A 110,605-nucleotide genomic window follows, 5' to 3' on the forward strand; every position below is an offset into this window, starting at 1 on the left:
TCAATTAAATCATTTACTTGTTTTATTATTCATTTCATCATTTATTAATTAAACTCTTTACTTGGGTTGTGGGAATCTTTGTTCAAGTTGTCCATCCATATACTTTTTTTTAACCCAAAAGAAAAGGTAAATTAAAAACCAAAACAAAAAGTGAAAACAGTTTTCACCACGTTCCTCCCTCCTTCCTCTTCTTCTGATTAGCAGTAAATGAGTTAAATGGGTCATCAATTTTCAACTTTTTGTCAGTAGAAATTCAATTTTCCCAACCACAATATCAGATTTAGGGGTAAATTTTCAAAGGCTAGACTCTATAGCCCTCTCATCTCTCACATCCACCATTAATGGCCTTAACCAAGCTCCGATTTTTTGACCAACCTCCACTATAAATACTGAACTCCACTCACTAAAATCCTCAAGCAAACAATCTCAAAAAAAAAGGTTTGCTTCAATTCATCTCTCTCCCTCTTTAATTTCTGAATTTCGTTTTGAAAAGATAAAAATAATTTTTTTGTTTTAAACTCCAACCTCCCCGCTTCTCTGTTTCTCCTTCGAACAACCACCACCTTTTCACCACCACAACAAAACCGCCTGAACCACCACCTGACCCATCGCCGACCACCACCAGCTTCTCTTTCCCTTCGCACCTCCGTCGTCCTTCCTTCCTCTCTCGCGCGACGCCTTTGCTGTCGCGACCGAACCACCGAGCCTTCTTTTTTGCGGCGCCTGAGTTTCGCCGGCGAATTGCCACACAACCAGCACCACCGAACTCCCTCTTCATCTCCCCTGTTTTTTCCCCCCCTCTTGCCTCCCCTCTGTTTCGTTTCTCATGTTTAAGAAACTGAAACTGAAAATTTCAAAAACTCCTTTTTCCTTTCTTTTGTTATATTAAGTTTTACTTGTTTTATTTGGTTTCCTTTTATTTATTTTATCTTTTTAACTAGAACCCATAAACTTCCTAAACTAGCTAAATTAATTAAGTTAGTGTATTTTTTTTAAGTTAATCTTTTATAAAATTGATAATGTTTTCTAATTTGCTAAAATAAAATTAAGATGTATAATAAAGTTAGTTTTAATATTTAAAATAATTGTTTAAGTAATTTTTGTGAGTACTTAAAACGATTTCTAAAATAATTTGAAAACCGTAAACCATAATTTATAAACTCTCTTAAGTTCATTAAAAATTTCTTTAAAGTTATTTGAATTATTTAAATTGTTTATTTTATAAAAAGGGGTTATTTAGGAACTAACTTAGATCTCGTTAATATTTATTGTAGACTCCGATTACGTAGACAAGGACTATCAAGAGCGCTAATACGTTCGTGAACTTAACTTTGGGCACGCGTCATGAGGTAATCTCCGATGTCCATCTAAACATAGATCCCGTTAGCGTAAAACGAATTGATTACGTGATTATGTGTTTATAAAATTTATAAGTATGGACTATAATTATGAGTTATCGATTTAATGTGGATTATGAATACGAATGACAAAATGAACAACGATTATGGATTATGATTATGAATCATGACAATGGACGATGTACGATATGACAAAGAGGTTTACTATAACATTATTAAAATCGGTTAATGTCATCTAATAATGATATTATTATTCTTACTATATTACTATGATTATTATCATGATTATTATTATTACTATTACTATTACTACTACTACTACTAATATTATTATTATTGTTATTATCATCGTCACTAATATTACTATCGTTATTCTGATTATTACGATTATTATTTTTATTATTATTATTATGGGAATTTATGAAAATAAGAACTTGTGATAATGAAATGATTATGAATTTGAAGTGATAAATGAAATTAAGTGACGGTTGTGTTTGTAAAAGAGTTATTGAGATCTCTATGAATGGATTGAGATTATGATATGTTCACACTAAATTGAATAAGATGACGTAAATGTGTGTGTGATCTATGTGATGACTTAATTAAAAGATGTAAATCACGTAAAGTGAAATATCGGAGGGAAATGATGAACAGGTTGCCCTGTATGAGTGGTTCAGCGGCCCATATAGGTTCTCTAGCTACTATGCTGATTATTCTGTTACTGTCTTCCTTCTATCTTGTTGTGATCCAAGTAGAAGGGGTGTGCACACTAGGGACTCTGTTATGGCCATTATGATTTTTCGTAGGTGGTTACAGGGGGTTTCCCCGGCCTACTATGTTAAAGTAAGTGGTTACAGGGGATTGACCCCGGCTTACTGGCGTTCTCTTTCCTCTCCTTGAATAACTGGATTAATTGAACTAATGATGTGTATATATATATGTGTGTATATGTGCTATGACTTCCAAAACTAATAATCTACTATTTTATAAAGTATTTTCAACTTAAGTATTTTACGGGATGGAGTTGGAATTCCAGTTTTTCTGATTTTTGGGAGCTTCGTCTCTCTTGTCTCTTTTCAATGTATTTGTGCAGGTGGGTGATCGAGCGGGGAACAAAAGGGAGATCATTTAGAGTTGTCATCCACTTAGCATATGATTAGCTTCCGCTGAAACTCTGAACACTTAATTAATTAGTAGTGTTTAATGAAACAATTTACTTAGTTGTAAATTAATGAAATTGAGTTTAGTTTGTTTTAATTTAGCCTTGCATTTATTTCCAAGGAGATAAGTGCGGCGGTAGCGCCACGTCGAGTCGAACCCTCGTGGATTTATTTTCCCCCAAAACCCGAGTCTTATCGAATGAAGAAGGGTTCGGGTCGGCGAGGGGGTGTTACAAAAATGGTATTAGAGCGGAGTTAGATTAACTAGGGAAAGATTAAAATTGTTAATATAGAGATTAAGGAAAATGAATCAAATAGGTTTAAACCTAAAATTTATTTAGGAAGTCAAGATCATAAAATATTTAGGAGAAATGAATTAGGATTAAAATCTGACTTAAGGGTTTAGTAGGGGTACGAATGGGTTACGTGTGCATGCATGAAAGTACTCGTTAAAGGTACTTATTAATTGTTCATATTTTATTAGATGGTCAGGACACGTTTGACCGCCAGGAAATGCACCAGAACCCCACGTCAAGGACCTTACCTTCTAAGAATGAGGGTAGGAGAGTCCATTTCAGCTTATATCTACCGGTTACGTTTAACCATGAAGTGTTATCACCTTAATGAAGGTCACGGGAATTCAGATTATCTCACGCCACCTAAACAAGCCGACGTGTTAATTCACACTCTCCCCAACGATGGCCCTTATGCCGGACTCAAGAACGAATACTCTGATATTATGAAGAATGGAAGGCCAAACTACGAACGATACACATGGAAAGGGAAGTGGTATCTCACATTGAGTTACCTGAAGAAACGAATGCTTGATGCTAGAGCGAAGTGGCTTAATGACTACGCAACCTCCGATGATGATGAACTGACTATAGTGACAATGAAGAAATAGAAAGAAGCCCTGCCCCACCTACGAAAGCCAGGGTGAAAACAAAAACGAGATGAGGAAGAAGATCGTCCGAGATATGAAGATAAAACCTTAAACCTAGCTACACTTAACCTAAGAATCTAAGAAAATCGTGTAGACTTATTAACGTTAGTGTTAACTTATTTGCTTTGTGATCTAGTATTTCTTAGTATGAAAACTAAGATGACTTTTATGTGATGAATGAATGTGCATGACATCTTCGAGTAAATGAACTGATGAACTTTTAGTATATGACCTGAGTGTACTGTGGAAAGTGAATGAATTGAATGAACCTTGGTTATGTATTTATGTGAATTAACCTTATTACTTAAGGATCAATATGAATGGTGGGAACACCAAAGTGAATACCGCAGGTAGCTTATGCAATAAGTTTACACACGATCTAGAGCAAGGGACAAGAAAACAAATGGCCGAAACTCCTGAATCAAGTTGCAGCACGACTAAGGACTCTCGAGCAACTAGCTCAAAGCTTTGGCTTAGTTCTTCAAAACCAGCTCAACAACAACCACCATGGAGACGATCCGCAAGCCGCAATGGCGAAAAAGATTTCCAGTTTTGAAACCACCAACCTTTGTGGGTAGAGAAGACCCATTACTTCTCGAAAATTGGATAAGAGATTCGAAAAGATTTTCACGGCCACGGGTACGCCTGAGGCCCGAAAGTAGACCAAGCGACCTTTTATTTGCACAAGGACGTTAATACTTGGTGGGAAAGTGTAGGACCAATCGTTAAAGCTCAAGAGAACTTTAATGGGAAGCATTTAAGGTAGGATTAAGGCTCGATTCTTCCGAGCACATTCGTAGGCAGAAATACAATGAGTTTAGTAGGTTCAATCAGAGCTATAACATGAGTGTGCAAGAGTACGCTCAGAAATTTAATGAGTATGCTCGCTTTTGCCCAACTGTAGTTCCAGATGAGGGAACTAAAGCTCAGAAGTTTGAAGACGGACTTAAGTTTGATCTTCAGACTCGAATGGGAGGTAGTACCTCAACTACTTTCGCGGAGGCGTATGCTAAGGCCTCAAACTTAGAGAGAATTCTATAGCGTGAAAGAGAAGTGCTAAGTAGGCATAAGAGAAAGGAACCTGCTAGCAACAACAACAACCAAGGGTACGACAAAAGGCCCAACAACAACAATGTTGAACAACAACAATGGTGGACACTACAACAACCGCAACAATCAAAATTCTGGACAACAGGCCCAACAAGGAAATAGGATCCAAAGGAACTTTGTTTGCAAGAAGTGTGCCAAGAGCCATCCAGGATTCACTTGTCATGGTGAAAGATCAAATGCTTCGATGTGGAGAAGTAGGTCACAAATCATTCAACTGTCCCAAGAAGCAAGCTCAAAATGGACCGAATGCGAACAAAAGTAACAATGGCAACATTGGAGGTGGAAACAGAATTCAAAACTTCAATAACAACCGCCCCAGTGGAGGAAATGCCACCCAGAACGGAAACCAGAACAACCGCTCTTTTGGAAGTGGAAATGGAAATTTTGGAAGGAATGACAATAGAGGCTACACCAGTGGACGAATCAATGTCATGAGCCGAGTCGAAGCTGACACTGATGCTAACGTTGTGACTGGGACTTTTCTCGTGAACTCAAATCCTGCTTATGTACTCTTTGATTCAGGAGCTCTCATTCTTTTTCTAGTACTTTTGTTGATAAGTATCCCCTCGAGTCTACCCAGTCCTGTCGAGCCAATATAGCCATGCCCACAGGTGAAATGTTTCTTGTAAATCTCTTTCCAAAATATCCCGGTAGTCATAGCTGGTACTGAATTATTGACCGATCTTATCCTTTTTACCTAAAAGACTTTGACGTTATCTTAGGAATGGATTGGTTAGCTAAGTATAAAGCCAAAATCGAGTGTCATAACCAGAAAATATCTCTTAGAGGACCAAATGGAAATAGGATATCTTATAAAGGCATAATCTTCCAGCCTGATGTCAAATAATCTCTGCCCTGAACCTTCAAACCTATCTTAGAAAAGGCTACCCAGTCTATCTATGCCAAGTAAGGAACGTAAGCATGGAAACCGAAGAGTTGACTCATATTCCGATTGTAAAGGAATTTCCGGAGGTATTTCCCGAAGAGTTACCTGGAATGCCGCATGTCAGAGAAGTGAACTTCAAGATCGACTTAACCCCGGGAACAGGACCTATCTCTAAGGCTCCGTACCGAATGGCACCTGCAGAAATGCAAGAATTGAAGGTGCAGTTGGAGGAATTATTGGAAAAGGGTACATTCGACCTAGTGTTTCGCCTTGGGGAGCTCGGGTACTGTTTGTTCGAAAGAAAGATGGATCTTTGAGATTGTGTATCGATTATAGGGAGTTGAATAATGCCACGGTGAAGAATAAGTATCCTCTTTCAAGAATCGAGGATTTGTTCGATCAACTTCAAGGTGCAGCAGTGTTTTCGAGGATCGATTTGAGATCGGGTTATCACCAATTGCGAATTGCTGAAGAGGACATCTCGAAAACAGCCTTTCGTACGAGATATGGCCATTATGAGTTCACAGTCATGCCTTTTGGACTCACTAATGCGCCAACAGCTTTCATGGATCTCATGAATAGGACTTTTCAGTCATAATTAGACAAGTTCGTGATAGTATTCATTGACGATATATTGGTGTACTCGAAGGATAAAGAAGATCATGAGGCTCAGTTGAGGAAAGTATTGGAGATTCTTCGAGAAAACAATTGTACGCCAAGTTCTCAAAGTGTGAATTTTGGTTGGAAAAAGTATCATTTTTGGGTCATGTGATATCAAAGGAAGGCGTTTCAGTAGACCCTCGAAGATTCAAGCAGTGACTGATTGGCCTCAACCTAAGAACTACTGAAATAAGGAGTTTCTTGGGTTTAGTGATATTACCGAAATTGTGAAAGATTTTCAAGAACGCCCAACCTCTCACTAATGATGAAGAAAACAACAAAATTTCATTGGGATGATAAGTGTGAGGAAGCATTTCAAGAGTTGAAGAAAAGACTTACAACAGCCCCGGTATTTACATTGCCCTCTGGACTAGAAGGATTTGAAGTTTATAGTGATGCCTCGAAGAAAGGATTTGGGTGTGTTTTGATGCAACATGGCAAAGTAGTGGCCTATGCGTCGAGACAACTCAAACCGCATGAGCAAAATCACCCTACTCATGACTTGGAGTTAGGAATCATGTTTGCGCTGAAAATTTGGAGACATTACTTGTATGGAGTGCAGTGTAAAGTCTATACAGATCATAAGAGTTTGAAGTATCTGTATACGCAAAAGGAGTTGAATATGAGGCAAAGACGTTGGCTAGAGCTTATGAACGACTATGATTTGGAAATAGTGTATGAAGAAGGAAAAGGAACAAAGTAGCTGATGCGTTGAGTAGGAAGAGCGCTCATTCGCTAAACGTGCTGATTCTAGTAAATGATCTGTGTGAGGAGATCAAGAGATTGAATTTGGAAATAGTGGAACCCGGTTATGTGAAAGCTCAATTGAATGCCCTTACTGTTGGACCGGACATAGAGGAGATTCGAGAGAGACAAGCTGCCGAAAATGGCTAAGCAAGTTATAAGAGATGAAAGAAAGTGGTCAAGCACCAGAGTTCGAGATCGACGACAATGGCGTTGCAAAGTATAAGCAGAGATTGTGTATACCACAAGACGAGGAACTCAAGACGAGAATCCTAAGGGAAGCTCATAGTTCGCCGTATTCTATACATCCAGGAAGAGATAAGCTATATAAGGATTTGAAGAAGCACTTTTGGTGGCCTAGGATGAAGCAAGAAGTAGCCGACTTCGTGGCAAAATGTTTAACCTGCCAGAAGGTGAAAATACAACATATGAAGCCTGGAGGAAAATTGCAACCGTTGGAAGTGCCAGGATGGAAATGGGAATCTATCTCTATGGATTTCATCATGGGATTACCGAATACAAGGTCAGGAAAGAATGCAATATGGCTAATAGTGGACCGTTTGACCAAAACCGCAAGATTCGTGGCAATGAAGGATACTTGGTCATTGAAGCAATTAGCTAATGTTTACATTAATGAGGTAGTTAGGCTACATGGTGTTCCGAAGGACATCATTTCGGATAGGGACTCGAGATTCTTATCTAAGTTCTGGAAACAGCTTCAAACCGCCGTGGGTACACTACTGAAATTCAGCACAACTTTTCACCCAGCAACAGATGGTCAAACAGAGAGAACCATACATACCTTGGAGGACATGTTGAGAGCATGCGTGATGGATTTTGGATGATATTGGGATGATCACTTGATGTACATTGAGTTTTCATACAACAATATTTATCACTCGAGCATAAGAATGGCACCTTATGAGGCGTTGTATGGACGGAAATGTAGGAGTCCTATATGTTGGAGCGATGTGAACGAATCATTGAATTTAGGATCGGAGATGATAGAAGAGACTATCAACAAGGTGAAGTTGATTCAAGACCGCATGAAAGCAGCTCAAGATCGACAAAAATCGTATGTCGATCAAAGGAGATGAGATTTGGAGTTTGCAATTGGAGAGAAAGTGTTGCTAAAAGTTTCACCAACCAAGGGAGTAATGAGGTTCGGTAGGAAAGGAAAGCTAAGTCCTCGTCATATTGGACCTTATGAGGTATTGGAGAGAATTGGGCAAGTGGCTTATAGGTTAGCCTTACCTACAAATTTAGCCAAAGTTCATACTGTTTTTCATGTGTCTCAACTTCGTAAATACATCTCTGACCCCTCCCATGTTATCCAACCTGAAACCATTGGACTAGATGAAACCCTCACTATTGAATAACATCTTGTTAGAATCCTTGATTCCAAGACGAGAAATACCTGAAATAAGGCAATAAAGTTAGTCAAAGTTTTATGGTCTAATCATCAAACCGAGGAAGCAACTTGGGAAACAGAAGACGACATGAGAAAGCGTTATCCTGAACTCTTTTCTGAGGTACGATTATTGAGTTTCGGGGACGAAACTCCTTAAGGGGGACCGAATGTAATACTAACAAAGCGCAAAGATAATGTTTCGTTAATATTAAACATCTAACTTTAAAGTTCGAGGATGAACTTTATTTTTAAGGAGGAGTAGATGTAATACCCCGAATTTTCAAAGATTATTATATTACTTATTAAGATTTAATATTATTTCAACTTAAAAATCATTTTATGATTATGAGATTTTAATTGTTAACTACGTTTATTAAAATAATGATTTCATTTAGTTTTGATTTATTTAACAAGTTTCAATTAAATCATTTACTTGTTTTATTATTCGTTTCATCATTTATTAATTAAACTCTTTACTTGGGTTGTGGGAATCTTTGTTCAAGTTGTCCATCCATATACTTTTTTTTAACCCAAAAGAAAAGGTAAATTAAAAACCAAAAGAAAAAGTAAAAACAGTTTTCACCACCTTCCTCCCTCATTCCTCTTCTTCTGATTCAGCAGTAAATGAGTTAAATGGGTCATCAATTTTCAACTTTTTGTCAGTAGAAAATTCAATTTTCCCAACCACAATATCAGATTTAGGGGTAAATTTTCAAAGGCTAGACTCCATAGCCCTCTCATCTCTCACATCCACCATTAATGGCCTTAACAAAGCTCCAATTTTCTGACCAACCTCCACTATAAATACTGAACTCCACTCACTAAAATCCTTAAGCAAACAATCTCAAAAAAAAAAGGTTTGCTTCATTCATCTCTCTCCCTCTTTAATTTCTGAATTTCGTTTTGAAAAGATAAAAAAAAATTTTTTTCTTAAACTCCAACCTCCCTGCTTCTCTGTTTCTCCTTCGAACCACCCCCACCTTTTCATCACCACAACAAAACCGCCTGAACCACCACCTAACCCATCGCCGACCACCACCAGCTTCTCATTCCCTTCGCACCTCCGTCGTCCTTCCTTCCTCTCTCGCGCGACGCCTTTGCTGTCGCGACCGAACCACCAAGCCTTCTTTTTCGCGGCGCCTGAGTTTCGCCGGCGAATCGCCACACAACCAGCACCACCGAACTCCCTCTTCATCTCCCCTATTTTTGCCCCTCCTCTTGCCTCCCCTCTGTTTCGTTTCTCACGTTTGAGAAATTGAAACTGAAAATTTCAAAAACTCCTTTTTCCTTTCTTTTGTTATATTAAGTTTTACTTGTTTTATTTGGTTTCCTTTTATTTATTTTATCTTTTTAACTAGAACCCATAAACTTCCTAAACTAGCTACATTAATTAAGTTAGTATATTTTGTTTAAGTTAATCTTTTATAAACTTGATAATGTTTTCTAATCTGCTAAAATAAAATTAAGATGTATAATAAAGTTAGTTTTATATTTAAAATAATTGTTTAAGTAATTTTTGTGAGTACTTAAAACGGTTTCTAAAATAATTTGAAAACCGTAAACCATAATTTATAAACTCTCTTAAGTTCATTAAAAATTTCTTTAAAGTTACTTGAATTATTTAAATTGTTTATTTTATAAAATGGGGTTATTTAGGAACTAACTTAGATCTCGTTAATATTTATTGTAGACTCTGATTTCGTAGACAAGGACTATCAAGAGCGCTAATACGTTCGTGAAGTTAACTTTGGGCACGCGTCACGAGGTAATCTCCGATGTCCATCTAAACATAGATCCCGTTAGCGTAAAACGAATTGATTACGTGATTATGTGTTTATAAAATTTATAAGTATGGACTATAATTATGAGTTATCGATTTAATGTGGATTATGAATACGAATGACAAAATGAACAACGATTATGGATTACGATTATGAATCATGACTATGGACGATGTACGATATGACAAAGAGGTTTACTATAACATTATTAAAATCGGTTAATGTCATCTAATAATGATATGATTATTCTTACTATATTACTATGATTATTATCATGATTATTATCATGATTACTACTACTACTACTACTACTACTACTACTACTACTACTACTACTACTACTACTACTACTACTACTACTACTACTACACTACTACTACTACTACTACTATACTACTACTACTACTATACTACTACTATATACTACTACTACTACTACTACTACTACTACTACTACTACTACTACTACTACTACTATACTACTACTACTACTACTACTACTACTACTACTACTCTACTACTACTACTACTACTACTACTACTACTACTACTACTACTACTACTACTACTACTACTACTACTACTACTACTACTACTACTACTACTACTACTACTACTACTACTACTACTACTACTACTATACTACTACTACTACTACTATACTACTACTACTACTACTACTACTACTACTACTACTACTACTACTACTACTACTACTACTACTACTACTACTATACTACTACTACTACTACTACTACTACTACTATACTACTACTAACTACTACTACTACTACTACTACTACTACTACTACTACTACTACTACTACTACTACTACTACTACTACTACTACTACTACTACTACTACTACTACTACTACTACTACTACTACTACTACTACTACTACTACTACTACTACTATACTACTACTACTAACTACTACTACTACTACTACTACTACTACTACTACTACTACTACTACTACTACTACTACTACTACTACTACTACTACTACTACTACTACTACTACTACTACTACTACTACTACTACTACTACTACTACTACTACTACTCCACTACTACTACTACTACTACTACTACTACTACTCTACTATACTACTACTACTACTACTACTACTACTACTACTACTACTACTACTACTACTACTACTACTACTACTACTACTACTACTACTACTACTACTACTACTACTACTACTACTACTACTACTACTACTACTACTACTACTACTACTACTATACTACTACTACTACTACTACTACTACTACTACTACTACTACTACTACTACGATCTATGTGATGACTTAATTAAAAGATGTAAATCACGTAAATTGAAATATCGGAGGGAAATGATGAACAAGTTGCCCTGTATGAGTGGTTCAGCGGCCCCTACAGGTTCTCTAGTTACTATGCTGATTATTCTGTTACTGTCTTCCTTCTATCTTGTTGGGATCCAAGTAGAAGAGTGTGCACACTAGGGACTCTGTTATGGCCATTATGATTTTTCGTAGGTGGTTACAGGGGGTTTCCCCGGCCTACTATGTTAAAGTAAGTGGTTACATGGGATTGTCCCTGGCTTACTGGCGTTCTCTTTCCTCTCCTTGAATAACTGGATTAATTGAACTAATGATGTGTATATATATGTGTGTATATGTGCTATGACTTCCAAAACTAATAATCTACTATTTTATAAAGTATTTTCAACTTAAGTATTTTACGGGATGGAGTTGGAATTACCCAGTTTTTCTTATTTTTGGGAGTTCGTCTCTCTTGTCTCTTTTCAATGTATTTGTGCAGGTGGGTGATCGAGCGGGGGAACAAAAAGGGAGATCATTTAGAGTTATCATCCACTTAGCATATGATTAGCTTCCGCTGAAACTCTGAACACTTAATTAATTAGTAGTGTTTGATGAACAATTTACTTAGTTGTAAAATTTAATGAATGTGAGTTTAGTTTGTTTTAATTTAGCCTTGCATTTATTTCCAAGGAGATAAGTGCGACGGTAGCGCCACCTGTCGAGTCAAACCCTCGTGGATTTATTTTTCCCCAAAACCTGTGTCTTATCGAATGAAGAGGGGTTCGGGTCGGCAAGGGGGTGTTACAATTTGAGTCCAATCGCCTTAACCTAACCCCACAAGGGAAACCTATATAAACCCCCATAAACCCAATTTTTCCCTACACAATTATTTTCTCTCTCCTCCTTCCTCCCATATTTTCGACGCTCATTCTTTCCTCCTCTGTTTTCTTTTCTCTCCTCTTCGCCGACCGACCACCGACCTCGCCGCTGTTGTGCTACGTCGGTCCTCCCATAGTGTCGCGTGTCTCCCTTTCCTCTTTTGCTTTGGTTTGATTACTTTTCTTCCTCCTCAAGTTTTTATTTAAAATTTTATGCTTTCAAGATTTATTTTTAGTTTGATTATGTTTAAAAATTTTAGTTTAATGATTTATTTATGAATCTAAGTTTATATAATTTATGTATTGAAGAAACAAAAATTTATATTTGCATGTTAGGTTTGAATTGGATTTTTAATTATCTAAGCATGAGTTTTTAAGGGTTTTAAAGGTTAAAAATGATAGTAGTATATTATAGTTTATGAAATTGATTATTCTTATGATTTTAAATATGTTTAAGCATGTTTAAAAAGAGTTTTAATATATTATATATTGCTGGAAATTTGAAAAGAGTGTTGTTAATGGAGATTTATGATTTTAAAACATGGATTTTCAGAGTTGTTAGCAATTAGTATAGTAGTACTATACTAGGAGGCTTTAATATTTAAGTAGTGATGGCCACTGGTGCGGGCTGGACGGGCCGGACCATGGGTCGTAGTAGGTTGGGCTGAGATTTTACGGCCCAGGACCGGACCGTGAAATTCATGGGCTGGGCGGGCTGGTCCGCGGGCTGAAAAATCTTGGTCCACACCGGTCTGTAACTGGTTTTCACGGTTCGTGGGTTTGGTGGGCTGACGGGCCGGCATGAGAATTTTTTTTTCAAAATTATTTAATCATTGAAATTATTCATTATTGTTATATAAAATCTTTAAAATGAATTAAAAATATATACAAATATTAATATTAATGAATAATTTCATTATTTTTAAATTTTATTGAATTATAATATATGCAATCTGATTAGAATATGTACAATTTGATTAAAATATACACAATTTGGTTCAATATTTACTTGGATTGAGCTGGTCTGGTTCATGGGCCGGGTTGGACCGGTTTCATGGTTCGGGCTGGGCGGTTTTAGTAGTGGGCTTTAGTGGGCTGGGCTCAAGAAATCTGGCCCACGGCCCACCCACCAATTTCACGGTTCGAGCTGGGTTGGACCGGGTTTTTTGCTGGTTCGGCCCACACGGCCCACGAGGTGGGTTGAATGGGCTAGATTGGCCCTCACCTGTTGGCCATGTCTACTTAAGTTATAAGGAACGGAAAGGTTATTAAACACTTTTAATAAGGGTTTAAAGTATTTTATTATTGCTCTAAACACTAGTGGAAAAACCCTATCTGTCACTTAGTGACAAATGCGGTTTTTACAAAACCGCATCAGAAAATCAATTAAAAAATAGGAAGGGAAGCTGGGGAGAAAATCTGATGTGGTCCTCTTGTGGACCGCATCAGATTAAAAGTACAGTCTTATGCGTTTTTTTTAAAATCTGATGTGGTTCTTAGGACCGCATCAGAATTTCTTGTTATTTTTAATAAAAAAGCGGAAACCCACCTCACTCAACCCTTGGCCCAATTACTTTCACCATAACCCCAGCCCACCTCACTCAACTCACTCAACCCTAATCATCTCCCCTCTTTCCTCATTCAACTCAACCCTAATCCTCTCCCCTCTCTCCTCACTCCATGACGCCCTCTCTTTCTCTCCTCACTCCACCCACAACACCCACTATCTTTCCTTACTCAAGAGTCCACCCAAATCCTCTCCCCTCTCTCTCCTCTTCCCTCCTCTCTCTCTCCATTTCCCTCCTTCCTCTCAAACTGTAACACCCCCAAAATCCATACACGTCTACGACTACGTCGTATCGACTTTGGGAGTGTTACCGCCGCGATGAAACACAAGGCTTAATAAGAAAGAATGTTAACTCAAACCATTGTCTCGAAAACTGAAATGCAGCGGAAATAAAAATGTAACTACAACTCGGGAATAATCAACGACCCCTTTTATTCAAAACACAACTAATTAAGTAAACCCTAATATTCTTGTCATACTTAATTCAAAAGCTGTAAAGTCCAAGACTAAGGACTATCCCCGAATGCTTAGTATCATGCAGCAGCACTAGTGCACCTAGTCTGCTCCCCATTATAGCATCAATGGTTCATCACAGGTCAACAAGCACATAATAACACACAATCAGCTATGCTATGTACAGAATAAACCATTGCATGCATATAAACATAAACAAAGCAATAATGAACAATCCTAAGCATGATACTACGATCAAATTACATCCTTTACTCTTTATTTAGTTGGCAGCGAACGGGCACCGTCATCTTACTAGAATCATACGGGCTACTTAATCCCTAATTGACAACTTAGTCTATTAGATAAAATGAAAATACGGTTTCGTTCCGTCTCACACCCATCACCTTAGTATGCATACTCCCAAGATCGTACAAAACCTACCGCCTACTTGAGTTATCAAAAATTTATAAGGACACTACTGTTGTCACAGTAGGCCTGCGTAGGAGTGCAGAACAAGTCCCACACTTCCCCCATTGTTCATCACTTGTAGGGAGCCCAACTACAAGTTTATTGCCATAGTTCATTCTTAATACTGTCCATTTATATCACAATCACATAGAATCATTTAACATGTTCTCTTAGTTATAGTACTCAAATCTTTTCTCTTGTAACACTCTTGTTACACCATGGATCAGATAATACGAATACAATACTCATGTTCATAATACGATAGAATTACGCATTCTGATGCTACATATCGATTTCCAATCATAAACATGTTACCAAACAATCTCAACAATCAAATCGTTCCCTATTATGATTCTAGGTTCCGATATAATAAATCACAACTTAATCATGATACTAGTACTTGCAACTAAACTGGTACGCGTACGTACCTTGTAACGTGGAATTTTCGCTGTATTAACCAAACCTGTCGCTTATGAAATTGGGACCTAAACGATTAAAAAAGTACTTCAGTGCTACGTCCTTGATAATATTATCAACTAATTCGTAACTAACTATAACGACTTAGTAATTCGAAATATAAACGATAGCTAAACTCATTGTTCATGAACTTCCTTTTCTTTTCTATTCTATTGAGTTTAGCTTCTTTTAGGAGTCAATGTTAGTGAGCCAAACTTATTTTAGTTAGTGTAATAATCCACTACCTTTACCAAGTCCATTCAAGTCATATGTCCAATCAAGTCTTATGTCCAATACTCTAAAATCAGGTTCGCATAGCAATGTGATACTTCCAACTAATGAACAATAATCTACTTTCTTTACTTCTCACCTTATTTAATTAAAACACCTTAAACCAGATTTACAACTTAAATCAGATTAATAACTTAAACTAATTATACAACTTAATTAGTTACTAATTTACTCAAATTACAAATTAATTACTTACAACTTAAAATAATTCTAAGGACAGAATATATAATATCAAAACTAATATAATATTATATTATACATATTAGGTTTTATACCACTGAAACTCGCCGGCAACCGAACTCCGGCACCGGAACCCTCGCGCACCTCACTTTGCACGCACCACTCGTCGCTCGCACGTCGCACAACACTGCACTCAAACAGTCGCCCACTTAACACCCTCGTCGCGCGAATCGCTCGAGCCTCTTCGCAGTACTCGTCGCTCGCAGCGATCTTTGAACTCCCTCGCTCACTAATTCGCTCGCAGAAGCCCAGATTCGTCGCACAAACCTTGTCGCGAACGCTCGCACAACACACCCAGCGCCCTCGTATGTCCCGCACGTATCGAACACCACCACGTCACAATCCGACGCTCACGCACTCACTCGCACCACGAGGTTCGCTCGCCAGCACTCGAACCACGACCACACACGCTCGCTCGCACTCGATCTCCGCACACACACTCTTCGCACCATTTCGCTCGCACGCCAACCTCGTCGAAGGTTCAAAGGTAGGGATGTAAATGGATTGGGTTCGGGGTGGGTGGACCATCACCCGCATCCATCACCCGCCTCCATCCACCCTACCCGATCCATCCATCACCCGGTCAAACATCCACCCGAATCCATCCATCCATCACCCACGGGTGAAACGGATGGATCGGGTGATAATCGGATGAACTATGCTAAAATCAAAATAATATTAAATATCAATAACATCAAATAATTAAATCCAAATCCAAACTGAAGTATCTAATAAAGTTTAACATTCAACAACATCAAATAATTAAGGAGTCAAATAAAGTTTAGCCAACATACGGCAATATCTTAATTCATTATAAAAGTCAGAAAATAAAACCAGTAGCAACATAACAATACAGTAGGGTACAACACAGCAGAGTAGTACAACAACACAACCATGTACAACAGCAGAACAACAACACAACAGCACTGCATCAGCACAACACCACCAATAATCACAGCAGCAGCAGATGAAGATCACAGCCATGTATAGCAGCAGCAGCAGCAAACAAGGGCCTCCACTACAAGTCTACCACTTGCATAATCATCATATATTTTCATCTTCATCTCCCTACCAATAATTAAACAAACAAATGATTAAGATAAGAATAATATTTAGAAAAGTAATAATTAGGAAGTAGGAACTTAGTATATAAAATTATTACCGAGTCTATATCAACAACTTCACTCCCTGCACTACCACTTGCATCATCATCCACTGTATCAAAATCATCCAGTATTGTAGAACATGCTTGAGCATTGTCCAAAGAAGTATCTAAACAAATACATAAGATTTTGCATTAATTTTACTCCACTTATCATCTCCCTATATTCCAGTTTCTCAATATTTCAAATCCACCACTCTCCGGCAAGGCATCTTCCTCTAAATAATGGTCCAATTCTGACTTCACATTAACCTTCCTCTTTTTTGTTTTCTTCATTTTACTCCACTTATCATCTCCCTCATCTCCACCAACATCCATACCATCAAATGCAGATTGATTTCCAATACCATCAGCCCAAGAATGAGTGTCATTTGCATACACTTTATCTTGATACTCATATAAGAGGTCATACAAAGAGTTTTTCACCCTCTGAATTTCAAAGTCAGCCTCATCCCCATAAATCTCATTGAAATAAAATTCAACACATTCCAACTTATTTCTAGGATCTAAAATGGCAGCAATAGCTAAAAGTTCATTAATATTACTCCAATACTTATCAAATTTATCAACCATTTTTTGTGCCATATCCTTAATAACATGTACGTCACTTGCCAACCATGATGTCAATGCAAGTTTTATTTCACAAATTTGACGAAAAAACAAGTTGGAAGTTGGATACTTTCTCCCCGAAAACAACTCAGTCACTTTGTGAAATCTTTTCAGTTTTCCGCAAACAAGTGAAACAAATTCCCAATCTTGATTGGTGGGGAGTGTGAATTTCAACCTAGGAGTTTGACGCTTAATACTTGCAAACACATCTTTGTAAGGTAAAACAGATTGTAACATCAAATAGGTTGAGTTCCATCTAGTTTTACAATCAAGTACTAATTGTCTACCTTCCTCACCTTTCATAGATTTCACTTTGTTTGCAAAAATCTCTCTTCTTTTAGGGGTTCCTAACCAAAAAGCAACACAATCTCGAACTCTTTCAATTCCTTCACCAATGACATCTAATCCATCTTGCACAACTAGATTCAAGATATGTGCACTACATCTCATATGCACAAATCTACCATTTAAAATCAAAGAATCTTCACTAAGCCTTAGTTTCAAAACATCCATCATAGCATCATTTGTAGTACAGTTATCAACTACCACAAATGAATAGCAGCAATATTATAAACATTCAATGTATCCAGGAGAACTTGCGCTAGTGAGTCTTTTGTGTGTGGACAAGGTACATAAGCAAACCTATTTCATTAAAAAAAAAATACCACTCAGACAAGTAGCATCAAAAGAGACAAACAACAGCATTAACATAGCAAAACAGTAGCATTAAAGCCCAAAAATAGGAGTATTAAAAGTTAAAACAGAAAAATAGCATCATTGTAACAAAAAAACAGCAAAAACAGCTCTAAAACAGCAACAACAGCAGCATTAAAATAGCAAAAACAGCACTACAGCAGCATTACAACAGAAGAATAGCAGCATTGTAACAAAAAAACAGCAAAACAGCTCTAAAACAGCAACAACAACATTAAAATAGCAAAAACAGCACTACAGCAGCATTACAACAGAAGAATAGCAGCATTAAAAGGTTAAAACAGAACAATAGCATCATTGTAACAAAAAACAGCAACAATAGCTCTAAAACAGTAACAATAGCAGCATTAAAGTAGCAAAACAGCATCATTAAAACAGAAAAATAGGAGTATTAAAAGTTCAGAACAAAAAAACAGCAAGGAATGAAGTATACCTCAGAGTTTTGTTACATAAAACCCAATATTGATCTATATAATGTGCGGTAATAGCCATGTACCCCTTTTTCTGATTTGATGCAGTCCACATGTCCGTTGTTATTGCAATTTTAGATTCCGCATTTTCCAAAAGCTTTTTTAACCCTCCCTTCTCACTTGCAAACATCTTCATTATATCAGATCTCAAGGTAGGACGTGATATGATCTTGAAGCTTGGATTCAAGCTACTTACAAATCTTCTAAAACCAACATGATCCACAATAGCCAACGGTACTCATGCATGATGACCATATTAGCCAACTCCTTCCTAGACACTTCTTGGTTAAAATTAGTTGCACCAATAGAACATGTTCCATTAGATTTTCGGCTAACATTCAATAGCTTTTGGCGAATATCAACCTTCAAGTTCTTTTTAGAGCATCTTCGAGTCAAGTGATCCTTAAGGTGGGAAGTCCCGTTAGTGGTGTTGGCCGACAATATCTTGTCACAGTGAATACATTGTGCCTTTGCTTCTCCATCCACATCAAATGGATTAAAATGATCCCACACAGGAGATGTGCGTTTTCTACTTTTACGAGACCCCGAAATGCCCTGACTTAGGTCACTTTCAGTGTCTTCACCAACCTGAGATGGTGTTTTCAGTTCAAAAGCCTTTCTTTGTGATGAAGATGGGTGCAAGGGGTCGACATTTTGAGGGAGGAGGTGGTGGAGCTTGCATATTTGGTGTGGGGGAAGGAGAAACACTAGAAGGTGTTGAAGGAGGACATGATGAATCACATCCAAATTCATTACCATCATTTCCCATTTATCTACATCACAATTCACATAACAACCCAATTAAAATCAAGCAAAATCCTAAGTCCTAATCAAATTATAGAAAAATCAACAACCTAGTAAACCACATAATAACAAGAATTTGTAGAGGATACCAGGTTATAGACTTATAGTAGCAACTAGCAAGCCATTTATATCTACCCTAACTTACTTTAACCAATTTTCACATATTATGGGCAGTGGGCAGTGCACAGGTCACTCAACATCAAAGCAATTAGAGGGAAGAAGCAAGGGAGACAACCAATCAACAACATAAAAGAAAACGAACATTTTAAGAACTGAAAATGCAAATTTTTTCCCCCTTAAGAAAATGCATATCAGAAGAGAACGCAAATTTTGACAAGGATTAAAATTTGAATTAAAAAAAAAAACTGAATTTGAGTTTATAATCTTACTTGAGTTGAGAAGAATCCTCCAGTAAAGCTATGGCAGTCCGGCAGTCCGGCACTATGGTATTGGTGAGAACTGAGAACTTGCTTGAGTTGAGACTCAGTGAAGGAAGCTGCGCCTATGTTAAAGTTTAATTGCTCTGTTTGGGGTCTTTGGGCCTTTAGACAGTGGACCTTTGATAGTGGACTAAAGGACCCCAAAACTAAAAAAAATATATTTTTTTACTTTAAACGGGTGATGGGTCGGGTGGTAAACGGGTGATGGATCGGGTGACGGATGAAAAAATATCACCCGAATCCGTCACTCGGCTATCATCCGTTTAAGCCGGGTTTTTCACCCACTTAATAAACCGGGTGGAGCGGGTGGTCGGGTGATCCACTGGATATTTCCATCTCTATTCAAAGGAGGCGACGAGAGAGAAGAAGTCCGAGAGAGAGGAGAGGGAAACTGAGAGAGAGAGAGAGAGTTTGAAAGAGAGGGTTTGAGAGAATGACGGTTGGGAGAGAAAGAATAGAGAGAGAAACGGTTGAGGGAGGAGAGAGAGTGTGTTAGGGTTTTTTTTCTGATTTTTTTATTCTATTTCTCTCTATTTATAGTGTGGCAACTCTAGGTCTTGTATGACTCGGTTTAATCTTTTTAAATTCCGAAATTAACTAAACCGAACTATATTATTATTATTCTACTATTATTATTTTTTGTAAATAATACTAAAATATCTTTTAATTATATTCTTTATATTTTCTTAATTATAAAGAATTTACTCCAAAATACGGAGTATTACAGGCTTCTCCCCTTAAAGGAAGTTTCGTCCTAAAACTTTGAGGTAGCTAGTCTTAACGACGATCTTTTACACTTCTAAGTCCCAAAATTTCACAAGCGTTTTCTAACCTTCGCATATCAGATAAGCAATAATCACACATAACTAACATAATTAACATACTTTAGGGTGAAAGCGCGAAATTCTATCGCATTCTCCCCCCCTTAAAAGAAAAGTTACGTCCCCGTAACTCACCTTCCTCTTGAGAAGGTTAGGGTACTTCAGACGCATCACATCTTTGGCTTCCCAGTTGGCTTCCTCAGTATTTTGATTTCTCCACAACACTTTGACAATTCTGGCGTCCTTATTCCTCTTACTACGCACCTTGCGGTCTAGGATCTGGACAGGTTTCTCCTCATAGGACAAGGTTTCGTCTAACTCGACGTTTTCAGGTTCAAGTACATGTGAGTCATCAGGTACGTATCTCCGAAGTTGGAATACGTGAAACACGTTATGGCCCCTTTCTAAGTCGTTGGGCAATTCCAGACGATAAGCGACCTTGTCGGCCTACTCTCGCCAAAATCTCATATGGTCCTATGAATTTAGGGCTTAGCTTCCCTTTTTCCTGAATCGCATCACTCCTTTCATTGGAGACACCTTAAGCAATACTTTTTCCCCGACTTTGTAATTCTCATCTCTTCGCTTCTGATTCGCATAGGATTTTTGCCTGTCCTGTAAGGCCTTAATCTTTTCTTGAATGACTCGCACCTGATCCACTGTCTCCTGAATCATCTCAGGTCCTAACACCATAGTCTCACTAATGTCGTTCCAACACAAAGGGCTACGACACTTTCTCCCATACAGTGCTTCGAATGGGTCATTTTAATACTAGCATGGTAACTATTGTTGTATGAGAATTCTATGAGGTTTAAATGGTCTTCCCATGATCTCTGGTATTCTAAGGCGCAAGCTCGCAACATGTCCTCTAAGGTCTGAATAGTTCTTTCAGTTTGACCGTCTGTAGCTGGGTGAAAGGCTGTACTCATCAATAGCTCACTACCAAATGCGACCTGGACCTTTTTCCAGAAATTCAAAAGGAATCGCGAATCTCTATCTGATACAACTCGTGGGTACTCCATGCAATCGAATGACATTTTTCACATAAGCCTTGGCTAAGGCTTCCATACTCCACGTATCCTTCATAGGTATGAACCTTGTTGTCTTGGTTAGTCTGTCCACTATTACCCATATAGTATTATTGCCTCCCCGACTCCTAGGTAAGGCTATAATGAAGTCCATGGATGAACCTTATTGTCTTGGTTAGTCTGTCCACTATTACCCATATAGTATTATTGCCTCCCCGACTCCTAGGTAAGGCTATAATGAAGTCCATGGATATCAAATACCATTTCCATGTTGGAATATATAGCGGTTAGATATTTCCTTGAGGTCTCTTGTGTTCACTTTTGACTTTCTGACACGTTAGACATTTGGAAACAAACTCAGCTACTGCTCTCTTCATCGCAGGCCACCAGAACATCTTCTTGAGGTCCTTATACAACTTGTCTCCCACTGGGTGGACGGAATAAGTCATGTTATGACCTTCCCTCATTATCTTCTGTTTCAACCCTTCACAGTTTTATGGTACACACCACCTACCCTTATATCATATACTTCCATCTTCATGGATCGCAAACCCTTTTGCTTTGCCCTCTTTAAGCTTTGCTTTGACTCGCTCAAGTTTCACATCCCCAGGTTGACTGTCTCTTATTTTATCTAGAAAGTTGGGCTCGATGGTTAGGGCACTCAACAATTTTTCTACCTCCACTGCATGAACCTCTTCTATCTGGAGTCTAGAAAATTCCTCACGAAGTTTGTTGGCAACGACCAATGTATTTAGGTTATGGCTAGACTTGCGACTTAACGCATCAGGAACAACGTTTGCTTTACCTTCATGGTACTGGATGTCTAAGTCATAGACCTTAATGAGCTCTAACCATTTGCGCTGTCTCATATTAAGGTCTTTTTGGGTGAAGATGTATTTGAGGCTTTTCTGATCAGTGAAGATTCGACAGGTCATCCCGTAAAGGTAATGTCTCAATTTTTAGGGTAAATACTATGGCGGCCAATTCTAGGTCGTGTGTTGGGTAATTGACTTCATATGGCTTCAACTACGGGACGCATAAGCTAAACCTTTCCATTTTGCATAAGAACACAACCTAAACCCATTCTTGGACGCATCACTTACACATCATATCCCTCGTTCCCGTTAGCAAGGTTAGGACAGGTGCTGATGTTAACCTCTCCTTGAGCGTTTGAAAGGCCTTCTCACTGTCCTCATTCCAGTTAAACCTACAATCCTTCTTCATCAAGTTGGTCATGGGCTTTGCTATTTTGGAGAAGTCTTTCACAAACCTCTTATAGTAACCGGCTAAACCCAAGAAACTTCTTATATCTGTGACATTCTTTGGGGTAGGCCATTCACTCACGACTTTGATATTTGCAGGATCTACTGACACACCCTCCTTGGAGACGAAATGACCCAAAAATGACACTCTTTCCAACCAAAATTCACACTTCGAAAACTTCGCATACAGTTGGTTGTCCCTAAGTGCCTGTAAAATGACTCTCAAATGACCCTCATGTTCCTCCTTGCTCTTAGAATAGATCCGTATATCGTCTATGAACACAACGACAAATTTATCGAGGTAGGGTCGAAAAATCCTATTCATGAGATCCATGAAAACGGCAGGTGCATTAGTTAACCCAAAAGGCATGACCGTAAACTCATAGTGACCATATCTAGTCCTGAAGGCAGTCTTAGGTATATCGTGATCAACAACCCTCAATTGATGGTAACCTGACCTTAAGTCTATTTTGGAGAACATCCCGGCACCCTGAAGTTGGTCAAACAAGTCATTAATCCTATGTAATGGGTACTTGTTTTTCACAGTGAATTTGTTCAACTCACGATAGTCTATACACAACCCTAAACTACTATCCTTCTTCTTCACAAATAAAACGGGAGCTCCCCACGGTGACATACTAGGTCTAATATACCCTTTGTCGAGTATTTCCTCCAACTGGTTTTTCAACTCGTTCATTTATGCTGGAGCCATTCGGTATGGGGCTTTCGAAATTGGTCCAGTCCCAAGTATTAGGTCAACGGTGAATTCTACCTCACTCTTTGGAGGCATACCAGGTATTTCTTCAGGAAAAACATCCTGTAACTCTCGGACTATAGGTACATCTTCAGATCTCAACGGATCATCCTCAACTCTTCTCACCGAACACATAAATAGAGGCCATCCCTTGTCTACGTATTTCTTAAGTTACAGGGCATTGATCACCTTAATCCCAGGTTCTCGAGGTATTCTCCTATATGACACCCTTTTCCCGAAGTGTAACAACCTTGAATTTTCACTTTCTTTAGAAAACATATTAGAGTACAAAGCATGGACAATTCAAGAGTTGTTATGCCGTGGTTATTAAACACTTAATAACAGCAAGGCGAAAGGTACTACTACTAATACATAAATTAATTATTAATTATTACAACTAAAAGAAAATGTAATTAATTAATACACTCCTATAACAAACCATAATTTAATCTATTGCAGCGGAAGTCTTAACTTTAATAAATCTACATCTAGGTGAAGTCAACGCTCTCACCCCAATATAAGCTAGTCACCATCAAGCCCTGCACATTGAAGACATGTAATATCAGCCAAAAGGCTGAGCAAGATTTCATACCAATAACAACTTTGAACTATCCAATGTGCAGGTGGAATACATATATAGTATTCCACAAAAATCATTTCGCTTGTACAACATTCAACTTGAATATAATAGACAACCTTCAATAATTCAAATCCACTTTACCTTCTTTTTAAACCATTGTGTAAAACTTTCAAATATAACTCCTTTGAAATCTGTGAGTAGAAAGTAATAAAAATCCAATGAGCTAGCTAGGCTCACTAGATAAGGTAAACACCAAAGTCCCTAGTATGCATACCCCTAACTTGATAACGTACCAAAGGAAGACAAATGGCAAGAGTATGATCAACATACTCCCAACTACTAAAATATATTGTTGAGACATTGTTAACTCAACATACTTCCAAACTCGGAGAATACCGCTTACCGGCAACCCCACAATAAAACTCTATAAACCCTCGTAAGGGTGAGGAACTTCCTCATTTTAATAATATCTTAAATAATCTAATAAATTATTTTGATATAAACATCGTCAAAACAATTTAAATGTTCCATAAATAGCATCGTAAAAACGATTCCAAACTCAATATAAATCACAAATCAATATGAAATACTTTCTGTAATAATCTGTACAAGCTTAGTATGAAATTTTACCTTATTAGCAAACCACTATCAACCAATCTCAATTACAAGTCAAAAGGGTTCTTCTACGAACCCGCGATCTACAATATAATATAATATGGTATAACTCACTTGACTACAACGTTTACATAGTTTACACATAAACGATATAACCTAGTTAATGAGCCTTGACTACCATTAAAAAAAACAAATTACTTTAAATTTAATCCAAAGAGAATACACCAAAGTCAACACAAGTCAAACTGGTCAACAAAAGCCAAATTGTAGATACTACTAACTACATGAAAATAACATGCATTATATTTAATTTCAGCAGAAATTTAAAATAGGGATAACTTTCTCCTATGATGTCCAAATGAAACGTTTCTTGAGCCTATCTTGGGTGAAATTTCGATACGAACAACTTTTGTGAAATAGTATTTTGGCTAAAAACGCCCATAAACTGACACAAAACACAAATTACGAATCTGACATGTAATTCCTACGAGTTATAGTTCTTGTTCATAAACTTATTCTTAATAAACAAAATTCCTTTCAATCAAGCTACACCCAACGCTCATAATCAAAAACCCCCAATTCAATTTAACTCAAGAACCCTAAACTAACAAAACTCCAATTCGAAATTAAGCCAAAACTGAAATTAAAACATGACAAGGAATCTTACTTGATTAGGGAAAGTAATGAGAGCAAAATTACACTATAAGAGAACCCGAAAATCTCCACTTCGATCCGATTTATGACCCGAAAATCGCAAGTCCATGAACAATTTATACCCTTTGAGAACCCCAAAAATACCGAGAACTATTGAAGATGGATGAATCACGGTTGATGTATGATGATAGTTGATGGAAATTCTTGTAGCTTTATTGATACTTGTTACAAGGAGTTGAAGATTGAAAAAAAAAAGAAAGCAATATGAAGTATAGAGGAAAAAGGGGTCGTGGGTTTGATGCTTAGCAAAATAGGATTAGGTAACAGTAGTACTCCTCTCTTTCTTTTACTTTCCTTTCTTTCTTTTTTTCCTCCCTCTTTATAATATTTAATTAATTAGTAGTTGGATACTTAAACCTAGGAAATTTAGGAGTTAGTTTTTTTTTTGACTCCTTTTAAGGTAAACTCAACTTGAGGGAAATAAAATATATTTACTAAAAAAGTATTTTAAATTTTTTTTTTTGATAAACTAAAATAATATAAGTACTTACTAACCAAGTATAAAAAATATCGGGTGTTACACGAAGGATCCCTCAGTTCCACTTTCTGTGCATCGCAATCTATCTAAGCCATGTACTTCCCAAGCCAATCCATCCCCAAAATGATGTCTAGGTTCGATAAGTTAAACTCTATCAAATCAAAAGGAAAGAAACCCTCCCCAATTTTCAGTGGCATTTTTAGAAATCTCTTAGAGCAATTAACAGTCTCCCCAGACGGAATAACTATTGGCATAGAAATCGACTCAGACTCGATCAATGCTAAATTTCTAACGGTTGAATGGGCAATAAATGACAATGATGCTCCAGAATCGAATAATACTTTAATATGAGTAGAGTTGATAGAAAATGTACCCGTGACAACATCTCTACGAGCCTCTTCTTCGCTAGTCATCATCATATACAGCTTCCCCTTGCCCTTATTATCTTGGGAATTGGTTGCATGGTTCCCATTAGATCTCTGATTGTTGGTGTTGGTTGAAGGCTTGGAGTAATTAGAATTTCCATTGTAAGCACTTCCCCCATTTCCATTCCCATTTTCATTTCCATTTCGAGGCTTGTCCCCATAATTCCCTTTCTTTTGGCCATTGGGGTTAAGTTTATTTTTCGAGTAGCCCTCATATGCTCTATGTCCCAATTTCCCACATTCTCGACATTCCACCTTGTTACCCTCACAGTCTCTCCCAAGATGGTTGTTAGGGCACTTTCTACACCTATACACAAGCTCAGGTCTGCGGTTGTTGGTGTTATCATTGCGGTTATTGTTGTTGGGATTAAAGTTGTTGTTATTGGGTCCCTTATCGAAATTTCTTTGAGGGTTTTGATGGTTTTGGTTCCCATTATGCTTCTTTTCAAACTTCTGGACCTCGGGGTTTAGATTATCTTTCCGTTTCTCACCCTGCTTAACCCCTTCCTCTCGCTTCCTGATGGCATAAAGATGAGCAGCTTTGCCAAACACATGATCTAAAGAGGTGAATGTATCTCCCCCCAGTCTTCCTTGCAAGTCAAGGGTAAGTCTTAGTTCGAAACGTGAGGCTTTAGCTTCCTCAGTAGGGGCAATTTCCGGGGCAAATCTCATCAGCTCAATGAACTTCCGGTATGACGCAGTCGGAAATTATGGAGAAAAGCAAGCGCTAATCTCGATCAATAACAGACAGATTTACAAGCGATAAATCTATAAAAGAAACTCTGGAATCCACCAGAAAAGAGTAGGAACTCTGTGATATTATTAAAAGTCAAAAACTGCCTCCAAACAATGACCTAACAATGTTTAAATACGTAAAACAAAACCCTAATACGAAATTAAGGAAATAATAACACCACTTGTAACAGCCCCCGTCCTAGCTTATGTTAAATATTGATTAAAAACTATACTTTCTAGCAATAGTGGAAGCAAGAGCATAATCAAACGTTACGGAGGCTCACCCTGGAGTCAACCCATTAATATGGCTGGATTGACTCTACGAGCTACACTTAAATCAAACATTCATCACACATGAAAATTAATTTAGTTATTACAAACCCAAAATAAGATTTTAATCATAAGTTTAAACAGTATTCATAAACAGAAGTAAATCTCAAAAGGTGATCATGTTCAAGCTTGCATCTACTAGGATAGTTGGGACATGACTTCATATTCGCTCTTCCCTCAGATTACCTTAGTTTGCTAGTTCCTGCACAAAAATCTGCCCCCACCAGGACAGGTTCATAGAACAAAAAGAAGAAAGAAAAATCAGCTTACGCTGGTACACATATCAACCCAAAGATAATTATGGTGGCTGAGCATATAATGTATTCACAATCCAAATCCACTTTGCAAAATCCATGGTTTAAATAAAAACACCATCTCAACATAAAATTCCACAATTTAATGTTTTAAAAGATAATCACAAACTTCTCAACACACACACAAAGTCAAAACTCAGTTATGCGTAAGAAGAAGATTCACACATTGAGGTGCACCTAAGTGCAAACTCCACACAATTCGGAGTTAAACTCCTACTTTTACTCGCTTGCAAGCTTTAATAGGACATGTCCTTACACATATACACACATTCCTCTTCTATACGCAAAAAGAGTTCAAAACCATTTATCACAATTTCGAAATAAGTCACCAATGTTCGGTGATTGAAAGAAAATTGTTAATTACTTCAATAAGAATGGTTGAAGATGGTTATGACAGTAGTTAAGTGATAATTTGAGGTGCAATATATCATTCAAAATCAAGAGTTTGCTCATTAATCCCTTGTGTAAAGAACTTAAGTTATGTTAAGTAAAAAAGATGTTTTTCGGAAGCGAAAATGTACTTAGCTTGAATCTCAATTTCACATGAACTTAATAAGTGGAGTTCTTCAACCTTAAACCTACTGGAAATCTCCTCACTTGTAAAGAAATTTATTTAAACAACATCTCACGCAAAACTAAAGTACATTCGTGTCTAAAATGCAGTTTTTAATGTGAAATTCTTCTACTTTGGTATGTCATTAAGTAAGAAAAGATTATTAAACAAGTTATAATTCTAAAATACAGTAGATTAGTGATAGAAACTTTTGTGATAATCCTTTAAAACTTCCACTTATCATTTGCTAAACATAACTTCATAAAAACATGGAAAACTAGGGTAGTTTAGTCACCTTTTTAGTGTAAAAATCAACTATCAATTGAGGATGTTCTTAAAATCATGATACCTACACATGCAACCTCTTAACAATCACTTAAACTACTGTTCCATCAACCAACTTCATTCCAAAACAATTCAATCTCCAAACCACAAACAAAAGTTCATGAAAAACAACAAAAATCACATAACTAGTTATAATGTAGTGAAAGAACATGCTTTTCCACTTGATTATTGAAGATTCAATGATTAATCCTTTTCAAATACTAACATGCAGTAGATATTAATCACCTAAAATCAAGAAAATCCTCCTTAAAATCGTTCTCAATAATTTTACCAAATTTTTGTATAAACTAGGTTTCCAAATAGAGTTGTTTTATGTGTACCTTCACTTCTAACAGCAATAATCCGACTTCTCCTTCTCCTCAAGACTTGATTCTTGATTCTTTTTGATCCTAAGACATAAAAGAACATTCACACCAAATTTCATAAGAAAATACCTCAAGGAATTACCTTAATTCAACCTGAACATTTACTATACTTACTGTTTCCTTGATTGAAGAAGATGGCTTTGCTTCTTGAACTTCCCGACTCTTAAAGCTCGAACTTTTACCTTCCCAGTATGCACCTATGTGTTTAGAATATGAATCAAGCTTTGCATGCAAGTTTTTATAGAGAAAAATTGAAGAAAACGAAGGAAGAAACCAAGCTCTGCAATCTCGCAGGAGCTGGCGAGTGAGAGAGAGAAAGATGGTGAGTTCTGGGCAGCAAGGTTTTGTTGTGGTAATGTGCTGAAATTTTTATGAGGTGTTGGTATGCATGTGAACTAAGTCTGAGTATATTTTATATCTCGTGATCTCTTCTTCAATAAGCCAAATGGGGTCTTTGTTCCTACTTGATCCTCTGCAGAAATTTCTGTTCTTCTTTTGTAATATCCTAAGCCTAATTTTTTATATTAAATTGCCTATTAGTGATCTAACTTTCCCAAAGATGATTATTTTACTCAAAAACATCCATAACATATACTCCTTAATTTATCTTAGCCCATATATATTAAAGAACTCCAAGATCCATTCTATTATGCACAACCACCAATTTGCCTAATAGTTGAACATGATTTCTATCTTCCACTAGTCCTCAATTTCCACATCTCAACTGCTTAAAATAATATATCGATACTAAATGTTCCCATGTAACTTAGTAATATTATTATCATTATATAATTCTTTTTAAGTACTAATTACACACAAACACACATTATTTTTACACACAACTTATCATACGTATTACTTACGTACGATCACATTTAAATTTCCCGAGTTAAGCTACTTAATCGAGTATTAATTATTTATTATTTACTGGCTGTTACACGCTTCCCCCCTTAAGAAGTTTCGTCCCGAACTTAAGCCGTACCTTAGAAAAGTTGTGGATAGGGAGCGTGTTTATATTCAGTTTCTTTCCCACGTAGCCTCCTCCGAATCCTGACTGGACCACAATACCTTGACCAATGGTATGACTTGATTCCGTAGAACCTTTTCGCTCGGTCCAATATTCTGATCGGTCTTTCTTCATAACTAAGAGTCTCATCAAGTTGCAATGGTTCATGAGTAACACATGAGAAGGATCGTGCACATATTTCCGAAGCTCTGTGATACATGGAACACATTATGGATGCGAGACAGTTCCGTTGGCAACGCAATTTCATAGCTACCTCACCAACTCTTTTCAAGATTTCATAAGGTCCAATGAACTTCGGGCTAAGTTTGCCTCGAATCCCGAATCTCTTTACGCCTTTGGTAGGGGAAACTTTAAGGAAAACTTTATCTCCGACTTCAAATTCCAGTTTCCTCCTTCTTACGTCTGCATATTTCTTCTGACGATCCTGAGCGATTTTCATCTTTTCCTGGATTATTCGATTTGATCCATAGTCTCTTGAACTAACTCTGGTCCTAGGTACTCTATTCCTCAAATCTTCCCAACAAATCGGCGTTCGGCACTTTCGACCATACAGGGCTTCATATGGAGCCATTCCTATTGTGGCTTGATGACTGTTGTTATAAGAGAATTCTATCAAAGCCAAATGATCTTCCCAAGACCCTTGGAATTCCAAAACACAAGCTCGCAACATATCTTCCAATACCTGAATTGTACGTTCAGTTTGACCATCGGTAACAGGATGAAATCGCTTACTAAATTTCATGTTGTTCCAAAGCTTCCTGAAGTTTCTCCCAAAAAATGAGCCAGAATCGGGGGTCTCTATCCGAAACGATGCTTACTGGTACCCATGAAGACGAACAATATTCCGAATGTAGGCATCTGCCATCTGCGACTGATTCCAAGTTCCCTTTATTGCAAGAAATCGCGCCGTTTTTGTGAGACGATCCACTATTACCCAAATTGAGTCATTTCCTTTCCTAGATCTTGGTAACCCAGACACAAAATCCATTGAGACAGAATCCTTCTTCCATTCTGGAAATAGGTAGTGGTTGCAATAACCCAGGGGCCTTCTGGCGCTCAAACTTCACCTTTTGACATGTTAAACATCTCACTACATATCTCGCTACATCCTTCTTGAGGCCTCTCCACCAGAAGTATTTCTTAAGATCTCGCACCATTTTGTCCCTACCAGGATGCACTGAATACGGACTACTATGAGCTTCCTTCAAAACCCTTTGTCTTAAAACCCTTTTCGGAAATAATTAAAATGCTAATTTCGGGCCTTAAACGAACTCGGATGGCTTAAAAAGTCTATAGGTCACAACATAGCGGTGAGTTCGACTCGTTGGCTCGTTCCGCTTCCGAAAAGGTATCACAATAAGCAATCGGACTCCGTCGGCCCGATTAGTAGAAATCATTTCAGGCTTTTTTGTCGAACTTCATTATCGAACTTATCCGTTAGCCATCCTACGTCATGGTAGTAGTCCTCAACGGACAGGGTCCCTTGCTCTAAAATCATAAATTCCTGGGCTTTCTGCTTCTTAAGATATGGAGGGTAATATTTGTCCCTTAAGGCCTTTTTGAAGGTTTCCCACCAAAAACCAGGCTGATCAGGAGGTTTTCCTTAGCTTGGGTCCACCAGAAATGCGCATCTCCCTGTAAGTAGTAGCTAGCTAAGGGGCACAATTTTCTCATCAGGGCGAGACAAGGTGAAGAAACGTTAATCGAACTCCCTAACCCAGTTCTCTAATTCCTCGGGTCCCCCCCTTTCCCATTCGGTATCGGTGGGTTCCTACGAGCAACCTTCTCAGATAAATCTTCATCTTGGTTGTGACCTTGGGCTAGGTTGGTTGTGATAATTTGCACCAGGTCACGTATCGATTGCTCGATATTCAGAGAGGTTTTAGGTGTGCCTCCTGACCGAACCATTCTACGCTGGAAATAACATAATAGCTATCTCAGTGACGTACACCTAATCTTTACCTAACAATCACATTGCACATATAACCAGTTATGGTTGCGAACAAACATTAAGCCTCTATTTACTTGCACACAAACATCTCAAATAAGATGTCACAACTAATAATAGAGAAAAACATAAATGTATCATTAAAGGTTTTAAAACATATTTTATATATATAGGTATTTAAGAGACAAAACGATCATTTCAATCAAGTAAATAGTTTTGTCACAAAATAAGGTTTTAGTTCAACACCATTTTTGAAACATCCTTGTACATCCTCTTAATCTAGTCATATTTGAAGATTTCAAGAATCTTTCACAACTTCAATTGAGTAACCAACAACACATACGAATTCAAGGCACGAAATGAAATCACAATTGAAATCACTCCTATAATTTAATGCATGTAACATAATCTATATGCTCCTATCCCATACTACCCATTTTAAAATCCTTTTTAAAACATCTTTGAAAATAGGATCTTCTGGCTCTAAATCCAGTTTTGTAACACCCCCAAAATCCATACACGTCTACGACTACGTCGTATCGACTTTGGGAGTGTTACCGCCGCGATGAAACGCAAGGCTTAATAAGAAAGAATATTAACTCAAACCATTGTCTCGAAAACTGAAATGCAGCGGAAATAAAAATGTAACTACAACTCGGGAATCTTCAACGACCTCTATTATTCAAAACACAACTAATTAAGTAAACCCTAATATTCTTGGCATACTTAATTCAAAAGCTATAAAGTCCAAGACTAAGGACTACCCCCGAATGCTCAGTATCATGCAGCAGCACCAGTGCACCTAGTCTGCTCCCCATTATAGCATCAATGGTTCATCACAGATCAACAATGTAACACCCCCAAAATCCATACACGTCTAATGCTACATCGCATCGACTTTGGGAGTGTTACCGCCGCGATGGAACGCAAGGCATAATTAGAAATACGGTAACTCAAATTCATTGTCTCAAAACCAAATTGCAGCAGAATAGAAAATGTAAATACAACTTGGGAATCATAGATGACCCCTATTTATTCAAACTCAAACCATTTAACAACGTTCTATAAAATTCAGCGATACTCAATCCAAATGTTTAACTTCAAAACTACAGACTAGCCCCCGTATGCTTGATATCATGCAGCAGCACCATCACACCTAGTCTGCTCCCCATTGAAGCGTCAATGGTTCATCACAGGTCAACAAACACATAATAACACACAGAATCAGCTATGCTGAGTACGTAATGAACCATTGAAAATATATGAACATAAATAATGCACATGTGAACAATCTGATAATTGATACTACGTTATCTCACATCCTTTAGTCTTTCTTTATTTGGCATCGAACGGGCACCGTCATCTTACTAGAGTCATACGGGCTACTGAATCCTTAATAGACAACTTGGTCTATTAGATGAAATGCAAATACGGTTTTGTTCTGTCTCACCCATCACCTTAGTATGCATACCCCCAAGATCGAACGGAACCTTCCGCCTACTTGAGTTATCAAAATATAAGGACACTACTGTCGTCATAGTAGGCCTGCGTAGGAGTGTAGGACAAGTCCCACACTCCCCCCATTGTTCTATACTTGTAGGGAATCCAACTACAAGTTATTGCCATAATCTTCTTTTACTACTAACTATTCTTTTTATAACTTCAAGGAGTCATTTACATGCTCTCTTAATTACAAAGCTCAATCTTATCTCTGGTAACAGTCTCGTTACACTATAGATTAGATTAATAATGTTGATGTTACACTACGATAGAACTTCGCATCTCAATGCAACATGTTTTAATGCAACATATTGATTTCACGTTACAAACGTCTAACCAAACAATCACAATCAAATGTTCCCTATCATGGTACTAGGTTCCAATAAAATGAACTGCAACCTAATCATGATACTAAAGCTTGAAAGTAAACTGGTACGCGTACGTACCTTGTAGCGGAGAATTTTCGCTGACTTAATTGAACGAGCCGCTTATGAAATTGGGATCTAAACCGTTAATACAAAGCTTTAGTGCTACGTCCTTGATAACACTAACAACTACTACGTACTAAGACCATAATGATCTAATGATTCGAATTAAACGATAGTTAAAACCTTCTTCCAGACTTTCGTTACTTTTCTATTCTAGTGGATTTAACGTCTTTTAGAAGTCAAAGTTAGTGAGTAACTAAACTTAGTTAGTGTCATTAGTCCACTATTTTACCAAACCAAATGGGTCATAAGTCCAACATGTCTTATGTCCAGAAGTTAAGTCATATGTCCAAAAAGGTAAGTCATATGTCCCAAAAGTTAGGTTCCATGAAACAGGTCACGCATAATACGATAATAACTTTAACTAATAATAATAACACACTTTTCCTACTTTCATCTTATTCCAATTACAAACCTAACCAGAATTTTAACTTAAAAACAGAATAATAACTTAACTAGTTAAACAGTCTAATAATTTATTACACAACTTTACTTACTAATTACTAATTACTAAAATACAACTTACGTAATTACGAAAAACAGTAAATATAAAAATAAACTAATACTGACATACTAAGTTAAGTACATAAATTATACCGCTGAAACTCGCCGCCGAAAGAATTCCGACGACCGAAAACCACACCACACACGCGCACAACAGCCTCGCAAGGCTTCGCTCGTTGCGCACGGACGCCCACACCAGCCTCGCTGGTTCGCACAATCCCGACGCGACTCGCACAACCACCGACGCTTGCCTCGTCGCGCTAGAATTGCGGATCTCGAACGACCCTCGTCGCAACCGTCTCGCACCGAACCTTCTCGCCTTCGCACCCTTTTCCGCACACTCGAACCACACACACGCGACCCTCGTCGCAACATTGTTCACCTTTCGCACCACAACCCTCGAGCACCGCTCTCCTTTCGCACCAAAACCCTCGAACACCGCACAAAACCCTCGACCCTTCGCACCCCTCGACGAGATTCCGAGAAAGATTCCAGCGAGGGAGACGAAGAAGGAAGGGAGAGGTTCTGAAGGAGGGAGAGCAGCGAGAGATTGAGAGAAAAGAGAGAGAAATCTGAGAGAGAGAGAGATAAATCGGCTGAGGAGAGAGAGAGAAAAAGAAAAGTCGGCTGGGAGAGGGAGAGAGAAGGGTTTAGGGTTTTCTGATTTTCCCTCTCCTTTTCCTTTTTATACTCCCCTTCAACCCTAGGTTAAGTAAAAATCAGTTTAACCTTTTTAAAACTCCGAAAATTTCCCAAACCTACTCGTATTATCAACAATTTACTCCTATTATTTTGTAAATAAACTAAAATACCTTTTTATTAATTTCTTTATATTTTCATAATTAATACGAAATAACTCCCAAAAATACGGAGTATTACAAACAAACACATAATAATACACAATCAGCTATGCTGAGTACAAAATAAACCACTACATGCATATAAACATAAACAAAGCAATAATGAACAATCCTAAGCATGATACTACGATAACGTTACAGCCTTTACTCTTTATTTTGTTGGCAGCGAAGGGGGCACCGTCATCTTACTAGAATCATACGGGCAACTTATCCTTAATAGACAACTTAGTCTATTAGATAAAATGCAAATACGGTTTCATTCCGTCTCACACCCATCACCTTAGTATGCATACCCCCAAAATCGTACGAAACCTTTCGCCTACTTGAGTTATCAAAAATTTATAAGGACACTACTGTTGTCACAGTAGGCCTGCGTAGGAGCGCAGAACAAGTCCCACACTCCCTCCATTGTTCATCACTTTTAGGGAGTCCAACTACAAGTTTATTGCCATAGTTCATTCTTAATACTGTCTATTTGTATCATAATCACATAGAATCAATTAACATGTTCACTTAGCTACAGTACTCAAATCTTTTCTCTTGTAACACTCTTGTTACACCATGGATCAGATAATATGAATACTATACTCATGTTCATAATACGATAGAATTACGCATTCCAATGCCACATATCGATTTTCAATCATAAAAATGTTACCAAACAATCTCAACAATCAAACCGTTCCCTATCATGATTCTAGGTTCCAATAGAATAAATCACAACCTAATCATGATACTAGTACTTGCAACTAAACTAGTACGCGTACGTACCTTGTAACGGGGAATTTTCATTGTATTAACCAAACGTGCCGCTTATGAAATTGGGACCTAAACTATTAAATAAGTACTTCAGTGCTACATCCTTGATAATATTATCAACTAATTCGTAACTAACTATAACGACTTAGTAATTCGAAATATAAACGATAGCTAAAATCATTGTTCATGAACTTCCTTTTCTTTTCTATTCTATTGAGTTTAGCGTCTTTTAGGAGTCAATGTTAATGAGCCAAACTTATTTTAGTTAGTGTAATAATCCACTACCTTTACCAAGTCCATTGAAGTCATATGTCCAATCAAGTCTTATGTCCAATACTCCAAAATCAGGTTCGCATAGCAAGGTTATACTTCCAACTAATGAACAATAATCTACTTTTTTTATTTCTCAGCTTATTTAATTACAACACGTTAAACCAGATTTACAACTTAAATCAGATTAATAACATAAACTAATTTACAACTTAATTAGTTACTAATTTACTCAAATTACAAATTAACTACTTACAACTTAAAATAATTATAAGGACAGAATATATAATATCAAAACTAATATAATATTATACTATACATATTAGGTTTTATACCACTGAAACTCGTCGGCAACCGAACTCCGGCACCGGAACCCTCACGCACGTCACTTCGCACGCACCACTCGTCGCTCGCACGTCGCACAACACTGCACTCGAACAGTCGCCCACTTTGCACCCTCGTCGCGTGAATCGCTCGAGCCTCGTCGCATGAATCGCTCGAGCCTCGTCGCAGTACTCGTCACTCGCACCGATCTTTGAACTCCCTCGCTCACCAATTCGCTCGCACAAGCCCAGATTCGTCGCATAACACACCTAGCACCCTCGTATGTCCCACACATCTTGCACACCACCGCGTCACAGTCCGACGCTCACGCACTCACTCGCACCACGAGGTTCGCTCGCCAGCACTCGAAACACAACCACACACGCTCGCTCGCACTCGATCTCCGCACACACACTCTTCGCACCACTTCGCTCGCACGCCAACCTCGTCGAAGGTTCAGAGGAGGTGACGAGAGAGAAGAAGACCGAGAGAGAGGAGAGGAAAACTGAGAGAGAGAGAGGAGAGGGAAACTGAGAGAGAGAGTTTGAGAGAGAGGGTTTGAGAGAATGACGGCTGGAGAGAAAGAATAGAGAGAAAAACGGCTGAGGGAGGAGAGAGAGTGTGTTAGGATTTTTTCTTTTTGATTTTTTAATTCTATTTCTCTCTATTTATAGTGTGGCAACTCTACGTCTAGTAGGACTCGGTTTAATCTTTTTAAATTTCCAAATTAACTAAACCAAACTATATTATTATTATTCTATTATTATATTTTTTGTAAATAATACTAAAATACCTTTTAATTATATTCTTTATGTTTTCTTAATCATAAAGAATTAACTCCAAAATACGGAGTATTACACAAACCCACGACACCGCCATCATCGTCGAATCGAAGACGATTGTTCATGAACCCATGAGTCTTCATGAACGATGTTGTCTGCACAAGTCGAAGACGAAGACGAATCGGGGATGAAACGAACGTCGAATCGAAGACGAAAATTTAATCGAATCTAGAAAGGTTTTTTTTCGTTTTTCGATTCTTAGATCTGAGTTTTGTTATTATTTTTTCTTTTCTTTAGTTTTTTTTTTGTAATTTTCGTTCATTACCTGTAATTTATGTTTTTTAGATAAATTAGATTTTTTTTTTATTTTCGTTCATTTACATATGTATTGTTATTTAGTTAGATTTAGTTTACGTAATTTATTTATTTTTCGTATGTATGGTTATTGTATATATATGTATATATACATTTTGGTTTTATTTTATTATTATTATTATTATTATTATTATTATATATATATATATAATATATATATATATAATATATATATATATATAATATTTATATATATATATATATATATCTGTGTGTGTGTGTGTGTGTGTGTGTGTGTACCTTTGTGGTACACAAGCTTAAAAAATTTTCGTTTTCAAAATTCTCGTTCAACTCGGTCCTGCTTTGTTGCTGCATACCTGTAGTGCAAAGCAGTTTTTTTTTAAATTCCATGCCCCCAAAATGTGATGCGGTCTTGCAAAACCGCATTAGTTAGTGAGAACTGATGCGGTTGCAAAACCGCATTAGTGAGTGAGAAACTGATGCGGTTTTGGACCGCATCAGTTTGTCGTTCCTAACTGTTGTGAGCCCATCTGATGCGGACCAAAACCGCATTAGTAAGCCTAATTTTGACCGCATTAGATGGGCTTTTTTCCACTGGTGAAATTCGTAAAGGATTGATTGTGGATTTATATTGATTATTTTAGGCGGAGAATTCTCTTTAGGCGACTTTTAAGCGTGTGAAAGTGACCATTCGTTTTGTCTACACAAGGTATGTACATACCTATGTGTTGATTGGTTTAGTATCATGATTTTAAGGATGAAAATTAGATAGTACATGTCTAGGGAACTAATTGAGTTCTTAAGTTGGATTTGCATGTTTTATGTTGTTGTGTGAAACATGGTATTTATGAGATTTATATTATGTTTGTATAGAAGATTGACGCAAGCATATGGATTTACGAACTTTATTGTATTAATTCATATGAGAGATTAATATATATTTTTTAGTTCGGATCATGATTAAATTATGTTATTCCCTTTTTATTATTTCACTACTTTATGAGATTCGGGGGCCTTATTTGGTAAGTTGATATTTTATACCTTTAAAAGGTTGGTTGGTTGTTGCCTAGGTTCAATAAATAAGGAAGATTGAATTAATCTTGGGTGGTTAAGTTGTTTGATCACTTAACTAATTCTAAGATAAAAATGAAAGTTTATGATTATTTGATGATTGTATTATTTGTATTGTGTGTGAGTCATAACAAGTAACAAATGGTAAATCATGTCAAGTGAAATGTAGATTGCAATAACTTTAAACTTGTGCACGTTTGAAGTGTTGGACAAGTAGAGAGTTGGAGTACATGGTGGTAGCCCATGACTTTTCCTGCGAATTGATCATCTTTCGTATTTTTATTTTTACGGTTCATCGATATCGTATGTCATGGGAATACAGAGTCGCGCCCGAATTTCGTCTTCCAAAGGGAAGACTGGTTTTTAGTCAGACTACTCGTTCCATTGACTATTCCATTTAAATTAATAAAATTATTGGTTGTGAAGTTTAGTTTAGTAAAAGTTATCTACAAGTTTATTATATTATATTTTATTCTTGTTGTTATGTAGTAGTATCATGTTAGCATTATTTCTTTATTTATTATGTAGTACCCAACTTTGCTGATTACGTGCTTTTGTTTGTGTATGCTGATTATGATTATGCCTTATTAATCATATGATGACCCTTTTTGGTGAGCAGTCTGTAGGGATCGATAGTGCATTGTTCATCTACATGTTAGAAGATGATGCATCATTGGGTTTGGGATTGGAGAGTTTGTGTAGTCTATTTATCTTACATCGAGTTTATACTTTATAAGTTAGTTTAGTTTTAAGTTTGACTTTGTTGGTTTGACTTTTGGAGTTGACATTGTAGTTGACAAAATTTTATTTATAAAGTTATTTATTATATTTCCGCTGTAAAATTCTGAATAAGCCGATACGTTATCACATGGACGATAATGCTTAGATGATTCTCTAAGTTTATGTCGAAAAGTGTTTTATGTTATGACACCCAAGTATGATACTACATCACAAAACACATAAGTATGTACGTACATTGTGTAGACAAATTGGTAGGCTACTTTTAACCAACTTTAGAAGTCGCCTATTGAGTAATCTCGGCCTAAAACAACCAATAGAATTTATAATCAATACTCCGAATAAATTCCAGCAACTTTAAAAATTAGTAGAACTCCCTTTAAACATATTTAAACATGCTTAAATTCATAAGTTGAATCAATTTCATAATTTATAATATGCTACTATGATTTTCCAATCTTTAACATCCTGAGAATCCATGATTCGATAATTAAAAATCCAATTTAAACATAATAATCAAATCTATAGTTTTATTCTTTCAATACATAATTTATATAATCATAGATTCATCATTTAAATAGTAAATTAAAGCTTCTAATCATAATTAGTACTAAAACAAAACATGAAAACATAATCTTTAATTAAAACTTGAGGAAGAAGAAAGGAAGAAGGGAGAAAGAAAACTCACGTGAAAGGAAAGGAGAGAGATTTTTTTCTGTGGATAAAATATTTGGGCTTAATAATGGTATTTACAGGCAACACTAGTGAAAAAAACCTTATATTTCACTTAATAACAGATGTAGTTTTTGTAAAACCGCATCCGAAAATCAATGGGAGGGAAAGTTGGGAGTACAATCTAAATGCGGTCCTCTTGTGGATCGCATCAGATTAAATAAACCGATGCGATTTTTTTAAAATCTGATGTGGTTCGGTGGACCGCATCCAAATTGTTGTTATTTTTTCGCTCAGTGCAGCACGCTGAATTATGACCCACGCTAAATTATGGCCCAACACGAAATGGCCCAGCCTCCTAATACTAACTCCTCTCCTCACTCCTAACCCTAACATTCTCCTCTATCTAGACCCACTCTCTCTCCTCCCTCATAACTATCAAACCCTAATCTCCCTCCTCCCCCCTCTTTCTCCTCTCTACTCCTCCCTCACACCACGCCGTCATCATATCTCTCCTCCTCTATCCTCTTTAATTTCCTCTCTACTATCATGTATCCCTAAGTATCATACAACACCTTACCCCTCTATCTTCTCTCTACTCCTTGTAGCTGAATGAAAAAAAAAAAGAAGTGACGACGAATGAAGAAAAATCAGAAAATCATGCATCCTTAAGTATCACTCGAAGAACGATGAATGAAGAAAAATCAGAAAATGAAGAACGAAGAATGAAGAAATGAAGAGCGAAAAAGGGGAATGAAGAGCGAAATGAAGTGACGAAGAATCGAAGAACAAAATTGGTTTGTTTGAGTTTTGATGGGATTTAGTTTTGGATCTGCTTATAGCTGTTGTTTTTTTCTCCGTTTTTTCGTTTGTTTGTACCAGATTTTTTTCTTTTTTTTTTCACCAGATTTCTTCAATTTTTCGTTTTTTTACCAGATTTCTTTGTCTTTTCGTTTTTTTACCAGATTTTTTCGTTTTATTTGGAATTTAGTTTTGGATATGATTTTGGATGTAGGTTTTTATTTGTGTCTTTTGGGCTGCCATTTTTGGTTCTATTTTTTTTTGTTTCAGGCTCTTAATTTTTTCGTTTTTTTTGGGATCTGATTTAGTTTTTGTAGGTCTTAATTTTTCCCTTTTTCGTTTTCAAGCTCTTAAGTTTTGCTTAATTTTGGTTTTTTCTAGCTGTTGGTTTTGGATATGTATTGTAATTTTCTGTGCATATATTAATTCGGATGGTATACGTTAATTTTCTGTACACATATTTTTTGTAATTCTATATATATTAATTATTTGTACACTTATTTTCTGTATTTATGTTAAAATGTTGTTTCTATGTCAATTCTCTATTTCTGTTGTTTCTATGTATAATTTTCTGTATTCATGTTATTCCTCTGTAATTTTTTGAAATTATTGTACATATATTGTTGTAATTATCGTGGTATATCATTAGTAGAATAAATGCTTATTGTTGCGGTTAAAAAGTGGCATATTGCTGCAGTTTTGGGCGCGCAGCAATTAAGGGGGCAGCAATAGGTATTTAATATATTGTTGCAGTTTTAAAGCGCAACAATAGGTCAAGATATTGTTGCGGTTCCTTGCCAAAACCGCAGCAATAGGTTTATTTTTTTATTAAAAAAGTCCAAAGTATTGCTGCGATTTTTACTAGGAACCGCAACAATATCTTGGCCTAATGCTGCGATTCCTAGTCAAAGCCGCAGCAATAGGTACTAATACAGGTAAAAAAAATTTGTATTTTGCCATCAAATTTGAAAAAAAAGATGCTGAAAAAAAATAAAACACAACAAATTAAGTAATGATAAAGAACTTTTAAAATATTCAACTCATATAAAAGAAAGATATATACAAAAAAATATACAAAAAGAGACCCAAAATAAAAAAAAAAACTAACATTATATTCATTCTAAAAAATTAAAAAAATCCAATAAAATTACAACATCAGATCTGGAAAATAACCATCACTAGATCTGAAAAATACAACGAAGTCAAACGCTGACGACGACAAGAGACCTCAGGCCGACGACGAGCGAAGTCGTTGTTTCTGGAAAGCATCTTCAGTAACGCAGGCAAATTCTGGCGAACAATGCCGTTGTTTTTGAAAAGCATCTTCAGCAACAACGACGCGACTAACGAATTCAAATGCTGCGACGAACGAATCTGATGTTGCGACGAACGAATCTGACGTTGCGACGAACGAAGGTCGAATGTGGTGAGCGACCGGCGACCGGCGAAAAAGCTACGCGAGAGGATGAAAGGGTTAGAGGAAGAGAGAACGAGAGAGAGTGAAAGGGGTGCGTGAAATTGATGAGAGGAGAGAGAGAGGAAGAACAGAGGAGAGCGTGAAACTGGAAGAGAGGAGGAGAGAGAGAGGAAGAGAGGAGGAGAGTGTGAAACTGGAAGAGAGGAGGAGAGAGAGAGGAAGAGAAGTGAGCGTGAATCTAGAAGAGATGAGGAGAGAGAGAGGAAGAGTGAAACTGATTAGAGGAGTGCATGAAACCCTAAATCGACTATTTTATTTTACTATTAATTTTAAAACCTATTGCTGCGGTTTTGTGTAAGAACCGCAGCAATAGGTTTAAATAATAATTTTTAAATGTTATTTTAATTTATTGTTGCGGTTCTTGTCAGAAACCGCAGCAATATATTTGGTCAAATAGTTAAAACTAAAATTTTTTGTTGAAATCATATTGTTGCGATTTTCGGCCGAAACAGCATCAATATGTTTATTTTATATTTCTCCTTTTCTTTTTACATAATATATTGCTGCGTATGGGTAAAACTGCAACAATATCACCGCAGCAATAATCAATTATTCTACCAGTGTAAGTTGAGTTTTTTTGTGTAATTATCGTACTATATTGTTGTAGATTGAACATAGTTGGATTGTGAAATCTAATTTTCTTTTTTTCTTGGATTTTTGTTTAATTTGGCTGGATTTGTAAATGTTCAATTTGGCTGGATTTTTGCCTCTAGCCTCTACAAAGTACACAAAAAAGTACTTTATACAAAGCACAATATTGTGCTTTGATAAAGTGTAACACCCCGATAATTATCTCTTTTCAGAAATACCATTATAATATAAAACTTAGAGAATTACCAAAGCATTATCACCCGTGTGATAACGTATCGGCTTATTCAGAATTTTGCAGCGGAAAAACAATTAACTAAACTTTAACTTTATTAAAACTCAAGAAGTAAATGACAAATGTTTAGAACTTAAACAAACTAACTTAAATAACTCAACCAACTGAAATAAAACATGTTCCTAAGAAACAGAAAATAAACTATGCTAGATACACAGTCTCTCCACTCCAGATTCCCAATGATGCACATCTGCGAACCTGTAATGTCAATGCTCTACCGACTCTGCTCACCATAAGGATCATCACAGGATCAATAAGGCAATGCCATGATCACACACACAAATAAAGTACGTAATCAGCAAAGCTGAGTACTACATATCAAACATAAGTAATCTTAAACATGATACTAAACAATAACATGTAGGAACAAAAAATAAATAATCATATAATAATCTGCAGGCAACTTTTACTGAACTAAACTCAAAACATCTTTTTATTACTTTAAATGGAATAGTTATTGGACTATGAGTTGTCCTACCAACCAGCCTTCATTACGAAGACGAAATACGTGAGCAACTACGTATTCCCGAGTGACCTACGATGTCGAGGAACCTTTGACTAAAAAGAGTAATGGAGATCAACCATCCTCGAAAAGCTATGGCACGCTCACCATAACCCTAACTCCCAACGTCCAACTCTAGACGTGCACCAGTCTAGAATCTACAACTATTCTCGTTTCACTTTACTAGTTACCAATTTTTACTTGTCATGACACCCCATATACAAGCAACATTTAAACAATCAAAACATCACAAATAGCTTCTTTTATCTTAGGATTTAACAAGTGATCATAACTTACAATCCAAGAACACTTTCTTCTTAATCTAATCCATTTTAATTGTTGAACCTAGCCAACAAACCAACTTACCTTTATATAGGTATACTTCCAACTTACCAAATAAGGTCCACAGTCCTCATAAGATAATAAAATAATACTCATCAAAGAATACATGAACAACATGATTCAATTCTCAATAACATATATCAATTCATCATATGAATTAATAAATAACTTTCTTTTCCATGCTTGCATCAAATAATCCATACAAACATACAATCCAATACTTCAAAAATAATCTCAATTCACATGCTTGCACACAAGGCATAAAACATGTAATAATCAAGTATACTAGCAATCATATATATGTGAACATAATAAGTTCCTATACATAATACTACAAATCTCTTAAACATGATACTAATCACATAGCACGTAATTATACGTACCTCGTGTAAACTAGCATGTAGGCCACTTTTAATTCTTTAAAAGTTCCCTACGAAATATTCTCCGCCTAGAAAACAACAAAACCAAAATTAACAACTTTAAATAAAAATTACAGCAGCTTTAAATAATTTAAAACCCCCTTAAAACACGTTTAAAAATCGATAATATCAAACTTGCGTTATTTTTAATTCCTAGCATAGTACTACTATTCTAGTAATTAAAAACTCTTAAAAACTCCATAATTAAACCCTTTCTGAAATTACAGCAACTTTAAAATTTAATAAACTTCCTTAAAACATGTATAACATATTAAAATCATTTCTAATTAATCTCATAGTACATAATAGCTACTATGGTTTTCTAGCAATTTAAAACCCTAAAAACTCATATTTTCATGATTAAAACTAAAAATCTAATCATAATAACAAATCTGAATTTTTTTTTATATTATGACTTATAGATAACAGAAATTACTTATTAAAAACAGTAATTAAAACTAATAAACATGATTAATAACAATAGAAAACATAAAAAATATAGTCTTTAATGGAATCTTAAGAAGGAAGAAAAGAAAACAGCCAACAAAAGAGGAGGAGGAAAAGCGCCAACAGCAACAAACACCAACAGCAGCACGACGACAGTAAATTCAGATCTTTAGGAAGGCTTGTGACGTTTCTTATTGAAGAAGAAACGTTACTTGAAGAAGAAGAAAAGTGATTTGAGAGAGAACCAAGAACGACGGACGAAGAGGAGAGAGAAAACCGAGAGGAAGAAGGAAAATGTGAATTGCGTGTGAATGTGGGGAAAAAATAATTTGTGTAGGATAAAATAATTGGGTATTAAGATATTTATATAAAGGCTTCCTTTTTGGGTTTAGGAAAAAGAGATAAGGTTTAATGAAATTTGATGATCATCAAGATAAATAACTTAAGACTTTAATCATCAACATGACTCTTTTTCCTTTTTATCCTTTTAGGATTTTAGTTCCTAGTTCCATTAGACTTCTTTTTCAATATAATTTAGTACTTAAAACTTTTATTAAAACATGCTTAATTAAATTAAGCCATGAAAAAATACTTTCATTTGACTTTTAAAATAGTCAACCTTTTAAATAGTCAAATCATTTTCCAACTCATTTGGGTTTAAATATAAAAATATAAATACTAAAGTGCTTGTTTTTTTACCCTCAAGATTACCTATCTGATGCGGTCGTTGTACAAAACCGCATCAGTTGGACTTGCTGATGCGGTTCTACGAAAAACCGCACCAGTTAACATAAGTAACTGATGCGGTTTTTCTTAAGAACCGCATCAGTAAATCATTTACTGATCCAGTTTTGGACCAGATCAATAAATAATTTGGATATGCTGCGAGCCTATCTGATACGGACCAAAACCACATTAGTAAGTTCGATTTTGACCGCATCAGATGGGCTTTTTTCCACTACTGCAAGCTTTTCTTTTGGGTTTAGGAAAAGGCAATTGGATCCTAAGTAGAATAAAACAACGAATAGGATTGATGAATAAACTCCTAACATTACTAGAAGTTTCATTTCCTAGTCCAATTAGTATTTGGGATTCCTCAACCCCATTTAAAATCATTTTTTAAATCCAATTAGTATTCCAAATATTTTTCAAAGCATGCCTTAACAAAATATTTTAACTTCCTTAAATCTTTAAAATAATTCCTTTGACTTACAAAATAGTCAACCTTTTAAATAAATAACTAATTTTAAACTAAATTATATTTAAATATAACTATATATACTAAAATATATTCATAAAATTCATAAATTTATGGGGGACTATACTATTTGTAGATATTTAGGATCACGAGGAGGGTCATGACATAGGTATGTCCACCTTGGATCCGCTATTGGATAAAATTAATCATATCCAAAATCACGAGGGACATTGTCCACTAAAAAAGCTAAGTTGAGGGAATTCGTGTTGAATTTTACAACGGTTAGGACTAGGGCCGAGCAAAAATTATGGGTATCCGGACCCGATTCAACTGGGTTCGGGTCCAAAAGAAAGGAGACACAGTTGCATACAGTTCCAAGTATGGGTAGTATTTTTACGTACCTGGTACCTAGTGGGTACGCGGTATAACCAGTTTTGGGTATTGGTATCTGGTGAAATCGATTTTAGGACCAAGTAACCTGTACATGGTATCCTGTGAAATATATTTTTGGCATATGTGAGTTGGTTAGATGACCCATATATAATTAAGTAAAAAGTTGATAAGTAAAAGTTAGTAGGCCTTTAGGCTCTTTTAATTGTTTTTTGAATTTCATAGCTCAATATACCCATTTTGTATGATTTAAACTGACAATCGGATACCTAGTTTTGCTCCCGGTACCCAACGGTTCCAAGTCTGGGTCCAAAAATGTAGTACCCGGTTGGACCAGTTTCAATTCCAGTTCTAGTATTTTGGGACCCGCAGATTTTTGTTTCGAGTCTGTGTCTACAAAATTCCACCGGCTACCTGGTATTGCTCACGCCTAGTTGGGACACAACGTAGAAATTGAAAAAGACAAGGGTATACACCATTTTTTTAAAAAGGTAAATAAATAAACAAAATGTAGCTAAAAGATAGTTATCCACAAAATTTTCATCTGAAAAGTACCATTATGTCTAGAGGTGAAAGTTATTTGGATGAAAATCGAAATCCAATCCAATCTAAATCGAATTAGTAATCCAGATTGGCCCGAACTATGTTTGTATTGGATTCTAATTCATCTTTTTTATTTTTTTTTTTGAAAAATCCGATTTTTTGGTTGGATTGGATTGAGGGTGATTGAATCCCAAAATTCAAAATAACTTGATAGTAAATAAGTCATATATTTATTTTTTATGATTGGACTTAACTGATATTTTTTAAAAAAAATTCCCAATTGGTCCCGCATCCCTTCCTTTCTCACAAAAATTAAAACCCTGACTTGGTGCTATGAAGTTGGACCTGTGATGTAGTAGAACATGTTGTTATGCTGTTACTAAACCTTCTATTGTAATGAATTATGAGTTTGTAATGAATTATTAGTTATCAGTAGTTTATTGATGAACTTTTACAGGATTGTATTAATTACTTGTATCATCAAACATTTTATATTGATGCTCGCGTGAAATTTGTTTCATTGAATAACGTGAGTTTAAAAAAATTGTATAATTTAGACCGGATCCAATTTAGGCTATGTTCTTTTGTAATGAATTACTAAAAGTTAAGTCCAGTTTAGATAAATTCCGTTCAGTTGGTTTCCTCTCACAACTTTCATTCATTTGAGTTCACTTCAGTTTAGTTAGTTTCTTCTCACAGTTTTCATACAATTCAGTTTATGTAATTCAGTTTAGTTCAGACAAATTCAGTTCATGGTCAAACAAATTCAGTTTAATTCAAATAAATTCAGTTCAATTCAATCCAAAAAAACCGAACATTAATGTCTCAAAATATGGGTTGAATCGGTTAAAACACAAATACTAATTTTTTGAATTTGAATTGAAATATTATAATTATAACTTTTATCTAAATCGAGTTGAACAAGACATAAATACAAACCGTATCCCTAACTTTCACGGTTTCACCCCCTAGACCCTAATCATACCCGTGGCCGTGTGATGAACGAATAGAAACTGGATAGTTGAATACTCCTCTCCTCCAGGTAAGAAAAAGAAAATACGCGCTCTCCCTCTCTTCTCTACTTTTGCAAAATCAAAAACATCCCAAATTCAGTAAAGTGTATCCGCCCATTCACAATCAGCTACTCTTCGTCGAGGTCCAGCAATGGCGGGAAGAGAGGTTCGGGAGTACACTAACCTCTCAGACCCCAAAGGTTTTGCTTTCTTTTTCCTTCGAATTTGGGTTTCTTTTGTGCTGTATTTATTTGAAGAATGAAGCGTAATTGTTGTGTTGACAGATAAAAAATCGGGGAAAGGTAAAGATAAAATCGATGATGAAGATGTCACTTTCCAACGTATGGTTGCAAAGGTTAGCTGGTCGCATCTCCTCTCTCTCTCAATCAATTAGTTTTTCTTTTTTTCTTGTTTGCTTGTTTTGTTTTGGTATCAAATTATTTGGGTCTAACAATTGCTAGTGTTTTTTTTTGGAACATTGGTTGTTAAATTTTTCTAAATTGCTGTCGGTGCCATTGAAATTAAGGATTGTTTTCCAATATTTGAAGAGTATTTTGTTGGGTTAGTTCTAAATTCTGTAGAATTACTGAATTTACAGAATTTAGAACTAACCCAACAAAAAAAAACTTTTATCACTCTTGACGATGCCATCTCCTTTGGTCACGATTCCAGTTGACGATTCATGTTAGCCGACCCCAAATCACCTTGGGAATAAGGCTTAGTTGTTGTTGTTGTTAGTTCTGAATTCTGTAGAATTTTAACTTGCATGCATTATGAAGATAATGTTAGGATGAAGAATGGGATGAACAAGGATACCCTTTCCACTGTCGTTGTGATTAATTACTTCCTCCATTCTTGAATAAAGGTCGGTGTGGCGTGTATTTGGATAATTCTTAGTAGAAATGTGGACTTTTTGGTAGATAGGATAGAAGAGAAAATGGAACAAGAGAGTGAGTTAAAGAGATAGTGGAGACTGGATACATCATACGGGAGATGGATAAAGAGTAAACTCTGCGTTTCACCATGATTTGCACACTTTGGTTTTTAGTCAAAATCAAGGGAATTGGGGTAAAGTTGGGGAGAAAAATGGAAAAGATGGGGTAACAAGAGAGAAGCAATTACTATAAGGAGTATGTGAGAAAAATAAAGAGGGAGTTAGGAGTATTGTGCTTATACTATATGATACGGAATCTAACAATATACCTCGTATTCTTAAAGAAATTGGTTAGGGACTTAGGGTTCAACTTTGTGAAGGAATTAGGGTAAAGTTAGTGAGAGAAATGGAGGGTAAGGAGAGAGAAACAACTATAAAGGAAGGAGTATTTGAGAAATACGGAGGGAGTTAGTATTATTGTGTTTATACTCTACCATATGGAATGTAACAAACTAACAATATACAATGTATTCCTAAAGAAGTTGGTTAGAGTTTAACTTTGTAAAGCAAAAACCACTGTAAATTTGGAATGCAAGTAATTATTAGATCTCTCCACAACCCCTTTATCTTCAATTGGGGTATGGTTTATTTTGAAGAGCTTTCTTGCATATTAAATCTAATCTTACCTGCTGAACCTTAAACCACTAGGTGAAGTTGGCTTTATTTTGTGTAAAGACTAGCACGTAGGTTAGCATGTGTAGGAATTTATAGATGCAAATAGCGGAATTTCAGGAAACAATTTCCTAACACCTATCATAGGATCGCAGACATAATTAAACACATGAATCATTCAATAGAGATTAAATATCAAACCTTTGTAGTGTGATTCCCTGTTGTATACAAGCTTTGAAGATCCAAGAGCCTAAGTGTTGCTCCTCTAATCAATCCACGAGCACCAGTTAAACACCAACGTAAGAGTATAAAGTCATTTGCGTTTGATGGTATAGGCGCCGGTTTAGAGGGAATAGATTTAGGGTTTCACTTTATCTCTCTAGTGAAAAGAAACTGATTGATTAACTGATCACTTAAACCCTAATATTATATCCTATATATAGTAGAAGAGTCATAGGCTAGTTAGGAGAACTAATTCTCTTCCTATTCCCCTTTGGACCGGCCCAATCCTAATCATAACCGGATTTGGATTACTTTGTTCAACTTATGCTACACCCTATGACCTCATAGGATTAATTTATTTTAGTTATAGGCCCAATCAATATTGTCCTATTAATCATATCTATTCTCTAGCAAGAAAATACAATTACTTAAATAATTAACTTTATTATCTTCATAATAACATTCCTATTTATATTTAGTAATTGCCGGGATGTCTAAGGACATATTCCTTCAATCTCCCACTTGTCTGAAGACAAGAGCGCAATGTTAAATTCCTTAAGTCACTTAATGTCAAGTTTGATAACACAATGTTATTCTCAAATTTATGATCTTGATCTTTGAGTTCCAACTGCTCAAATGAGGATTAACTCTTTAATCCTATTTCGCATGGCCATGCAAATATTCAGTCACTCATGAAGAGGGCCAGACACCATATCTATTAAGTAGGAGGACTTATCCACTCTTGTATGACCATAACTCCCACTCAATTCTTAGCTCACTTGATCACTGCCTTTATAACCTCCTTTTACGGCGCGACGTTTAACAGTGTCAAAGTTAAACTAATTATATTGTGGTTATTAAGACATACTCATGTCTAAGGAATCCACTAAATATAGTACTTTGATTCTACTTTTAGAATCTAATCAGGTCAAGTCTCAATGTATCAACTATACATCCATATAATCAATTAGACATCTCCATGTCTCCATAGCCCATAGAACTCAGCTATCAAGTAATTATATACTAGTCTTTTAAATAAATCACTTATGTCCAATTTAGTGATTTAGACTAGGGACTTAAAATAAATTGTGATTTCTGTTCACTTTATAGGGTTCCATTATCAAAACGTTTTCGATAATCCTATTTGAAAACACAAATTATTTGGACATTTTATTTAATACTAAACCAAACAATCAAATAAGAAACAAATTTTTATTGATAAACATCCAAAGCATAATCAATGTCTTTACAATTGTAAATATGAAGTAAACAACCTAAAGCCATTCTCCCATATGCTTAAGCCTCATATACCTAGTATGACACTCATGCTTAGGTTGAGCAAGCGGTTTAGTCAGAGGATCAGTATGAACCTTGCTTACTTTCACATCCTCTCTACCAACGATTTCTCAAATAAGATGGACTTTTCTGAGCACATGTTTGGACCTTCAGTGCGATCTGAGTTCCTTAGACTGAGCAATGGCACCATTGTTGTCACAGTACAACTCAATGCCATTCTCAATGCTAGGAACTGCACCAACCTCACCAATGAGCTCTTTGATCATAACTCCTCCATTGAGACAAAATATGAAACTAGATTGAGATTGAAAATCATTTTTGTCACTCTGGAAGCTTGCATTGGTGTATCCAGTAACAACCAACACTTCATCTCCACCATACACCAAAAAATTATCCTTAGTCCTTCGTGAGTACTTAAGGATATTTTTCGCTGCAATCCAGTGCACATCTGGTGGATGTGACTGGTATCTGCTACATATACTCAAAGCATATGCAACATCCGATCGAGTGCATATCATGGCATACATAATGGATCCTACTGCAGAAGCATAAGGAACATTACTCATACGCTTGACCTCATCAAGACTTGAAGGACACCTTGCTAAGTGTTATGCCGTGTTCCATGGGAATGAAACCTCTTTTGGAGTTTTCCAGCTTGAACCTTGCAAGAACCTTATCGGTATAAGTCTCTTGACTAAGCCCAATCAACCTTTTAGATCTATCTCTATAGATCTTTATTCCCACTATGTACTCTGCCTCTCTTAGATTTTTCATTGAGAAACAATTTTTAAGCCATTCCTTGACTGACTCAAGCATGGTTCTATCATTTCCTATGAGAAGTATGTCATCCACATACAAGACTTGAAAAGTAATACTACTCTCACTTAACTTCTTGTATACACAAGATTCCTCTTCATTTCTAAGAAAGCCAAATTTCTTGAGTGTCTCATCAAATCTAAGGTTCCAATTCCTTGATGCTTGCTTTAGTCCATATATAGACTTCTTAAGCTTGCATACCCTCCCTTGAGAGGTTGTGTCATGTACACGTCCTCTTTCAAGAAAGCGGTTTTGACATCCATCTGCCATATTTCATAGTCATGAAAAGCAACAATCTCAAGGATTATCCTAATAGATTTCAGCATGACTACTGGTGAGAAAGTTTCATCATAGTCAATACCATGAATTTGCTTGAAACCTTTCGCAACTAACTTTGCTTTGAAAACACTAATGTTCCATCCTTGTCTATTTTCAATTTGAAAATCCATTTGCATCCAATGGGTTTTACCCCATCAGACAAATCAACCAAGTCCCATACTTGATTTTTAGACATGGAATCCATTTTAGATTTCATGGCCTCAATGAAGGAATATGTCATTCGACATTCCGACAATTACTAAATATAAATAGGAATTTTATTATGAAGATAATAAAGTTAATTATTTTAGTAATCGTATTTTCTTGCTAGAGAATAAATATGATTAATAGAATAATATTGATTGAGCCTATAACTAAAATAGATTAATCCTATGAGGTCACACAGTGTAGCAAAAGTTGGACAAAGTAATTCAAATCCAGTTAGGATTAGGATTGAGCATGTCCAAAGGGGAATATGAGGAGAATTAGTTCTCTTAACTAGCGTATGACTCTTCTATTATATATATGATATAATATTAGGGTTTAGGGAATTGAATTCATTAATCAGTTTCTTTTCACTAGAGAGAGAAAGTGAAACCTTAGATCTATTCCCTCTAAAACCGATGCCTATACCATCAAAAGCAAGAGACTTTATACTCTTCTGTTCTAGCAAAAGTTGGTGTTCAGCTGGTGCTCATGGACTGAATAGAGGAGCAACACTTGGGCTCTTGGATCTTCGAAACTTGCATACAACAGGGAAATCCCGCTACAAAGGTTTAATGCTTAATCCCTATTGAATGATTCATGTGTTTGATTATGTCTGCGATCTTATGATAGATGTTAGGAAATTGTTTCACGAAATTCTGCTATTTGCATCTATATATTCCTACAGTGGTATCAGTATTGCCTAATTCATAATATTCACATGATCATTTTATTGTATGCAAAATTATTATTTTCATCCAATTGAGGGAGGATTTATTTATGACTTAAATTTGCGTAATTAATATTTGATATTAATTAATTGAAAATTATAAATAATTGATTTATTTGTGATTTATGCTTCAATAATTTTATAAAGTTTCGAATTTTTTATAGGATGGTTGAAATAAATTGTTTAATTCACTCTAAATTTTCGGAATTTTATAATTTTTTTTGTTAGATTTAAATTATTTAATGTTTAATTTGATTAATCATTGAAATAATTTGTTAACAATTAAAGATTTGATTTTTAATTTGTTAAATAAATCTAATGCTCATCACCCACATAGATGTAAATATTATGATAGCTGGAAATAATTCTTGGATTTTTTCCATTAATTTTCGAAATTGAATCATATTATTAATGAATTATGGTTAAATTTTATGTTTAATTTGATTATTCATAAATTTTAAGGATAACAATTACAATATTTGATTTTATTTGTTATGATAATTCAGTAGATCACCCTAAAAATTATTTTCGAATTTTTCGGAATTTAATTATTAATTTTCTGAATTTTTTGGATATAAATTGTTTTTTGCCTTATTTTGAATTCTTGATAGATTTAATATTTAATGGAGATTATTCATTCAAATCTAATCTCAACAACCTTTAAAATTTGTTTAGAAGTTGTTGATGGATTCAAAATTTCTGCCAGAAAATTTTCGGATTTTATGACCTAATTATTTCCTAAATCTTTCATTAATTGTTAAATAAAGATTACTTTGATTTTAAATTGTAATTTTAAGAAAAATTAAAGAGGAAGGCAATCCTAATCCTAACTGAAAAGAAACTTATTGATTAACTGATGACCTAAACCCTAATATTATATCCTATATATAATAGAAGAGTTATAGGCTAGTTAGGAGAACTAATTCTCCTCCTATTCCCCTTTGGACCGACCCAATCCTAATCCTAACTGGATTTGGATTACTTTGTCCAACTTGTGCTACATTGCGTGACCTCATAAGATTAATCTATTTTAGTTATAGGCCCAATCAATATTGTCCTATTAATCAGATTTATTCTCTAGCAAGAAAATACGATTACTAAAATAATTGACTTTATTATCTTCATAACAATATTCCTATTTGTATTTAGTAATTGCCGGGATGTTTAAGGACATATTCCTTTGAGCGTGATCTTACCAAGTTATACATGGGATTTTAGCTAACTTATGCAAAAGTTGTGCAAAGAACAAAAATGGTGACATCTTTAGGCTTTGACATATTGATTGTAATTTGAGATGTTGAAGAGCCTGAAGAAACAAACAAGGCTAATGGCCTGTTCTCCCCAGCTTATTTTCAGTTGAGCTCAATTCAGTTCAATTCAGTTCAGTTCAGTCGTGGACAATACTTTTACTCTCACATATCACTATTCATTTCATTTCATTTCATTTTAGTTCAATTTAGCTCAATTTTGTTTAGATCAGTTCAACTATTTTCTGCCGAAGAGAATAGGTCCTAAGATTTCAGAGGGAAAGAAATTCTGCCTTGGTCACAGGCTGACAATAAATCCATTATGGTTTACTTAGAGAAGCCTCTTGTCAGTTCTCACTGGAAATCTAGAAACAGGTAATGCCATGTGAGATGTTATTCCCTTGTCTTGTTGCTTGCAGAGCTCAATTTTAACATCTTTCTGAAGACTTCACTAGAACGTTTTAGGCATATAATGAATTCATATCTTCAAAGATATAAGAAGCTCCAGTATTAGACCTACTTGAGATCCTCATTGCTAGACATTATCATGCTATATGTGAGATTGTGAGTGTACTTTAGAAAAACCTGCAAATGTCGTCAAAATTTTTAAGTCATAGGGCTTCGAGCGAAAAGTTCAAATAACTGCATCAAATTTGCTGCATGTCTACACTCTACAGTGCTTGACTGTTTCCATTGGGGCAGCACAGGTGAATGAATGGTTGTATGCAATCTTACTCCTGCAGTTTCAAGTTTCAATAACTGCTTCCATTTGACTCAGTTACTTACTCTATTAAGATAAACAATAAACAGAAACCTTCACTGCAAATGGATACAAGAAAACTTTTAAACTTTGTCTTTTAACAAACTTAAGATTTTTAGGGATTACTTCTTGAGTTGGATTCTTTTCTAGGTGTGAAGCTCGTATGAATTAGAATTTGACTGGTAGTAGGTTATTTCTAGAAATCCTTTTTTTCTCGATTTATCAAGGGAGGGCGGGGATGGAGAGGGTTGGGGACATGAGATCAGTCACTTTCTGATATGAAGTTTAGTCAGTAATAATTTAGGTGTTGTAATTCATTTATAAGTTTATAGCTTCATTCACTGAGTGGAACAAAAGATCTTCTATTTCTTCTGAACTTTCAGCTTGACATGAGAGCACATCTGATTTCTGCCTCTGCCAATATCTGCTCCTTCAGTTTGCTGGACTTCATTTGGGTGGGATTGCTAAATGATATTATTATTTTTTGTGTAATATGATGTTCATTAGATTAATCTTTTTGGTGCTCTGTAGTTCATTTCAAGTTTATAGCTCCAATGACGGAGTCGTTCGAAGATATTTCCTTTTATCTTCTGAATTTTCAGCTTTAAATAGAGGCTCTTCTGATTTCTTTTTCCAAGGACATTTCTGATGCCACTGCCAGTTCACTTGCTCCCCAGTTCCTCCTTCTGCTGGGGCCTGACACCTGAGTGGCTTTAGTTATTGGTGATTTATGATAGTCATGTAAAGGTCTGACCATTAGCTCCTTGCTCAATACTTAAATAGGCGATGCTCCAACATTAATAAGCTAGCTTCAATTTACTTTGTCATGGGGTAAAGTTTTAAACGTAAAGACATTTCTTGATGAAGTTATGAACGCACATGGAGATCAATTCGTGGCTTTTTGAATAAATTTTATAAAGGAGTGAAGTCTTGCACCAGGGAACCCTTAGGCATGTAGAGCAGTTTATTATTGGGGATTACTTGATGTTATTAAATTTAGATAAAGTATCTATAGCCAGGTATGCGTGGGAAATCAAATAGCTAGCAAAATTGTATTATTATATCTAATAACCTCAAATGATACGTAAGAAAAGATATTTTTATAGTTCCTTGTAAGAAAAATTTGACATGAATTCTATATAGCAAATATTAAATAATCACGTGTTAATGTAGTCAAACTTGTTCATTAAATAATGCTTACATCATTTTTTGAATTAATTACTATGTGAGTGAGGATATTTCAATCTTTTTACTTGGACATCAAGCTTCTTAAGAGTTGACTGATAGAATAAAGTCGAGTTAAATACACAATAGGGTACTCAACTTTGCCTTTTGTTTCAGTTTAGGTATTGAACTTTAAAAAGTTCCAGTTTGGGTGCTCAAAACTTGTTAGTTTGGTACTGAACTTTGATAACTTACTGTTATATGCACCCAAAAAAAAGGAAAAAGGTGAGGTGGCTTAAATTACATATTCTTTGCTTAATTTTTATAATTTTTAAATAACTTTCCTGGAATTCTGAGAACACAAGCATCAAATTGAACATAGTAACAAATACATCAACAAATCTAAATTCCAAAGTAAACAGCGGCAATTAAGTTAACCAAAAAAAGAACAAAAAATTTACTTGTCAACTAAAAAATAGAGAGATTTTCAAGTGGTTACCTAAAAATCAAATTACTGGAACATTTCCTTGAAGAAATCGCCGCCATGGAAGTAGAAGCAGCTGAAGATGAGCATCTTCAGCTCACTTTTGGTAAAGCAAACAACGACAATGAAGCATACATCATCATGAATTATAGGACTTGTACAAAAAAAGATTCTACAATTTACAATGAAAATTAGTGTGAATATCGAGTCGAATTTCAGTCATCAAATTATTGTAATAAAAAAAAAGAGAGAATCACGCGATTTTGGCGAATTGTTTGGAAAAATTTTCGAAAGAGAGAGAATCAAACAAAATGTTACAATTGTCACAAGAAGAAAAATGCGAAAATTCACGAGAACAATCAACAACAACAAACAAAGAGTAAGAAGAAGATGATGAAAAAAAAGAAACAAAAGGTGATAATGATGATGATGATATTGATAGAAAGCTCAATTCCATTATACAAAATTCCATTATACAAACAGAGTAAAAATAAGAATTTCTGAATTTGATATCTTGTGATTTGAGTCAAACAGAAAACATTCAAAATGAATTTGAAGAAGAGAGAGAAAGTGAGAAGATTAGTCCAAGATCCTTTTGTTCACCTCTTGTTCATGGTTTTATTTTAATTTTAATTTTTCAATTGCCCATCTCCTTTTGACCGGGTTTTTCCATTAAAGATCCTTTCTTTTGTGGGATATGACTTCATTCATTGCTTGATACTAACTCTTGCAGAGTACACAAGTTGTAAAATTAAAATTGCCCAATCCTGAAGTGTGAGTCTTCAATTTCAAACCTAAAAATTCAGAGATTGAGATTTACACACAGATATTCAGAGATTGAAGAAACATAAGATGGCGTTTTAGAAACAAACAAAAAATCACAAAAAAGAAGAAGAAGAAATGGCAGCGGAGTTTAAGCAGGGGAAGAGAGAGAATATAGGGGAGAGAAATTAGAGGAGAGAGAGACAAATTTGCCATGTCACCTTTTTTTCTTTTTGTGGGGTGCTGATAACGGTAAGTTATCAAAATTCAGTATCAAACTAACATATGTTAGTTTTGAGTACCCAAACTAGAACTTCTGAAAGTTGAGTACTCAGACTGGAACAAAAGGTAAAGTTTAGTACCCAGCTGGCCAGCTGTGTACTTGACTCGAATAAAATTTATATATGCCTGTAATGCGTGTGGTGATGTACAAAAAACATAATTGTTAGAAACAATAGCTTTAAGAATTTATTTCATGACTAAAGCAGTGACTTTCTTTAGCAATTTAAATATTAATTACATAGGTGTATTTTAGAGAGTTCGTAGAGACACTAAAGTCCTCAAGGTTTCCCTTATAGAATAGAGATTTTATTTGATGGTGTAATTGTAATGATAATACTTTTAAAGTAGTCGGTTTCTTTTGATGTCCCTCCCGGCCTCCTCTTCCCTTATACTTTCTCAATTATTTTAGTTGACCCATTTCCTTTAGGCACACCTGCCGAGGCACTAATTTGAACTTTCTCAATTATTTTTGTTTTTACTTTTTCTTTTGGTGTCCTCCCCTCCCCCCCCCCCCACCCTTCCCCTGTAGAATAGTGATAAAGTAATTCACCTTATCAAATTGAAAAAATTATTAGTCTACAAATAGAAGTAAATTAAATCAAAGTACTTAGTCATGTTACCAAGGGAGTGAAACCTGCCAGATTTGGGTTTTTTTTTGGTTTAAACCCTAGCCTGTAAATGGTTGACGGTCTCTTTCCATAAATATATTGTCCAGAAAGAAGTTCTCCAAGCTATTCTTTTTCCCTTTTTTCCCTTATTGATTTTTTGTGTGTAGGGCTATAGTAAAGGGGTTTGCTACTTGGAGAGTATCACTTAGCTTCTCTAAGAGATTTTGGATGCTAGGGCATAGCTATTAGTATGGAACGTTATGCATGTTAAATTGGCTTGTAGGAGAATTAGGTAACCTTAACTATCTTTTGCATAAGCATTTATACTCTTTCGTGTTCTTTATTGTCTCTCTATTGTTTTGTTATCATAATCACTGGTCTTTAAGTATTATGTGAGGATATGTGTGTCTCATCTTTACATGGATCTTGCTTTGGAAAGTTTTGCCATAGCGGCTGGTTGTAGATATCACAAAGTATGTTGATGCCGAGTTTATATTTGCTGTTTCTTAGGGAAATTAGAATATCTTCAATAGTTGAGAAGTGGAGAAATTGTGGGAAAAGGGATTTGTCTGTTACAATGATGGAGGGTGAACATTCCAAATTAATTGCGAAGGAATTCGTAAATTTAAATTGAAATGTCAGGAGTTTTCTGATAACATGCCCCGACAGGGATCCTGGCTTTTCCTTTCGGGTGATTGGCAAAGCAGATGCAAGAAGTTGCTGGAGAGCGTGGAGGCTACCTTCATGGAAGAGGCGGTAATTTCTTTCTCTTACCTTGCATGCATCTATCTAAATGATACGCTAGCAAGCAAGAAAGAAAAGTATTTTATTCCTAGTGAGAGGGAATTTTTTCCCCATGCAATTCTGGCTGTTGAATGCTTTGTAAAATTTGGTTGAGTTTTTCTATGCAGCATTGGACAGTGATGACCTTCTTTATCTAAAGGAGCAGATGGAAGCTGAGGAAGACGCGGAGCGCCTTTTGCGTCGCACTGAGAAACGAGCATTTGCTGCTTTCAAGATATCCTTTGAGCCTTTACTGAAAAAAGTAACTGAAAGTGTGATATAATATTAGTTTGTTGAATATGATGAAAATGCTATCGGTAAGGAGATTAAACATTGTCAATAACCCTGAAGAACATGAAATCACTTTTTATTCAATGTAGGTTTTGTTGCTGGCCTAGCTTATATCCAATTCTTCAAGCTCAGGTTATGTACTTATGTTAGTGGCCGGACCTTATTTTCAATTTCTTCAAGCTCAGATTATGTACTTATGTTGCTGACTTGAGCTTATTTCCAATTTTTATAGCTTAGGTCTTGTACTTGAGTCGCTCGCCTGAGCTCATTTCCCTCTGTATCCACAAGTTTTGTGATCATTTTGTGAAGAATTTCGTGTGCCTTGTGGTTAGTTCCAAAGTTTCTTAAGATTCATATGGCTAATATGTTGAGTGCGATACTTTAGTCAGAAGCTGATTGTTATCTTGCTGAAGTATGCCGTGTTTGTTCCCTTTAGTAGAATCTGCATATGGTTTTGTACATAACTTCTTTTCTTAAATTGCTCGGTCTTTCTGCTATCTTTTTGCTTGCTGTTGCAAATCCAGAAGTATGGCAACATAACTCACCAAATCTCTTCCTTCTATAGCCTTCTGTGATTTGTAACTAGATTGTGTTATTTGTGTAACAGTTAAAGCTCTGTTGGTAGCAACATTTTCTTTTTCAGGATAATGCATGTAAAAAGGTTTTGAGTTTTAACCCTCGCATTGGAAAAGGGTGCTCTTAGTGGAAAAAGGATAATGTTCTTGTGTCTGTCCATCTTAGTGGAAAAAGGATAATGTTCTTGTATGAGGTTTATTTTAATTTTCATGGCAGATTTTCAGATAATTTTTAGGTGTATTACTAGATGCTCTCGACAGATTTGTCCTTTGTACGTTCACCAAAAGTTGGAAGTGGAATGAGCATCGTTAGAACAAAAGATGGAGGGGACTTGGCATCTCATTTCTTCTGATGTTAGATATCTTATTCCTTCGCTAGTTTTTTTAACTTGTCTTTTATAAAATTTGGGGTGGCTACATCCATGATTAACAATGAGGCACTAATTTGGGACAGTTATTTCCTGTTTCTTGACGACCTTTCTACACTTGTTATAATGCCCTCTGATACGTTTGAGTGTAGCAAAATTACTGTGCACCTTGACTAATTTATACAGAGCTGCGAATTTGGCGGATTCTTCACCTGCACCAGCTCCCTTGTCTCTTCGCGTTGAACCCAAGCCAAAAAGTGGGATAAGGTATATCAAATTTCTGGTATATGCTGTTGTGATAACTGTACTGAATATGTGGGCATGAAGTGCAACTGTAAGCATGTTTATAGCTTTTCATCAATCTACTTAATGCAAATGATCAAGAAAGGTACTTGTACATGCTAATGGCCATGCTCGACTTAAGGGTAATGAAGAGACAGTAAACAAAATGAAGATATGTGTAGGAGGTGGTAAAGGGATGAGGTAGTAATAATGCAAGGAGTTTGAGGGAGGGGGGGGGGGGATTATTACCCTCATATTGGGCATCACAAGAGTACACGACCTAGACGGGTGGTAGTTTAGTGGGCTGGTGGGTAACAAATATCATCAAAATGAGGTTAATAATTTTAATATACCTGATTTCTTCAACCACCACCTCCATCCACTTCATTCTTTACTTCTTTCCTAGGTTAGTGCCTAAATTATTTGAAAATGTTTGGTCGTACTCAAATTGAATTGATCCAACTCAGTATCCATCACAACAAAATGGTTTAAAATTCTCTGAATCTCTCCCTATTTTATTTGATTCCGGTTTAATTGTCGACAATTATAGCAATTTAAAACGATTCTAAGAATGACTGACAGAATGTCAATTGAAACCTAGCCATCTGCAGATCACAAATGAATTAATATTTCAACCTTGTCACTTCTTGCAGAACGTGCTTCCTATTGCATGTGAGAAACTTTATAACATAAATGATGCTAGGGAAGATGCTAATCAGTAAACATAATCTTGAGAAATAGTCTGAATCTAATATGTTTGTGTATTATATTGTTTTGTAGACAACAAGACCTGCTAAAGAAAGTGGTAGAGATAAAACCAAAGCGACCAAGGATGTCAAGCCCACATGACGAGAACCAGACAAGTACAGATATAACTGAAAGGGCTCTATCAAAGCACAAGGTTGAGGAGCTTAATAAAGAAGAAAGGGGTTTTCAGAGTAAACAAGCCGTGAACAAAGCAGATGATACTGTGAAATCATTATTAGGACTAGCATATGAAAGTTCTGATAGTGAAAATTGATTTTAATATATACATCTTGATCATCAATGTCCTACTTTTCACCGGCCAGGCTTATATCAACTTGAAATTTCCACCAATGTTCTGAATGTTTTATTTCTGATAGTTTTGAGTATTTTTTTTCTCTGGCATTATCAGAACTTCAGAATGTAAGGGCTGTTGATATTCCTTTCCACTTTGGGTGTAACTTGGTTGTTTGATCAAATTTCATGTAGGGTACTCTCTTCACATTGATGAATCCCAAGATTTCTGCTTGCATTTTGCATTGTCCCGATACAGTCTTTTGCTTGAAGATGGAGGGTAGGGTATCCTTTCCCCACGTTGTGATCTTCAGGATGACTTCCAAGATCAACAGGTTACTGAATATCTCACTGAATATCTCGTATTTATTAGTTATCTCCTTAGTTGGAGATTAATAATCAGACCAACTATCTTAGAAAGTCTAGAAAAGTTTTGTGGTTTAAATAAAAATTAACACAAAGCGAAAACTTAAGGGAGAAATGAGACCAGATAACTCATAACTATATCCACAAGTACACAAGATTCAATTTAGTCGAGAAAAAGGAGTATTATAATGCCCAATTCAAGTATTTCTATTATATATGACAACAGGGGTGGAACAAAAAAAAAATAATAGACAAGGAAAAAGAAAGGGTTAATAGGCCAGAACATCACCACCTTTGGCCTAAATGCAAGAAACAGCACAACCTTAAACGGGTGCAAAGCGTAGCACCGACTTAAAGGTGGGGTGCAGTAAATAGCATAAATGACGTCGGACAACGGAGATTCTACCGGAGCTAGGGAATCTCCATTATTTTAATAATTTTGTAAATTCCTCCCCTTTTTTTTAGTAAATCACGTGCCTCCTTTTTTTTTCCCTCTTCTACTTTAATTGCCAACTCCATTTTAAATCCCCTTTTCTCAATTATCAGAAACCCTAAATTACCAAATCTCAATTAATAAAAATCCCCAATTCTCTCTCTTCTCTTCTTCTTTAACTGCCAACCTTCATCATGGTTGAAAGGCATCGGAAAGTTCACTGCCACCATGGGTTGCCAGCCATGGTGCAAACTGTGAGCAAGAGAAATGGGAACCATGGCAGACGGTTCCATGGGTGTTCAAAGTGGAAGGTGAGGTTGAATTTTTTTTAAAATCAATTCATATTAACCATTTTTATGTAATTTCATCTTTATTAACCATTTGAAATCAATCCATTTTTATCAAGCACACACATTTATTTCAAGCAATCAATCAGCTACACATGTTTCAGACCTCTTTAATTTCATCTAACTTAACCCTAATTATCACATCGCATATTAGAGAATTACCCAAATTTAAAAAAATTAATGTAGGCAAACTCACCAAGTTGAAGTTCTAATTTTGATTCGTGCGCAGAGAATCTTTTGCTCTTCGTCTTCCTTGTCTCAAATGGCGAATTCCAAAAGTTGAAAGGTGCATAAAATAGCCTATAGAAGAAGAAGAAGAAGAGAAGAGAGAGAAACAGAAAAGAGATGGAAAGGAGGGGGGAAAAAGGAGGCAAGTGGCTTACTAAACAAAAAGGGGGAGGGAATTAACAAAAATATTAAAATAATGGAGATTCCCTAGCTCCGGTGGAATCTCCGTTGTCCGGCGTCATTTATGCTATTTTCTGCACCCCGCCTTTAAGTTGGTGCTACGCTTTGCACCCGTTAAGCTTGTGTTGTTTCTTGCACTTAGGCCAAAGGTGGTGTTGTTCTAGCCAATTAACCCAAAAAGAAAAGAAAAAGGGGTATAATAACCATGTTCAGGGGGAATTGTTTATGATATATCCTTGGATATCTCACTTTGATGCCTATGTTGAAGAGATCAAGTATGTTGATTTATGTGTTAGAATTTCTATTGAATTACTTAACTTTGATTCAGTTGGCTGTAAATAATGTAGGTTATTTGATTTAATTGGATGCTAGATTAATGCTTAGGCATAAGATTTGCTTTGCTCGTGCTTGTGTTAGGGTTGATATTTCTAAACCACTGTTCGAACTTGGAATATACTGAGATTACTCAAGCTGGTAGGATTAGTTGTGGGTATGTAATTTGGTATGAAGCTTTCTCTGGTGGATGTTCTTTTTGTGGCTGTAGTGATCATTGTATTGATGACATACTCTTATATCTCTTCCTCAAAGAGAGGTGAAAATTATGTTGATGAGACATCCTAAGAAAAAGTGGATAGTTGAGTTCATTCAAAGTGCTACTAGTCAAGTCAAGCCTCTATCCACAGTTGAGCAAGCATTAATGGTGGAGGCTAGGCCTAGACACATTGTTAGACCTCAACCAGTTGCTGTTTCTAATATCAAGCGTGTTGTGTACGAGGAAAAATTTCCAGTCAATTCCTTTAGTGGTGAGAACATAAAAAGTGTGGGTGCTAGTGGAATTGTTTTTAGAGATATACCTGAGTCTATTCATTCTTAATGTTATTCTCTTTCATTGCCTACTGTAAGCAGAAAAGGTAATGGGGTGGTTGTTTCACACCCCACTATTGAGGTGATTTCCACTTATAATGAGTTGGATGATGTTGATGTGCCGGTACCTCCTCTCCTATTGGCTCTGATAGTAGAGCTTTGAATCCATAAGCTATTGCTTCTGTTCAATCTGGGGTTGATGATGATACCTATATTTTGGACTAACATGTTGATCATAAGATCATGGCTGGTTATATATCTCAACAAGAATTCTCTTTTTACTCTATTAATTCTGAGACCTCAATCATTAAACTGATTAAGGATCGGGGTTGAAGGGACTAGCCTTCCTGACAACTGTTGAGCTTCTAGTTCTGCCAAGAGGAGGAAGTGTGAATCTGATGAAGAATTTGTAACATTAAGCCTGAAGAAGGGTAAAACTTATCCAAGTTATGTATACCACCTGTTATTGATTTATGAATGTTTAATTTGTTTTTAGAATATAAGGGGCAGTTTGAGGTAGGCATGTTCATGGGAGGTTAACGTTCCGAAACAACATTTCGGTTCGCTCTTTATGCGAACCGTAATCGTTTAGACCAGTCACCGCTTAATCGGTTAACCGTTTTTTGGTACGTTTTTTCGGTTAACCATTAACCGTTATTTAATTTATACTATTATGTTTTACTTAATGTACTATATATTTTCAATTTTTTGTGCATATATTTTAATATTATTGTATATACTCTAATATAAAATGTATTATAAAGTGGATAACAAATCCATTGAAAAATATAAATAACACGAATAATTCACTTCATTTTCTAGTTATAGTGTTTATATTAGTACTAGAGTTTTCAAGTAATTACATACTTTTCCTAATTGTTGTAACTTAGGTACAAATATTAGAATTAATGTAATTAATAAAGATGTTTCACAACAATTAAATAGAGAAAAATAATATTTCGGAATTTCAGTTAATCGTTCACTCAAAAATCATAACCATAACTGTACCGTTTCACCGTTAATTTTATCGGTTCGGTAACCGTACCGTTGAATTTTTTTTATTGTTACTGTAACCACCCATTTACACCGATTTTTCGGTATTTGGGTACGGTTTTTCGGTTTCGATTTTTTATGAACACCCCTAAGTAAGGCGCATCTTGTTATGGAGGAAGTTAAAGATTTTTGAAAGTATAATAAGGTTTCATGTCATGATGATTTGTGAAACCAAAGTGTCTTCTGCTCCTTCACATGTGTAAAACATAGTGGGTTTCACCATTATGACTTCTTCCCTTCTTTTGGTATGACATGTGGTATGTAGGTTCTATGGAAAGTTATTCCTAGTAATCCTTTTTTGTTAAATGTGGAATTAAAATTTGCGCGATTTATGGTATGCAATGTTAAAATATTTTCTTTGGACTGTCAATTTAAAATCATATTTATTTATGTTCCTCCAAATCATAGTCAGAGTTTGGAGTTTTGAAATGAGTTAATTGATTATGTGCAAAATTTAGCTTGTCGATAATGTTATATTAGGCGACTTTAACAAGTTAAGTAGTCATAATGACAAATTAGATGGGCCAAAATCTTATATATATGTATTAATTGCTAAAAAATAAGATTTAATTTAATATTCGGTATGGGAATATACTTAGACAACTCTGACTTATGGAAGGTAAATTGAAATATGTTCACGGAAAAATAGGAGTAGAATCTAGCCGCCCTAAGCCTATCTCGTTGCTAGAGGTGTCAATCTGGGTCACTGGCTGGGTTTGGGTTGACCCAAGCTGGGTAGGAATAATTTGGGTCGGAATAATCTGGGTGACACTGTGTCATGGGTCGGAACTGGGTGGGTCGGGTGAACTTGGGTCGGGTGAAACTGGGTGAGAGGATCTCGGAACTGGGTCGGAAATGGGTCGGGTGAGACTGGGTCGGCCGGTATCTGGGTTGGGTGAATTTGGGTCGGAATGGAATAAGGTGAAGTCGGTCCAAATCGGCTTTCGGAATGACTTGGGTCGGAAGAAATCGGCTTTCGGAATAACTTGGGTCGGAAGAAATCGGCTTTCGGAATGACTTGGGTCGGAAGAAATCGGCTTTCGGAATGACTTGGGTCAGAAGAAATCGGGTTTCGGAATTACTTGGGTCGGAAGAAACCGGCTTTCGGGTTACTTGGGTCGGAAGAAATCGGTTTTCGGGTCACGTGGGTCGGAAAAAATCGAAATCGGAATAACTTGGATCGAAAGAAATCGGGTTTCGGAATTACTTGGGTCGGAAGAAATCGGCTTTCGGGTTACTTAAGTCGGAAAAAATCGATATCAGAATAACTTGGGTTGGAATAATACGGCTTTCGGAATTACTTGGGTCGGAATAAATCGGCTTTCGGGCTACTTGGGTCGAAAGAAATCGATATCGGAATAACTTGGGTCGGAATTACTTGGAACGACTAAATATCGAACCGGCGGCTCCGTGACGTATTGATTTGGGTCGAGATTGTTATAAACTTATAACATGTGGATGTGGATTGACGTATTGTGATATTGTGGTATAGATTATAGTCATTATACTTTATACTTATAGTGGTATATTATAGTAATCTGTAATTATACTGATATTTTGAATTGTGATTGAGTCATTGTTGTGAATTTTTTAATAATACATTGAATCATTAATATTTTGATACTTATATTACTAATTTGAAATGTTACTAAAGTAAGACTTATAACTTATAAGTTATACTTATAATCTTATATTATTGGGCCATTCACCATTATTAGCTATTGGTAATTGGTCTATTGCCTAAGTTACTAAGTATCACTCATTAGTTATTTACTTATTTAGTTATTCTCATTCATGATTGCATATGTATTCAAGTAACAAGTAACAACTAACATCTAACAAGTAAGTGAGTAACAACTAACAACCATAAGGATTATTTATTATAGACTTATAGTGTTAGGGTTAATAGACTATTAAACTTAAACATTTTGTTATTAGTTAGTGACTTACTCACTCTCAAGTCTGAATCAGTTACTATTAGTTATTCACTTATTTAGTTATTCTTATTGATGATTGCATAAGTATTCAAGTAACAAGTAACAAGTAACAAGTAACATCTAACAAGTAACAACTAACAATTAACAATGATCAACGTTAATCACTTATCACTTAATCGAATATGTCAACATATCATATGAAAATGATACATAATCAAACACTATGTTAGTAGAGGATGAACATGATCGAATTTCATGTAAATGTGACTATGTTTTTTTAAGTTAATCGTCTCTAAGTTAATCGTATAACTCAGTAGATTGGTTCAATATAACAATGTTTCATTTAAGTTAATCGTCTTTAAGTTAAATTCATATTGAAACTCAAAACATCTAATTTGAATTGAAACAAGTTAATATTGGATTAGATCGATGTATCGATGTAAGTCGATTAGCTAATTCAAGACGGCGTAAGTTGTTAATTGTTACTAAGTATAAAAATACTAATTAATTGATAATCGATAAAGTGATAACATATAGTGATATTACAAAGTTAACACAATAGCACGCAAGTATCAACAATAAGACATAATTTAAATTGTAAATGCAATAATTAAGACATTAAGTCCTAAATCATACTATCGAGCCATCGACAATAATCGACTAATTGTTACCGTGTTACGTCTTACATGTTAACATTAAATTAATCCCTAATTACCGCATATAACATGTTCACATATTTTTAAATTATAAATTTAGATAAATAATTTCTTAAAAATCAATAATACTAATTTAGTTTCGAATGTTTCTAATTTATAGTAATACTAGTAATTTCTAAAGTTAGTAAACTAATAATATTAGAACTAGAAATTAGAATACTCAAATCATAATAATATCAAAATACAATACTAATTTATTAGTACTTTAGGCTATTTATTTTTGTTTGAGGGAAATACCATTGATTTTAAAAAGATGAAAATCCAACCATTGATTAAGTTAGCAATCCATGTGATTGACCACTCTCAATTCTCATTGGTTAAAAAATAATGTCAAAGATTATGAATTAGGACCATTGATTTGAGAAAGATCAAAATCCAACCATTGAATCAAATTCCTTTCTAACCCTAAACCCCTCCCCCTTCCTTCCCATCCTCATTCCTCAGCCTCCCTCACTCTCACTTCTACCTCTCCAACCGACTCATACTCCTCCCTCTCATGGTAGATTCTCCTTCGACTTTCTCTCTCATGCACCTCTCATGGTACATCTCCTTCAAGCTTCGTTCGCGGTTGCGGTCGTTCAAGCTTCGCACGCAACTCTCGCACACACGCACCACAACCTTCGAACATCGTCGCCCAGCCCCCAGCAGCGTCGACTCAACGCTCGTCGCACAAGCCCTCGTCGCGCGAACCGCTCGCCCAGCCCTCATCGCACGAATCGCAAGGTTGGGTTCGCGATTGCGGTCGTTCAAGCACCGTTTCATCCATTACTTTTCCTCTTCTTTTCTTTTTTTTTTTGTCTTAGATCTTCACTTCTTCGATTCTTGTTAATATATTTTTTTCTTCTTCTTTGCTCTTCTCTTCATCTTGTTTAATATTCTATTTTTCTTCTTCGATTAAGATGTTAGTAAAATTAACTGAACTTTTTTTTTCTTTGTAATTTTAGATCTTGTTATATTTTTGCAATGAACTAATGTAATTGTGAAGTAATTGGATTTTACCCAGATTTATACATTTATTTAATGAAGTTCGAATGTGATATTTTTTTATTTGCTTTGATATTTGTAGATTTATGCTTGATATTTTTTTATTTGCTTTGTGAAGTTTAATAGTTCTTAGATTTCAGAATTTCAGTTTTCTTGTTTGGTATTTTTTTGGAATCAATTTGGTGTATAGATCTGATTTGAGATTAATGGAATCAAGAAACTTTTGTTGAATCAAGTAACTGTGTGTTCGTTTTTGCTTTTAATTTTTACCAATTATTGATGATATTGACTATTGTGTAGTATGATAGTAGCATTTAGAATTTTGGTGATACTCATACTATGATTCTTTTGGCACTTGATCATGAGTTTCGCGATGGACGATGGTTAGTTCAATTGTAAATAAATATGATGGATTTTTATATTGTTTTTTTTTTCTTAACTGTATGGGTTTACTTGGGTCGAAATGGCTTGGGTGAGGTCGGGTTTAGTTGGGTCGGGTGCTAACAGGGTTGGGTCGAAATTAGGTCGGTGATAGCTGGGTTGGGTCACAACTGGGTCGGTGATAGCTGGGTTGGGTCACAAGTGGGTTGGTGATAGCTGGGTTGGGTCACAACTGGGTTGGGTGGTAACTGGGTTGGGTGGTAACTGGGTTGGGTGATAACTGGGTGGGTTTAACTGGGTCATTGGCGGGTGAAGTTGGGTGCGGGTTATTTTGGGTCGGAAACAGGTTGGGTCAGGTCGTTATTCACGGGTGCAACTGGGTATGGGTAAAACTGGGTCGGCCCAACTCAAGTTGGGTTACTAATTCCACGGGTTAAACTGGGCACGGGTGAATGCTGGGTCGGAATGGGTCGGCTTTCCAATCGACCACTCTCGGCTCGGAACAGGTTGGGTCTGGGTCGCATGCGGGTTCACCCGTGGGTCGGCCCAGTTTTTGACACCTCTACTCGTTGCTAAAGATTCTATCAGCTAAGCAAGCTATGCTACTTGAGTTTCAAGATACTTAGGGCCTGTTCTCTTCAGCATAAAACAGCTGAACTGAACTGATCTGAACTGAAGTGAACTGAAGTGAACTGAAATGAATAGCAATATGTGAGAATAAAATTATTGTCAAGAGCTGAACTGAACTGAACTGGTCTGAACTGAACTGATCTGAACTGAACTTAATTGAACTGAACTAAACTGAACTGAAAATAAGTTGGGGAGAACAGATCCTTATTGGAAATTAAAAGCTAAGGGTCTGTTCTCCCCATCTTATTTTCAATCAGCTCAGTTCAGTTCAGTTCAGCTCTAATAAGTTCAGTACAGTTCAACTCTAATCAGTTCAGTTCAGTTCAGCTCCATTCTTTTATAACCATTTTGTTAAATATTATTATTATGTTGGTATAATTTATTATTATTATTATTATTATTATTATTATTATTATTATTATTATTATTATTATTATTATTATTATTATTATAGCTTTACTCATTATTATTACTATTATTATTAGGAGGAACATGATTTAGGTCAAAGCACAAATAAACCCACGTTTTTTAGCCCATAAACCAATCAAATCGCATCAAGACGGTTTATGATGTAATTTTCGCGGTCCAACCCAATCATTATTTTTATTACTAATTATTATTATATTATTAAATTTAATTATTAAAATAGTAAAATTAATTTACTTCGTAGATATTATTGTTATTACATATCATCATCAAGTATTAATATATTAACACAAATAATATAAAATAATTATTATTAATTATCATTATTATCATTAATTATTATTATTAATAATTTATGATTATTAATATTATTTATTCATAACTATCATTTAAAAATATCCAAAATATTATTATTATTATTCATTATTATTACTTATCATTATAATAATTATTTAATATTCATATTATTATTTTTTAGATATTATTTATATATTTATTACATTCAATTTAATTCAATTTAATTCAATTCAATTCAATTCAGTTCAGTTCAGTTCAACTCAGCTCCAATCAGTTCAGTTCAGTTCAATTCAATTCAGTTGTTTCATGCCGAAGAGAACAGGCCCTTAGTCCAATCACATTAAGCTAAGCGACTCAAATACGAAACGTTATCAAGCTTGTGCCCCGATAAAAAGAAATCGTAACCTTATTATGACAATCAAGAATGATCAAGATGTAATAGTTTCAGATCCTAGATTACTGGAGGATTATTTCAAGTGAGGACAACCAATTTTTATTTGCGGAAATTTTCATGGATGAAGTTAAGAATGCAGTTTTTTATTCGGCTCTTGATAAATCACCATGACCCGATAGTTTTCCACCTTTTTTCTTTCAAAAGTATTGGTTTTTAGTGGGTAATACAGAGTTTAAAACAGTTAAAACTTTTTTACATTATGAAAGCTTTTAAAAGAAGTAAATTATACAATTATTACTCTTGTTCCTAAAGTTGAAGTTTCTTCTAATTTTAATCATTTTTCGTCCTATTAGTTTGTACTCTACAGTTTATAAAATCAAATCTAATTATGGAGAACCGTCTTAGAATAGTTTTAGGAAAAGTTATTCATCGTTTACAAGATGCTTTTGTTACAGGATATCTTTTTCAAAATAATGTTTTGCTAGCTCATGAGGTGTTTCACTCTTTTAAGAATAATAAAAGGAGGAAAGGTTGGTTAGCGACTAAATTAGATATGAAAAACGCTTATGATAGATTAGAGTGGAACAACATATTAAAAGTCTTTTAGAAATTGGGGTTTTGTGATCAATGGCAGGTTTGGATAAAAGAATGCGTAACTATAGTTGTAATAACCAGAAAAAAAAAATATTAGTAAGGGATCAAAGGTTAAAGTATTGTTATAAGATAAACTAGTCCCTAAGATTTTATATACGTTATTTTGTCGTTTATATGATTATTTTAGGTGAAGTTATGTGTTTCCTTGGCTTTGTACATTTGCTCAGGGAAAGTTATATGTGCATACATATATCATTTATATTAACATTATAGTTTATAAAGTACTTTAAGGGTCAAAGATTAATAAAATTATCAATTACTAGTTTATGAGCTTATAAATATATCTAGTTAGATTTATAGTAAGTACTACATAAACCTATAATGCTCCAAACTTATAAATGGTTAACCTAATGACTAACATTATTTAGTCTTTAGAATCGTCATTAATAATTTTACCTAAGGACAAACAATCGCTACCCATTTTCAGACAATACGTAAAATACAATATTTGTATGTTTCGAATTGAGTAACTTTATGACACTTGGTCATTACTAATAGGTTTTAGTAAAAGAAAGATGTCAATCAATTACGTAACCTTGCCAGTAAATACCTAGGCATACCTAGTCTAAATAGGTTTGCTTAAATGTAGGTTTTGTAGTTAGCCAGCAAAAAAAAAAAAAAAGTGAAACCTTAGTAAATACGAAATTCTCTACGTAAGTTTTGTAGGCCGCAACTCATACACTATAAATAGCATGAAGCTATTCAGCATTTTTTTTTGAGTTAAGTAAGAACCAAAAAGAAAAGAAATAGAAAGAGAGTGTAAAAGTAGTAAGTTGAAAATTGGGTACGTACCATCAATATTATCAGGTACATTCCTGAATACCCCTTCTTAATGTTATTTTGCTATAATGTATTGTTATATTGATCTTTTTAGATAAATTATTAGTAATAGTTTTGCCTTAATAGTAAAGGTATATTGTGATTTATAAAGTGTGTTTATAATGCAAATGGTATTTGTCACATTATGATTTTATATAAGGTGATTTTAAAAAGATTATCATATGTGCTAATAATAAAGATGTTACTATGATAAAATAAAATGGAGGTTCGTGGTGGAGGAAAGATGTTAAAATGGAGGTTTGTGGTTTGTGTTGGAGAAATGAATTATATACGGAGTGACGTACGTCATTGTAGGGGTGTGCACACGGAAGTATCAGGAGAGGCTAAAGGCCTGAAAATATTATCCGGAGTGACGTACGTCATTGAAGGGGTGTGCACACGAGATTTGTCGGAGAAACTAAACCAGATAATGTTATGCAATTATAACTGATTATTTTATATAATTATCTGCAAGGTGTTTTTACATGGTATTGAGAATGTACTTAACCCTTTTGGGTTGACTGTTATAGAATGTTTTGTTTTCATGTACCAGTATCGGAAATGGGCAAGAGTGAGAAAAAAAAAACTTAGGATTAATATACTATATGGTGTTAACTTATGTTTTATAATATTAGTATCATATTTTAGGTTCTTTTCGCCTTGTATTTCTTTTATTAGGAATACGACAGTAATGTCCTGTAAACTTTTTATATCCTATAATAAATAAAGATGTAATATTTGGTTCGATCCTGGTACTGGCATTTAATGTTCTTTTATTAGAATTATATAAATTACAAGGGCGTTACAGTTTGGTATCCGAGCTACTTTTAAAATAATATAATATTACTAATAAAAGTAAATGGAATAAAATATTAATAATTATATTAGTAACCTATTTGAGAGAAAGGGTTGGGGTATTGATAGTTTATTGCTTATTGAAGCTATCTCATGATATTTATAATGTGTTTTATTATCTTAGAATGGCAGGACCAATTGTTCCACAGGCACTAACGATGGATCCTGACTATAGTGTCATCGATCACATCAACCGTTTAGCAAGAGCTATAGATGCATTTAATACTCACTTCCATGAATATGGAATTACTGCACCTTACTTTTCTTTTGCTCTAGTTGAAACTCTTCCAATGAATGCTCCGTGGGATTCCTTTAAGAATAAGTATCGTGACCTGATAGTTAATGGGTTTTCGAATCGGGAAAAATACTTAAGGTTTGGATTAGGAAGACCAAGATGGACCCCGACTTTTGAAGAATTATCAGGAGAATTGCTAGCTTATGAGAGGGACCACATGGTATTTGTCTCAGATAATGAGTCAGAATCATGTGGAAGTATTGATCTCAATAAGGACCAGGATACACCAGGAAAGGATGGCGACGAGTAAGGAAGATATCAACCTGAAGAAACGCTTTTATATATTAGGTGTTAACCATTTTTGTCTGTATAATATGTTGACACTCGGCTTAAGATGATGTAGGGTGCATATTTTGTTGCTTTCACCCTATCGGATGGTTGAATAGAAATAGGTTTGGTTAATGTACTGACTGTATAATTTCATGTATATATATACATATATATATATGTATGCATATATATATATATATATATATATATATTATATATATATATATATATGTATATATAATAATATATTATATATATATATATATATGTTATATATATATGTATGTGTATATATATATATATGTAGTGTATATATATATATATATATATATATATATATATTATATATATATATATGTATGTATATAATTATATGTATGTATATATATATATATGTATGTATATATATATATATGTATAATATATATATATAGTATATATATATATGTATGTATATTAATATATATGTATAATATATTATATGTATATATATATATATATGTATCTATATATATATGTATACATATATATATATACATATATATATATATATATATATATATAGGTGTGTTTGTTTGCTTATTATACTCCTATTCATTTCACAAATGCTATACTAACCTAATTATAATACAATTTTAACTTCAATCTTTTATGTATTTAGGATAATGGAATCTGCAATTAACCACTCTACACAAGAAAATAACCAGTTCCAGACCATGATAACGGAGAGGGAAATGTTAAGGAAGTCACATCACTTTTATTTGAAATGCTTAAAAACAACAGAAATCATGAAGAAGAAGAAAGTGAAGGTATTTTAGAAAAATGGCCAGTTATAATCCTAAAACCTACGACGGAAAACCTAACCCTGTAGAATTTGAGGATTGGGCAAGTATGGATAAATTGTTTGATGCTATAAATTGTCCTGAAAAATGGAAAGTAGGATTTGCTGTTTATTATCTAGTTGGGCAGGCAGATCTATGGTGGGAAACTGTGAAGGAAAGGAGAAATAATGAAGATTTCGGATGGACTCAGTTGAAGGATCTTATGAGAGCAAAATTTTACCCATCAGCCCTGAAAAGACAAAAAGAGGAAGAATTTAATCAATTAGAGCAAGGCAATAGGTTGTTATGGATTATGCAGCAAAGTTTATGGAATTGTCCCGATTTGCACCACACCTGGTAGCAACTGAAGAGTTAAGAATGAATAAATTTGAGAGAGGTCTTAATTGGGAACTCGTGACCGACTTTCCACCCATAATTGTCATAGCTACCAAGAGATGTATGATAAGGCATCAAATGCTGAGAGAATAATTAGAGAAAGAGAGGCAGAAGATGTAGTGTATAAAAGGAAGTGGGAAGGAACACGTACTACAAATAGAAATTTTCAGAAAAGGCCTAATATCGGGAATGCAAAACCCTTTGTACCTCCAATCACTATCCAAAACCCCCTTGTGCCAAATGTGGTTATTTCAACCATTCAACTGAAAAGTGTAGGTTTGCAAATAATCGTTGCTATACTTGTGGGAGTACAAGTCACTTAAGAAAGAATTGCCCGTTAGAGAGAGGTAGAATGCCAAATGCAAAAGTAACTACACCTAATCCCTACACCTCAAAACCTACCTTAGATATCAAGGTGAGCTATCCAACGTCCAAATCCAACTTTTGGTCGTATGTTTATGATAAATCCACAAGAGGTCATAAACTCAAGTGAAGTAGTTACGGGTAACATTTCTATACACTCTTTCCCGATACATGTTTTATTTGATACCGGGGCATCCCATTCGTTTATATCCATTAACATGTCTAAAAACTTTACTTTGGATCCTAGTGAGCCAAATTTAGAATTTTGCATTAGCCTCCCTACAGGAAATATCATCCCATGTCAAACAATATATAAAAATTGTCCTTTAAGCATAGAGGGAAATATATTTCATGATGACCTAATTCAATTTGACCTTAAGGGATTTGATGTTATTTTAGGAATGGATTGGATGAATAAACACCGTGCTATAGTAGACTGTCAAAAACAATCTGTAACTTTAGTAAATTCTGAAGAAAAGATAGTCACATTTCAGAATAATAAGACAAAACTAGAATCTAGAATCATCTCTTTTCTTCAAGCACAAAAGATGTGAGACAAGGTTGTGAAGGATACCTTGTGATGTTATTAGTACTGAAAAATCTGAACTTAAAATTTCTGACATCCCTGTTGTTAGAAAATTCCAAGATGTCTTTCCTGAAGAAATTGTAAATATGCCTCCGCAAAGAGAAATTGATTTCACTATTGAGTTAGTACCTGGGGTAGCACCTATCTCAAAAGCACCATATAGGATGGCACCTGCAGAATTAAAGGAATTAAAGATACAACTTGATGAGTTATTGGAAAAAGGATATATTAGACCAAGTACGTCACCGTGGAGAGCACCTGTTTTATTTGTAAAGAAAAAAGATGGAACCCTAAGGTTATGTATAGACTATAGAGAACTTAACAAGATGACCATTAAAAATAAATATCCTTTGCCTCGTATTGATGACCTTTTTGACCAATTACAAGGTGCGTCAGTATTCTCAAAGATTGACTTACGATCTGGATATCATCAATTAAGAATTAGACCTTTAGATATTCCGAAAACTGCTTTTAGAACAAGGTACGGGCATTATGAGTTTCTTGTTATGCCTTTTGGTCTTACCAACGCCCCAACTGTATTTATGGATCTTATGAATAGAATTTTTAGACCTTATCTAGATCATTTTGTTATTGTGTTTATTGATGATATTTTAATATATTCCAAAGATAAGAGGAAGCACGAGGAACACTTGGAATAGTTCTAGAAACTTTAAGAAAGAACCAATTATTTGCAAAGTTTAAAAAGTGTGAATTTTGGTTAGATAAAATAGCGTTTCTAGGACATGTTGTGTCCAGAGAAGGTGTGCAACACTAGGGGAAAAAACATAAAGGGCTGCGCAGGAAGGGCTGCGCTTTTCGTAAAAGCGCAGCCCTACTAGTGAAGGGCTGCGCTTATTTAAAAAAGCGCAGCCCTACTAAGCAGAAGGGCTGCGCTTATTTAAAAAAGCGCAGCCCTTCACTAGTAGGGCTGCGTTTTTTAAATAAGCGCAGCCCTTCTGTAGGTAAGAAGGGCTGCGCTTTTAAAAAAGCGCAGCCCTACTAAGTGAGGGCTGCGCTTTTTAAAAAAAGCGCAGCCCTTCACTAGTAGGGCTGCGCTTTTTTAAAAAAAGCGCAGCCCTTCCTGAAAAAATTTGAAATTTCGGAATCGCGGGCTTTGAAATATTGAGCGGGGATTCGTCAAATATATTATCTCTCATTCTCTCTCCTCTCTCACGTCCCTCATTATTCCTTTCCTCCTTCTCTCTATCCTCTCTTCTCCTCTCAAATCTCCCATAAACATTTGCGACAAAAACCTTGAAATGATTTGCACTAAACATGGCGACGGAGTCCGATTGCCTATTGTGATACCTTTTCGGAAGCGGAACGAGCCAACGAGTCAAACTCACCGCTATGCTGTGATGTTTAGGCTTTTTAAGCCATCCGAGTTCGTTTAAGCCTCCAAATAGCCATTTTAAGTTTTTCCGAAATTTTTTTTTTCCTTAAATTATGTATTTGGGTTTTGTTTTATGTATTTAAACATTATTAGGTTGTAGTTCTTGTATTTTCAGATCTATAATGTTCTTGTATACTTCTCTTTGTTTATATGTTTTGATTAATGTTCTTGTATACTTCTCTTTGTTTATATGTTTTGATTAATGTTCTTGTATATTTCTCTTTGTTTTGATTAATGTTCTTGTATACTTCTCTTTGTTTATTTTGATTAATGTTATTCTTGTATGCTTCTCTTTGTTTATTTTGATTAATGTTCTTGTATACTTCTCTATCTATATAATTTCTTGTATTTTCATCTTTGTTTTGATTAATGTTCTTGTATACTTATTGTATACTTCTCTTTGTATATTAGTTTTTGTTCCTTTTTTTCATTTTCGTTTCATTCTTTTTATTGTTTTGGGTTTAGTATTTTCGTTTCGTTTCTCTTCTCTTCTGTTTAATTTCAGAAAATGTGAGATTATGAGTAAAAAAATGACAAAAAAAATTTTTTTTTATATTTTTTTTTTTGGTAGGAAGGGCTGCGCTAGTTAGGAAAAAGCGCAGCCCTTTAGCCCAGAAGGGCTGCGCTTTTTCTTAACTAGCGCAGCCCTTCTGGGCTAGAAGAGCTGCGCTTTTTCCTAACTAGCGCAGCCCTTCTAGCTTAAGGGCTGCGTTTTCTAGCGCAGCCCTACTTAAAAAGTGAAGGGCTGCTACTGAAAGGGCTGCTGTCAAAAAGCGCAGCCCTACATGCCTTTTTTAGCGCAGCCCTTCTTCATTTTTCCACTAGTGCAAGTAGATTCCCAGAAAGTAGAAGCAATCATTAATTGGCCTCGACCCACTAATGTGTCAGAAGTGCGAAGTTTCCTAGGGTTAGCAGGATACTACCGTCGATTTGTGGAAAACTTTTCCCGAATTGCTCAACCTATCACAAACCTAATAAGAAAAACAACAAAGTTTGAGTGGAGTGACAAGTGTGAAGTAGCATTAATTCCAAGAACTGAAATTTCGTCTTACCACAGCTCCAATTCTTATTCTTCCTAGTGGTACCGAAGGTTTAGAAATATATAGTGATGCCTCCAGACAAGGGTTGGGATGTGTGCTGATGCAACATGGGAAAGTGATAGCTTATGCATCTCGTCAGTTAAAACCACACGAGCAGAATTACCCTACCCATGACCTTGAACTTGCTGCCATTATTTTTGCATTGAAAATTTGGAGACATTATCTATATGGGGTTAAGTGTAAAATTTACACAGATCATAAAAGCCTTAAATACATCTTCACTCAGAAAGATATAAACATGAGACAACGAAGATGGTTAGAATTTATAAAGGATTATGAATTGGATATTCAATATCACCCTGGAAAGGCTAATGTGGTAGCTGATGCTCTTAGTCGGAAAAACTACACTACCCTTAACTTACTTACGAAAGTATGTTGAAGAGATCATTAGACCTCATGGAGTACCTAGCTCTATTGTGTCTGATCGAGATTCTCGATATGTGTCTAAGTTTTGGCAAAAGTTACAAAAAGCATTGGGTACACAACTGAACATTAGCACAGCCTTTCACCCAGCTACAGATGGCCAGACTGAGAGAACAATTCAAACTTTAGAAGACTTGTTACGAGCTTGTGTTCTAGAATTCAAAGGTTCATGGGAAAAGCATTTGCCATTAATAGAATTTTCCTATAACAATAGTTACCATGCTAGCATTGATATGGCACCTTATGAAGCTCCATATGGACGAAAATGTAGAACCCCTTTATCTTGGAGCGATATAGATGAATCAAAGATAATCGGACCTGAAATGATACAAGAAACATCTGACAAGGTTCGAATCATTCAGGAGAAAATGAGAACTGCACAGAGTCGTCAGAAAAGTTATGCTGACCTTAAAAGAAGACATGTAGAATTGTCAGTAGGCGAGTCAGTATTTCTAAAAATTTTCCCTACCAGAGGAGTAGTGAGGTTTGGCAAAGCAAGAAAACTTCGTCATAGATACATTGGGACATTTGAGATTATCGAGAAAATTGTAAGCGTAGCTTATCGATTATCACTCCCTAGTGAATTTTCTCGAATTCATGATGTATTCCACGTTTCACTTTTACGCCGATATATACCAGACCCATCCCATATTATTACTATACTCCCTGTTCGAGTTGGAGAAGATTTGACTTATGAAGAGCAACCTGTTCAAATTTTAGATCATAAAGATAAAGTACTACGCAACAAAGTAATTCCGTTGGTAAAAGTGTTATGGTCTAATCACATCGAAACAGAAGCTACATGGGAAGTTGAACAGGATATGCGAGACAAGTACCCACACTTATTTTAAGGTAATTTAACTTTAAGTTTCGAGGATAAAACTTCTTTTAAAGAGGGGATAATGTAATAACCAGAAAAAAAAAAAATATTAGTAAGGGATCAAAGGTTAAAGTATTGTTATAAGATAAACTAGTCCCTAAGATTTTATATATGTTATTTTGTCGTTTATATGATTATTTTAGGTGAAGTTATGTGTTTCCTTGGCTTTGTACATTTGCTCAGGGAAAGTTATATGTGCATACATATATCATTTATATTAACATTATAGTTTATAAAGTACTTTAAGGGTCAAAGATTAATAAAATTATCAATTACTAGTTTATGAGCTTATAAATATATCTAGTTAGATTTATAGTAAGTACCACATAAACCTATAATGCTCCAAACTTATAAATGGTTAACCTAATGACTAACATTATTTAGTCTTTAGAATCGTCATTAATAATTTTACCTAAGGACAAACAATCGCTACCCATTTTCAGACAATACGTAAAATACAATATTTGTATGTTTCGAATTGAGTAACTTTATGACACTTGGTCATTACTAATAGGTTTTAGTAAAAGAAAGATGCCAATCAATTACGTAACCTTGCCAGTAAATACCTAGGCATACCTAGTCTAAATAGGTTTGCTTAAATGTAGGTTTTGTAGTTAGCCAGCAAAAAAAAAAAAGTGAAACCTTAGTAAATACGAAATTCTCTACGTAAGTTTTGTAGGCCGCAACTCATACACTATAAATAGCATGAAGCTATTCAGCATTTTTTTTTGAGTTAAGTAAGAACCAAAAAGAAAAGAAATAGAAAGAGAGTGTAAAAGTAGTAAGTTGAAAATTGGGTACGTACCATCAATATTATCAGGTACATTCCTGAATACCCCTTCTTAATGTTATTTTGCTATAATGTATTGTTATATTGATCTTTTTAGATAAATTATTAGTAATAGTTTTGCCTTAATAGTAAAGGTATATTGTGATTTATAAAGTGTGTTTATAATGCAAATGGTATTTGTCACATTATGATTTATATATAAGGTGATTTTAAAAAGATTATCATATGTGCTAATAATAAAGATGTTACTATGATAAAATAAAATGGAGGTTCGTGGTGGAGGAAAGATGTTAAAATGGAGGTTTGTGGTTTGTGTTGGAGAAATGAATTATATACGGAGTGACGTACGTCATTGTAGGGGTGTGCACACGGAAGTATCAGGAGAGGCTAAAGGCCTGAAAATATTATCCGGAGTGACGTACGTCATTGAAGGGGTGTGCACACGAGATTTGTCGGAGAAACTAAACCAGATAATGTTATGCAATTATAACTGATTATTTTATATAATTATCTGCAAGGTGTTTTTACATGGTATTGAGAATGTACTTAACCCTTTTGGGTTGACTGTTATAGAATGTTTTGTTTTCATGTACCAGTATCGGAAATGGGCAAGAGTGAGAAAAAAAAAACTTAGGATTAATATACTATATGGTGTTAACTTATGTTTTATAATATTAGTATCATATTTTAGGTTCTTTTCGCCTTGTATTTCTTTTATTAGGAATACGACAGTAATGTCCTGTAAACTTTTTATATCCTATAATAAATAAAGATGTAATATTTGGTTCGATCCTGGTACTGGCATTTAATGTTCTTTTATTAGAATTATATAAATTACTGGGCGTTACAATAGTTCCATTTTCACTTTTAGTCAGTGGGATTCATGGAAACGTTTTATCTCTTCTAGACAGTGGCGTATCTAGGAATTACGGGATGGGGGTACGGATGAGAAAAATCAAATAAAACAAAATACAATACTTGAGTTGAGTTACGACTAAAAATTCAAATCAAAATACAATGACAATATCAATTAATGATTCAAATTACAACTAATTTAAAACGACAAGATACATAAGTTTCAAAGGATAAGTAGACATATCATTAGATATTAATACCAAAGTTCCTTGTTTCAAATTACATTTCACAACAAATAATTCCAAATTCAACTAATTTCAATTCATAACCTCTATTTCAATTTTACAATTTCTAATCCCTAATTTCAATTCAAGTAATCTCAATTTCAATTCAAGTAATCTCTAATTTCAATTCAAATAATCTCAATTCCATATTTCACAATTGCACAACATTTAAATTTCATTTTCATAATTTCTTATTTCAATTTAAAATATCAATTCACATCAAAATGAGAAGTCAATAATTTATAAATTAGCATAAATAAAGAAAAATTAAAAAAAAAAAAGAAAGTGGCGACCTACTGGCTACTGGCAACGGGAACTAGTTCTGTCGTTCTGAACGCCTTCTGGCTTTTGAGTTCTGGCGATGGCGAGTGTAGCCGTGGGCGGTGGCGTCGTGACGACAAGAAGAACTCCGGCAAAGTGGCGACAAGAAATCAAGAACTCCGGCAGGCGGCAGAGCCACAGTCGGCAGGGGCGAAAAAGAAAGAGAGAGAAAAGAGAAAAGAGAAAAGATAAAGTTTAGACTGACTAGAGGAGAGAGAAAGAAGGGGAGTAGGGACGCGTGAGTGGAGTAATGAGGAGCGTTTTTTTCTGTCAGTCTTGGGCAACGTTTATTTTATTTTTCTTTTTGAAAATGGGGGTACAGCTGTACCCACTGTACCCCCTGTGAATCCGCCCCTGCTTCTAGAGGTATCTGTCATGTTAGATCCTTTGTCGCCATATATTTTTATTCTGTGTGCGAAAATTCTTGTCCGAGAACTCCATAAAGCTAATATTATAGGTTCTAAGACTATTGGTGTCAAATTAGGACACTCTAAATGTAATATCCTAAAAACATAACTATGCTTAAATCAATTATTAGTTATAATTATCACTAATTTGACAAAGATTTAAAAATTTTAAATTACCGTGTTAAACATAAATTATTAGTTATTGTAAAAAGGGGTTATTATTTTAGGTTTAAAATAACATAGATAAAAAAAAGATTAATTCTATTCTTTTATTGAACCCATTAGACAAGAAAATATTATACTTCCTCCGTCCTTTATTAGTTTATCACTTTACCGACTTTAACTTATAACACTATTCATCTTTATTACTTTGACCATCATTTGTACTTTATATGTAAGGAAAATATAATCATGTGTGATATTGTTTGATTCGTGTCAATATGTAGGTTTGGAATATTAAATTTTTATAATTTTTACAAATACATAATTAAAGGTATTATTACTCAAAATTTTACATAAATAAATATGAAAAGTCAAAAAAAATTAACTAATAAAGGACGGAGGGAGTATTTAACTATCACAGCTACATACAAATATGGTTGAAAGTTGAAGCAAGGAACAATTTTCTGATTTTATAAATTAAAAGAAAAATAAAGAAAATATTATAAAAATTGAAAAGTTCACTTCCATATTCTTCCACCTCTCTTCTTCCCTCATATGACAAACATGCCAAACTTTTCATCAGTTTTCTCTTTTCCCCAAGCTGCCAACCCACACTGCCACACATACTCTTTCTAAGTCAACAATGGCAGAAATTTGCCCCGCAATCATCATTATTTCACCTCCATTTTGTTTCCCTAAAACCATGTCTAAGTACGAAAAAGGCTTGGTAACCAACGGTTTGAGTCCAAAAAAGACTCAAACACCCAAAATAAAACACAATGGTACCATTATAACCAGACATTGGTATCAAATTGTTATCAGAACTGGTACCAAGGTATCAATATTTTTGGAGAATGGTACCATTATAACCTAGCATTGGTACCAAGCAAATGTCAGCCACATGCGCGTGAAATTTTCCAACGCATAAAATAACCAAATTACCCTCGTTTGAGTCCCCTTAAGAGACTCAAACGGTTGGTTGCCAAGACAAGCTCGTCTAAGTACCCAGTAAAATGTTAGCTTTGAAAAACTCAACCAAAAAACAAAACAAACTTCACCTCTCAATTACCTTCTCTCAGCATCACCACCTATCTCACCAGGGCACCACCTCGGTGCGCCAACCACCAGAACTTAGCCAGCGACGCGCCATTATACCCCGCAGCCCGACGCTCTCTGTTTCTCTCTCCCCTCTGTTTTGGCCTTCTCCCCCACACTCCACAGCACCACCTGCCAGGCTGCCACATTTCGAGCCACCGCATTACCACAGTTCCCCTTCCACCGCCTTCAGTTGACCACCTGCACCACCACCAGCGCCCTGCAGCAGCCTGTCGCCCCTGTTTCCCCTCTCCTCTTTCTCTCGCGCTGCTCGTCTTGCTGGCTGCTCCCGCCGGAGCTCCAGCGCTCGAAGTGCCGGCCTCGTCGCACTCCAACCTCGCTGCCCAGCTCACCGGAGTTCGAACTCCGCCCTGTGACGCTTGTCTTTGCTGATCCAAGTGAGCAGAGGTATGAACCTCTAACCTATTGGTTCTGATATTAGTTTTGTACTTCAGCCCAAATATTAAATGTTAGTTAATAGGAGTATTAGTTTCGGGCCTTAGAAAATTCTATTAAAACAAAGGTTAGGTGTTGGGCTAAAAGTTGGAAACTGATTTGATTCAAGTTGGGTTAAGAACATATCTTATTGTTGCTATAACTAAGTTATGAACTTTTAACATTAACTAAATCATGTCATTTGTAAATGTTATGCTAATGTGAATTGTTAATTTTAATAATATACGTTCTTTATTAATCTTAGGAACTTAATACATGATCTATGAATTTGTAGATTAAAGGATTCTAATGACCTTAGTTAATGATATAATAAGTATAAACTAGAACTATAAAATTATTACTTCACTAGTTCTCATACTACTCCCTTATATTTAAGTGAAACTATTGAGTCAGACCGTCTGACCCAATAGGTTCTGTCGGACGGGCTGAACCTAACTTAACGCGCGGGTTTTTTTTGATATCTCATAGTTATTTTGTTCAGTTAATTTTTTTTATTTGTTTCTTTTATTGTTGTTCTTGTTTCATTTGTTTTTTTGTCTGTTTACTTTGTTGATTTTTTTTGCTTTTATTGTGATGGATGTTGTTGTCATTTAGTAGCTGTATTGATTTCATTTAGTTAAGTATTTTTTCAGTTGGTATTGTTGTTTTATCATTTCGTAGTGTTTATGTTGTTTTTCATTTTATTTGTTTTGTTGTTTCATTTAGATATGTATTTCTTTCATTTTATTATATTTTTATTTCAGTTGATGCTATCTTTGTTTCACTTACATATTTTTTTTGGTGTGTTTTACTTGTTGTTTTGTATCATTCACATATGTTTTCCTTTCATGTGATGTTGTTTTTCTTTCATTTAGACATTTCTACCTTTCATTTGGTATTTTTGATTTTGTTTTTCTTTGCTTTTTTGATGTTTTCAGTTGATTATTGTATTCTTTCAGTTGATTCTTGTATTCTTTCAGTTGTTGTTTAAATTCTTTCAGATTGTTATTGAATTGCTTAATTTATTTATTTGGTTTGTTCAATGATTCATGTGATTTTTTTATGTGTTTCAGTTGTTTAGTATTTAGCTTCTAGCTTCTTTGGTATTTACATATTACTACATTTCTTTTGGTAATGGTGTATTTGTTTTCAGTTGATGTGTTTATTTGGGTGTTTGGTTTGTTTATGTTTCAGTTTGTTGCTTCTTTTTTCATTCAGGTTTCATTTAGTCTTATTATTTTTTCAGCTTGTGTTGTTTTTCTTTCATTTGGTCTTCTGTGTGTGACGTCCGACGAGAATTGTTTGTCATACAAGTCTGACACAATACCATCTCTATATATAATAACTTGGTTTATTAGTATAGTATGATTAAATAATATTATGGAAAATCGATAAATTAAATGATAATAAACTTGTTTAATGACAAGTTAATGCGAAGCCATTGTTACAAGTATAGTTTAATAATGACTATGGACTCTTTTATAACAATTTCTAATTAGATTATTATGGTGAAGCTAAAGGCTCTAATTTAGTAATATATAATATATATAATTAGTAGTAAACGATTAGTTTATGTCAACCTTGCACTCACATGGTTTTCACTTTAACTTACTAATAACTAAATGAAGTAGTTATAGTATCGAGTTATAATATGATTTGTAAATATAACTAGTTATTAGGCCCGGGTTATGCCCCGGGTAAGAAAATTTTTATTTATTAATATTGTACTTTGATATGATATCACTAATTACAACTTGGTCTAGTGGTTAAAACTTTAGTACATGAACTTGAGGTCACGGGATCAAAACCTATACCATGCAATTTCTATTTTTTTTTATTGTACATGGATTACATGAACTAAAACTCCCTAGGGAGAGCGCCACGTGGCACCGTTCCTGGTTTGCGCACGCCATTTAATATATTAGTATAGATTGGTTAATAATAATGGAGTTTCGATAGAAAACATTTTTAATTACTCCACTTATTAGCTAAAGGAGCCACTTTAATAAGTTAAGAATAACTTGAATAATAATGAATTTTAATTATGAATTTTTTTGTAACTTTAAGTAACAAGTATGATTGTATAAGAACATAACGAGTCATATAAATATAATAAGCTCTAAATAATACTAAGACTTAAAGATTAAGTAACTAAATATTTATTAATATCGCTATTTTTGACTAGATCAAAAAGGATAAAGAATATTACAAGCCTCCCCATCTATCAAGGTTGTTAAGTAGGAATCCAGGTAACGTCTACTTCTAACACTCGCACTCCCCTTTCAACTATATATGTTTTATGATACTTTATACGATTTTTCTGCTCTGTTACTTATGGTGTGCGGCATATAAAATATTGCTTTATGTAAATGATGTTTATAAATGATTTGATTCTATGAAATATGATGACTTTGATTTTACGGAAATACGATTACGATTACGTTTAATATTTACGATTACGATATGTAATGTAATTATGATACGTAAAAGAAATAAAACATAATAAAGTTAAGTGAGAGTGTATTATGTTATGTCGGGTCGTGCACGTACCTTATGGCGGCAACACCGTCTTCTGATGGGGGACAACATCGTAGGTGGCACCCGCATTATGGCATCATGCCATCTTCTAATGGGGGACAATGTACTCGATGACTCTGTGATAAGTGCGTTTCTAACGCACTTTATGAGCTCCTTTAGCTTGGTTTGATCCTCTTTATTCCTTATTTTGTTCTCTATTTCTTTTCAGTTGATCATTGTTGATCACTGTGGCATTTTGCTAGATTTTCGGTCAATTTTGACTGAATTTCTAGTACATTTGCTTTCACCGTGGTATCCTGTGCTTTGATGGCAGGTGTGACCTTTTCTGAGGTCAAGAGTTGGGAGACACGACATAAGGCGGGAGTTTTGAGGAGCTTGCACGCGCAAAAATGGAAGAAAGAAAGTGTGAGTTGAGAGCTTTGTGCGTCCGCACAATCTTAGAAGTGCCCGCACTCATTGGTGCCCCCGCACCACTCTGCAAATTGATTGCCTAAAAATCAGTAAACCAGGTGCGCCCGCACCATCCTGCGGTTTTTGGACCCTAGTAAACAACTTTGGTGCGCCCGCACCACTTACTCCCGTCAGAAATTTTTTAAGGCTCAAGCCTAATTAAAACAAGGAGTTGATTAGTTTTATTCTTATGGTTTATTCTATAGATTAGAGAGGATATTAGGATTCTTATTAGAGAGAAAAACACTTTTTTTATTCTTAGATTTGAGATCCATATATTAAAGTTGTTGATTTTCTACACTTTCAAGGTAACTTTCATTAATTTAATTTCAAAATTTCCAGTTTTTATTCTCTCTTTTCATTGTTATTCTTTGTTCATCCCTATTATTAGATCTCATATATTGTAGTTTCTTAATTTTTTTTTATTAGAATTATTATCCGTTAATCATGTTTAGTCCTAGATTAGTTATAAATTTCATGTTTTATTGCTTAGAATTCATGATTAGTGAGTAATCTCCTATCTAGGATTAGGGTGAAAGTATGGATTAGAGTTTACATGTATTATTAATGTGATTATGATGATTTAAAGATGATTATGTGTAACACCTCGATAATTTTCTCTTTTCCAAAATGCCTTTTCAATATAAAACTTAAAGAATCATCAAAGCATCATCGCCCCTATGATAACGTATCGGCTTATTCAGAATTTTGCAGCGGAAAACATATAACTGAACTTTATAATTGAAATATAGTAGATAATCGAAATAACTTTAAAACTAAACAACATTGTTAACTTTAACTTCAGACCAAACTTAAATATAAATGTATCTACTGTAAAACAATCAATAGATCAATATGCTACATAAGCTCTCCATTCCCAAATTTTCATGAAGTAACATCTGCACATATGTAGATGTCAATGCACTAAAGAATCTGCTCACCAAAGATGGATCATCACAAGATCAATAAGGCAAAATCATGATCAACATATACAAACAAAGCACGTAGTCAGCAAAGCTGAGTACTATATAAATAATAAATAAATATTTCGAACATGATACTAATAAATATAAACAGGGACAAATAACAACATAAAAATATGGAGGTAACTTTTACTGAACTAAGTTTAACAATTTTTATTACTTTGATGAAATAGTCATTGGACCGAGTTGTCTCATTTAAAAACTAGCCTTCCCTTTGGAAGACGAAATACGGGCGTGACTCCGTATTCCATATGACCTACGATATCGAGTAACCTTTTAATAAAAATGGGAACGGTGATCAATCAAATTCTCAGAAAAATCATGGCACGACCACCATGTACCCCAACTCCTGATTGTCCAATTTCAAACGTGCACCAGTCTAAAGTTTATTACTATCCAAGTTTCACGTTACATGATTTACCATTTATTACTTGTTATGATACACAAGCAACACAAATAATATATAATCAAACATTTACAACTTTATTCCTTATTATCTTAGGATTAAATAAGTGATCATACAACTTATAACCTAAGATTAATTCCTTTTTTATTTCAATCCTTCTTATTTGTTGAACCTAGCCAACAACCAACTTATATTTCAAAGGTAGAATTTATCAACTTACCAAAAAAAGCATACAATCATCATAGATTTGTGAAAGTAATAATATAAGGAAACACATGATTCAATCATGATCCAACTGATAAATATATTAATTCCCCCATGTGAATTAATAAATAAATTCCCAACTAACATGCTTGCATCAATATTCCACACAAACATGATATTAATCTCATAATTAAATCTCATACTTAACATGTTCGCACGCAGGCATACAACATGTAGAATCCAATTATAATAGCAATCATATATGAACTCACATAGTTCCTATACATGATACTACAAAACTCTCCTTCCTAAATCATGATACTATATCAAACAACACATAGGTATGTACGTACCTTGTGTAGACTGATAGACTACTTTTAACACTTTAAAAATCGCCTACAAAGTAATCTCCGCCTAAGACAACCAATAGAATTTATAAGTCAATACTCCAAATAAATTCCAGCAACTTTAAAATACTTTAAATTCCCTTTAAAAATATATAAAAGTTGTTTTTATCATTAAAACTTCAATTACTCATATCCCCTAGCATAGTACTACTATACTTGTCTTGAAAACCCATAAAACTCCATTAGTAACAATCTTTTTAAAATTCCAGCAACTTATAAATGATTAAAACTCTCTTTAAACATACTCAAACATGCTTAAATTCATAAGTTAAACCAATTTCATAGTTTATAACATGCTACTATGATTTTCCAATCTTTAATACCCTAAAAATCCATACTTCGATAGTTAAAAATCCAATTTAAACATAATAATCAATTATGAATTTTTATTCTTTCAATACCTAATTTGTATAATCATAGATTCATCATTAAAACAGTAAATTAAAGCTTCTAATCATAATTAGTACTAAAACAAAACATAAAAACATAATCTTTAATCAAAATTTGAGGAAGAAGAAAGAATGAAAGAAAAACTCACGTGGAAGGAAGAGAGAATAGTGGTCGGCTGTTTTGAGTGGGAAGAGGAGAGATATTTTTTTGTTTGTGGGTAAAATATTTGGGCTTAATGATATTTATAGGCAAGTTTTTCTTTTGGGCTTAGGAAAAGGTAATTGGATCCTTAGTAGGATAAGATAATGAATAAGATTGATAAATAAACTCATAACATTACTAGAAGTTCCTTTTCATAGTCCAAATTAGTATTTGAATTCCTCAAGCCCATTTAAAATTCTTTTTGAAATCTAATTAGTATTTCAAATATTTATCAAGGCATACCTTAACAAAATATTTTAACTTCCTTAAATCTTTAAAATAATTCCTTGACTTTAAAAATAGTCATCCTTTTAAATAAATAAATTATTTTAAACTACATTATATATATATATATATATATATATACACACTAAAATATATTTATAAAATCCATAAATTTACGGGGGATTACATTATGCATTGATCTTGGTGTTTTGAAGCCTTAGGATAGATATTGATCACATTTATGCTTTGGTATTTTGGATTCAAATGTTCTTAGTCGAATTTCGAACTCTTTTATCATCCCCATGAATCAACTTAATTTCTAGGCCAAGATATTGGGTAGAAATTACGGGGATCCTTTATTAGGGGTTTTTCAAATTTATTGAATCTCTTAATCAATTTGACTAAAGACCATTCGAGAGAGGATTTTATTTGATTGATTAAGCGATTATTCTTAAGGGCCATTCGAGAGTGGACTCGAGTATTTTAGATGGAAACATAACCTTGTATAATCGCCGCCTTTGAATCAGAATTGCATTAATGGTTGTTGTCCACTCTTATTCATACTAGTAGCCTTAATTCTAGTGTCTCCCTATTGATATTTTCATCTCGTGTTATTTGCTAGTCCTTTGATAGTAGTTAGTCGTAGTTGTTACCAAATTATTTAAAAACCCCCTAAACCCCTCAATTAGGTAATTTAGACTTGATAGACTTTGATTAATTCCATTTTCTCTGTGGATTGACCCTTGACTTGCCTTTACTACGTTCTTAGTAATTGCATGTTAGGTTTTATAAATATTATTTGAAAAGAGATTTTCAGGGCCTTAACGACACACTAAAACCTCTTATCAAAACGGTGTCGTTGCCGGGGAAAACGTGCTATTGATTGAAGTTTTTCTAAGTTTAGTGTTGCTTAGTTGATTTTTATTTTATTTTATTTTTTTATCGTGGTTGTTATTTGCTGATCCTCTACTTATCTTTGTTGTACTACATGAGAAGAAGAGCTCACGGTTCACCCACTTTGCCTCTAGATAATCCAGAAATTGACCGTGCCTTGAGAATGTTTTGGAAAAATTTTCTTTGGGTTCCGAACAATCTTCACCAGTCTCAAGTACAACAAGTGAAGTTGAAGCAAATCCACAACTCTTTAGGGGTTTCGGAAATTCGGGTTCTATGTTCTTCAAGGTGGTATTCGACTCCCCACTACTACTACTAATTTCAACATTCATCCTCAGTTCACTCGGATGGTGAAAGCAGTTTAATCTTGTGAAGGGTCCGATGAAGATCCTCTTAACCATCTTGACAGGTGTCTTGAGATATGTGCCATGATAACCACAACTGACGTCTCTCCTGACTACATTAAGATGCATCTGTTCCGATCTTTTCTTACCGAAAAAGCAAAATCATGGCTTAAGAGCTTACCCTCTAATTCCCTCATTACTTGGGAAAGAGTCACATTGGCTTTTCTGAAGAAATACTTTCCAGAGTGGAAGGCCTCAGACATAAGGAGGAAGATTTCCTCATTTGAGCAAGAGAACGATAAGACTCTTGCGGAAGCTTGGGAGCGGTTCAAGGAGATGATCCGTTCATGCCCTCACCATGTGTTCAACAAAAATCTACTCATGCGGTTCTTCTATGATGGCCTTGATCCTATATCACGTGGCAATCTTAATGCTGGAGCGGGAGGTCATTTTTCTAAGATCCCGCAAGATCAACTTGAGTCCACAATTGAAGAAGTGATAAAAAACTATTCATGGGGTGGAAGAAGAAGAGGTGCTCAACCTAAGAAGGAGTTTAAATTGGATCCCATGGATCAAATTAAGGCTAAAAGGGATCAACTTGACAAGAAGCTCTCCAAGATCAACCTCGCATCATAGGTAAATTCTTTTTCTTGTGATATTTGTGGTGGTACTAAGCATGATACTTCTTATTGTGAAGGTATCAATTCGGAGATTGGAAACAACCTCAACAAACAAGGAGATTGGAAACAACCTCAACAAAGCTACAATCAAGGCTTCAACCAACCTCAACAACATGGAATGAACCTCAAGAAGGGTACAACCAAGCTCAACACCAAGGGTATGTGCAAGGGTATAAACAAAACTACAATCAAGGTGGTTCATCCTCACAAGGGTCTAATGTCTACCAAGCTCCACATCAAAGAGACAATGCTCAAAAACCTCCCTCTAACCCTCCGTTCCCTAAACAAAATCCCGAACCCACTCCATCTCCCAATCCAATGTCTGTCCAAATTCTCCAACAACTCCAATCCATGAACCCAATTCACCAAAACCATGAGCAAAGGCTTCAAGAGCTACAAGCTCATAAAAAAAAAAAAAAATACTTGAAACCCAAATTGATGCCCAAGTAGCCGAGAAAAACCCCTCTACTCCCACAAATCAACTTCCGGGCCAACCCATTCCTAATTCCAATCTCCACCAAGCCAAAGCCATCCATTTGAGGTTGGGGACAGTTATGAGGGACACCAAGAAGCCTAATGAGGAGGTAGAAAAGGATGAAGAAGTTGAAGTTGTTGAGAAAGAAATTAAAGTTGAGGAGGGTGAGAAAGGAGATATGGTGGAAAAGATGAGCCATAAGTCCAAGTTGGTGATATATGTCCATTGCTATCATATATATCCACCAAGTAAGACGTATGTGCCACCGGTTTCCTACCCTCGACGGTTGGTGGAGAGAAAATTGAGTGACAAATTCACCAAGTTCCTCAATGTGATGAAGAGCCTTCAAATCAACATTCCTTTCCTAGAGGCTATGTCTCAAATGCCGGCCTATGCTAAATTTTTGAAGGAGAGATCCTCTGCAACAAACGGAAGCTTGAAGATGAGCTTATCACTTTGCCATACCAAGTGAGTGCTCTTGTGCCACATGCTATGCCCAAGAAGCAAAGGGACCCCGGGAGCTTCACCTTACCGATGAAGTTAGGTGATTTGAAACCAAAGGGCGCATTGGTTGATGTAGGAGCGAGTGTGAGTTTGATGCCACTGTCCATTGCTAAGCACCTTAACTTTCCTTTCCTTCTAATGCAGAAAGATATTCAATTGGTGGACCACACTGTGAGAGTCCCCCTTGTGAGTTAGAGGATGTGTCGATCCAAGTTGGGCATGTGTTTATGCCTTGTGATTTTGTGGTGATGGATATGGAGGAAGATATGAAAAGTCCTCTTATTCTTGGAAGTGAGGATCTAAAGACATTAGGTGCCGTGATAAATTGCAAAAATTATACAATCACGGTTGAGGTAGCCGATGAGCGGGCTGTGTTTGAGTTCTCTAAAACTTTGAAGAGGCCTATGATAAAGAGAATTTTCCAGGTCAATCTAGTGGAGCATGAGATTGAAGATTTTGAGAGAGAGGTTCACACCGGGGATGATTTGTATGCTTCTCTTACCAAAACCCCGAGCTTGGACATGGAAGAGGTGAAGGAATTCTTCATGCTTCTTGACACTACCATCGAGGAGACACAAGAGAAGAATTCGAGGTTCTAGCTACATCCATTGATAAGAGGAGTGTTCTAAGCCTCTTCCCAAGGTAGAGTTCAAACCACTTCCCTCCTCTCTTAAATATTTTTTTCTTGATGATGCATGCACTTATCATGTTATTGTCAATTCGAGTCTTGATGACATCTCTATATCAAAATTGATTGAGATACTACAAAAATATAAAGATGTCATTGGGTACTCGATTGATGACCTTAAGGGGATAAGCCATTCTCTTGCTATGCATCGTATCCATCTCAATGATAGTAATGCCTCATCTATAGAGCATCAAAGAACACTCAATCCCAACCTCAAAGAGTTTGTGAAAAAAGAGATTATAAAATGGCGTGACGCGGGAATCATCTATGCCATCTCAGATAGCAAGTGGGTGAGCCCGATTCACGTGGTTTCAAAAAAAAGGAGGCATGACTATTGTTGAGAATGATAAAAGGAGAAACTATTTATAGTAGAACTGTGACCGGGTGGAGGGTTTGCATTGATTATAGGAAGTTAAAGAAATCCACCCGCAAGGACCATTTCCATCTCCCATTCATTGATCAAATGTTGGAGAGGCTTGCTCGTCATTCACACTTTTGTTTTCTCGATGGTTACTCCAGATTCTTTCAAATCCCTATTCATCTGGATGACGGATAGAAAACCACTTTTACTTGTCCTTACGGGACATTCGCATATCGAAGGATGTCCTTTGGTTTGTGTAATGCCCTATATACTTTTCAAAGGTGTATGACATCATTCTTCTCTGACATGCTTGAAGATTCTATTGAGGTGTTCATGGAAGATTTTAGTGTGTGTGGTTCGTCTTTTGAAACATGTTTGAGCAATCTTGAATGTGTATTAAAAAGGTGTCAAGAGACGAATCTCGTCCTGAATTGGGAAAAGTGTCACTTTATGGTCGAGGAAGGCATTGTGCTTACGCATAAAGTGTCAAAGAAGGGCATTGAAGTGGATCCGACAAATATTTCGGTTATTGAGAAGCGTCTGTCGCCGAATTTGATGACGGAAGTTTGTGCTTTCCTTGGAAATGCGGGTTTTTACCGACGTTTCATCAAGGATTTTTCTCAAATAGCCAAACCATTGACCTACTTCAAAAGGATGTACATTTTGAGTTTAATGAGTCTTGTATTATGGCTTTTGAAACTTTGAAAAAGGCCCTCACTTATGCTCCCATTGTGCAAGCTCCGGATTGGAGATTGCCTTTTGAACTGATGTGCGATGCTAGTGATTTTGCAGTGGGCCTTGTCCTTGTGCAACACAAGGAAGGAATACTATGTGATAGCCTATGCAAGTAGGACCTTGGATGATGCTCAACGGAATTACACAACTACGGAGAAAGAGATGTTAGCTTTAGTATTTGTTTTTGACAAATTCCAGTCTTACTTGACCTACAATAAGGCTATTCTGTATACGGATCACTCTGTAGTCCGTTATTTGATGAGTAAGAAAGATGCAAAGCCTCGGCTCATTAGGTGGGTGCTACTTCTTCAAGAGTTTGATTTTGAGATGAAGGAGAAAAAGGGGACGGAAAATGTGGTAACTGATCTTCTTTCTCGTCTTCCTCTTCATGAGAAGCTCTTGGATCCTGACGAGACTCCTATTGAAGAATATTTTAGAGAAGAAGCTTTATTCGCTATTTTGAATAATGATATTCTATGGTTCACCGACTTTACGAACTACTTGGCTTGTGGGATTGAACCTCATGGTTTCAATTCTCAACAAAGGAAGCGATTTTTCAAGGAAGTTTCGAGGTTCTATTAGGATGACCCCCTTTTGTTTAAGAAGTGCGCCGACGGTGTGTTATGAAGATGTGTGCCTAATCAAGAGAAAACCTCAGTGTTGAATTATTGCTATACCTTGGCATGTGGAGGACATGGTGGAGCAAGCAAAACTATTGCTAAGGTGCTCCAATGTGGTATGTTTTGGCCCTCAGTGCAAAAAGATGCTCGTGAGTTTGTTTTGAGCTGTCTTAGATGTCAAAGGAGTGGTGACATTATGAAAAGAAATGAGATTACTTAACAAAAACATTCTAGAGGTTGAGCCCTTAGATGTATGGGAGTTCACTTCATGGGTCCTTTTATCCCTTCTTTGAGCAACATGTTCATCCTTGTTGCGGTTGACTATGTAACTAAGTGGGTTGAAGCCATTGCCTCCCCCACCAATATAACACCCCAAGACTTTGGTTTCAAAACTTTATAAAACATTCACTTTTCATTAAATATCTGACCAAACCTTTAGGGTGTTACCGCCACATCTATTGTTAAAAATAAATGCAAGGCTAATTATTAAAAATAAAAATTTATCTTACAAACCAAAGTATCAAAATAAACCAAACTAAGTTGTCCAATTTAAACCAAGCTAAAACTAAACAATTCCAATTAACAGTACTAAAATATTTATTAAACTAGGTGAACTTAAAAACTATAGATTCGCTCATTACTGCAACGTAGTCCCTTTCAGCAACCTGCACAATATAAATAGGAAAAGAACAAAGGGGAACAAATACACAAAAATTAGCGAAAGCTAATTAACTACGACTCCATCCCGTAAAATAATAATAATAATAGTTATATTTTGAAAATAATTTTTATAGCATAATACAGACAAGTACAACGTAGTACAGATAAGTATAACATATATACAAACAAGTATATAATATACTTAACCATTTCAATTATTTCAAGTTTATATGAGTCATACAACAACAAATTTAATTATTAGAGGGGAATTGAACGACAGTATCCCGGGACTAATCCCAATAACCACCTACTTCAACATGGGTCGTCACCAAAATAAATTAGGAGTAATGGCCAATATCGTTTTGCAGAATGTCCATAGTGTGCACACCCCTCAGTAAACTAATGGGTATCTGCAACGCGCACCAATAGTATTAGGAGGAAGACAATAAAGAGTTGTAATAGAATAAAAATTAAGTACTATTCATCACCTATGGAGGATCCAAGTCCACATGATAATTCCCTCAATAATGTTTCCAATTTACGTGATTAATAGATTTTAAAAGTTATGACACACTAAACATCAGATTAACATTAACAGGAACGTCTTTAATTCAATAAATATTTTTTACAACGTAACCACTTTATAGAATTATAATGATCAACGTCCATAATTCATAGTAACCAATACGTCCATCATTAGAACCTCATATAGTCACAATAACAACTTATAATATCGTTCGTAACATCATTAACTCACTAGTTGTACCCATTAAGTTACATTATCAACACTAGTATAATTTTTAATATGATGGTTACATATGTACATTATAAATCCGAAGGTCGTAACAAAATAGTAGTAGATACATATCTATTATACGCAGGGACAGTAGTACTAAAATAATTAATAATAATAATTTTAGTCACAACAAGTACCAATATTATTCTTGTCACATAATATACCTTTAACATAGAATCACATAACTACATGTATTGCACATAACACATACGATTCCTAACGGGATTCTAGTTGCTGATGGACATTGTGAATTATCTCGAACGCATCCCAAGTATAGCAATATCAACTTGACTTCTACGAAGTTTCTGTCTACAACAAATAATATTACCTAAAGTTAGTCACTTAATATAATATCCCGAAAAATAATTAATCAAAATTTACAAGATTAATAATAACAAGGTGAATAACTGATAAGTCATTTATATATATAGTTTTTAGATGCATTTAGGTTGCATTTTAGAGCATTTGGTTTCACATTTAGTTTCATTGTTGTATTATATTCTTAAGTTATGCTTTTCTATTCCTACTCGGTATGTTTTCTTGTTTTTGATGAATTTCAGGCATTGAAGACTTATTTGGAGTATGATTAGCTAAGCTTAAGGATTAGGAGCACTTGGAAAGAAGTTACAATGCATAAGGATCGTACGGATATGTCATAGTACGAGTTTGAGCAAAAACGAAGCGGGAAATCATTAGAAGAAATGTGAAAAAGAGTCATGTTTACTCTTCTGATCATAACTTTTGATGTGATCCTTATAATCGAGTAATTCCACCAGATTTGGAAACTAGACTTGAAGATCTTTCCAACGATAGGTGGCACGTCCCGAGGAGACTTCTAGTCAAGGAGTTATGCCTTTCGGAAGATTGCACTGATTCTGCTAGAATCTGCCACATGTACGCGCGGATCACTAATCTGCCTATTAATGATATATTTAAGACTTTCCTTATCTTGTAAATTACTTTCCAAGTCATATGAGGTTATTGAATATTTATTTAGATAGGTTTTCATTGTTTTTCTCTCCCCTCTGACGTTATTTCTTTTTAGGTTTTAGGGTTTAGTTTTCTCTCCTCTCTTTCTCTCTAGTTTTTAGTGTAAACCCTAGTTTTTATTATTTTTCATTAATTCATGAGTTCTATTAGTTTCTTTCATTGATTTCTTTAATTATGTTTTCTTTTATAGTTTTAGATTTCATTATTTATTTCATGATAGAGTAGTTTCTTTTATCATGGTTAAGTTGAACCCTAGTATGATTTAATTCATGATTGTTTCTTTAAATTCTCATATTAATTGTTAATTGTTCTTGCTTAATTGATTGTGCATATTCCAATACTAGATTAGGGATAACTAGTATTGTTATGATTCCATTGTCTTGATCAAACGGGAGTTGGATTTTGACGGATTTGAGTATTTCAATTAAGGGCATGAAGTTCTCCACGGGAGTAGGTAGAATGGATTGTTAGGAAGTTAAAGTGTCGTGTTTAATGTCTTTCATTTGCATGATTCCACGGGAGTATGCTTGAATGCATATTAGAGAAGCCATAGATACTCGGAAGAGGTTTATGGTACTTTATAGGGTGTACTTTTCCTTGTGAACATTTAATTTATTAGTTTGGGGTAGAAATTATTTTGTATTATTTCGTGCTAGTGGGGATACTTAACTGTAGAGTCTTTTATTTATATTATATATGATTTAATTTCACATTATTCTTGATATTAATCTCCTTAGTCTTACCATTATTTAAGGGCTAATCATAGAACATCTTCTCCCTGTGGATTCGACTCTGACTTACCCTACTACATAGTTAGGAGGATTAGTTAGGTTATTTATTTTTGTTAGGTGCGCGACACGCCTATCAAATTTTGGCGCCGTTGCCGGGGAGACGGTTTTGTTTTAGTTAGTTTTTATTGTTGGTGAGACTAAATTGTATATATTTTTTTTTCCCTTTTTGTGAATATTTTTATTTATTTATTTTTTTAATTTTTTTTTTATCATGGAGTCATGCTATTTTGATGATGGGGATAATTATTTTGCTAGGCAACATAGTAAATTTTTGGAATTCTCATGTTTACAGTTTTGATGCATCATATCAAAATCCTCCCAATTTTTGCATGAGTTCTCCTGAATTACTTCATATGTTATGTGAATCCCATGTATATGCTAGTAATTCTAGATCAATTTTTTCTTTTCCTCAATATGAGAATGAATTGTTTTGGAAATACTATCACAGACTTGGTGATTTTATAGGTCCTAATCATGGAATTGAATTATGGGATATGTGCCTAATAGTGATTTATGAGGGGTTAAATGAAGAAACTAGGATGGTGGTAGAATCTATGTGTGATGGAGGATTTCTATTCCAATCGCCTGATTATTGTTGGGATTTAATTGAGTGGTTGGCTAGAGATACTTATGAGTGGGAGATGTCTTCATCTGCTTTTTCACCCCAAACTTACATGTCACCACCCCCTTATTGTTCTAATTGTCAGTCTACTTCTCATGATTTTTCTTCTTGTGATGTGATATTAATAGATGGTTTCGACCCCTCTTCCCGATTTGAATGTCAATCTGCTCAGAATTCTAGCCCCGATCCGTTTATTTATGATGATAATGAGGGGTGGATAATAAATGAGAGCTATTGGGATGATGAAAAGATTGAAAGAACGACTAATGTGATGGATGTTTTGCAGGAGGAAGAAGCCATGATTGAAATTTTCTCTTTGGAGGAAAGTCAAGTTGAGCGTGAGGTGATTTATGAGTCTTTATCGGTATCACCTACTGTTTTTGAGTCTCATGTTCCATTCTCTGAGAAACTTGATATTATATCTTCTTCCCCTATATTATATCCTCCATCGTTCCTTCTTTCTCCCATTTTGAATGACTTTCATGATAATGTAAATAATGTACAACTCGTTTTTTTCCTTCTTTTGAGTCATGTAAAAAGACTAACGATTTTTCTTTTCTTCTTGTAAATATAACTTTTCGTTTGATTTTTCATTTTGTAGTTTTAATAATTTTTTAGGACTAACATTTTTCATTTTTCCTTTTCACTGTTATATAATATGCTCTGAGATGTTTGCAGGAACATATGATAAGCTTTTTCGAGCATTGAACTATTATGAGTGGTCTACTAATCTTAAACGGTCATGCAAGACCTTAAATTTGCGTTTCTTGGGAGGCAACCCGAGTTTTAACTTAGTTTATTTCTTTTTTTCTTCACTTTTTATTTTGATTTTTTTTATTCTTTTTGTGTGATTTTTGGTGTGTTTTTGTTGGTTCTTGTGATTGTAGGTGGAAAGTTCGGTGGCCTACACACAACCCAGTGCAATAGACTCTCTGCTGGGCCCGCTGGCTTGCTTGTTGCTGTTCAAAAAAAAAAAATAATAATAATAATAATATTCGAGGAGAAGACGCAGTCGAGAGAGAAAGAGGAACGCTAGCAATACCGCACCACCCACCGGCGGCCTGCTTTGGAGCCCAACACCGCCACCTAAACCGGCCGACACCGCCACGTTCCCACTCTCGCCGGAATCCCGCGGCACCGAACTCCTTCGCCGGCGCCTGTACGCGTCCCTTCCCCACTTTCTTCTGTCAACCTCCGACACCCTGCCTCAGTCCATCCTCTCCTGCCGTCTGCTTCTCACCGGCGCACACACTCCGACCCCATTGCCTTCGCACCAGCATCCCCTGTTTTTCGTCCCCAATCCCCTGCTCTCTTCACCCCCCACCACTCGCACCGGAATTCGTCGCCCCATACACGCACCACTTCCTCTTCTCCTCTTCACGTCTGCTACAGTGATACTCCCTTCCTCTGTCCCCTTTTCGTGTCTACCGCCCTCCGCCCTACCGTGAACCACCATCAACCTGCACACCACCATCATCATCACAGCTTCCGTTTTCTTCGGCCAAGACCCGCTTCCCTCTGATTCTTTTTCTTTCTTCCTTTTTCCCCCTTTTTCTTTCCCTTCTTCTTTATTTTCTTTTCATTTGAATTAGTCTGATTTTATTTTTTTATTTTATTATTATTTTTTTTTTCTTTTCATTTTTTTTCTCTTCTTTTATTATTACCTTTTCCTATTATCATCTAATTCTTCTTTCTTTCTTTAATTGATGATTGTTGTAGGATTTGTGCAAATGGCAACAAACAATTCAAGTTAGTCTTCAAGAAGTCATGCAATGTGATTTTTAAGCTTATTCGATACTTCAATTGGGTAGTAAGCTTTTTTATTTTGTATTGTTGATATTCTTGATATGACTTTTAAATTTTTGCTTGGATTTTTCTATTGATGCCCTCTTGTTGCAAATCTTTTCAACATATTGATTGAATTTTTGAATTGTGGGATTTTTGTGGTTTGTAGTGTTGTGGCTTTTGGTGGACGACTTTGGTGTTGAATGATTGTTGGGGTTCGATATTGTTCCTTTTCTGAACTGGTTTATGCAGTGAGGACACTGCAAATTCTAACTTGGGGGAGGAATATTCTATCTTTTATTGCTTTTTAGTGTAGATTTCATTGCTTTCGTAGGATGTTGCATGGTTTATACTGCTTATTAGGAGCGGGAGTTTACGTGTAACCAAAAAAATTGTACTGCTTTCTTAGTTGCATTAGCATATTTCATCTCATATTAGATTTTATCTCATTCTAGTTGCATCTATGGGACTACTGCTAAGACTTTTTGAGAACCTTGTTGATATTTTACTACATTTGTTAAGTGTCACTCATCTTGTTCATGATACTTCATAGCATGATTGTTTCGCAACTGATTGTTTGTGGTAAGATTGATGGATCTCACTCTGACTCGATTTAACATTACTATGCAGACACCTTAACCTAAGTGAGCTTTTGTGCTTATAAACTGACGTATCTGTGTCAGTTCTATTTTTTCATGTGCGATTAGTTCCTCGTTGTTGCATTGATCTTGACTTTGACTTAATACTCCTTGATATTTGATAGTGCATACATTTTGATATGATTGAGGCGTTTCATTTGATGATCTTAGCTCCAGAGTTATTCTTGTTTTCATATATATTATCCTTCCTCTAGCCCCGCTGAGCCTTTCTGACTTTGTTTGATTAATACCTACATTACAAGCCTTGGCCTCATTTGATTCTTGTCCCAAACCTAGCTTGGGGGAGCGAGTATTAGTTTTGGTTTAGTTTGTATTGAATTAAAGTGCTCTATTTGTGGTTTAGAAGGATGGAAAAGTATGTTTAGTGAGCTTGGAAATTGAAATGAAAGTTTAAAAAAAAAAAAAAAAAAAAAGTGAATAATGAAATGAAAAAGAAGTGAAAAAAAAAGGTTGTGAATAAAGTGAAATAAAAAGGGTTATGATTGAGTTTCTTAAGTGAAAAAGGTTGTTGATTAGATTTGGAGATTGTTGGTTGTTGCATGGAGTTGTTATGACATTTTATGGTCATGTTTTCAGTTATATGATGCTCCCCTTTCTTGGTTTTTCCACCACAATTCCCAAATTATTTCCATACCTTAAACTCAGCCCCATTACAACCCTTAAAAGTCCTCTTGATCATTATGTATTGTATTGTTGAGTATTAATTGAGTCAAAAAGTCAAAGTTAAAGAGTATTTGCTTCATCTGAGTCGACTGATTTAGGTTGAGAGTCATTATTTAACCCTTAAACACATGAGAGATTTGAGTGCACATAACTATAGTGAGGTCTGTCGTGTTTGGTTAAATCCAGTTTGGGAGAGATGGTATGTGGTTTGATTGGAGAGTCGATTGCGATACATGATATGCTATGCGGCTTTGTTCGAGCTTGTTTCGATGCTTGACTTATGTAGTGATTATATCTCTTGTGTTTTCAATTGAGTGTTTAGCCCTGTTGTAGTCTTATATTGTAGGTTGTCTAACTTTTCCGATGTCTATGTCTTATTGCTTGAGGACAAGCAAAGGTTTGGCTTGGGGGAGTTTGATAAGTCATTTATATATATAGTTTTTAGATGCATTTAGGTTACATTTTAGAGCATTTGGTTTCATATTTAGTTTCATTGTTGCATTATATTCTTAAGTTATGCTTTTCTATTCCTACTCGGTATGTTTTCTTGTTTTTGATGAATTTCAGGCATTGAAGACTTATTTGGAGTATGATTAGCTAAGCTTAAGGATTAGGAGCACTTGGAAAGAAGTTACAATGCATAAGGATCGTACGGATATGTCATAGTACGAGTTTGAGCAAAAACGAAGCGGGAAATCATTAGAAGAAATGTGAAAAAAGTCATGTCTACTCTTCTGATCATAACTTTTGATGTGATCCTTATAATCGAGTAATTCCACCAGATTTGGAAACTATACTTGAAGATCTTTCCAACGATAGGTGGCACGTCGGGAGTTGGATTTTGACGGATTTGAGTATTTCAATTAAGGGCATGAAGTTCTCCACGGGAGTAGGTAGAATGGATTGTTAGGAAGTTAAAATGCCGTGTTTAATGTCTTTAATTTGCATGATTCCACGGGAGTAGGCTTGAATGCATATTAGAGAAGCCATAGATACTCGGGAGAGGTTTATGATACTTTATAGGGTGTACTTTTCCTTGTGAACATTTAATTTATTAGTTTGGGGTAGAATGTTTTGTATTATTTCGTGCTAGTGGGGATACTTAACTGTAGAGTCTTTTATTTTTATATTGATTAGTATAGTTTAATTCCACCATTATTCTTGATATTAATCTCCCTTAGTCTTACCATTATTTAAGGGCTAATCATAGAACATCTTTCTCCCTGTGGATTCGACTCTGACTTACCCTACTACATAGTTAGGAGGATTAGTTAGGTTATTTATTTTTGTTAGGTGCGCGACACGCCTATCAATAACCAAAGTAGGAAAAGAAAAGGAAGAAAAAAAATTGGAAAAAATTTGAAAATGTGACTTTGTCGCTTTTTTGGAAGCAGAAAGAATTTTTGTAAAAAGTGTTCAAAGTTTTAATGTGCGTGACAGCATAACCCAAGTGACTTTTGCTGACAACTTCTCCCCCCCTCCCCTTTTTTTTTAAAAAAAAAATGACTAAAAGCTTTAAGAACTCCATGCATTAGACGATGAAAAGCAGGAGAAAGAGAGGAAAGAAGAAAGAGAAAGAGGAAGAAAGAAGAAAGAGAAGAAGAAAGAAGAAGGTTGACCGGCTAACATCAGTGTTTCGGGGAATTCACCGACGATGACGTAGTAATGGTTGCAATTAATTTTATTTTCTTTTAAAACTTTCGAAACATAACAATGGTGAATTTTAGATCTGAAATTTGGAATCTACCAAAGAGATGAAGAAAGTTGTATTACGTGGGGATTTTTGGGTGTTTGGGGGGGGGTATATATATATATATATATATATATATATATATATATATATATATATATATATATATATATATATATAAAATCTTATTATAACAAAATAAATTTCATAAAATAATTATAAAAATTTGGGATATTACATACTCCGGCTTAAAAGAAAGTTCGTCCTCGAACTTTAACGTTATCGCTCGCTACTAATATGCAAACAAAAGTTAGTACTCCATCAAATTCTACCCCCTTAAAGAGTTTCGTCCCCGAAACTCAAACGTACCTGCTGAAAAAGTTTGGGATGTCGATTTTTCATATCACCTTCGACTTTCCATGTAGTCTCTTCAGAAGTTTGACTTGACCATAACACCTTGACTAATTTTACGGCCTTGTTTCGGGTACTTCTCATTTTGGTATCAAGGATCCTAAATGGGCGTTGTTCAAAGGATAAGATCTCATCTAGTTCAATGGTTTAAGGTGAATGATATGGGTAGGATCATGGACATATTTTCGAAGTTGATACACATGAAAAACGTTATGGACATTGGCTAACTCCATTCGTAAGGCTAATATATAGGCTACTTCCCCGATTCGCTCCAAGATCTCATATGGTCCAATGTAACGCGGACTCAACTTTCCTTTCCTACCAAATGTCATGACCCCTTTGTTGGTGACACTAGCAAAGCCTTATTCCCAACCTCGAATTCCATCTCTCTTCTACTCTGATCTGCATAAGCCTTTTGTCGATCTCGAGCTGCCCTAATGTGCTCCTGAATAAGCCTAACTTGTTTCGTTGTTTCTTCAATCATCTCAGGCCCTAAAGTCATCGTCTCACTTATGTCACTCCAACACAAAGGACTCCTACATTTCCGCCCATAAAATGCTTCATACGGTGCCATCTTTATGCTTGAGTGATAACTGTTGTTATATGAAAACTCTATAGTTGGCAAATAATCATCCCAAGATCCTCCAAAGTCTATCACACATGCTCTCAACATATCCTCCAAAGTTTGGATTGTTCTCCCTGTCTGTCCATCTGTCGCAGGGTGAAAAGCTGTACTAAACTTGAGCATTGTCCTAAATGCTTGTTGTAACATCTCTCAGAACTTGGACAAAAATCTCGAGTCTCTATCTGAAATGATATCCTTGGGTACTCCATGCAGTCTCATAACCTCTCTGCACAAGCCAACTGTTGCATACTCCAAGTATCCTTCACTGCTATAAACCTAGCCGACTTTGTCAAACGATCCACTATAACCCATATAGCATTCTTAGCTGACTTAGTAAGTGGTAATCCCATCACAAACTCCATTGAAATAGACTCCTACTTCCAACTCGGCACTTCTAAAGGTTGCATCATTCAACCAGGTCTCATATGCTGAATCTTCACTTTCTGACACGTCAAACACTTTGCAACAAACTCGACCACTTCACGTTTTATGTTTTTCCACCAAAAATGCTGCTTCAAATCCTTATAGAGCTTATATCCTCCCGGATGCACAAAATATGGCATATTATGAGCTTCTTCCAAAAAATTTCTTTTTAACTCCTTATCCTTAGGCACACACCATCTTCCCTTGTACTTTACAATGCCATTCTCGTCAATGTCAAACTCAATGGCAACTCCATCTTCTTTCATTTTCTTAATCTTCGCCATCCACTCATCACTACTTTGCTTCACTCAAATCTCATCGAATAAGGTGGGTTGCACACATAATGCATTCAATTGAGGTTCCACTTGCCCTTGCTACATGACTTCTAAACTCATTCTCCTGAATTCTTCACATAATCTCTCAGATAACACCATCATGTTCATTGTATGAATAGTCTTCCTACTCAACGCATCATCAACTTCATTCGCTTTACCCTCATGATACAATATCTCCAAATCATAATCCTTAAGAGTTCCAGTCATCTCCTATGTCTCATGTTCAACTCCTTCTCAGTAAATATATACTTCAAACTTTTATAATTAGTGAAAATCATACATGACACACAACATACAAATAATGCCTCCAAATCTTCAATGCGAACACTACAGCAGCTAACTCTAAATCATGAGTAGGGTAATTCTGTTCATAAGGCTTAAGTTGTCTCGAAGCATATGCTACCACTTACCATGTTGCATCAATACACATCCTAACCCATTCTAGAAGCGTCACTATACACCTCAAAACCTTCTAATCCATATGGTAATGTCAAAACTGGTGCTGAAGTAAGTCCTTGCTTCAATTTTTGAAAAGCTTTCGCACACTTCTCATCCCACTGAAATCGAGTTATTTTCTTCATCAAATTTGTCAAAGGTTGAGCTACTTTTGAGAAATCACGCACAAACCTCCTATAGTAGCTAACAAGTCCTAAGAAACTTCTAATTTCGGTCACATTACTAGGTCTTGCCCATTCTGTTATTGCTTGTGTTTTTGATGGATCTACAGCAACACCTTCTTCCGAAATCACATGACCCAAAAATGCTACTTTCTCAAGCCAAAACTCACATTTAGATAACTTAGATACCCTTTTCTCTCGAATATCTCCAAAACTTTCCTTAAATGACCTTCATGCTCTTCTTTGTCCTTCAAATACCCAATATATCATCTATGACACCACCAAAATCTATCTAAATACGGCTGAAAAGTCCTATTCATAAGGTCTATAAATGCTGCAGGTGCATTAGTAAGTCCAAATGGCATCACTGTGAACTCATAATGCCTATACCTCGTACGAAAAGTTGTCTTTGGTATATCTTCCTCCGAATTCTCAATTGGTGATACCAGACCTCAAATCAATCTTAGAGAAAATTCCAAACCCTTAAGTTGAATAAATAAATCCTCAATCCTAGGCAATGGGTACTTATTCTTTATTGTGACATTATTCAACTCTTCTGTAATCATACACAACCTCAAGGTTTCATCCTTCTTTCGAACAAATAACACTGGTGCTCCCAAGGTGAAACACTTGGCCTAATGTACCCTTTCTCCAATAATTCCTCCAATTGCACTTTCAACTCTTGCATCTCTGCAGGTGCCCCTATATGGTGCCTTAGAAATAGCTCCATTCCAGGCACTAGGTCATTTAAAATCCATTTCTCTCACTGGCGGCATCCCTGGAATTCTTCTGGAAAAACATCTTGGAACTCACTCACCACAAGTTTGAGATATCTCTCCATCCTCCACACTACACTCCTTCACATGGCACAAATAATGGTGTAGCCCTTCCTAATATAGGTTTTGAATGAAATGGCTGACACAAACTGACTCCAGGTTTAGAAACAATTCCTTGATAGGATATTCTATATTCCCCCCCCCCAAGAGACACCTTTTGGGTATGACACTCTATCCTAACTCTATACTGAACAAGCCAATCCATTCCCAATATTACATCAAAGTCGGTAGGTCAACTGAATAAGATCAGAGGCAAATCAGATCCTAATATGGTAATGGTGATATGTCTTGGTATAGGAACTACAAGGAACTACTTCTCCTGAAGGTATTGTATATGAAAGTTTGACACAAGATTGAGGGTTTAGACCTAACTTTTCAACAAATGAACTAGCTATGAAAGAATGAGACGCCCAGAATCAAAAAGCAGTAAGCAGGGTTAGAGTTTACGAGGAAAGTACCCGTCACAAACATTGGCTTGGTGTCTGCTTCATTCTGGTTCATAACATAGATTCTTCCATTGTTGCCTCGAGCACCATTTCCATTGCCGTTCTGATTGTTGTTTCCTCCATTTGCTCGATTGTTATTCTGACCATTATGCTGAGTATTGTTCCCCTTGAGCATTCGAAGTCTGACCTGGAGTTGTTTGTTATAGGGAGGTTGTTGTTGTTCTGGTTCTGATTAGGCCATGACCATTCCTATTCCCCCATTTTCCATTTTGTCCATTATTCTGACGTTGGGACACTGATTAGCCTTATGTCCTTTCTCTCCACAAGCATAACAAGTTATTGGGTCTCCTTGACGGTAAATCCTGGGTGGCTTTATGTTACACTTCTACAAGTAGGGTTCTGGGTACGGGTCCTGTGGTTTGATCTCCCTGACCTTGGTAGTTGCTACGATTCCCTTGGTAATTATCACCATCATTAGTGTGATTATTGATTGCCCCCATTATTATTATTATTACCCCCATATCGAGGTTTCTTGTCATTTTCATCGTCATTTTGGTTGTTAGGTGTCTTTTCTCTTATTCCTCCCCATAACTTCCTCTTCACGCTTCAAGATCCTCTCAATATTAGAAGCCTTAGCATAAGCCTCCTAAATAAGTTGCAGAAGTTGCTCCCTCAAGTCTGGTATGAATTCTAAATGCTAACCGATCCTGTAACTTTTGAGCCTTGGCTCTCTCATCTGGCACAACCGTTGGACAAAATCTAGCCAACTTATTGAATTTTTGGGCATACTCTTGCATAGACATAGTACCTCCCTGGTTAAATCTAGTGAACTCATTGTATTTCTGCCTCCTAATATGTTCAGGGAAAAATCTATCCTTAATAGCAACCTTAAAAGCATTCCAATTAAAGTTTTCCCCAGCTCTAATAATAGGTCATTGACTCTCCCACCAAGTGTTTGCATCCTCCCTCAAATAAAAGGTAGCTTGGTCTACACAGGTGTCCTAGTAGCAGTGAATAACTTATCAAAGTCTCTTAGCCAGTTCTCCAGAAGTAAGGGGTCTTCCTTTCCTACAAAAATTGGAGGTTTAAGGGTTGCTAACTTCTTTGCCATAGCAGCTTGTGGGTCCTCTCCACCATTATTCCCTAATTGGTTTTGCAACACTAAACCCATACGTTGTGAAAGTATTCAAGAGATCTCAGTCTCTCAAGCAGTTGTTCAGGGGATTCAGCCATTTGTTCAAAAGTCCTCCTACGACATCTAGTATATACTTGATAGGTTTGCATACAATTCTTGCACATTAGCATTGATATTACTACATCTATTCACCCATAAATGGTCTTGCACATAGTTTTATTTATTCGGTACTAACTTTCATCATAAGAAAACTCATGCCTCAACAAAATATATTTCATCATAACATTACAAGACAATCTATGCATGCTTCTACATAACATCACTTTGACAAGTAAGCAGCAACATAACAAGAACTTAAACTCTATTCAACACAAAATAAAATAGTCAAGTAATAAAATTCCTAATAAAAGCACATATATAGTAACTTAGAGAATTTCTAATACTACTAAAGAACTTAGTCTACAGACCTTATTATAAATATAAATTTCTAAATCCTATGGTGAAACGGTCGTCCGAGCGCAATATTTTCGTGTAGTTAGAACATTTAACCATATAAGAACGAAAAGAAACAATTAATAAGCACATGAAATAAGTGCTTTCACATTAAGGCACATAAACCCTTTTCGATCCCACGCTCACAATTTATTTTAATGTTTATTACTTAATTTATTAATACCTATATTATTTAACCTTAGACTCGTATGGCCCGTTTGGTAGACGTTAATAAATTGCGGTAATGGGAATGAATTTTAAGTGTAATTTAATTAGGGAACCACCCTTAAAATCTCCATGGGGAGACATTTTTTCTCCATGAACAAGCAATCTCACTCCTAAACTTGTGTTTTTGTCTCCAAGGAGAAGCAATTTTCATTACCACTCATTACCACCTTATAAGGTGGTATTGGATGGGAATGAAAATTCAAGAAGGAAAGTGGACACTTTAGGATAAATTAGCATTATCATGGGAATGGACAATGATATTTTTCACAAATTTACACACAAATTCATTCCCATTACCACCATTTATGACCAACTACCAAACGGGCCGGTAATTGTTTACAAATTTTATTAACTCCTAATTTATATTAATTTATTATAACCTAAGCTCTGAATACCAATTTATAACACCCCAAAATTTTGGTTTCAAAACTTTATAAAACATTCACTTTTCATTAAATATATGACCAAACCTTTAGGGTGTTACCGTCGCATCTATTGTTAAAAATAAATGCAAGACTAATTATCAGAAATAAAAATTTGACTTACA

At 35.4% G+C, this 110,605-nt stretch overlaps 2 protein-coding genes, 2 long non-coding RNA genes and 1 other non-coding gene across 6 annotated transcripts; 3 read left to right on the forward strand and 2 right to left on the reverse strand.

Annotated features, from left to right (window-relative positions):
- Positions 1–24,042: 24,042 nt before the first annotated feature.
- Positions 24,043–25,063, reverse strand: LOC125492251 (uncharacterized). The gene is made up of 2 exons (XR_008967232.1): positions 24,996–25,063; positions 24,043–24,324 (listed from the first exon to the last, which is right to left on the reverse strand). It is a non-coding gene; the product is annotated as an uncharacterized LOC125492251 (long non-coding RNA).
- Positions 25,064–48,468: 23,405 nt separating this feature from the next.
- LOC104901396 (uncharacterized) lies at positions 48,469–62,191 on the forward strand. Of its 2 annotated transcripts, XM_057391032.1 has the most exons (6): positions 48,469–48,733; positions 48,818–48,888; positions 59,680–59,728; positions 59,884–60,017; positions 60,136–61,256; positions 62,052–62,191. In XM_057391032.1, exons 1-5 carry the CDS (start codon positions 48,685–48,687, stop codon positions 60,151–60,153), a joined length of 321 nt encoding a protein of 106 aa, XP_057247015.1. In that variant the 5' UTR covers positions 48,469–48,684; the 3' UTR covers positions 60,154–61,256; positions 62,052–62,191. The 2 variants fall into 2 exon arrangements, with proteins under 2 accessions (XP_057247015.1, XP_048490319.2); XM_048634362.2 differs by lacking the exon at positions 62,052–62,191 and having other exon boundaries at positions 59,884–60,152.
- A 13,069-nt stretch (positions 62,192–75,260) lies between these two features.
- LOC130589906 (uncharacterized) lies at positions 75,261–80,371 on the forward strand. Its single transcript, XM_057391536.1, has 2 exons — positions 75,261–75,559; positions 79,735–80,371. The coding sequence occupies exons 1-2, from the start codon at positions 75,261–75,263 to the stop codon at positions 80,369–80,371; spliced, it is 936 nt and encodes a 311-aa protein (XP_057247519.1).
- A 3,370-nt stretch (positions 80,372–83,741) lies between these two features.
- Positions 83,742–88,088, forward strand: LOC125492252 (uncharacterized). The gene is made up of 2 exons (XR_007268736.2): positions 83,742–84,722; positions 86,935–88,088. It is a non-coding gene; the product is annotated as an uncharacterized LOC125492252 (long non-coding RNA).
- A 3,961-nt stretch (positions 88,089–92,049) lies between these two features.
- Positions 92,050–92,156, reverse strand: LOC125493059 (small nucleolar RNA R71). Its single transcript, XR_007269440.1, has one exon. It is a non-coding gene; the product is annotated as a small nucleolar RNA R71 (small nucleolar RNA).
- Positions 92,157–110,605: the final 18,449 nt, after the last annotated feature.

Source organism: Beta vulgaris, chromosome 8 (assembly GCF_026745355.1).
Source record: "Beta vulgaris subsp. vulgaris cultivar EL10 chromosome 8, EL10.2, whole genome shotgun sequence".
Lineage (NCBI taxonomy): Eukaryota > Viridiplantae > Streptophyta > Magnoliopsida > Caryophyllales > Amaranthaceae > Beta > Beta vulgaris.

What these genes read in the sequence shown, in the direction of transcription:
- LOC104901396 (XM_048634362.2), top strand. Translation starts at nt 48,685, where the DNA reads ATGGCGGGAAGAGAGGTTCGGGAGTACACTAACCTCTCAGACCCCAAA. An exon ending in TCCAACGTATGGTTGCAAAG is followed by an intron (nt 48,889 to 59,679) that starts GTTAGCTGGTCG and finishes TTGGCAAAGCAG; the next exon opens with ATGCAAGAAGTTGCTGGAGA. An exon ending in CTACCTTCATGGAAGAGGCG is followed by an intron (nt 59,729 to 59,883) that starts GTAATTTCTTTC and finishes TTTTCTATGCAG; the next exon opens with CATTGGACAGTGATGACCTT.
- LOC130589906 (XM_057391536.1), top strand. Translation starts at nt 75,261, where the DNA reads ATGGCCAGTTATAATCCTAAAACCTACGACGGAAAACCTAACCCTGTA. An exon ending in CAATTAGAGCAAGGCAATAG is followed by an intron (nt 75,560 to 79,734) that starts GTTGTTATGGAT and finishes CTATAACAATAG; the next exon opens with TTACCATGCTAGCATTGATA.